Source organism: Crassostrea angulata, chromosome 6, assembly GCF_025612915.1.
Source record: "Crassostrea angulata isolate pt1a10 chromosome 6, ASM2561291v2, whole genome shotgun sequence".
In the NCBI taxonomy this organism is placed as follows: Eukaryota; Metazoa; Mollusca; class Bivalvia; order Ostreida; family Ostreidae; genus Magallana; species Magallana angulata.
This window is the reverse complement of record NC_069116.1, coordinates 6,325,407-6,447,302: the sequence shown is the minus strand read 5'-3', so window position 1 is coordinate 6,447,302 and position 121,896 is coordinate 6,325,407. Positions and strand designations below refer to the sequence as shown.

Here is a 121,896-nt window from a genome sequence, read left to right as displayed (position 1 = left end):
ATAAACTTATAGACGAGTAAATACAACTTTAAAATATGTAAAATGATATAAAAAAACATATAGAAACTTAACTTTTGCAATTACCTTGCAACAGAAAGTTTTTAAGAGAAAATTAAAAAATTGGTCTGAATTTCCTCTGTTTCAATATTATTCTACCTTTATTGGAGCATATCTTTCTCAAATAAACAAATCATGGATATCAAAATCGATATTTGTTAATAACGTTGTTATTTTGTGTTTGGATCTCAGATATTGAACTTTGTAAAAGAATTTTTTGAAATCTGAAACCCTGAGTAAACGTAATCCTTAATTTTCACGGTCTCATGATATCTATCCTGATATAGATTTGATCTTCTGTTTTGTAGAGCAATAGAGCGACAACAATTGGAATCTTGGAGGAAGAGTACACTGAAATATTCCTAAAACATGGGTGTCCAAGTAGTGCAGTGGACAATGTTCTCACCGCTGCGACCTGAGTTCGACTCCCGTTGTCGACAGTGGTTGTATTTAAAAGGGTATGGTGGTTGCCCGCTTGAACACTGGGTTTCTTCGGGCACTCCGGCTTCCTCCCACATGAATGAACCCCCACCCTTTCGTGCTTACATCCGTGTCAACGAAAGATATTGATTTACGTTGTAGAACATGTTTATCTGTTGATATATATTAACAAAGCTCAGTTTAATAATATAGTAAATCTAATATGGAGTCAATAAGTTAATTTTATAAATGAATTTTATCAAAATCAATACCACTGTATCATAAAACGTCCACACTGTATATATAAAACAAAGTCACCTAAAAGTCAGGGTCACCTTGAAGATATCTATTGATTTATTTCAATATTATCTTTAAAATAAATAAACACGATCAATGAATAAAAAAATATGTAGATTTTGTGGTATAAAGAGCCCTTTCTAAGATATGACGTTTAACTTGAATTTTTGAAATAAAATGTAATTCCATCTTAGCAAAGTCAATGTCTGAAATATATAACCCCACTAAAAAAAAGACCAGCATCTCAAGTTCTTCAAACATTTTAATGTTTACAAATCATTGACAATGTTAACCAATGAATCACTTCGAACGTAAGTATCCGTTTCGTTATCATCCAAGTTACATCTTGAGCAAACATCATATTTTTGAGCACTTTATCTATGTATATACTGTTCGGATATCAAATACTTGAACAGGGTTTTATTACTCTTGGAGTAACGGTACATAATATGTAAGTATGTTTGATTTCAATTTGAATTTATTACCCCCCCCCCCCCAACACACACAAATCTGTTCATAGTTATTTGATATTGATGTCAATGTGTAGCTTTGATACGAACGTGAAAATGATAATATTCTTAAATTCTTCTTATGTACCAAGCTCTATTGTTAATGTATTTATATGTAATTTAAAAATATGTTGATTCTAAATCACGATACCCCTCTTGATATCCCTCATAGGATGTGGCTAATTCCTGACAGCGATGTTACTTGTTTCTAGTGGTTGTCATTCTTGTTGGTAACACATCTTTTTTCACTTGCCTTCTTTGTATGTCTTACTGTAATTTTCCAGTCCTTCGAGTTCTATAGATATATTCTATCACTTTAACAGGACACAGTATAACGTAACAGTCGATTTATTTTAGCATGTACTCTAATACACTACTCTTACGCAAAAACCACATTCTATTACACTTACACCAAGTCTTTTTGGACTATCAGACTGTGACGCACTGCTGTTTTAGCATACCTAAATAATTGAACTGCCTACTTCAAAAGTTCTTCGTTACACCGTCTAACTTACTTATCCTCTCCGTACCCCGTGGGAAAAGAGACAACTTACGACGGCCAGTTACAGTTTGCACTTCTCACCAACTGTAACACCCTATTGTTTTCTCCACTGTGTTCTTTGGTCTCCCTTGCCTTCTTATTCCCTTATAAACTCAAATTAAAGCATTTCTGATGTTTAAACTAGTGTCTCTTCGGAGGACATTGCCTATCCAGTGTATTTTCAAGATTCTCCGAAGATATTTCAGAATGAATGTATCGAGCATTTCATTGTCTTTCTCAGTGGTTCTACAAAGTTATGAGCAACACAGCAACACTGAGATGACTCTGAGTCAGTGTTGCTGTGCTGTGTTTCACGGTGCTGATATCCAGATTGTTCAGAAATAAAAAGACAATCCTGTTTAAGCCTAGTCTTTAATACCTCTCTAGAGGCCTTGTTCATTTTGGCACCTAAGTAAAGGAATGTTTCAACCACTTTTACTTCCGTGTCGTTTAGGTCGTTGGCATCGTTCATTTTTCATTTAACCTTTTCCTTATCATTACTGTTTTATTTACGATAATAGTTAACCCTGTATACTGTAAACCAACTTTTATTCGCGTGCGAGAATTTTTGCGAGGTTAGCAAGAGCCTTGTCGTCGCGAATATTTCTCGCCGCGAACCAATCCTTTGTCTATAGTTTTTATAACAATACAGGTCTAGATAAGGCTTGGTCGCGAATATTAGTCGTCACGAAACCGTTTATTGGCAGTTAATCGCGAAAAAAAGTCGCCGCGAATAAAAATTGCTTAACAGTATATTGTATATATCAGTCTGCTGGTCTTCTCTAGAATATCATTGTATTTGATTGATATAATAACCAGGTCGTCAGCATAGTAATGATCTTCTAGGATAAACATCAATTTTCGGCGAATACCATGCCTTCTGTCTACCACAATGATGAACAGGAACCCAGAAATAACACATTCTAGCCACACCTCTGTCGAAACGTTACACCAGTCTGTTCTTCCATTTTCAGTAACACAACTCGTATTTCCATCGTACAATTTTCTGATGATGTTGACACATTTTTAAAGGAATCCCATAATGCTTTAGTTTATCACATAACTGGCAATGTTTGGGAGTTGATTTTAATCAACTCTCCTATGCAGTTACTCAGGCAAACCGAAAGTGAAACAGTGTTTGGACCTAAGCACAAATTAACACGGCTGACAACATTTAGTTCTAATCAATAAATTCGATGTGTAATGAGTTCTTAAGCATTGTTTTTCAAAGAAATAATTAATAGATACCTTGTAAATAGTCAGATTTTAAATGGTACGAACAATTTAGATATTTTTTGAAGTCGTACATTTTATGTATTCCTACGCCAGAGTTCAATATAGTCTCGTTCAACCAGACACTCGGCTGTCTCCGTAAATCTTCGACAAGCAGAGAGTCTCTCTTGCTAGTCGGATATTAACGGATACAGCTGAGAGTCTGGTTGAACGAGACTAGAGTTCAATTTTGCTTGGATCCATACAATTTCTCATAACTATTTCCATTACTGATACGCAGTTTGATGGGCTAATTCTTTGAATATTACACAACATGATTGATATTGGATTTCTACGAATTTCCTGTAGAAGAATTCATATTATAAAAAATAATACTCACAGGAATTTACTTGCCATGCATGCAAAATTACATATCGTTGATTTTAAAATATATAATAATAGATAAAATGAACTCCCGTCAGTACATCAGTACTTTGATTTCTTATTATGCTGTTAAAGGCCTTTTTTAAAGTCTATAAAGCTTACATACAATTGTGCTTTCTATGGACTGTTCTAGAATATTTCTAAGATGAATACTTTCTCTGATGTTCTTTTTTCCGATCTGTAAATTGTTCTGGCCATTACGCAGCCTCTCTCTTGTCGATTTCTGCGATTCATTTTCCTTATTGTCCATACCCATTTTCTTTTTATCTATAGGTACCCAAAACATTTTAACCATTTTTTTATTGCTTCAATATTTACCACGAATTGTTGCCTGAATTCCTGTCACGTCCTTGTTAAAAGTCCAACAAAACCTTTCTTCAAATCTTGCAAACATGAAACCTGGGTTATTCAACAATGTTTCACGTTTACCCCGACAAAGTAACATCTCATTACAATATAAGGAAATGTTTCTTTTGGAGACTCTCGAGACCTCGAACAATTTCTGTGTAGTTATTCACCAAAAATTTTACACATGCAATTTGTTCTTTGGCCACTGTGTATTGAGCTGCTTGAGTCGGGGTATTCCGTATTAAAGCCAAGTCACGTTTATTATCTTAATAAGTAACGCCTCTGAATGCAGTTCCTTACGAAAGCTCATTGATCTCATTTTGTAGCTAATCAGGGTCAAGAAAAACGCAGTGGGCTTTACAGTTCCTTGTTGTATTTCAGGTTTTTGTATTTATCAGAAAAGTGAGCAATGCTTTACAATAGTTTTCTAAACTTACAGCAAATATCATACAATATCTACAACATTAATCTAAATGCTAAAAATTGCAAACAATTTTCTGTCTAACATCCGTGCCAACGAGAGATATTGCTATGTTGTAGAACTTGTTTCTCAATCATTGTAAAAGAAATAAAGTTTAGTTTTTTTAGTGTCTGTCGATTGGGATTCTTTTAATAAATCAAGATTAGAACAGATGAAAAATAAACATAAAAATGCATGCAAATAAACATAACAATGCACGTGAACGTTGTTAAATATCTAAATCTAATAACTTTTACATTTATATTTTATATCTATCAATCCAATATTTATTTGGCTCTAAACGACCAACGGTTTTTGAAAACGGCGCGTATGCACATACTCTGTTGTCTAACTTTAACGATATCGGTGCACATATTGATTTACCTGCTATTTAAACTTATGCCTCACGCCTGTCAAAACATACTAAAAAGAGACAAAATCAAACAGTATATTTCATGAACGGACATTTTAACTGATAGCTAGGTAAGTTAAAGACTTATTATTGGCAAATTATCATGAATAGTAATTTGTTGAAATATGTATATGTTCTTGTAATACCAATTATTGATTTTATTAATTAATAATCTGGAATAGAGTATACATTATTAAACTTACAAAATTGGACTTGTTTTTTTTTTCCTTCTTCAAAAGTTGATTTGGGAATGGATAAATAAAAAGACACATTTTCGGTTTTTTGTTGAAAAGTTGAATTCAAATAATTTTTTTTCAATGTCTTAATAATTAGTTCCTCAAAAAAGATATTTGAAACAACTTTCATTTTGATTGCAAAATAAGTTTAAAATTATTGATTTCGTTGTATGAAACATGATCGTCTTTTTTAAAGGTACGAAGACGTACCGCTAGCTTCTTTATTTACCAAATTATCTATGAAGTCAATTCAGTTAAACAACGACCGAGTGCAATAAAGCACAATGAGCTGTTCCCTGTACCTAGGTCTTTTGACTGCTCAGGCATTAAGTAATTGATTACTAGCCAACCAATAGATGCTTTTGGAAGATTTGCTGAAGCCTGTTTCCCTGACCTAGCTATAATGCGCAATAAGTAGGAATCATTTTGATATATTCGCGTCATACATGTAGGGATACAGGATAAAAAATTTCACAAGTGCTGAAGTGAGTTTGCTATCGTCAAATGTTAGTTAAACATATCGTTAATTATTCGCTAAATACGGTAAATCTCTGTTTTTTTGTTTAACCTGGCTATTATTTGTAAAATTATAAATAACATGTTATCAAAATTTAAGCAAGATACTTAGATTTGATGATGGAGGTCATCTTTGTCAAACTACACTGATTATAAATACTGGATGATATCTGATAAGAAAGACATTATGGCTTCCAGTTAAGGTTTTTGATTTGTGGAAATGCTTTGTAAAGATGTGTTACAAAAATGGCTTTTGGCTGCAGCTCTTTAAGCTTCTGGAACACGGTTTAAAATACTTTACAATATTTAAACGTGACACTAATTAAAATATCCACTTCATATATTTTTTTCATTTTAATTTCCATTTAACAATTTTGAAAAACATTACCATAGAAAATGAACTGATTTCAGTACCAATTTTAAATATGAATGGCTTTGTTCATTGCTTTAATCAATTGATTGATCCCACCTCCAGTGTTATGGAGGTCCGTGTTTGCTCAAGGTTTGTTTGGTTTTTTTTATACAATTACAAACAAACCAAATCATCAGCGTTTCGTTACTTCTTTCCAATTTAGACATTTACCTCGATCATGACATGTCGAATTGTGACGAGGAGCACATGACGGGTGTGAGCGGTCGGCAGGGGATGCTCACTCCTCATAGGCACCGGATCCCACCTCTATTTTTTTTTTAAGAGGTCCGTGTTGCTCTGCTTTAAATTCGTAAAACGCTTTATGGGGTTTTGAGATGGTTGACAGTTTGTTATTGTCATTTTTTCAATTTAATCGATTGATTAGGTAAGGAATGGTGTACATTTCGATTAAATTCTTGGCAAAAAAACCCATTTCTATGACGAATAATTGGTTGATTACTTTTTAAAATTCGTTATTTTTAAATCTCCCTTGATAATGAATATCGTAGCAAAATCCACCGGTACTTGACATAATGTCAACAAATGATTTCAAATGATGACAATTGCCATATTGCAATTGAAATAAAAGGCAAACTAATCTTTCTAATCTAAAACTAGGCTCCATGTTTTTGTTCATTTAGTGTTGATTGCTGAATTGAAAATAAATAATGCACCAAGATAAGGTCTAACAAGTTTTTTTTAATAACTAAAAGGTTTATTTCAGTAAAAAAGGTAGAAAAACAAATCAAAATTATTGTATACACCGTGTATAGACCTTAGACAAATTGGTATGAGTTGAACAAGTCTGCCTTTATTTAATAATACAAATATATATTTGAAACAGATGTATTAAGTATTGGTTGTTTGTTTAAATGTTTCATATTGAACGATTCACTTATTAACACAACGGCAGCTGTTTCTTGTGATTATGATATTTTCTTTTTACAGGCAGTAAGGAATTTTACTTAGATTCAAAATTAGAGCACTTTGCATTAAAATACTAGTATATAATTATGGTGCAAGTTGCACACTATTTTCAATTTTAGGTCAGAATGATGAAAACATTGATACATTTATTTCCACTCCTCGTTGTGTGTAACTGTGTTATGTTCGAACATCTCAAAGAAGGAGCAACATGCCCAGAGTTGTTCTTATCGGAATACCAGGAAAAGAATATGGAATGTTTAGATGAAAATAAAACTGCTCACTGTTTGATTGATGATCAGAACAATCATGGCTTGGTTTGTGAAAACATCTTGAAAATCCCGAAAGGTATAAGCAACTAAATATATCGAAATTCTGGGAGAGAGTATCAATTTTCATGAAAACAGTATAAGCCAAGTAAAAAACTTTTAAGGAGGCTAAGTGTTCACTAATTACTATCAGATATTCCTTAAAATATAATTTGTTTAGCTATTCGCTATAAGAAAAAATCCATATATTTTAGTTATGAAATTGAACATTTTTCTGTATTTGTATACTAAGCTCTTCATTTTAAGGGGATCATTATATTCTAAAAATGGCCACGACCATGCAACCCTCTTAATATTTAAAGAACCTATAGATCAATATTTATAGCAGTTAAAATTCCGATATGAAAGAGCATTGGAGATGTAGCACATTAAATGATCAATGATGGATTTAAGAAATGAAGATAATAATTTTTCTATTGATCGACGTATCAAAGAAAAAATTGACCGGAAAACTTCATCAATGCGCGTAGCGCATTGATGAAAAAGTTTTCCGGTCAATTTTTTCTTTGATACGTCGATCAATAGAAAAATTATTATCTTCATTTCTTATCATTTAATAAAACATTTTCAAATTAAAAAATGTGAAGTGTCATTGATCAAAAATGTAAATAATGTAAATGAAGCGGCGCGTATGAATACAAAACAACAACAGCAACAATATTCAAAATGGACTCGCCTTCAGCTGATGCAGAGCTATTGAGCTGAATTTAATGGATTAAACACAAATAGTGAGTTAAAATCTGAACCGGCTGAATTGAAAACGAAAGGAAAATACATGCGATAGCTTGTGATATTATTCACTGTGCAGAAAAACTCGTAATAAAACTAGTTTTCATGTGAGATCGCTGGAATATGCAACTGGACATAACCATCCAAGGAGAGGCGTTCGTGGACGAAAATAGCTGATATGTCGACAAAGAATAGTATGTATAAGCGACTTTTGTAAACGTTGTGATGACTAGATAGCCAGTGATGTACTTAAATGGTATATCTGCCGCTTGGAATGCGCCGAAGGAGTTGATGCATTGCTCATTAACTAAGCTTTTCTTTACGACGCTTATTCTGATGACCGATCATGTACGTGTGTAAATTTAAAACTTATCGTTACCAAATTTGAACAGCAGTGTTACCGTGAAAGTGTATAGGCCTATATGTTCGTTATAATATTCCTGGAAAAGGAACAGCCAGCCTCGCTGCAAATGTTGATTGATCTCAAGCAGACGAAATCGTGTGAAGACGCTTAATTTTCTATTTCGTGAATCAAATAATGTGTTTTGTTTATTTTTGAAGGTTTAACTTTCAAGTTTTTATGTTTATAAAGTTGTATTTTGTTTGCTGACAATAAAACAGACACAACTTTACATTTTGTTGACAGTGTTTATCTTGGAAATTCCCGTTCTATAAATAGTGTTAGATCAGAACAGTTGAGAAAAGTAGATCCGGCAAAATTTTATTGATGCAGGTATCAAAGAAATTTTTCAACCAATCAGAAGCGCCGATATCTCATCAAACGAATAAATATTAAATGATTCATATGTGCTTTAAAAGTTTAATTAAATTGTAACTGCAGATTATTTCCTCTTAAACTAGAAAATCTCTCGACCGACTTAATATGTCAATATAAAAATATAAAGAATTCGACAATTAAACAGTAATACATAATTTCAATTCTGCAAGCCATTATCATTGTGTTATTCTGATTGTCTGGTTTTTGAGGGGGAAAATGAAAATTGAACACTGAGGGGTATATTTTATGAATTATCGGTGTCTTTTTTCCACATATGTTCCAGCCTCTTGTGTAATTAATCTGAAAAAAGATGAATGCCTTAACATGTAATTGGGGATTGAGACCTTTTAATTTCGATTTAATCATTCTTATGTTTTTTAAGGAAAGTGTCCTTTCTTTGACAACAAGAAAGAGAGAATGGCTATCAGGCAATGCCAAGGGAAGAACTGTCCAAGCGAGGAAATATATTCACCAGCTGCAGTAAAATGTAAGTAAACAAATACTAGTAAATTAAATAAGCAAATGGTGGTCATTGCTACATATATTCAATCAAAATCGTGTAATAAAATAACAAATGCAGCTAAGGAGATTTGATGGTCAAAAGAGTAACCATCAGATGTACCCAATTTTTCAATATGAATGATTTGTTTAGCTGTAAACTGTTATTCAGTAAAGAAAAATCCACATCTTTAACCTTTAAATTTGGATATTTTCATTACATCATGTAGATCAAATGTTTGACCCCTGTTTAAAGATCCGTATCTAGGAAAATCACTTATGTTAAGGAAGTTTTTCATATTTTGAACTGCATGTTTCTGTGAATTCATAACACCAGATTTTAGTTTGTTATTGACCAAACAGTTACGTAGAAAAAAGTAGACCCAGGTTTAACTTATTCAAACCACTATTCAATATTGAAATGTAATGCAATATCTAATTGTATGACATCCATTCTGTTAAACAAAAATCATTAATTCTCTTCAAACAATGCGTTTCAAAATGTAAAAGCCCTTTTATTCACAACATTTACGGTTTATCCTATTGTTTCAGTTGATGGCTGTTATGAAGAATACAGGTAATATAAAATAACATATCGTGATGATCCTTAATTGTTTTTTCTAATTCAAGGGGGGGGGGGGGATTAATATGCTTGATATGATGGACATGGGATGCTGTTCTTTTTTTTTCGAGAAAACCATGAGCATACTGAATTTTGATTCAGCTACTACAATGGCTATGCTTCCAAAGCATCAAGCGATTTTTTTCACCTAAACTCTATTTATAACTCTCTGCATTAAGGCAGCACAACATTGAAAACCCCGGTGTCTGCAGAGTGCCAGGCGGACAGACTGGACATAAAGCGAAAAAATTGAATTCGGATTGTTTTATTTTTTAATGCGAAATAAACTACGAGCAACACTTTATGTTATTGTACAGATTGTTAAAGTATGTGTATTTAAAATGTATTATTTAATTGTCTATAGACGAATATACATGTATGTTCTTGATAATGAAAAAAAAAATAGTATTGAAGAGAGTAAAAATTATATATTGCTTACAGTTGATTACAAATAAAACTGATACGATTTTGAAATTTACTACTAAAATAAATTAAGTTGAAAAGAAATAATATTCAGATTATTAATTCTGAGGTTAGGAACCTTTAATTTTTTTTAACACGTAATGAAACATATACAAATATTATCCAAAAAGTTCGTAGAAACCTGTAGTTTTATTAATACCGAGCGCAGCGAGAGGCGGGCTAAGCGAGGATTAATGGTAACACGTATATATAAGAAAATCAGTGAAAAATGAAAGTTGAATCAGGGGTACTAAGGCCAAAAAAAATTTCTTCCAGCCCTAAATGAGTCTAACTCAAATTTCAATCGCTTGTTTTTAAATTTCCAACCGCTCTGTGACTTCAACAGAAGTGGTACTATTCCACCAAGCTTCAATCGGGTTTTTTTTTCAATTGTACAAGTGAATTTTCTTTTCTGTTTCACTTTATTATAATAAAAAGTGTTGTCTTGTCAAAATTAGTCTCATATTTATTATTAGTCCCCTACCGGTTTCACCGGAGGGGACTATAGCTTTCCTCTGCGTCCGTCCGTCCGTCTGTCTGTCCCACTTCAGTTTTCCACACTTTTTTTCTTTATGCATTTGAGGAATAATATGAAACTTGCTGAACAGCTTCAAAATGTCAAACTACAGATCAAGTTTACACTTTTGTAGCGTCTGATTGACATATTTTCGAGAAAATTAATTTTTTATATTCCATTTTTTTAATGTTCGGGTTCGTTATCGGGTTCGGTGTGTATTGAATAAACGAGGCCAGTATGTAGTCAGTAATAATATCGTGCGTTACTTGTACCATTCCTTTTCCTGTACCATTTCTTTTATCATTTCTAACAAACAAATAAATTCTGTAAAATAGTGTCAAGCATTGTGTTGTAAATTTAATCGGCATGGTTTTTTGTATTATTATTACAATCGGGTTCGGCTGTGTAACGGGATGGGAGAAATAATGACGGACCAGACCGGGTTCTTTCGAACCCGGGCCCCCCTGAATCTCTAGTCAGGTGCTCTACCAACTGAGCTATCTGGCGCCGGTCTGACCGTCACACTCCTCCCCCCTTAAATGATCTTCGTCCCTGAAGATCACCCCAGGCTCTTCCCCTGGCAGGAGTTCACCTGTCAGTTCCAGGGATTGGTCACGGCACCAAATGTAACGGGATGGGAGAAATAATGACGGACCAGACCGGGTTCTTTCGAACCCGGGCCCCCTGAATCTCTAGTCAGGTGCTCTACCAACTGAGCTATCTGGCGCCGGTATTCGAACCGTCACATTTGTTTAAATGTTTGGTTTGATTCGGGGTACAGAATACGGTAAGAAATGATATTCTGCATAACAGTGCATTGTTTTCACAAATTTTTACCAGCGAATACAGAATAGACTTGGCGAAATTACAGGAGATGAAATAAAGAGTATTATTTTACCTATTTTGTATTTAATTTCTATATCAACTTTATAGTTTTAATTTCCTCTGTTCTTTCAGTATCTCTGATTAAAGCATGCCATCTCGTATACAATAGCTCTGAATGGTTGTGTGCTTGGGAGCTTTCATAGAATAATACAAACCGGTAGGGGACGTGTATTGCTTATGCAATACTCTCAGAATGCTTGTTTATCATGATAATCAAATACTTGCAACATTGTTGTTCTATTTTTTCTACGTCATCTTAATCAAAGCAGCTTTCTGGTTCATCACAAAAAAGAAAGTATGGAGCATTGTTATTGTCATAATTTGCAACATATGTAAATATAAGAAATAAGTTATCACATTTGGATGTATATCGGGATATACATACGGGTTGGTACGTGATCAAATCTTCCATAAAGCTCTTCGGGCGATTTGATTACGTGACCAACCCGTATTTATATCCCGATACACATCAAAAATGATACTTTAATTCTTAAATATGCTACATTCAGCGTCAAAAAGTTTTTAATTCCTTCTTTTATTGACCATTTTTTAAAAATAAATTAGTTTGTATGTTTTAAAAATTGGTAGACGTCCTCATTTTTAGAGAAAGTCTGTGATAAGATAAATATTTTGTAAAAACCGTGTGAAAATGGAGAAATGCTTGTTCAAAATATTTGAAAGCGTATACTACAATGTAGTAGTAGTTAAAGATCAAAACATTCCAAACATGCAGAAAATCATTAGTCCATACAAATGCAATATTAGGCCTATCAATTCAAAGTCTTTACAATAATCCCATGTTTAATTAATAAAGATAATTACATAATTCCAATAAAGTGTATACAGAAATATCAGTGATGACGTCACTCAAGTAGAAACATACCTTAAAACTACCTTCATGTTTGGAACATAAGATGTTTGTTATCAAATTGCCATTGCACCGCTGTTTCATATACCATGGTACATGTAAATGACTGCCTACCTCAAACGTCCCCTCCTTGAACAGTCTCTCTCTAGTCAATTACTGGTGTTTATTTTGTATATCTATGTTTTTATATCAATTTCTTATAAATGTCTGTCAACCAACTTTTAACTGTTAAATCCTTTTCCTGACCCTTGGGTAGCAGTTCAAGTCAAAAACTCGTCTAGCTTATTTTTGTAGCTTATCAGAAGTTAGCGTGAGAAATGCTAAACATCAATTTTGTTTTCTACACCTCTTTTAAATATCATGCAAGGTTTATTACTTTTTACTTTATTCTACTTCATGTATTTGCAAATAGTATTTTGACTCTGGGTTAGTTTAAAAAATCAAAGTACTGAAGTACTGAAAGCCGGGCTCTTTTGGTGTGTCTTTATGCATAATTTGTAGTAAATACTGAAAATCTCTCTCTCTCTCTCTCTTTCTCTCTACCTCTCTCTCTCATGCTTTTAATGTCGGCATAGCATCAGAGAGCAACCAAATTTTGTAAGCGGCTATAAACAAAAAATACGTATGTCTAGTAGAAGTTAAAAAGTTCAACAGTTGCTGCCTTGAATTTTGCAACAAGCATTATATATTCAATCCCCATTTCTTCATCGCGCAGCAAAGTAGTTCATGGAAATTCATGCGCATTGTATGTGTCCAAAATGCATAGTAATGTTTTAAAAACACGTTATTAATAAGAAAACTAAAAAAGATAGACAATTCATTCGAAAATTAAAAAAGAAACAAAATGCCAACACTTTTGACAAAACGTGGCTCTTTGTGTAACTATTTGGTATAGCGGAAGCTTTACCTTGACGCTGTTTGGTTTTTTGTTTACTTGTGCTATTTATAGTAACATTGGCGATTTGCCTGCCTAAAGCAGGGACTCTGCTTTCAGCAGAGCCCGGCTAAAAATCAAGATCTTAACCTATTAAATGTAAATATTAAGATACAGGCAAAAGTTGTTAAATGTCTATTTTTATTCTAATAACTTGTGCAGTAATGTTTCAGGTTTCATATCTGTAAAGTATAAATCAATTATTCCTTTGGTCATAGCAAAAACGACATACCCACTCGGATTCTAGAGTATTTGATAGCCTGTCATGCACGTACCTATTTATTTACCTTTAAAAGTTCCGGTGCTTGGTTGCACATAATTGATTTACCCACTATAGACATAATAACAGTTTGAAAATCTGCCAGGAAAGGGCGTTTAACATTTGAACGGAAAGTCTAAATTATAGGCAAATTAGTGTTAATTGTAGTATGTGGAACCCAGTACTCCTGAAATTTCATTTGATAATTTATCTGAAATGAAATATCTACTGATGAAGTAACAAAAGTGGTCTTTGGAATATATTAATCAGAACTGCAATTCAATTTTCGATTTTTTTTTGTCATACGTTGCGATGAAATAATATATTCTAACATCTTATAAGATATTCATTAGATCGATCCTTACAAAAATATCAAAAGAAACAAGTTTCATTTTGATGTCAAATGAAGTTCGAAAATATCGATTCGTTGTATGAAATGATCTCTGGACTGGGTTGCTCAAAACATTGGTTAACTTTAAACATTGGTTTAATCCTCTATCCAGTGGTTAATTTTTGACTAGTGGATAAACCCTGCTGCTCAAAAGATAACCAATGGCTATATTGCTAACCAGTGGTTACTTTTGACTACTAAAGTTAACCATTCTGCAAAGCTGGGTTACATCTTTTAACCAGTGTTCAAACATGGCTGCTAGGTTATTGTTTGACATAAACTTTGGCAGACGACACAAGAAACAGCGAATTTGTAGACATTTCAGTCATAATTTTGATGAGGCGCAATATAAAGAAAGGTATAGGTTTTCCATGGAATCGGTAAAATTCACAACAGATGTTAAAGAACCAGAGTTATGCCGCCCCACCCTGAGGAGTCATTCCCTGTCTGCTATAAATCAAGTTGAAATTGCTTTAAGGTACTTTGCCACAGGTGATAATAGGAAAACTGTGGGGGATACCCTTGGTTTCCACAAGTCAAGTGTATCCAGAAGCGTTTGCGATGTTTCGCATGCCCATACTGATGTTTCTTCAAAGTTTATCAAGTTGCCCCCTAACATCAGGGAAAAGATGGCCATCAAGAAGGGTTTCTATGCTGGAGTCTAGCTCTTTAAAATGAAATTTATAAGAAGATTAAAAGAATAGGGCCAATCCTATCATAGCAAGTAGACCTACCAGTAGCTTCTTTGTTTACCTAATAATCTCCAAAGTCAAAATAGTATAACAGAGGTTCGTTCGGTACATGTAAAATACAATTAACTTTACACCTTTATGTATATATTAACATACTTTTAGAATGTATAAGCTAATTTACGTAGATTTAGCGATTGCCGAAGTTTCATATTTCACGAAACTATGTCAATTTTCCTGCAAAAATGCAATAACGCAGCTTCCATTTAGGGATTTCTTGAATTAAAATTTGAGCGCTGCATCACCCTGTGGGACTGGTTTATTTGCATGATAATAATGGAGAAAATATTTCCCTATGAAACCATATTTTCTAAGTACATTGCCCCGAGATATGCAATTTTCTTTAAAACAAGTTTCCTCAATTTCATTTCCAATTTAAGCACCAACAAATGTAAAACACATTGAACTTAATACTTTTTTCGTATTTCAAATAGATGTGTTTGTTTTCAGATAGGTTAGATTACAATAATTTATATATGTCTATCTTGAAATCTATCAATTCTATCAATTCTATCAATTACAGTAGTGTACTTCAACCATGTAACCCTTAATCTTTTCATATCTTCGGGCCAAAAGGCTTTCAAAAAGAGGTGAAATTTATGTTCCTTTTAAATTTTGTTTTTTTAAATAACAATTGGAGAGACTCATTTTGCTTTAGTCAAGATAGGGAAATTTTTGAGAGATCTTATTTTCTTTTTTTCCCAACCTGATCATTGTAATATACCTGGGACTCGTAACGTAATGGGTACTCAAGTCTAAGACAGTGCTTAAGGAGGACCTAAGTACATTAAGTATCAAAGTACAGACTAAAGTCCATAACTAGAAGTAGAAGAGTGTTAAGCTAGGACAATATACCCAAATCGTAAGGGACCGGTAAAGGCTACTTAAGTATATTTTAGTTTTGTTTACACACATTAAGAAGTTTTATTGTTAATTATTGCAATTCAGCTTTTAAATACAATGTGGTTAATCAAAATATTTACACCAAATTAATATTTTAATTTTAATTTTGGCTAAAAACAAAGTTTTGGTTTATGGCTATATATATATGAAGAGTTGTCATAATGAGCTGTAAGGTTTTGTAAACTCACGAAACTGGAGAAATTTAAAAAAGACTTGAGAAGTCTGTAGAGAAAAAAATATTCAGTGATTTTAAAGACGACGATTGCCTATTTCAAGACATCGACGTTATGAAACAAAATGATACTCAGAGTATGTGAATTGTCTTATTGGTGAGGTAAGATGTAGAAGAAAAAACAATATACTATTTTATCAAGTTTTAACAGCATATACTGCCTAGTCTACTAGGGCTGCTATTTTATCTATATAACAAATACAAAGTTGAAAAATATATTTCATGAATGCAAAAGTTTACCAACAACTGGCATGTATGGAAACATATATTTGATACAATTCAGTAATTTTTTATTTTTTGTTTCTTCTTTGTTTATTATTAATATTAACCGTTTGCCTTTGTTAAATAAGCAACCACTGCCAAATCTGGATGAATGTGAGCACGAATGTGTGAGTGGATGAGTAAAAAATGGCTTTGAATTATATTATTAAAAATGTTTGTATGCATATGAAAAAATAATAAATAAAAAAAAAAAAGTTTTAACAGTATCGCTATATTACGCCAAATGCAGTCTTCCACAACGACTAGATAAGTAAATATTCGTCAAACCAAAGACGTTACAACAATAGACCGAATACTAGTACATTACCTAAGACCAAGTCATCGTTTAGAGCTTGCAATTGGAACACATATCTACTCATGCCACCATGAATTTTGCGTATGCAAATTTCTACCCCATCTAATTTCAAAAATATCAAACACTTGCATCTATAAATTATAAACAAGAAACTAACTCAAGATAATGATTCATTGCCAATGTATTTAAATTCCATAAAAAGAATGAACAATTCGTTTTTGGTTTTTAACATACATGTAAGCATAACGTAGCTAAGACCTTGCTAACTTTGCCTAAATTTGTTAAGTAAGGCATACTTAAGTAGGACTAACGCAGGTCCTATGATTCCGCCGAGGTCCTTCTTATGACTTACTTAAGTCAAAATTTTAGCATGCTTCAACTTACGAGTCCTAGATAGCAGTTTTATGATTTAGTTGCTATAGTCTGTCCCAAGTTATTGCCTCCATCGCTTTTTGATGATTTTTAATAAAATTACACATATCTGTGAAAGAAATACGGTTAAAATCGTTAAAAGGGAATATATTCAAGATATCTTCATTGATCAATTATCCCTTTCCACTCACAAAAATTCACAGGAACGAAAACAGATTCCTTACGGAGATTTATAATGGGGAATGGTTACATCTTTTCTCCATTCGGAATACACTCGGAATACATCGCGCAATTTTTTTAACGTTATCATCCGGGCTTAGTAATGGCTGTTGCAATGCAAAATCTCCGTAGACTTTCAATTTCGGGATGTGTATTGAAACCTGAAGCGGTAGAGGTGGCGTTTCAAAACAGATAATCTGGACATTTTTTATATTAGTGGATGAACGTAGTTTGAGCACAAAGGTATTTACTATTATTGAAATATCAAGCAAAAAGTGGTGAAAGCAAAAACTCGGGACAGAGTATAATATCGATTTTGTCAGCTATATATTCAATTTCCATTAATTATCTTTGAAATGCATGCTTTTGATATCTTTATCACATTTTTCATCTGTTCACTATTCAGTTCGGTTTTGTCTTGCCTTGGAAAACAATGGCCATATGGATACTAAAGATAATCCCTCTGTTTGATCGTGGCTATGTTGCACTGATATAGTTATTGAGATACCTGGTTCGTAGAGACCAATCGTTGTTCTGTTCTCAATTTGAAAAGGCTTAAAAAACATGATTTAGTATAGTTAGCAGAAGCCTTTGGGCATCAATCCATAATTTGAAAAAGCATGACCGAATGCTTTGAATGAATAAATAATATAAATTTTAACAAACATACAAAATACAAATGTATTGCACAAAGCATTGATTATTTATATTTGGATATGGCCGGTTCTACATCACAACAGACTGTGCGGACAAAATGAATACTGCGCGTTACAAAGTCAATAAACCATGCATTTTATGTCGCTGGCATTTTGAAGACAAAAAATACAATTACATTGTAAATGGTTTAATTATTTTGGAAAACTTTGCTCTACTTTAAGCAACTTAGTTACAAAATTACAAAAGTTCATAATGTCATATATAAAACTTACGTTTTCACCAATAAATCTCCCTGAAATAAATACTGTTTGATCTTTCCTTATCAATTTGTCTAGATATTTTATTGCGATCTGCAATACAACCTGATGCTATTTTAAATTTGACAATAAGATGACTTAAGGGGCGTAAATTTTTCGGAAATTGTTTATGTTTTCTTTATTTGGTTTTAAAAAATGCATTTTATTCGTTAGAGTTATTGATTGCTCTTCTGAGAAAAGAGCTTATATATGTCTAGAAAACTTGAAAAAATCCCATGTAAATCCATCAGGATCAGGAATTTTGTCATTTTTGGGAGTTGATTTTAATCAACTCTCCTATGCAGTTACTCAGACAAACCGAAAGTGAAACAGTGTTTGGGCCTCAGCACAAATCAATACCGCTGACAACACTTAGTTCTTGAAAATAATTGATGAATTCGATATAATGTATGCTTAGCATTGTTTTTCAAGGAAACTTATTTATAAATACCTTGAAAATAGTCAGATTTTAAATGGTACGAACAATTAATATTTTTTGTAGTCGTATGTATTCCTACGCAAGAGTTCAATATAGTCTCGTTCAACTCGACGCTCGGCTGTCTCCGTAAATCCCTGTCGGAGATTTACGGTGTCAGCCGAGCGTTTGGTTGAACGAGACTAGAGTTCAATATTGCTTGGATCCATACAATTTTCGAGAAATATTTCTATCACTGATATATAGTTTGATTGAATTAATTTTATCTTTAAATATTAATTAACATGATTCATATGGGGGTTCTCGACATTCTTGTCGAATAAAAAGTCCAAAAATTCATATTATAAAAATGTGCGTAATTTAAATTAGAAACTACTTGTACTTGTCATGCAAAATAACATATCATTGATTTTGAAATAAATAAACATCGACAAAATCAACTCCCGTCAGTTCTTTAGTACTTTGATTTATTAAAAAAAACTAAGAATTTAAAACTTGGTTAATGGGCCTTCAATACTTTTAAACTCTGTATCACTTGACTTTGGAAAATTATTTTTTCCTTATTTAGTTAAAAAAAACCCTCTGATTTAATAATTTCTCCTTTTTGCATAAATTTTCATCTTAAATTTCAAACTGGTCAGTGACAACTTCATCCTTAACCACTAGAGGTATTTGTTTAGTTATGTAATTTCCTGATTGGAGTGAAGTGAAATATTTAAGGGGTTCTCTCCATCTTCTGTCGATTTAAAATTTGCCCTAATACACTGACCCCGCATCGTTTTCTTTCTGATAGCTTCAAGCTCCATTTGTTTATTTGTTAGCTCTTCCATTTGGTAAATTCGTAACCTTCTCCAAAGAAAGTTTATTCTAGTACTCACTGGAAACAAAAATGATAAATAAATATACAGAGCATGATCTTTATATCAAATGAAATTGAAAGTTTCATACAACGTGAACACGTGAAACTTTCTTCTCTGTTTCAGTTGATAGCTGTCATGTAGACCACAGGTAAAACAAAAATGTCTTTAATCTTGATGACTTATTTTATTTGCTTTCAAATGGAGAAAATGATGATGTACTTATAATTTAAAGGGGCATGGTCACGATTTTGGTCAAAAATTATTTTTCCGATTTGAATAATTACAATGCTTCAGTGGGGCATTCTTAATAGGCAAACAAAATTTTAGTGTCATTTGTTGAGTTATAAGCGAGTTACAGAGTTTACAATTTTTTGACATGTAAACAAAGCTTTCGTTTACATTTTGAATGTTGAAGTGAAAATTTCAAATTAAGACCTAAAATGAATGTGTTAAACGTTAGGAACTGTTTATCTATGCTTAAAATGAATAAGAAGATAGAAAAATCAGCTTGAAAAAGGTTTTTAATTGGTATATTGAACCTATGTAAACAAAAACAGGGCACGAGCCTTGTTTACATGACACAGATTTGTGAGCTCTGTATCTTGCTTTGGCTCTCAAATTCCATTTTATCATTAGAAATGCATTCCTAAAGCATTGTAAATAATAAAAATAGGAAAATAGAATTTGACGAGACCATGCCCCTTTAAAGCTTTAATTTATTAATATTATGCATGTATGACCCGGGTATCTTGTTTCTTTTACAGGCATGATGAACTTTGATGAAATGATGCTTCCAAAAGACCAAAATTTGAACATGATATAATTTTTTAATATTTCAAATTGGATAATTTCTGAAAAATAAACTCACTTCGGAACAAGTCCGCGTTATTTTCATTGACACACTACTAATATTTCATGTGTTAAAAAGGAGGGAAAATATATACAAGCATGTTATTATCATTACATCACATGATAAGGAAATTAAATTAAAAATTACAAATTGTTTAATATATGTTTGGATTAAGTCAATACAATGCAACTAGTATATTCAATTATTTTTTTAATTCTCGGGAGTTCAGTTGACAACATGTCGGAGGTTAACATACGTACAAATACCCTTCATTGATCTGCCTATTGAAATTAGCAAGTTACTTAGCACTAGGATATTTGTTATAAAACATGTTTTAAAGCCTCCTATAATATGCAATGTAAAATCTTGACCAGATTTTTCTGTTCAGCATATTCATATTTCAAACACATATTAAATCAGTAGAAAAACTTATTCATCAGGTACCGTTTTTTAATGTTCTTAGTTCGTCAACTCTTAGAGTATGTAGACACAGTAGATATTCATAGCAAATTGAAGTTATGCCCTGGGTTTGGAAGTTGGTGTCACTGCCGTTGTTCGAAATAATCGACGAAGGCAGAACACTTGAAAGAATGACGTCACAATGATAACACTGATCTGAAAGATGGACCAATACATGATGTGTTGATTATTTCCAGTCGCTAAGTACCAGTCCCGTATCACATGCATTCGGCTCTCCGATTGGTGGAATTTGACTGCATCTATTGAGGTCTGAACTTCGGTCAGCGATCGCTGGAAGAACAGAGACGCATCATTTGTGTTCTTCGGTTAAATATATGTTTAAAAAATACATCCTGTTTATTCATCAGAGAATTTTTACTTACAGAAAAGTTCTGAGCTGTCAAACTAACGCTTTGTATCTCTTCCATGTACTGTGCCCATTCCTCCATGATATACGTCACTATGTAGATATACACAAGCTTACCTGAAAATCGGTAAGGTGTGTTGTCCAGGCACACCTGAAAATATCCTGTTACGGAACGTAGAAGATAATCAAGAGAAAACTGATTTAAAAATATTTGATTATATGTTAAATTCTGACGCTTCATCTTATATTGCCTGTCCCAAATTACAGGTTCCCTTTTTTCGACGAGTTTTGGCGAAAATACACATTCTTGTCAAAGAAGTAAAACTGAGATCGACGTAACGGAAAATTCAAGAAAATTAACAATATTGAAAACAGACTTCCGATGGAGATTTATAATTTAGAGAAATGTATGGCCGCAAATTCACAAAAATGAGTTCAAAATAGTTTTACAGTTGATACACTATTAAGTTATTTGCTGTTAAGCCTGTCTCACACAGAACACGGTTGGGCACACGGTTCCAATACGGTATACTCGGTTATACACGGGTTGACTGGTACGATTATTGAGCTCCAACCGTGCCTGGGGATGAGTTGGTACGATTTAGACTCGAATGTAGCACGAGTATGTACGAAAAAAGCACGGATATACTCGGTCAAGCAAGGTTTGTCACGGTTTGAACACGATTTGCAAACGATTTTCATACGATTGTTGTACGGTTCCAAGTAAGGTCTAGTACGGTCTGTTACGGCCCAGTACAATTAAACACGACTTTTACTCGATTAACTTGACATTTACAGGGTTTGCATACGGTTCCACCGACTTTTGTTCGAGTTATGCTCGAATTATCACACATTTGTGTATGTTTTGATATAAATTGACTCAATTTGATGGCTTGGCTTCATAAATTTTCGAATTTTCAACAGAGAAGTTATAAAAATGGCAGATGACAGAATAAGGAATTAGAAATCATGATAAGCCTGATAGACATTGAGATTATTTTGGCCAGAAGGCGCGAGGGGAGCTCATCAGGGTCGACAGGGTCAACAGGTTGAAGTGGTCGGAGGGCCTTGGTGGCCCTTTTTGTATTCTCTCTGGGAGAATCTTCCATGGTGGGGATTCTTTTGGGGACCTTCTTCTTCTTTGGAGGCATTATGTAGCAAGTACTCTGTTGTTTCAAGGTGTCAGCAGGTAGTTGTGTTTTCTGTTGTGTTCGAGTGCTGTATGATCATACACGAGCTTTGTACAGACGTAGAGACCGTGTCTGGTCGTACTTGACCATGTATAATTCGTACTTGAACCGTATTGGTCGTATGGCGGTCGTATGAAACCGTATTGGTAGTATAAAACCGTATGTAGACTCGTGTGAATCGTATGGTGATCGTGTGACATTCGAGTGTTAATCCGGGTGTTGGATGTAGGACTTGGGAACGGTTTCACACGATTCCATACGATTTATATACGATATTGACACGGTTGAGCTCACTCGTGGAATTGACTTCATGTGCGGTTGTATATACGGTCTCGTACGGTCTCACACGGTCTTGTACGATCGCTAATATGATCATACACGGACATGGCACCCGTGCCAGTTTTTTAAAAGTTTAAAAAATCATACACGGCTTTCACGGATAAACTCGAATGGCCCGAGTGTAAGTCGGATAAGGCCACGGTTGGTTCGGTTGTATGTACGGTTTACACGGGTGGCCAACCGTATAAGCCGTGTGTTCTGTGTGAGACAGGCTTAAACTAACGTTTAAGGACAGAAAATAGTTAACGACGTTTATCTATATTTCACTTCTGAAAAACCATAGTAAGCGCTATAATTTATGATTCAGAAGTGTAAACTACAATCTACCTACCTGAATTTAATTACCTTGAAAACAATCATTTGTGTTTGGAAAGCATGGTTCATCTAATTGATACGTTTTAACGATTTGTAAACTACGATTAACAGCTCTAAACTATAATAAGCGTCATCTGATCTACACTTTAATAAGCGTTATCTGGTAGATATATTGTGATATGAAAGGATGAATAGCAACCCCATACTTTGGTAAACGCATGTAATTTGCATTCTGTCGGACATGCACCTTTATTCTCTATCGTACAGATAGGTGTGTCCCTCCGTCGTTTATGTTTCTTGACCACTATCGATATTACATATACAGTCAATCTAAACTATTTCACACTTACAGCTAAAATATTTGTAACGTAACATTTAGCATAGATGTAACATTTACCCTTTATCGTGCAATTCGTCTAAAAAAAATTACCGAATCGTATCTTTTCAACGAGGGTATAACTTACCCTCTTTTGTTGCTTTGAATGTTATGTGTCCCTCTGTTTTAGATGCATCATGTTCAGTAACTTTTATATCGGGGTCAATAACAACCACATCTATAGCGCGATCCCCACCACGCAACACCTACGAGAATGAAACAATTTTCTGGACATTTTAAGTCGACAAAAGACACCACGGGAAAATGACTGCAAATACATACTTCATACTGCACGTGGAACACTGCTCCAAGCGCCACCTTTTGGGCAAAACATTCTTCTTTCCCGGCGTTCACTTGTACTTTGAATTCGTGTTGTGTTCCTGGAAGAGCATCGTAATCAAAGTCCCCATCAGCCGTACCTGATACGGTAAAATCTCCTATATTCAATGTCCAAAAAGTAAAACCCAGAGAAATCAATGTCAAAGAGGCCGACATTTTCTATACAGGTAATATTATCTACACCTGAAAAGTTGGGTCGATGTTAATGCTCAGTACAAGACCATCTGACCATCCACACAGAGTTCCCATGTTAATAAAACTTATCACTGTTTTCAGTACATGTGATGAAGAGTGTGATAAAAAGTATAGTTTAGAGCAGTTACATTTGCATAGATCTATTTCAAAAACACAATGTCAGTTCAGCAATCGAGTTGAGCCAATTATGAGTTAATATGAGAAACAAAACATAAAATGTCTTGATACGACTTTTTACGATATCCGCGCGACCCATCGAAAGCGGGGAGTGGGTAGAGGTTCTATAAAAACAATCCATGCATTAAAATTTGAACAAATGATATATTTATCTAAAAAGAATTGATTAAAGCTGAACACCGCTCGTAAATAGGCACTATCCGCCATATTTCTCTTTAATCACTGCTGTCCCTACAACCCTTATATAAGGGACAGACCTCTAAACAGTTCAAAGTACTTCGCTGTAGAGGTCTCACCTGTGTGGACGTACATTTTGCCTCGCCGTGTTACCCGGTCGCGATGAAATTATCAAATTTTACGCACTTTTTGAAGCCAGGAGAATACTAACATCAAATAAATTGGTGAATGCATTATTTACGAACAGAAAATGAACATAAGATAAGAAAAAAATGCATAAAATCTAAAGACCAAGAAAGGAATACTACATGTCGGCCACGAGGTTCAGGTGTGCAGTCGGGTGTAACGAAATCGAAGGGTTTATATACCAGGTATCTGTGTGTCGGTGCCTATTTACGAGCGGTGTTCAGCTTTAACTAAATTACAATTTAAACAATATGCGCTTTCGTCGATAATTAATACAGAATTCATGTATAATATTGTCGGCACAGACCATCACAGTTGCACGCTTCACTTCACAAAGAATTGAGGCGGCTCGGAAAGGCCCGAGAAGTTGCGATTGGGCAACTCCATGATAATTCATTTTTTTGGTATGAAAATATTTAAGAAAAATGTTTCCTACAAGGAAAATGCCCTTCTGCCCCCCCCCCCCCCTTCTGATGCTACGTGCTTTGTTGGCACGTGTACAACGGAAAATAGAGTCGTCCTGTGTTGTAACAAATAATCGAACTTTTTGCGTACATCTTATCTAGCACCCACGTGCAGAAAATCAAAACATTTGAGGAAACTCGGGCTTTGTTTACTGTTCAACGAAAGAAAGCTCGTGGGTATGTAAAACCGCTATGGATCGTAAAGACGTGGGCGTGGCAGTGTCGATAGGTGTAGGCCTCGGATTCGTTGTGGGTTGGTTCATCAGAGGACGCTTTTTGAGGAGGATACCCTATCCAGGCAGTGTGAAGAATACAGACGTGAATTTGACCGACGTAAAGCTTAACAATTTTGTTAAGAATAACCATCACATCATAATATGATACTTATGATATGTAATTAATACGTAAATCGTATTCATTGTTTTAATGTATATAAAACGTCCATGATGAAATGCAATCAATATGTTTGTTTTTAGAATGGACCCCTATTATCAGACAATGGAGAATATAAACTGGTATTGGTTATGCGGACCGACCTCAAAATGGGAAAAGGGAAGATGGCTGCACAGGTAATTGAATTTTTAGAGCAACAAACTCGACACTTCAATACAGACAATGATATTTTATGAAGAGCATTATGAATGTGACGGCACATGGATTGACATCTCTTTGATTGACAGCTCTTTAAAAATTTACAGTACAAAAATACAAAAAAAACCCCAGTACATAGAAAGCCAAGACTTTGAGGAAAGTGTAGTAGTTGGGGCTATATGGACCGTGGATATTGGCCTGGATAGCTCAGTGGTAGAGCTCCTGACTAGAGTTGCAGGGGTCCCTGGTTCGATTCCCGATCCAGCCATATGTTTTCAATGTTCCTCCTTTCCTATTACATTTGGTGCCATGACCTGCCCCTGGAACTGACAGGTTAACTGCCAGGGGAAGAACCTGGGGTGATCTTTGAGGGCGAAGATCATTTAAGGAGGGAGGAATGTAGTAGTTGGGGCTATATGGAATGTGGATATCGGCCTGGATAGCTCAGTGGTAGAGCTCCTGGCTAGAGTTGCAGGGGTCCCGGGTTCGATTCCCGGTCCAGCCATATATTTTCAATATATATTCCTCCTTTCCTATTACAATAGCAATATTGGTTCCCTGATTTAGTCTGAGAAATATATTGAGGTTATTAAATTGGTGGTGGGGGTGCCAAAGCTTATACTTTTGTTTATTTTAGTGCTGTCATGCTGCAGTGCATGCTGCAGAGTTTGTGGCCAGGAATAACCCAGAAATGTACAACAAATGGAAGATGACAGGTCAACCAAAGGTCGTAGTCAAGACAGATTCGGAACAAGATCTGTAAGTAATTAACACTTTCAATCAATGCTTTGCCATGCATGTACCGGTACAATATCTAACAAATCCATGGTTGTGTATCAAATTTATTTTGATTCATTGTTTTAGATTGGATTTATGCAAAAAAGCCCGCTCCCTGGGACTGAATGGCAGTCTGATACGAGATGCAGGGCGCACACAGATTGCTCCTGGATCCAAAACTGTCTTGGGAGTTGGACCAGGTAAAATTTCTTAATATTAATTTGTTTTTAAAAAATTAAAGTATTGAAATCTTTCACATTATTACACAGGTCGAGACCACTATATTTTGTGACGTCGGCATAAATTTGCATACTAAATTAGGCATCTGTTTACTTTTATCAACAAACCAATCCGGTAAATGAGTTGCAAGGCATTGTAGGCTACTACAAGTTTCAGTATATACAAAGCGTATTGAAAATATATACCATTTTGAATTGTCCTTTGGAAACTCATTTTGAATGATTTTTCAGAATTTATGAAAGTAATATGGACAATTATGTCTGAACTCCAATTTCTATGCTCACATTAAAAAAAAATTGCATATGAGGACTTATATCAACCTATTTAAATACCCCATTGTCAATGTTCAAAAGAGAGGTACGTCCTATTGAATTAAAAGCAGTGAGTACTGTTTTTTTCACGTGATACCCCATATTTGGGACAACATTAGTAGAACGCGCGTTGATATTTTCTTCAGGGACATTCATCAGAATGCTTAACGGACAAACTACTTTATGCTGCATGTAGCTTGCGCTTCTGCATTTGTATATTTGTGCATTTCTACTACCGTGGCTATTCACGTATGTTAAAAATGTACAGTTACCTGTATTTATTTCTAGTGCACAATGATAAAGTCACCAATACACAAATGTGATGTTTTTTTCTTATCAAATATGTTTGTTCTTGTATGTGTTTGTTTGTCAGTCTTTTGATACTGATCATTTTTGATGCAACAATTAATCAACTAAAACAACAGTATTTTTTAATGTGAGCATGGAACAAAGTTAATGGTACATAATCTTTCCTTTTTTACCTTCTAAAGTAAAAATCAAGATGTACAAACATTCCGTCAGGCAATTAAATATTGTGTATAAAACAGACAAATACCAGGTGCGTTTGTTGAATCATAAACACGTTATAGACCGTCATGCATTGCAACTCATTCACTGGATTGGAGAATCTGTTTGCCTAAAATACTGTCACGTGTTAAATAATGCTATCCATATAAGATAGTGTACCCGACCTGTTACATGTACTTTAGAAATACTCATGCAAACCTTAATTTTATGTGCAGCAGCTAATAAATTTGAGGTTTATGAAAAAGTTTGTCATCATAAACAGTATTCATGCAATTTTTTTTCTCTTTCTTGTATTTGTGGAAGATAATCTATAATGTACGTTAGTTCATGGCAAAAAATGACATGCATTTGTCCAAATAGTATATCACTGTTAAATAACGAAATAAAGTTTTTGCAAACAGAAGTTGATTTGCAGTCCCGGTATTTATTAATATTTAGATTTAACTACCATACATGAACCAGTACTTCAGAGTACAAAATATTCCTGCTTTTTAAAGCTATACAGAATGCCACAAAATTTAAATTATTTTTCTTCTTGTGACATATTAATGCCTTCAAAACATCAGATTGGTATGCTTTTTGTTCTTTTTTCTAATACTGGTATCTGTTTTAAATTTCAGGCCCAGAAAAGTTGGTTAATGAAGTTACTGGTCACCTAAAACTTTGCTGATCCATCATCGTCGAGGGCAATACCCTTTTCTTGTTACTGTTGACAATAAAAAGTAAAAAAAATAAAAATGAAATTTTTTTTTTAAGTTAAACTGATATAATTTTTTCATTAGCCATAAAGGATAACATACACAGATAAACAAATATGTGTCTCAATCATAAAATCAACATCTCAGCAATTTCAAATGAAATCACACACGCACATGCACACACACACACACACAGTATATATATTCATGTATTAATTACAATTTTAAAATATTTTTTTGCACACTAATTTTAAGTTCATGAATTAAATTGAAAGACAAGGGGCAATGTATCACAGAATGACTACAACAAAAACTTATACATTTGCACCTGAGTGTGATTTAAGGCCTTGAGATGCCATAATGTAGCATTTAGTTTTGAACTCTTGCAGCAGAGCACAGATTTTCAGATGAAGAAACCATGATATGCAAGGCCAAGAAACATGGTTGAAAACATTTTACCAGACCTTTCCAAAATTTGGCAGTAGAGAGCATGGGTTTTCTGGGGCTATGTCATTGTCTGTTAGACCTTTAAGTACAATTTTCATTTTCCGCTCTCTTGCAATGTCAGCTATGATTCTTCTGCTGTCCTGTGATGTTCGATGATCATAAATATCTAGAAACACGAGCTGTGAACAGTTCGTCATAATGTCGATGATTGATGTCTCGGAAATTGTCGTAATCCAACTGAGATTGAGTTCTTTGAGGTTATGGGCGTGTTTAGACAGGGCCCATGCTGATCTGTCCGTCAGATGTTTACACGCACACAGATTCAATGACTCAAGATGAGGCAGTTTCTGAAAGAGAAACAATTAGGAATGGATAATAGTTTTTAAAAACATAAATAATTCTCTTTATTAGATTCAGAGTGTAAATAATTCATTTACGGTAATGCCAGAAGCTGTGTTTTGTGTTACTTGGACAAAATTGACTCTCTCCAATCAACCTTTCCAAGTTAATAGTCCAATTCAATAATCCCAAACAAAACTTGCATGGTGGAAGCTAAGTTGACAATTTTGCTTTTATATACAGGCAACTTAAATAATCCTCTCACTTTACCTTGACCAGCTGTTCCATTATGCTGTCGGTCATGATGTACCCACAATCCTTCAAACTGAGGACTCGCAGGTTTGAACAGTTTCTCCACACCAGTTTCAGAGTGCTGTCAGTAATGTAGACTCCTGACAGATCCAGATGTTCCAGAACTGGAACCAAGAGCTGTCTCAGAGCTGCATTGTTTAACTTGCTCTGTCTTTTCATCTTCTGAATCATTTTACTACAAGAGTTTGAAATCATCATAAAAAGAGATACCCTCTTGCAAGATAAATGTGAAGGTACATGTATTTGAACTTAGATGTAGGCTAAGTATAGGTCTTATTAGGGGAAACGTTTTATAAAAGAGGTATCTAATACTTTCTGGAATCTCTTGTCTTACCTGATAAGATGCTCATCTGGAAAATCCTCCAGATCATACTCTTGAAGATTTGTACACACAAACTGAATACAGGCCTCTGATAGTTTTGGTACATTAGATCCCTCATGATAGGGGTTCTAGAATTTGAATTTAATTCATGAGCAATGTGTAAGACTGGTTTTATTCTTGACTGAAGTGAAAAATGTTTAGATTTTCATTTTTACCTCTTCAAAGTGTCTGCAGAAACATGCTCTGATTAATAATTTTCCATTTTCTTTCTTCGTTTCAAACCTCTTCGCTCCTCTGTGTGACAGTGAAATGTCTGCTTCCTCAATGACCTCCTGTCTTGTGTGATGTCGCATGAGGGGAAGCTCAAGAAGCTGATCAAGGTCCACGAATGCTAGGTACAAATTAAACACATAAATTTTTTTTTATCTTCCCAACAAATTAATCTTCAGATTCTACTCATTAGAAAACATTTATGATATGTTTGCAAGGAGATGCTCAATAATGACTATAATTCAATATAAAATATTTTTTGACCTTTGGTGTGTTTTCTCCCATGCTTAAGCCTGTGGATTGAATTTTCAATGATAATTACATTACCTCCTTCATACAACGTGAGTCCTTCCTTCACAGCTCCATATCTCAGCACATAACACAAGCGCTTAGAGAGGCGTTCATCTTTCTCCGACTTCTTGCCCTTGTTATCTTTATCCATTTTATGACCACCTTTAGAAAAACAGCGAATTCTATTACTCATTCCTAAACACAGAAAAGCTTAATGACTTCAGTGGTAAATGGTTTGCTTTCCATGAAATATCCAGTATCTGCCATACATGTTTTTTATGTACCGGTATTAACCAGTGTCATTGCACAATATTATGAAAGTGCGTCTGGAGATGTTTCTCGATATTTCGTCATTTACCATAATGTGCGATACTAACCTTTAAAAACAAAAACCAACTAATTAATATAGATTTATATCACAGTTTTAATAACAACCGAATGAAAAAAGTAAATCTTTCTTATTCTTTCTACAACCATAACAACAATACCAACGTAAAAAGGAAAGTGAAAGTAACTACATTTGAATCCTTTAATTTGTTCTTAAAATATTCGACCAGAAAACAAATCACGTCCCATTTTCTCTCCCCTAATTTCTATATGAAATGATTTTATTGAAAAAAAATGACAGTATATGGAATATTAACACAATTATCCTATTGATAATTTCTTGTCACGAACATGTTGAACAGTTCAATGTACAACTTGTCTATAATAATATCAAATCGAAAGTAACATGGCCAGTAAAGAGAAACAAGTGTGTGAAATCTGCAAGAACCAAATATCAAAATACAAGTGTCCGAAATGTGTCATAAAGTAGTAAGTACTGAAGTGACATTTTATATCGATAAACAGTTACTTTACAATTCAAAATAATCTGATAAGAACTACATATATTTGTGCTAATTGTCCTATATCGTTACTCGTTAGGTGATTTCTAACCTTTTTTTTTTTTAAGTTGTTCTGTCAGCTGTTTCAAGAGCCATAAAGGTAGGTTTTATACGTATCTCATAAATTATTATTATTAATATATTATACAGAGATGAAATCGAAATTAAGAATAAATGTTTAACCATAATAATATAAGGTAATATAATTTAACAACACAATTACTTACATGTACTTATTCTCAGAATACTAGTACTGTATTTCCAAAGATTTGTTGTCTGATTATAAAATTTTCATTATATTTTTTTAAAGAAAATGAATAAATTTTTCTTAACGGTTTACTGCATTAGCCTTTGATCTGAATAAAAAAAGCTTATCTTTGATCAGCTGTAAGATTATAATTGAATGAATGAATAAAGGAGAACTTTTTTCATGAAGAAAATGACTGCCATCAGAAGCTCTCCAAAACAGACAACACAATAATAAATGCCACAGGTAAAAAAAATTAGTTATTTTTATGTTTACAGCATGCATTTGATATTTTATAGACTACAGCTAGGCTTGAAAGATTTTATGACCCTTCAGATTAAAACGTGTTTATATTTTCTTACAAATATTTTAGAGAATACTGACAAAAAAGAGATACATGTAATTCACAAAACTGAAGCCACCTATCTCATTGTAATTTTCAGCGTCAGAAAATATAAATTGTACATATTGTATATCATGTATGTTGAAAGATTTGTTTATCATGGAGGTAAATGGCTTTTTGTCTATCAGAATCACAAGAATTGCTGACAAATATACCAGACTTAGGTATTGAAGAAACAGAAGACAGAGTTTTGCCTGAGACATTTCAGTGTTTGCGTAAGTAAACTGAGTTATATTTATTCATTTTTAAATCTTTCAAAAAATGCATTAATGACCAAGTTTTGCAAAGCAATTATACTCTTTCCCAAGATATTTATGCAGTACATTTTCTTAAATTGTTCATTCAATCAATCATAGTTTTTGTGGATTTCTCTGAGTAAAATCTATGATTGTTTTCGTTGCAAAGCATGAAAACTTACAGAAACAGAAACCTAGGAGGCTAGGACAGACTATAGAAACCATCTTGTCATATATGTTCATTTTTAGCTCACCTGAGCTGAAAGCTCAAGTGAGCTATTCTAATCACATTTTGTCTGTCGTCCGTCTGTCCGTAAACTTTTTACATTTTCAACATCTTCTCAAGAACTACTGGGCCAATTTCAACCAAACTAGGCACAAATTATCCTTAGGCAAAGGGGATTCAAATATGTGAAAATTAAGGGCCACACCCATTGTCAAGGGGAGATAATTAGAAATTAATGAAAAATTTCAAGAAATTTTCAAAAATCTTCTTCTCAAGAACCAGAAAGCCAGGAAAGCTGAAACTTGTGTGGAAGCATCCTCAGGTAGTGTAGATTCAAAGATTCAAATCCATGACCCCCTGGGGTAGGGTGGGGCCACAATGGGGGGTCGAAGTTTTACATAGGAATATATAGAGTAAATCTTAAAAAATCTTCTTCTCAGAATCAAATCAGCCAGGAATGCTCAAACTTGTGTTGAAGCATCCTCAAGAAGTGTAGATTCAAAGTTGTGAAAATCATGACTCCTGGATGTAGGGTGGGGCCACAATGGGGGGGGGGGGGTCGAAGTTTTACATAGGAATATATAGAGTAAATCTTTAAAAATCTTCGTCTCAGAATCAAATCAGCCAGGAAAGCTCAAACTTGTGTGGAAGCATCCTCAGGTAGTGTAGATTCAAAGTTGTGAAATCCATGACCCCCCGGGGTAGGGTGGGGCCACAATGGGGGGGGTCGAAGTTTTACATAGGAATATATAGAGTAAATCTTTAAAAATCTTCTTCTCAGAATCAAATCAGCCAGGAAAGCTCAAACTTGTGTTGAAGCATCCTCAAGAAGTGTAGATTCAAAGTTGTGAAAATCATGACTCCTGGATGTAGGGTGGGGCAACAATTTGGGGGGGGGGGGGGGGCGGTCGAAGTTTTACATAGGAATATATAGAGTAAATCTTTAAAAATCTTCTTCTCAGAAACTAATCAGCCAGGAAAACTGAAACTTGTGTGGAAGCATCCTCAGGTAGTGTAGATTCAAAGTTGTGAAAATCATGACCCCCAAGGGTAGGGTTGGGCCACATTGGGGGGGGGGTGTTAAAGTTTTACATAGGATTATAAAGAGTAAATCTTTAAAAATCTTCTTCTCAGAAACTAATCAGCCAGATGATTCTTTATAATTGTTAAGACTTTGGCTCCAGGACAATTCTTTGGCCTCACAAGAAGGTTCAGAGTTTGATCTAGCTTGATATCCCATATATAAACAATTGTTAAGGATGTTTTAGAGAACTGCAATACTCAACATGTGATATGACTATAAAATCATCCTGTTAGAAAAGGGACTAATGATTAAAAACATAAGAATATCCGGGGGAAAATGGATTTTATTTATACAGGATCTACATGTATTATTGTACATTGTCCAGATTGTTTGCATTATGACTCCATTAAGCTGATTTTATCATACCTATTGTTCCTCAGGTGAGCAATGTGGCCCATGGGCCTCTTGTTTTATTCTTTTGGACTGGTTAGGTCTTGAATAAAAATGAAATAAAAATGTAATTGACCAGCTTGGTTTATGTTTAGGGGAGAACCCTGACCTTCTGGTAACCCTGGAGAACCCCCATCTCCGCTCCCTGATGACCAACCTTGTGTCCTCACCCTCACCAGCAAAAGACATGGAAAGGGCTATGAAGGAACCCATATTTCTGGAGTTTGCTGACCAGTGCCTTAAAGTTGTGGACAACAATAGCCAAGTGAAAGCTGGCATCAATGTTAAAAACACTGGATAGGACTGTTTGTATGTTTGTTTGTGTCTGTAACAAGAGACCGCTTAATTCAAACTGCCTCCATTGAATGGGAAGTGTCTGTACCAAGAGACTGTTTAATTCAAACTGCCTCCATTGAATGGGAATCCAAACCTTTCTGACATGTAACAGTTTTAATGACCTATTTTTTCGTGTACAAATTGATTAAAAAAATTCATAAACTTTCCCTAACATACAGACTGTACTAAGTAAGATTTCATCATTGGATGTACATGTAAGTTTTCAGATTTTGTTTGTTGTGACAAATATCATTTGGAAGGACAGGTATTCAATGGGTACCAATACTGGGTAATTGATATTTACAGTTAAAGAGTAATATAGAAATGAAATATTTGATTATCTGTATGCATGGACTGTTCATGAAAACAGATTTTTCCACTTTCCATTCAGTAAAATTCATATCATTAAAACAATGCAAGAGTTATCTTTCTTGTTGTTTGTGTGCTCCAGATTAGGACATTAAACAAAATAAGATTGTATTGTGCAGCAGATTAATCAGCTTCGATATTTCGATGTTTCCACGAAAATTTACCTCTCTATAACCCCAGAATCCAGTATGAACAAGCTGATAATGCTGTACTTGTGCAGTTATCTTGCTGTCTAAAATTTTGGAATCCTAATTAATTGTGGTCTCATTCTGCTTCAGGGATAACTACGAACTATCAGTGCCATATTTGATACAATGATGTACATATTCAGATAAGTACGAACTATCGGTGCCATATTTGGTACAATGATGTACATATTCAGATAAGTACGAACCATGAACTATCGGTGCCATATTTGGTACAATGATGTACATATTCAGATAAGTACGAACTATCGGTGCCATATTTGGTACAATGATGTACATATTCAGATAAGACCGAACTATCGGTGCCATATTTGATACAATGATGTACATATTCAGATAAGACCGAACTATCGGTGCCATATTTGATACAATGATGTACATATTCAGATAAGTACGAACTATCGGTGCCATATTTGATACAATGATGTACATATTCAGATAAGTACGAACTATCGGTGCCATATTTGATACAATGATGTACATATTCAGATAAGTACGAACTATCGGTGCCATATTTGATACAATGATGTACATATTCAGATAAGTACGAACCACCAGTGCCATATTTGATACAATGATGTACATATTCAGATAAGTACGAACTATCGGTGCCATATTTGATACAATGATGTACATATTCAGATAAGTACGAACTATCGGTGCCATATTTGATACAATGATGTACATATTCAGATAAGACCGAACTATCGGTGCCATATTTGATACAATGATGTACATATTCAGATAAGTACGAACCACCAGTGCCATATTTGATACAATGATGTACATATTCAGATAAGTACGAACTATCGGTGCCATATTTGATACAATGATGTACATATTCAGATAAGTACGAACTATCGGTGCCATATTTGATACAATGATGTACATATTCAGATAAGTACGAACTATCGGTGCCATATTTGATACAATGATGTACATATTCAGATAAGACCGAACTATCGGTGCCATATTTGATACAATGATGTACATATTCAGATAAGTACGAACCACCAGTGCCATATTTGATACAATGATGTACATATTCAGATAAGTACGAACCACCAGTGCCATATTTGATACAATGATGTACATATTCAGATAAGTACGAACTATCAGTGCCATATTTGATACAATGATGTACATATTCAGCTCTGGTTTGTGCTGTAATGCATTGATTAAAACAAAAATCAGTGACGGTATATACATCTTCAATTTTTCCTGCAAAAATTAAAATGTTTTATACTAAACGACATCAATCGGATTATAAATAAAATTGGTATAGTGTCGAAAAAATCGTTAGTTCAAATGTTAGTCATGCGCAAATCTAGAGGTTGAAAATGTAAAAGGGTTAACGATAGAAAAAATTACAACGCTGCGCCTGACATTAACACATGGTACAGGGAATTGTCAAAATTGATTTAAAAATTCCATATACATGTACCCCCGCATTTCTTGCTTCTTAAGAGAGAGAGAGAGAGAGAGAGAGAGAGAGAGAGAGAGAGAGAGAGAGAGAGAGAGAGAGTATGGTAATGTATCAAAATCATTTTATGTAATTCAAGTGGATCATGAAAAAAGTCCGAAAACTAAAGTTTTAAAAGAAAAAGACAGAAAATTTAGAAGGATTATAAATGTATGCTTTGATCGAACGTTTTGGGAAGTCTCAGGGCATGCGCTCCTTCTGTTACATTGTATCTTTGTCTCTCCGTGGCGTGCATTAGTGTGTCGATGAATGAACAACTTTGCATGCGTGTAACATTGATAAAATGGTGAAAAAAACCCCAGACACCTGGCGTTATATTTTTTCTCATTGTAAAAAATATGGACCTATACCCTCTACCTTATAGTACACAATGTGTGTTACGTAGAGGGTATATAAATTATTTCATATATAACGTCATGTGCCTGTGTAAAAAACCCCATGAATTTTGTATTTAGAAAGTGTGTAATAAAAATTTATTACAATAAAATTGTATTCGTTTGCGTACTAGAAGAAATCGCGTGTAAATGAACTCAAAAAAAAGTCTGAAATGAGCATCGCAATAGTCAGGTCATGGATGAATTTTGTTATTGAGGAACGAGGCATCGAAGTCTTCGAGACACTTTGCAGTAACAATAGAAGTACAAGACATCCTGACCGGCCGTCAATACCACTCTGACTTGGGTCTGTATGCGTCCGGACCATCTGATCCCTGCATTCAATGGCAGCGAGGGGCGCCCGCCTTATCTGTGATAGAACTAGATGTATACATGTCACTCTGTTCTAGGGTTTGTGTATCTGTCAGCGCGGATTACAACCTCCTTTAATATCTGCCATTAATTGTTCTTCTGTCGTTAAATATTTCAGCAATCTTTTCATCCAATATATTTTGGCTTATGACACAATTTTAATTGGAGTCGCCCGTCAGTTATAATTACTCACGCCGTATTGAATTTTAAAGCTCGGAATGAACCGTTTGAAGATAAGTTTGTAGATGTGAGCATTTCCTGTTGTCGGACAATAAATGTGCTGTGTAATTCTCTAATCTGAGACAAAGTTTGTTTTATGAATTTCTTTGAGACACAGAAAACATCTCGTTTGAGTGACACATACATACCAGAACCAAAGAATGTAATAAGCTGAATCGAAGTAGCCGGACACCAGGGGAAAATCGTGACTCGATTCGGTATAGACATATTTAAAAGAGAGAAGATGAAATACATATCTAAGCGATCTACTGAGAGCGATATATGCATGTAACCATTATCATTAGATAAAAACATGTTCCGCTTTCTCCTAAAACAGCGCAAAACATGTCCAAATATATATCCCGCGTAGTATTGAAATAAATCGCAATCGTATAGAAGTTTTTTTATTTTCTGTGAAAATACATGTACAGCCATATTTTAGCCGTTTATATGATGTTCGCTATTTATTAGTCCATTGTAAATCGGAGACCTATCGCGGCATTTAGAATATAAATAAGGAAAAAGGAATTCATTCTATGAGTATTATGAAGTGAAAAGAAGGTGTTGCAGTTTCTATGCTAATTTTCCCTAGAAAATAATAAATAGATAAAATAGAAAAATCAAAGTTACAGAATTCGATGTAAATCTTTTTTTCATACAACGTTGTACATAAAGCAGGGTAGAATTTTATTTGGAAAGTTTGTACTAACTTATTTAAGACCATGAAATAAATTTGAAAATGGTTACACAGACAAATATGGCAGAATTCACGCTATATAAAAGGGGAATCCTCATCATTGTGAAAAAATGTCTCCTTGAAACAAAATTGATTTAATCTTTACGTTTAGAGTAAGACAATTTCTTGAAAACTGCCATTTCCGATTTTTGTTTCAAAGAGGCATATTCTTAATAAATCTGACTTTTGGAAAAAATCATTAATACCTTTGAAATTAAAAAACGACGTATTAAAATTTCCCTCATTAATTCATGTCTTGATTAGTCGAGTGGTAATGCAGTTAGAATAGACTCAAACCGTGTCTATACTTTTGACTGGGTCCGAATCCCCAAAAAGTTCGAATTAAAAAAAAAATTATTTCTTTTAATCGCATGGAAAGGTAATGTATAGAGATAATTTAAGAATGTCAGAATAAAGTTATTTAAACTCTTGTTAATGTAATATTTTGCAAGCCTGCTTATTTTTTTTTCAACATTACTGTGCGAAGTCCCCGCTATAAACTTGAAAAACATTTTCTTCTGAACAAGAGTTTTTAAAACAATGTACTTAGTATGCATCAATGAAGAAAGTTGATTTTTCACCCTTTTTATGAAATAAACGGGTATGCTGATTTCAAAGATACATGTACAGGTTGTTAAAAGCACACAACATCATTTTAGAAAGTGAAAATATGTACGGAAAAATTTGTATTTTTTTTTTTTTTACTAGACTTAGCGTTTATTTAGATACTATAGAAACATAGGATGAATATTATTACAACTCTGACGGTTTTGAAGAGCCAGAATGAGATTTATTAATGTATCTCGAGAATGATATTTTAAACACGCTGGACAGTAGATATCAAATTGAGATATGTTAACATTCGAATACAGAAAACATGTATATGGCTATCTTTCTAACTGTATTTGGTGGCTGCCGTGTTCGATAGAAATGCGCGTAAAATGTTTGTATATTTTACCTCCGTACAGAACAAACCTGCTATGTAAATATAGTCTACATAATGTGTCTACATTTAGATGTAACTCTCAGGCGAGACGGATATTTAAAGGTCCTTTGCACGTTAGGGAATAGTCCATCTGTTTTGCAACACCTTCTTTTGGTCGGGGCATGATCAAATCCAATAAAGCCCGACCGAAATTATCACCCCATAAGGTGATAATTTCGGTCGGGGCATATATATATAATCCAATAAAGCCCGAAGGGCTTTATGATAGATTTCATCACACCCCGACCGAAATTATCACCTCATAATATTCAAAGAATGATTCCTTATTACTTAAATAAGTTATATTGATACAATTTTCAGCCATTGTACGATTAAATATTTAAGATATCCGATCCATATTAGGACCAAATTTTTACAACCTTGAATATCCATCATGTATTTAATACTTTGATATTTATTTAAAGCATTTTCGAGTAGAAAATGATTTACCGAGAGAAATTTTCAAAAATATTATTATTGAAGATTGCATTAAGGTATATGGAAACAAGCACATTTCTAAAATAAAAAAGTAATTACTGGGAATATCAAAAAATGCTTTAGTGGAAAAATGTATTTTATCATTAGGAATACAAAAACTATTGAAAAGAAATTTTATACCGTGTAGATTTTTTTTGAGAATAAAAGCAAAAGGGGTCAACTCTTCAAAAAAGAAAAAGAAAAAGGTCATTAATTAGGAGACATTCCACTCTTACATATTGATACTTAAATAGGAAAATTATGTCCAAGTATACTGAGTATTAAGCCCATACATATCTGTTGTGCACTCCGATTCATTGAATCTGAGGGTATTATGGATCGGATACCTTAAATATCAATTAGCAAACCTCGATGGCGCCCCAATTATACGTCATTCGAAGTTATGGGTTATATAGTATAAAATCGATAGGTAGTGTATCACAGACAAAGACACTGGAAAATGTAAATACTGTGAAATCATCATTGTTCTTGGCAAACCAATGTTCGTGGCTTTCGTGGGTAACCCTTGCCAACAAATTTACATCCCGAACGTGTACTAGTATACAAGCATTTGTTTAATATTCATTAAAATTATCCCGAACTTCCTGGTATCAACGAAATTACGTCCTCACCAACCAAGAAAAAATTTTGCTACCCACGAACATTGACCCCCGCGAATAAAAATGATTCCACAGTATAAATGAATAATGTCGGGTATTTTACTTTATTAAACCAAATAAAAACTTTAAACATGGTTAAATATGATATGCCGAGTCTTCATGAGTTTTGAATTTTGAAAATTTATTGTAAAAGATTCACATATAAAATGGGTATTTGTACATGAAGTATGTTAAAATATCATAGTTTAAAAAAAAATAGCGACATATTATTTTACAAGAAATGTTTATTTCTGTAATCAAATAAAATGCGTCAATTCTTAAAACGTTTATATTTAAGGAATAAGGAATCATTATTTGAGTATTATGAGGTGATAATTTCAATGGCGCCCCATTTAAACGTCATTTGAAGTTATGGGTTATGTAGTACAAAACCGATATGTAGTGATATCACAGGCAAAGACACTGGAAAATGTAAATATTTCATAATAACAAAACTTGAAAAAAAACATGCAGGTATCCCGATTGTTGGAATAAAATAAGATATGATATTAAAATTATTTTTATTTCATTGAAAAATGCAATGAGAAAAATGTTCACAAAAACTGCCCTAGATTACCCGTAAAGAAAGGAAGACACCGAACAGATTATCCGTCCCGACAACATAGACAACTGACAAGGTCCCGGCATACATAGCCAACTATAGGGCAATATGACAAAGTTCTACAACAAACGTCCGAACAACTGTAAGAAATGGGGAGAATTTAATGGTGATGGAACATGTGTCAATACTGCAGACGTTAAATTCCGCGTCTTGTTTTGGTTTTCTTCTGTGTGCCTAATTTGATCGTCTGTATCCTTTGTTTTACGTAGACGTTAACGTGCTGATACTGTGGCGGGGGCGCACTTTTGTAAGTCCCATTTACCTTTTGATTTCGGCGCGCAGCAGCAATCTAATAACGCTAGATCGCCCTGATTCCGAGCTGTGATTTTCATTGTCAAATGAACTGTTACTCATTAACTCGGTCTCGTCGCAGACCTTGACCGAAATCTTGATGGATGATTTCCAATCATAATATTCTGACGATAAAGAAACTGACAACAAGTGAGAACAAACGATACGCCACAAAATGAATGTTGTTTGCTGATGAGCTTTCTAGCGACTCTAGCTTTTGGAAGTAAGGTAGTTTGTATTTCGTTATGAACTTTGTTTTCTTGGGTGGATCTTGGGCATTGGAACATTGAAGTAAAGGTTCTTGGAAGGATGTTGGTAATTCACCCACCGGACGAACACCCTGATCTGTTGGTCGCTGTCCTATAAATAGAAGCTTTTTGTTATGACTTTTTTCTATTTTCAAAAGTTCGTGCTCCACTGATGGAAGATTGATTCCTAGAGTGCTACATCCTCCGGTTGACGTCACATCCTGTTCCTCGAAGGTTTCCCAGGAATTCGGTCTTCCACAGCCTTGACCTCCAAATATGTTTAGATTTTGTGTGATCAGTTGGGACATTGGCTTAACTTTAAGATTATGTATTCGAAAATTACAGTTTTTTGCTCCAACGATTGACTTGGAGTCTGCTTTGATCGAGTACATGCCCTTGACTTTTAAAGTAAATGATGGATTCAAGCACAATGGGTCTCTGTAGAAATCGTATTGTCCACTCCAAGAACTTCCATCAGGATAAAAACTCAGATGTCTGGTGAGAAACTGCCCGTATTGTCTCGTCTCACATCTTCGGCTGACCCATTCTCCGGTAAGGTCAAGGGCAGTATTCCGACCGTTCTTCAGTTGAGGAGGTAGAAAGTCGTGCGAATTTGCGATCAGACTGCATACATGACATTTTCTCGTCTGAAAAAGACATGAGTTACCATTAAAGCTGTATTTTGACTACAGGAAGTGAACAATTTTTAAATTTCTGTTTTATGAATACTCATTGCATGGACTGCAAGCACTAATTTTAAAATATGATATTGCATTGACATTTGAGAGTAAACACTGTAAAGATCTAGATGATCCATTACACCCCACCTAACAAATAGGATTAGATGAAGTCCAGACAATCAATTTGACAATGATAATTTGATTTGATCCACCTTAACATACCCATTAACCGTAGAAATTACATTCCCTCAAATTAGCCGTCTAATTGGGGTCGACAGAATTTTATTGTATCGATTACAAAAGCCCCTAATGTGAGAAACTAATTTGTAGAGTTCTTATCGCGGAGTGGGGGTTCTAGAAGCCTGACCACCAAGGAACTTTCATTAGAGCACTCTGCACACGGGTGCTTGGCCTGGCACTGACATAGGTATAACATCCCAATCTGTCTTTATTCCTGGGGGAAGTGATGTTCACGTCAGCTTTAATATTCAGTTTATAGTTTGACCCGATAACAAATGGACACACAGGTAGTTATTGCAAACGAAGGTGCGACCTTAGTAACCCATTCGATTGCCTTTCCCCCAGAAAAATGTTCATAAAAATATTTAAAGACACAACAATCATTTTTAAAAATATTCGTCTAAGTTGTAAACTTTGATGAATTGCATCGAAACAATGTGCTGAATAGTTAGTTAGAATGCCCTTTGTCAGTCCATATTTATTGGACTTGTGTGTAAAGTTGCACGTTTATACTTAGTCTAGTAATTGAAATTCGAAGTCTTTTATTTTTTTGTCACCTGTATGAAGCCCTGTCTGGTAAGCTATTCGTCTTACCACCCCTCCCAAAAAACCGCTTCTTTTAGTTTGATATAACGAGTATGTGTTTTACATGTATGTATTGTGACTGGATTTGTTTTAACCTTTATAAACAATGAGATCTTACCAGATCCTTGCGCTTTTTGAAACATTGAAGAAAAGCGGACGAAAAAATGGAGAAGAGTAAACCAATTCCATTTTTAGTCCTCAAGCACTATACGTTACTAAAAAATGCTATTTTTAATCAAATACCATCTACTGGAAAACTAATTTATATTTTTTAGATTCGTACCATCTTGAGAAAATTTTAAAGAAAATGTTATTTTAATTAATAATATTTTTTTTAGTTTTTTAATTTATCATAACCGTATTGAGCTTTCTGTACTTTTTAAAATACTTACAAAAACCGGCCTTAGTGCCGTCTGGTATGCTGTTGGTCGGTAGGAGGCGCGCTGTTTGACGTCTGTATGAATGTCTCCTAGAAATAGTAGTTTCTCTGTTCGCGCCCTCTTGGCTTTTACCACTCTGAAATACTTGATTGAACTATACACATGGTGGTTTTGTATTTCTAGGCGAATCAGTTGTAGTTCATGGAATGTAAGGTTAAATACAAAACTACAATCAAAGTCCCTTGATGCGTCGTGCGAATTTTTTGCATATGGCGGGAAATTTAAAATTTTCGTTTTTCTGAACGTACTGAAATTCATATTTGCTAGTTCAGTGCAAAATTGGGCATTCTTCGTGAACGTCCTTGCAACATTGCTTGTATATGGTATGACAGAGACATTATGGACAGTGTAAGCTGTTTCTGTTCCACCCTGAACAATCCAGGAAGGCCGCTTATGTCTGTAATGTCCCTCAGCCACCACGCCATAAGCGGGACGCTTGCATCCGGGATCTTTGTAGTAATACTGCTGCAACTTAAAATGATGTCTTTGGAAATAATAACGACGCAAAATGAATTCTGGCCCTGGTCGAACTTCGCACCTACAATGAAAATAAACCAATCATCAGTACAGAGATACTGTACACGGGTATAATTGGGAATGCGATATTTCACATGTTCTTAATTCTTCCCAGCTGAATGAAATTGTATCTCTTCACACCCGTAGTAGCCCGTCTTCAGTTATATTGTGTATTAACTCTCAGGGTTGACAAAAGTTTGCAGTACCCCGTGAAATCCGGGTTAATAAGACAGGGGCGATTAGCTCTAATCCCTCACGCTTAGGAGGAAAGACGATAGTGTAATAAAACAGCGCCCCTCATTGGTTGCTGGGTTTACCACATCGCTGTAATAATTCTTAAAGTAACATTTAATCTTTTTACGAAGTTGATTTGTCAAATCTGTTTTCTTTGAGTTAATAAAAATTAAGCCAAAAGAACGGAAATATATATTATATAGGAAACTTTATCTAAATTGAGCACACTTTAATTATTGGGTTCACAGACCACAATACGTGCTTTTAGGTCTAATTTTCTAACGCATGCTTATCATTTAATAATTTTCTGATAAAATAAAAGCATTCCACCTCTGAATGTTTATGTTAATCATTACTATGAATTTGGAGAAATAATGACACACGGTAAGACTTTAACACAATTTTCAAGATACCGAGAGACCGACCGAGACACACCAATGGTCACTGGTGTGAAACCCATCTAATCATGACATATCTCTTAACAAAGGTTTTTTTTTTTTTAATAATTTCAATTTAACCACAGAAAATTAATTCAAGTTAAAAGCTAAAACTTAATGGTCATTCCTCCAATATCCAATTTTCTCTCTCGCCAATAAATAGAAATTTGTTCTTAGTTTCACTGTGACGATTATCATTGGTCAAATATCAAGTTACCATAGAAATAAAGAGAACGCGGGGAAATTATCTTCTTCAAATTACTTTAGGAATGACACAAATAATTTGAGAATCACAGGATAAATAAGATCGTCGTCCGTTCCCATTTGATGTGGAGATTTGCTTCAAAGAGCTGCTGAGGTACAATTCAGGTTGTGTCACACACAAGGAAAATTGTGGTATTGAATTTGCTTTGTGTCGTTAAAGGGTTTGTAAGTTTCCAATTTAAAGTCGCCACATTCAACGAGATTAAATTACCCTTAATATCTGGTTTAAGAGTATCTTAACTCATGAAATATTCTCGGGTGTTAAAGTGGAAGATGTCAAACAAAAACTTGAACCGCCTATAGTGTTATCTGGAGAGGCCCTGTAGTAATAAGACAAAGCAGGCAGAATGGCTCATCTAAGTGTGTACCAACAGAACCTCTATCTGCCGTGTTTTATCTCTAGTTCAAACGGATAATACTCGACATTGCTCATCATTGACCCCAATTACAACTTAAATACCTCCGATGTACTTCTATTATAGATATAATTCCAACAAATCAGATAAAATTAGAAGGCTGACGGAGAATTCCTTATCGTCAATTAATATAGAAACTTAAACACTTTGTGTGCCGCAGAGTGAGACTAATTCAATCAAAATTCTTTTAATGAAAAAATCTTAGTTATTGCGATCATTTAAGTTGTTTACCAAAAACCTTCTGGTAACTTTATTAGGAAGAGCTCTGTATGGTGCCCAAGAATTATTTATAAAAAAATTCTCTGATTGCACGCAAAAAAGCGTTTTCACGCCTCCAATACTGAATTCACCTTCATACAAGCATGTTTGCGGCATCTCTAGGTCTCCTCGATACGGGCTTGTTCGGCACGGAAAGCGAGGCCTGGATTAATGTTCACCGTGTACCTATCACGGGGAAACATACATCATGTCCCAGAATGAAGGATATACACATTAACCCATACTACGGGGAGAGGGGGTTGAAATAACAAGGACTCTCGTGTACAAGCAATATGGCAAACAAAGTTAGTAGCATAAACAGGTTCTAAACATTTTTTCAGGTGTGCGAAACATTGTCGCATATACGGCTGATTTCAATTTGGTGTGATTTCGGCATATCAAGATTCAGTGAAACGCAAAACAAATTTATTTTTTTTTTACCTTTGTGACGTCCATTCACCAGCAATATTGGGGGGCTGGGGAGCCTCGATTGACAGGTGCCCGATTCTGCTGAGGGTCTGGCGACAAGTTCTGTTACCCGAGGTCCTGTCCCGATGGAGGTGATAATATGACGTCACTGACCCGAACTGTATCAGCACCGCTAAGAAAAATCAATGGTTACAAATTTATTAAATTTGAATTATATCAGTAAGTAACGAGAGAAAAGTCTTTGTGAACTACTGTGCCGGTTTTAAAAAAAAGTTTTATTATTAATGTATCGAATCGGTTATTGATGATTTTTTTTCTCATAAAAAATTAAAAACACGTTTGTTCTAATTCATTTTCCCTATCAAGATAAAATTATTAACTTCTTTCCCTTGAATAAAACATTAAAAATTATCTTGTAAAATAACTTTTTAGCAGTAGATTTTATGTATTGTTTAGCTTCTCTTTCTATGAAACAGTTTGCTAGTTTTTGGTTGAATGGTTTTTTTGTATTTTTATTAACATTAATTAACTGGCGAAGTACAAGTATTACAGATTATTTGATAATAATAATTTCCCCAAAATGACTTTGGTAAAGTCATATAATTAATATGTTAAGACATCATTTTATTCTGTCTTCTTCTCCTAATTAGAGGCGCGTTTTATCATTTTACTGATATTTTATGTATTCTTTAGTGATAGAATGCATAAAATAAGAACAAAAAATTTCCTATATTTTAAACATGACAATGTTTAGATATTTCAATTCGGGGATCAGTATGTACGGATTTTTTCACAACGCATTTTGTTGTACTCGCACGAGGGAAGTCAGTTAAACCAAATAAATATCACACATAAATAGTACACAGCATGCAAATAAATTAGGATAAATGTAAAAAAAAACCAGAAGCTCTGAAACATTTTTATAATTTATAGCGACCGGGGAGTCGTCTGTCGTTGACTGACTAGATAGGCGGCAAACGCTTCATTACATAAGATTGTAAAGTTTACACCAAGCAGATTATCCACGCTCAAAACTAAGAGAGTTCTCACAGAGATGATAAACGAACCTTTGGCAGGTATCAGAGGATACATTTAGTCTCAGGTTAGAGGAAGTCTGCTCGTCGATAGCGCCAATAATCGGTACGATTGGGGGATCTAGTTAGCTAAGATTTATTGGAGTAATATTTCATTGTGTAAAACATCGAGTAGTACCACGCCAGGATCACAGAGCGAGCTGCTATCATATCATAGCACGGAACCCAACAGACATCCAGCATCCCTCGTCTGGCACACGTCGCCATTTCTTAATCGCTACTGACATAATTGTAAATTGATGAAAGAACGTTCATTTTTGTTGAAAATAAAAATTCTGATAACAGGTACTTCTGGAAATAGCGGGGTTTGCCTGTGATATATTTTTGCTTTCAGGATGATACATATTCCCTGATCTTGGAATTCCAGCTCTTGTCTGATGGATGTTTTCCCCACAACAATGACTCGCCGTGAATGTATGAAGTAGACGATAAATTAAGCCCCTTAAATCCGTTAAGAAATCTGGTGTACACATTTGGATTACTTAATAAAACTTAACTGTAATTGAAATCGCCACCTTAGATTGCAGAAGAGCGCTTTTTTCGGGAGGTGCTTGGTATCATTGCATCCTCCCCGGAATGTCTCGAAAACACGACTATCTTCTACGTAAACTCGGCGATTCGAGTCCAAACAACAGGACAGCACAAAAACTACTTCAAAGATACAGTCCCATGTTGTTTGGATAAATTCTGAGATTGTTACATCATTTTAAAATCTTCCAACGTAAAGTTTGTGGGACGCGATCATAAAAAGAGATCTTGATACTACGGGTCTTGTGTTTTACACTGTTGATCTTGCTTTTAAAGAAACCAAACATACATCTTAACAGCAAGCAGGATTTGACGGAGAAAATGTACCTTGACGCAAACTCATCTTTGCAAATGGCCATTATAAAAACATGTAAAAAGGTTATGGTATAATCTTTTAAATCAATTTCATTTAACTTGAAATGTCGTCATTTTTTAATCGGTCATTTGAGACAGTTATCTATAAAGGAAAGTATATGATTCGTTATCAAATAATTGAGTAGACTGTATAAAGCCTATTGTGGTGACATTTACGCCACATTTGCCAGAGGTTGACGAGCACTAGAGCAAGGTGGCAATGCTGAAGTTAGATCCCACAAACTGTCACTCAATATCTAACAACAGCCTACAGTGGTGACCAAGAAACTCGATCATACTTGTAATGGAATAGTTTCCAAAATTCCATCTTTCTGTGAATATTGAAACATCGTTAACATCCGTTATATAATACGTATACATTGATTTTATGTCATCACAGGATTTCGTGAACACAGCAGTTTAATCATCTTCCTTCATTTCCAGTATCCCCGATCTGTCAGGCTTGGCTCCTATACAGGCATGCTTCACACAGCAACAGCCTTGCCGTTTTTGTGAACAATCTATGTAATGTATCGAGGAAAAACAAATGAATGTTATTTTATTTAAAGCTGCCTAAACTTCAAAAATAACAATCACTTCTATATTTTTTTCTTGAAAAAGGGAAATTATTGCAATTTAGTAATACTGATATTACAATACTTGAATATATTCTCTTTAGAAAGGTCTTTCTACTCGTAAGGTTGGAAGGGAATTTCTCAAAATATGAGTAATGACTGTAGTTTAAATTTTTTTTAGCCGACAAAAAAACGTTTTTAATGAAAAATGAGGATTGCCGATTTAAATTATGGGTTTTTTTTTGGTTGCCTCTACTCTCGCACATCGTCAAATCTTTATAATTCATATCATTGATATTTCATTGAATAATTATTAAACTACATGCAGGTATAGTTATATCATGCATTCAGATTTTGTTTGACAAGCATGTTTTCCCAATAAACCAAATATAAATGTACAGGAAAGCTGAGTTTTCATTTACCGGAATCAAGACGTCATTAAATGTATCAAGCATCTTCTAAAATAGATTATAATATTACTTAATTACGTTTACTTAATGTAAAAATTGCAAGGTGAATTCAATGAAAAAGATTTTGCCTCCGCCATGCTGTCGTGTTTTTGCCTATCGCCATCTACGATGATTTAGACGGCAATCACGTGATACGTTATATCCAATGAAAGAGTGTTATTCTAGTTCGAAGCTAAACATTTGTGATATGCACATTTATTTTACCAGTGAAAGTCAAGACTGATTTTTTCTTTTTATAAGAATTGGAGACACAATGAAAAATTCAAATGAATTGCCGATTTTTTGTTTGCCAATAAATCTGAGAGGTTGATGATATTTTGATCCTGAAGGGGTCTCTGATATAGTTAGCTTGACACAACCCATTAACAGCGAGGTGCCCCTACAAGTCGACAGTTACAAACAACATCCAGTGGATTTATAACATTTGATAATCGCAACCAGGTTTACTAAGCACACAGAGAAATATATTTGAATCAATGGGCTTTTAATTCCCGCAGACTTAATTTGACAGATCAAAAATGGTTGTATTTTGTTAGGAAATGGTTATAGAGTGACCAAAGAACAATCGTATAGAAATAAATCTGCCATATTCCTTTTAAGTTTCTTAAAAAGCTAGACAAGCAAATAAGGATAAAAACTAAGTCAATATAGTCACTGTATGAGTCAAAGTGCCATCCAATCCGGGAATTTGTCGCAAGTGGTTCAGCTTTTATCTTCTTTTAAGTTTGTTCTCAGTGAAGTGTTAGAAGTGTTAGACTTCTAATTCAGATATGAAATACTACTGTTGAAGTAATTTTGTGACAGCAAAACAAGTAGAGGGAGCTTGAGATCAAAACTTCTAGGGGTGTGACACGAATCTACGGAGCAAGCAAAAGGGAAGAAATGATATGATACATTTACAAAATGTCGAAAGGGGTATCAGGGTTTACATCAAACATACTCTCTCAAGAAATTAACGCCATGAATATATATTCATGATTTTATGAGAACTCAATATTGCAGCAATAAGTTTTTACCAATCAACGATATACTCATTGACAAAAACGAAACAGAATAATGGAAATTATCTGCGTCTTAACCAAGTTATTTGCGATTCAACCCATTCTATATCTTAAACTTTGAAAATGTTTAGCTATAATCATCAGCAAAGCAGGGTTGAAAGAGATTGAAATGAAGGGCATATAACTAAATCATTAAGGATATTGGAAATCCAAGCTCTATGATACATGTAATTGTGAATAAGATAGCACACATCTCAGCCAAAAATACTAACCTAAAGCTCCTTATCAGTAGGTCTAGTATTTTCATTAAGATAAATTACAAAGTTATCCTACAAGGTTACCAAAATGAAAAATAAATAAATACGGGCATTTGTCACATTATTATTAAGAGACAGGCTGTTTACAATATTAATTTCAAAGGGACTACATATGCAGGAGCATTAGAGAACGTTGTCTTTAGGTACAGTGTTGGTTTTTTGGGGGTTGAATTCCATCTCCTCCCTTGTAGAGAGCAAAATGTTACGTAAGATGGCGAGGTTTCTGGGTAGAACGCAGTAACAACGTTTGATAGATGAGATTTTCTGTAATGTGAAGGAAACTTCCGACAGTCCGCACACAGATAGGGTGCGAGCATTGCTTAATTCGTCAGGGGTAATGAGCTTCACAAAGCTCCGTGCCGACCCGAGGGCCACTGAATGGGAAACACTTCATCAGCCGAATGTACCATCACAGAAAGATAGGGGTGGTAGAGAATGGTGATTTCTCAACTCCCATCCGAATAAACTAAACCAAGTCATTAAAGTTCAAGTCTTTGTGATTGTGTCAGTATATTCTAGATCTTGGAGAAGACAAGCTACCTGAAAACTAGCACGAGGGACGCAGGGCATAACACGAGGATCCAGGGGTCATGATCCTGACTGACCGTTACTTCTTCAAGATGGAGAGCTCGTTTATCTTTCGTCAAACTTAATTCCTCTACACAATAAAATTCAATTTTGCCGATAGGATTCAAATTTATTCTAAACCCGAAGTACCCGCACAAGCTTATCCCTGTAGTGTTAAAATAACAGTTCCGCTCCCCAAACACAATGGAGTTTGTGGCAGTATCATAAGGCTATCTTAACAATTACCCAGCCCTCCAAAAAAACTTTGCTTTCTGATTAAATAAAGAACATGATGCGTTTTCTATACAACAATTAATTGAGCGTCGAAAGTTTGGGCCGCAAGCTGTAATGTGTTAGATAAAGATGAACCATTTAAGAATTTAGAAATGATATTTGTACAAAGTCATGCTACTGTTGCCTCTCTACAATGAAAACAATAATCTTCTCTCAATGAACCGCAATGCTCTGGCAGCAATAAAGGACATGAAGTACTGAAATAGACTAAGTGCAAAAAAGCGCCAATTTTTTGGACTTTGTTAAACTTATCGCCAACATCGCTGAACGTTTAAAGTACAATAACATTTGACAGCTCTGGGTTGGGTGCTTCTATAGTCCTAAACGCCGTGTCAGGGGTCAAAGATGATTTACTTCCGTTGCATAAAATATGCTTTTTATACAGTTAAATGAACTCCGTTGCCGGAAGAAATTTAATCAAAGTGTACCACAAAGGGGTTACAAACCCCCTCCAGCGCATTTAATTTATGACGTAATATTTGCCATATGGTATGCATGCACGAACGTTTTGGTATTTCTTTCAACCATTGACAAGAACTGTTCATATAAAAAAAATTTATCCGGTGCGCGGATTTGTAGCATGCGCTGGTATCTATTGTTACATGTAGCTGTCAATAATTGAAACAGATCCACGTGATCAATATATGTTTTTTATTTAGCTTTCTAAATAACACTGCATGTTTTTTTTTTATTTGAAATGAACAATAACATATTTTCGATGATAAATCAAAAATATAGTTTTTATTGCGGTTAATTATGTTTTCTTATAATTTCTAACGTCTGAATTAAAATAAATGTATTTTTGAGTTACCGCATTTTCTTGGCATCTGAAATCATAGGAGATAATATATTATTCATATAATAGATATTTTTAAAAAATTACTTTCGTCAAAATTATGCTGGGATCTACATTTAGAGCATATATGATGTATAATATCAAAGGCATATTTAGACAGGTTTGTTCTTTATATTGTGAGCGGACTATTCATTTCATTACTAAGTAAGATGTGTCCTTTCTCAAATTTCAATTAAAGTGTCAGCGTGATCTCAAGGGATGGAGAGTAGGCCGAATTGTTTCCTACAGGTACCGAGCGCTTAGTGATACAGACGAAGGAAGGTGACCACTCACTCTCTCTCTCTCTCTCTCTCTCTCTCTCTCTCGTCATTGAAATGATACATCATTGTTTATTTGACTCAATTCTATGTACAAAAATAAAAATAGTTGATTTAGGCTCAATATCATGAAATTGTGTAGCACTAGGACAGAACCCCCAAAGCGATGTTTTAGTAATTCTTGGAGGGGAGTGAAAGTCATTAAGTTATTTGTTCAGAATTTAAAAAGTTTCAATTTGCCAATTTGTGTCGAAAAAACTTAAGTAAAGAATAACATTGACATTAGTAAAATGTAAAAATTTGAAATTTGCACAAGTTTGAATTTGTTTATACAAGTGTCCCTGAGAGAAACACTAAACTTAACACTTAAAATCTAAGTAAATTCAATTATCACTAACGACTTCATTGCACCAAAAAGTATTTTGAAATAAAATAAATGTCAAACTTCAAATCAAACCGAATTTTTGCAGTAGCTATTATTTGTCTGAAACAAATTAGTTTTGTGATTATCAGCTATGATAACACGTACACGTGTTTGCTACATAGACCAAATAATCGGAATCACATTGAGCAAGATTACATTCGTAAAGTGTACAAAATTTCTTTGACAATGCGTTTGATATAACTTTTACGGTGTGAAATTAGATTGTAAATCAAGTCAAATTTTAATCACTAAATATAAGTTTGTGGTCACTAACCTGTAAAGCAAAACCAAATTCTTATGTCCATGCTGTATAGAATTGATTAACGTCCAAACTTAGAAACGTACAACATGGTGAGAGGGATGAGAGTCCAACGGTGATCAGTTCGGTTCTCAATGAATTACTCCCTATTCCAATATTCACAGACCTGACGAGATCGTCGAGTTCCTTGTGATGATACACAAACAAAATTATCCGCCGCGATGCGGGAGACGACCTGGACCGCCCACCTGTTGGAAGACACGCACGCGGGTCGCTGGTCGGGGATACAGGTACGTTAAGTTTGGCCCTTGTCTGTATGTAGGTCGCTTACAACAATAATGAATTTCTTCTGTCACTGACCATTCCTTAAGTTGAAGTATTACCTGCAAAAAGTAGGCGGGGCGTGTTTGATTGACAAGCGGGAGGGGACTTTTTAAAGTACTAACAGAAATTGTTTCATCACGCATTTTACAAATTTATAACGTTTTTAGCAACATGAAAGAAAATTGTAATGAAATAATTGGACAAAATCTGTAAAAAGAATTCACAGGTGTCTTGAGTGAGTATTTCAGACTGTCGATTGATTGCATTCATTGACGAAAATAGTTCCGCTGCTCGGCATCACAATATATTTAATTAGATTGAAGCCGCGTATCAACAGCAGAAAAATACAAATGGATTAAATATCAAAGAGTGCCTGTAAAGCATCTGCACTTATCAAAATGATGCGCTATTCCAAGGAGTTCAGCGCATGACCCCTAAATAGCGCACATATTTCCGGAACACGTCTCTATGCCTCTCATTCAGTCTCCGTGTTAATATACACGTGTACAGGGGTCAAGTCGATGACAACTTCGTGTCAAACGGCCATTACTGACAACAATCGGCGTGACATAACATATTGTAAATATTAACACTCGTATGTGTTCTTCTCAACAAGGTGAATAGTGGCTATTAAATCGATCCTCAAAATTTTAAAAACCTCCAACGACAAGCACGATATTTTTTTAAAGATATATATGAATGATCGAGAAGATATTTCTTCTAAACATGCCCTCACAGATTTATTTTATCTTTAATTAGAAACTTCCTTGAAAGATAAGTTTTTGGATTTACCTACCGCAAAATAACTCTAAAGACAAGACATAAAAGTGGATTTGTATATATTGTTGTTATTACGTCACTCTTGTAGATATGTGCTCTTACCCCATTAAGAGGGTGAGAAAGGTTCATAGAAATCAAAGTCGGGGTGTTAATTAGTATTCACGCGCACAGCATGCATGTACGCAGATTCCGCGGGATAATCAGACGAGTGTGTGTATAAATGGATACAAAAAATCACGCGGCTTGCAAATTGTAATAGATACAATGAGTTATTGAAATACAACACACTCGTTCAGGTTCAAAAAGAGAAATAGATCTTCGTCATTTATGTGACAGATTTACAATGGTTCAAAAAGAAGCTAACAAGCCTCTCATGCCATTGAACGGGCTCCTCTAGAGTCTATTGGTAAACACCATCGCCGTGGATTGGAGAGACAGACCTTGGCGCTGTATAGCGTTCCAGAGCTGACCGTCTGTGACACTTGATTGTTGAGGCTCCAGAAGAATTGGAAAACAAACACAAACTTACTCGACAAAGTGTGAAGATGGCTCTTGTTGTTTGACTGTCAATATTACCTACAGAAGTGACGATTAAACCTGTTCCATTTGCCTCCGGTAATCCTCTGTTGACAAAGCGATTTTATAGGTATATGCTAGATCCCTAAACAAAGAGAGCGGGGTAGTTCCTGGGGGGAGAGAGGGGCTCCCTTACACAGCCTTGTCACACTCGCCTACTGAAGAATATTTGCAGGACTTTCTCCGGTTTCCTTTTATCTTATTATTCAAGTCTATGTAACAAATATTGTCTTTCTTCTCCTTGCTGAGGGGTGGGGGTACAAAAAGGTTAACTCCGGCGTTGTACGATTTCCGTGAGCGGTTATGTTACGCTAATGCGACATGTTTCGTGCTCAAACCATGGAGTTTTCAAACATATTCATTTATTAATTGACATACGATACAGTTTCTACATGTTTTAAGTAGTCTGGTTTGTGGATTTAAAGAATCTGACACATTTATTTTACACGAAGATTTTTAGACCTATCATCCGTCTAGTTGATCGGTAAAACCAGAGACATATATACATTTAACATGTTATTTATGTCTCTGGTAAAACCAGCCTCCCCGTTGGTCGTGTATGTAAATGTCTTTTACAAATGTCAATGAAAATATACAATATATTGTTTTATGTATGATTGTAAAGTATCCAATTTATTCTTGTTATGTAAACAAATTTGAATTTGAACGACAAGTCTTTAATTTATTTTACTGACATACGGTAATTTATAACAGTTACACTTTTCCAATACAAGCCTAAGGGAGGTTGTATCGGTATCATGAGGGTATCTTAACAACTATAGCCCAGACCCTACAAAACTTTGCTGTCTGATTTAATAAAGAAGACAGCGGTTAACTTTACAAAGATTAAAATATTTTGATTATAGCAAAGATATATTAGAAGAGATACGAAGACGCAGGCACATTTATTTCGTTAAAATACATGTCAGTGTAAAACATGGCTCAGCAAACAGAGTTTCCACTAATCAGAATTTGATTTACCACCACTAATAATCTTTTTACGACATAATTTCTGCATGGCCCGTACGGAATTCGGGTTCAACACTCTCAGGGTGTTACATACGCAACCAGTACATCGCAGATCGAAACGAGTCAAAAGTTGCCCTTAAATCAAATCAGTTTCAATTTCAAGAGGCTAATTGTCAGAAATGTTTGTTGTTAAAATCCGAGGAACCATTTTGTCATAAATCTTCGCCTATCCGACTCTTTTGCCTTCTTAAGAATTTAGTAGGTCTGATAACATTGAAGGTGGCCCATATTCCTCGTTTCCTGGCGTCAATTTGTCAAATTCTACAAACACCTTCACGACAAAACAGAACATCTAAAGGGAGATAAATCCTGGCGCTCACGTTACTTTTCGGGTAATCATTCATGATTTATCCGGCTATTTCTTTCTCCTGAATACCTTTAAGAATGGCTTTTAATTAAGTACATGATTTATCTGGCCGATAAAACAGCGGGTGCCACTTCATCATATAGGCACACTGACTGACCATAATCACGGTATTTTTTTTATGTAGGTGGCGCTAAAGAGGAATTAAGTCACACGCACCTCACATGCATATGAAGTTTTCTCTGTAAAATAGTTATGGCGGCATGATGAATACAATTAGAATCAAATAACCAGCAAATTCAGGAAGAGAACCTTTAAACTTAAAATGTAACATCAACACCTTGTGACCAGCATGGTTTCTCCTAAACTTACGCCATTTCTTTCGGATCAACCCTCGTACATGCATGCATACACGAAAAAAGTACCTCGGTCTGAAATACTCATCCACAATGAAACATACAAATGGAATGGAATGCGCTTAGGGTCGATCAGTAAGCATGTCTTTGATGTTAGATCGCCCGTATTGAGTTTCCTGCTTTATGACGATTGTGATAGACTTCAGACGTTTCACTACGTCTTCATTTAATAAATGATCTGTCAAAATCTGATGATTATGATCAAATACAAATGCGTTGCGTTTTTCTTTCGTTTTTTATAACAATTTAAAGAAACGTACTACAAATAAACATACCCACCTTTTGTACGCTAAACTACGATCTTCACTGCAGCACAGTTGGCTTGGAATGAGTCTTAATTATAGTCGCTTTATTTACCAATTTGTTCTCTCTGAGGTCTACTTTTAAAGCCAGTTTCAATTTCATTTAGGTATGTCTATATTCTTTAAACATTCTACAGTAATAGAACATACATGTATCTATTTATGTAAAGAAAAAAATAAATAAATTCCTTATTCTAGAGAGGGACGTATGTTTAGGGATATCATCCTTTGACAGTTTCAATTGTTCGTGTTCTCAATCATTTTTAGTGCTTTATATATCACAACTAGTACATGCATTTAATATGTTTCTATAAGAGTTCTTCTTTCGCAAAATGGAATGTTTATAAAGAGGAAAGATAACTCAAGAATTTCTCTTCAATCCTCTTGGGGAAACAAATTGAAACAGTAGGTCATAACTACAATCCACAGGCACGTAGAAAAGTGGTATTGACGAAATAAAAGTACAATTCAAATGAGCCCAATTCAATTGAACACCCCACATTTTAAAACAATGAGAACTACAATCCACAGTTTATTTATTTATAGAAATAATTTTTTTTATTATCAGTAAAATCTACACTAAGCTAACTACTTTTCATATAAAAGATTTGTCTTAAAATGTGCTGATATTTAAATATATTATGTAAATCTTTTAAGTATTTGTGTAAAGTATTTTCACAAAGATATTCAGGCAATTGCAAGTCAAACAATATGATAGTTTTATCATTATTCATCTAGATCAACAGTACATAGTGTATTTTGGGAATCCATGAGCCTTCAGTGGGACTTGTTAACTGGTTAAAATGTCTTAGGTTTTAAAACGATCTATACATGTACCCACAGATATCTTCATTGGAGATGAACGATATGAAATGTGAAAATAATATACTATTCAATAGTGTATCTTTATAGTACTTTTTAAAAATATATATTTTTAACGGTATAAAATCCATTGGTTACCTTGAATTTATTGTATATAATGAACGTCGCTCCTCATCTTCGTTTTCTTCTTTTTATCATCAGATCAAATTAATTTTGTTTATGGGATTTTTTGGCTGTTTTTTTTTTTTTTTAGAATTTCCCTCATGTCTTTTGTCCTTTTTCATATATATTGTCAGCTCTTGTGTTTGATTTGGGAGATGACATAAACAGGCATATTACCGCCTGTTAAATATGTTGTATATGTACCATAATAATTACACAAGTCTTATCTGGATGATCAAAAAATTACTATCAGATTTACATAAAAAGTTATATGATTTTTTAGACCTTAACTTTTTTTTAGTAAAAACAATATTCTTAATATTTAACTATTTAATTTTTAAATTTGAATTGTGCCTCTAGTAAATATACAAAACTCTCCTTCTAAAAGATGTTAAAATAATTTAAAAAAAAAATGGCAGCGACCATCCAGCTGTAGATCTCTAGTTTACCCCGTAGTAATCGATTTACACAATGTGTCTAACTCTGCATTCCGTGGAATACCCAAGAATTACAAACGATTTCGCTTTCAGACGAAACGCTATAGGAAAGTACTTACTACTATTCTCTTCTATCATAATTTATCTACAGAATCATATAATTATGACATGCTTGCCTTTATTTACTTCTATCTGCATAATTATGCAGTGTCCAAACATTGCTAACAACGACTTCCGAGTTAAACCAATGGAGTTACCGCTCTTTACACCAACTCCCAAATAATATGTACATGAATGTTCAAATGTCCACAAATGTCCCAACTCGACAAGAGTTGTCCACCCCCAGCCCATGAAATATATTAACGAAATTATTATCATACACATGAAACATATTATATTCTTAACTGTTTTGATTATTGTGTTCACCAACTAATTGGTCTGGCCGCCTTAGAGTATGTCAAACAATAAAGTAAAGAGACCTCTAAGTTGGTCTTTATTTTCCGTGCGCATTCAAAATAATGATTTTTACTTTCTTCCAAGAATTTACATAATAATCAACGCGAATGACCCTGACCTATAGCATTATAACTAAAATAGATTGACCAATAATAGACCTTATCGTTTGACAACTAAATAGGTCATCATGACCAAATTATCCGTTCTTTTGAAGTGATAGAAGTTTGTGTAGTGATATTGTTTTACTTAAAAAAAGGTCAAAGATTAACCTCACTGACCATCTGACCCAAAAACAGTAAAAGTATCTAGACCTGCTAAAATGGTGAGTTATCATTTTTGTCCTTTATGATGTTCTAAAAATCATGATTTGCATTGTAAAATCTAAAGGTTATGAGTATCAAAGTTTTTGTTTATGTCACACATTTTAAGTTACATTTGTACATACAAATACTCTAGTTGTTTTATCAAAATAGCAAAACAACTTGTAAACCTAACCTTGAAGTGTTTCATTGAACAATATCTTTCATTGTGTATTGAATGTATTTGTTAATTATTTTAATGAAAAATTATCTTCGTTATCAGTGTAAAAACTAAAAAAAAATATGTTGTTTCCCTTTTATTCGGTTGTTAGTTTTATGTGTTTGTTACCTGTCTGTGCCTGTCCGTCCTTCACCTCTCTCATGCCTCACTACCCCCTGCCGCTCTGTTCGTGGGGATGGGATACAACCTCCTTAAGGGGAATCCAGACGGTGACAGCCACATTAACACAGGGAAGGATCCCGGGCTGTTAATGACGCGCCAGATACTCAAGTTGGATCCGCCCGACTCCCCTCGTGAACTTTCGTACCACGAGTACCCCTTGTGTTTCCCCACTCACTATAAAGAGGTGTTCTACGGAACCAAGTCTTACCAAACCAGACTGCTTCACGACTTGATAGACATTGGTACATTTATAGGTCTTTGCAGTCTTAAATCATTTTTTCAATCGTGAAACAAATAAAAAAAATGACTTATTAAATATTGACACATAAATTGTCTTTAACAGCTTTAATTCAATATATATCTCTTTGTCCGAAACATGCCACGTACTTAAAAAAATCTAAATTCTGATTTAGGAAATACCACAGGGGATTTATCCTCTCATGCATTCTCCCTAAGTGAAGGTAGGAATTGAAGCACCTACCTCTTGCAACCTTGAATTGAACAATGAAACAAACAGATAGCCTTTCCAACAATACTTCAGCTCGTATCATGACATCAAACAATTTCCTCGCTTTGATGCACTGTACTTTTGACTTTTGTAATAAAAAAAAAAGGTTGCTTTTCGCTCTATGATTAAGGGTACCAGTCTGTCAATCATGAGACTAATATGGGCGACTTCGTGTACATTGATGAGATCAGCCTCTGTAACAAAGGGAGATCAAGGTATATGACCAATCTGGCCAGCAGTCACAAGTTTAATGTCGGAGACGAATTCGCAGCAACTGTATGTTCACTGCCAGGGACATATAACAATCAGACTTACATGGACTTTCTCCAGGACTGGGGCACGGTGAATATAAATAGCAGTTGCAAAGTTTATACTCTGATCGATCTCTAGTTTATGTTCATTTACTATAAAAACAAAAACTATTTTACATATTTTAAGCATGTGGTCATGGAGACAGAAATAGGATGGGAGAAGAAAATCAGAAAGCGTTTAGCCGTAGCAGACATTGTCCGCTCTATCATAGGAACAGTAAGTTGTAATTCAGTAAAAACTCGCTAAATATGGATGTTAAAACTTTGAAAAATTTCTCATTAACTTTTTGTTAAGCATCCTGAGCTACTGGTACCAACTGGTGCGGCTAGGGGTCAAACGTCTTCAGTATCATTGTCCACAACATTTACGGACAACCCGACGTACTTGGATACTCTTAATCTGAACTCGAGGATGACCACCGTTTCTAGCACCTCAAAGGGGAGCGAGCATGTCAGCGAGCCAATCAAATACAAGGTTGTGAGCATCGACGAGATGCTTGACGCAAAATATTGGCAGGCGCCAGAGGATATTGTGGATGAAAAGCTCTGTTCACGAGGCTTTGAAAACTCGCTGCCTGTTTGGCGAAACTACATTCAACAGGCTCTAAAAGCATATACGGGATACCTCCAGGCACCTTCACCCACAGGTTTTATTTTTAATTGCAACATAATGGTGTGGTTTATTTGCAATCTACAGAAATGACATATGACAATACATGTATAATGGACATTGATAACATAAACACATTGACTGTCTCTAAGATATTGCTCCCAGCCATCCCGTGTCCTGGCCATCAGAGTCTTTTGCACTCCTGGAACCCACTAATGGATGTCCAGCTGATAATGGACCATGGGAAACTGGAAGTACCACGCACACAGTAAATTCTACCATTGCTACAAACCCAAATAATACGTTTCAATACCATGGATTGCAATTAAAAGGTACTTAAAAGGTACAACAACATTCACTATATCTTTAACTTATCGAATTTTTGAATTGATGACCTATTGTTAGAATCACTGTTAAGGTTTGCAAACGCCTACAACTCTCAAAATGTCCTACTGCGCTCGGGCCAAGGAGGCTTCGGTTTCCGGATCTCGTGCCTGGCCCTCTGGATCTTACTGTATTGCCCGAGTTTCCAGCAGGTGTCCGTCAGGTTGGTTATTAATAGTTTTTAATGAAAAAACAAGCACTTCTTTCTTTTTTTAGTACCATTTTTTTTAAAAATTCGCATGTTGTTTTCCTCTAGGATTTAGTGCAGGATCTATATACCACGGTTTACAAAGCCGTCCGCGCAGACATTACAGTGATCCACTAGATCAAACGGTTAACACTTCAGGAGCTGTTCCAAGCATATATATATCAACAAGAAACTACTATACACTGTCCTACTGCTGCAGGTACTGATTTTGTTATCTACTGATACACTAGTAAGTTTTAAATATGAGTGATTATGAGTACCAAATTTATCCATACACTTTTCTGACAAAGAGATATAGTCTCTTATTAAAATTATGGTTACAAAATGTATGCTCTATTGCTGCTATTATTTAAAAAAAAGTTGAATATGAAAATAGCTGAATCGTCAAAATTCCAACTTGAATTTGTGACTGATTGTTTAAAAGAATCAAGGTAAGTCTACCTTTTTAGATGATGTTACATTTTGTTCGAAGTATTTTAATTATGTTGAAGGAATGACGGGTCTGAATCAGCTCCCATCATCTTACCTCATCAGGAACCGTTCTATCTATATCCTGACATGAGAGCAAAAAAGTGTCAGAAAGTGCTGGGCATGCGCTCTACTGATGGGTGGATTAGGTACCCGTATACCAGCAGCGGAAGTAGTTGTGATAGTTATCATCCGTATGACGAGGACTGTTATTTTCATAAGGTCCACTACTGCTACTATACCAGGGAGACGACAGTTTCAAATATTAATGTAGTCGGACGAAAGTAATAGCAAAGATGTTAATCACATTTTTTAATTACGTGTATATACAGATGGTACTTTTTGCGTCTATTTAATCTGGTACATCCACCTTTTTTTTTAAAAAAAAAATGCAGTTATTTTTTTAAAAAGATGGATCAATTATATATAAACTCAACAAAACGTCTAAACATTCATTCTGATAAATAGATTAAAATTTCACAGTAAATAATGTGAAATTATCAATATTTCTTAACTTAATGTGTTTTCATGAAAAGCACAGATAAAATAACAACAATTAAAATCAATTATCCGTGACTAAACATGAAAACATCAAATTGGCATTTTTCTGCGCATGCTTAAAGTGATTGACAATTTTCTGTGATTAATATTGATCTTTAGTGATAACTTATAAAACACTCAACTAAACATGGCCAAAATTATCATTCAGAAAACAACATTAGCCTTTGAAAGATTGGTGTCTGGTTTGTTTTTACGATAAAATGTACTCACTTTAAAGGACAATATATGGTTTGAGCCTAAAATGGCCCCCTTAAATGAACATCGTCGTTTTATTGTAATTTTTTGTTTTTATATGCACAGATATACATTTGGAGTGTTTTTTTTATAATTTTCATTTTGATTTAATTGCCCACAATTTAAAAACATGACATTATGAAGTTTACCTTTTTCCGCCATTTTCGCACTTTAGTATAAAACAGCTTGTTTTCAAGCAGTTTTTCTTTTAAAAAAAACCCATTGAGCGACTGCTTGAACAAACAAAAATTTTATACCAAAGATAAATCCTTTCAGTACAGTAACCAAGAAATAACAAGAATCTCACAAAATAGAAATACAATTGTTGTGAAGACAAGGGTATTATATAGGCAGCGGAAAGGCAAAAAAAAAAACCAGAAAACATTTTTACAAAATATTAATTTAAATTCAACAATGCAAAATAAAGAATAAAAAAGTTGACTTTTTGTATTCGACATGAACTATGTACGAGATGGTCTGTGTGCGATTTGACTGGACACCGCGCGTGTTATTATTAATATCTGTTCGTTTTGCATTTATGTATGTTGGTTTTACTTTTTTTTTGTTTGATTTGCATAAAGACACCTTTGGTTGATTTTTTGTATATTTATATTGCAAAGAAGACTGTTGGTTTTGCATTAATGGTCATTGATGATATTATTTTGCATTGTTGAATTTAAATTATCATTGATTTTGTAAAAATGTATTTTTTGCCCTTTCCGCTGCACATAGTATGATAGTACATACAATAAAAATGTTATTGTACACGTAATAAAAATATGAAAGGTATTCGAGATATTATTGAACCATCTTCGCTAGCCAAGGATTTTCGGTCCACTTTGCTCCCCGTAAACCCTTGGCGGATTTCATTACGAAAACTCGGTGACGTGGTGGCGCTATCTAGCGAGCAACTTGAGTTGCGCCCCTTGCATATTTCATTTTAATCGAATTAAACAACGGGTTATATACACACCTCACAGCCTTATTAGCATAATCGAAACCTTTCTGGTTTTTATATTCACGAAAGAATGAAAACACCCAAGAAAGTCAAAACTTCGTATATCTCGGGATTTTAACGTGACCAGTCTCATACTCGTGAAAATCGAGAGAGGAGTTTAAATGGAAAAAGTAAGTAAAAGTTTTTGTTTCTTATATCGACAAGCTTTTAAATTATTTAAAGTTGCTGAACATATTGTTTATTAATGTGAAGTCGAAGTTTGGGGTGATTAGCCTTATCTCGTAAAATATTGTTCAGCATGAAACAGTCTGAACAGCAATCCTCGATTTTGTCAACAATCTAAAACGTGCTAAGGAGTAGTCATTCGTCGGTAAGAACATACTTACTTACATTGTTAAACTACTCAAAAACTCTTTTAAAAGCCTACAATGCATTAAGTCTAGTACACATGATACAAAAATGTCGATAATTAATGGTCGTTGATGAAATGTGACTTGAAAGACATGTTTTAGTATGAAATGTGTATGCAGGTGTATTATAGTCAGTTTTTACACATATTGTTATGTAGCATACGTTAAAAAATATTGTATGTTTTTCCTAGAATATTGAGTTTGTATCAATCATGCTTTCAGTCATTTCCATACAGAATTTCCTCGACACGTACAATGTATACACTGTACATGTGGTTTTGATATCTGTATCTCATTCAAACTGTTAACTTTATGTCTTATTTATTTATTAACGATGAGTGTTTATGAATCAAGGGTCTGCATTTGTTATGTAAATATAACATTATACGATTGAGAATATGAGAGAGAGATAGACTCAGAGAGAGAGAGAGAGTATTTACAGTGTACATGTACATGTAATTGTTATTGATTGTCTTGCTTCCATGATTGAACCATATATATATTTCAATAATGCCACATTGCACTAGAAATATTGCTGACAAAGATGTTGAGAGAGATCATGGAGAGAGAGAGAGAGAGAGAGAGAGAGAGAGAGAGAGAGAGAGAGAGAGAGAGAGAGAGAGAGAGTATGAAAAGCCATAACAAATTTTATAGTTATATGTCATTTCCCACTTAATGAGTTGTTATAGCTGTTATCATGGTAATGTTTTGACCATGTTTCAGATTCCGCATGTGCCCATAAAAAAGTGTAATCTAGGACACACCCTTTTGTTTGATAATGACAGCATTTAGCTTTGTAATGATAGCTAGTGTATCTTTTTTCTAATCTACAGATTTACCTGCGGCTTCCAGATGATCTGAAGATCGGGAATATAGAAAATATTGTCAATTTGATATTGCTAATGACCCAGTCATGTCTGCTGAAGCCTAGAAGGTACTTCTTTGTCATGTAATAAACTTACAACTTGTCTTCCATATGTAGATATATTTGGTTTAAGATGATTGAAAGCTAAGCAAGGTCATCTAAATAGCTACAATGTCTTGTGTAAAAGGGAAAGGTTTATATGGGCATCTTGTTGCAAATATGCTTGATTATCTGTATTTTAAGAGGTGGGAACCTCTGAAAGGAATACCAGGAGTTTGAAAATATTATAAACTTTAAGAGATGTGTTTTACACTCTCTGAGAAAATGGGATTTGCAGAAATCCCATGAATTTCTTATGCTGGAAATATGTTTTTCAGATTAGTTTTTGTAACATGTATTGACGCAATCATATTTTGGTGTACATAGAATGTTGATAGTTGAAACTCATACAGACAATCATATGTTACATATGTGTTACATAAGTGTTTATGACTTTGATCTTTGTTTAATATATTTAATATCTTTCTGTCCACTGGATATCTAAATATCTTTGAAGTTACACCATTGAAGTTACACATTCATTACATTTATCATGTGTGTGCAGAATTGATTGAGCCAGGTTTCCTGATGATGTCTTATAAGTGAAACATTGTACTGCTTTAAAAAGTATATATCACTTGTGACTTACTGGTGTATTGGTACATATTACATTTGTAAAATCATTTGACAAATTTAAAGTGTTTTGTAGTACTGAAATGTTTTTACGGCTTTTAAAATTACTGAACGTACATGCACATGATGCAACTATCTTTTGACGCTCTATATATAACAAAAAGAAACTGTCAGCTGGGTTTTAAATTAGTGGCAAAATGATGTAATACATGTATGTACAATATTAGAAAAGATTACATTGTTAGTAATTGCACATTCCATAAATAACGTCATTGAATATATACATGTAAGTATTTGATGAGTGCATGCACAATGTTTGCAAAATTACATGTAATTCTCTTAACACTTTATGTTTATTCTATTTTAGTTTCCAGACCATGACATTAATGAATATTTCTTGAATGGAATGCATGAGGATTAGAATGGAACCTTATTCTGCCTTTTTACCAACTCACACCATCTTTTCAAGATTTATGGAGCCAACCACAACAGAATTTGTTCTATACACATCATTCATAACATTCTTATTTATGTTGCATAACTTTACATGTTACTGGATGAATTGTGTTCACATAATGAATACCAGCAAACTTTTTATCGAGTGCACTTAATTTGTATTTTTCCTACCCATCCATCTAACATATGTTTTTATATAACATATTCATATAAATGTAACATTTTTGGAAACAGCTATTTTTTTTAAATTGGAATTTAGCCTTACTATTTTATACAAGTTTTTTTTTATAGGGACTTGGACACGATTTTAGATCAAAATTTTGATTTCAATTTCTTTATGCATAAAATGATATACTTGCACATTTTGAATAATTGACCATAATTTGAATGTTAGAAGTCAAGTTATAAAAGAGATACAGGGGTAAGAATTTATTGTTATGTAAACAAAGCTTGAGTCTTGTGTTTGTTTAAAAATAATATAAAGTATGAAAATAACACTTCTTTGAGAAAATGATTCATAGAAAAGAAGGTAAACTGATTTGATGTGATCATAAATGATATTATTAATAAAAAAAAGCAACATTTGAATGAAACTTACACCAATAAAACACATTCTTTCATTGTTTAAATGGTATGGAGTTTTAATTACCTTTCATATGAAAAATGACATCTAAATCTTAAATTGCTGTACATTATATCCCATTCATCTAATGTATCACTTTATTTATGTTGAACTTCGTGTCTATTAGTATAATGATTTTTTTAGAATGATATATGCAATTTCATTAATTTATTTTTCATTTTAAGAAAACTCATTTTAAAAAAGATCTCTAGACTTACAACCTGTGCATTTTTTTTTCAGTTTACATAACACAGTGTATTAATTGAATGTAGTTGTGTAGATTTATGTACATGTACCTGCAAGCAATATACATTTAATATTCACCAGGTACATGTACCGCCTACTATATTTGATGAATAAATGTACTTCTTTCATGCCTTTTTCATGCCTTTTACTCATTGTTATATGTATTAATTTATTTATAATTAAAATACTTTGAAAACTTTTATCAATTTATTTATTTTAATAAGATTAAATGGGCATGGTCACGATTTTGGTCAAATTTTATTTTTCTGTTTTTATTATTTGCAATGCTTTAGGAATGCATTTCTAATTACCAAATAAAATTTGGGTGCCAGTCATTGAGTTTTAAGCAAGATACAGAACTCACAATTCTTCGCCATGTAAACAAGGATCGTGCCCTGTTTTTGTTTACCTAGGTTCAATATACCAGTAAAAAATCTTTTTAAAGCTGGTTTGTCTATCTTATTATTCATTTAAAGCATAAATAAACAGTTCCTAACGATTAATACCTTTATTTTAGGTCTAAAACTGGAATTTTTACTTCAACATTCAAAATGTAAACAAACGCTTTGTTTACATAGCGAAGAATTGTAAGCTTTGTAACTCGCTTATAACTCATCAAATGACACTCAAATTTTGGTTGCCTATTAAAAATGCCTTACTGAAGCATTGTAAACATTAAAATCGAAAAAATAATTTTTGACCAAAATCGTGACCATGCCCCTTTAAGAAACGGACTATAGTTAATGCATGTTTTCAAGAGTTGTCTCTCTTGGGGACAATAATGAATGCTCCCCAGGGTTCATGACCCTGAATATTGAGTAGGCTGTGAGGTGTGATATATACACCTCGGTATTAATACAACTTAAAAACATGTTGACTACCGAATGTCGGAACATAATTAACGATGCTATTAAACATGTTAAATACGAAGTAAGTAATAACCAAGGGAAAGCACAGAATTTTTTATTCATTGTGTTTTGTACGGACCGGGAGTGAGAAAGTCGCCGATTCATATGAAAGCTTTCATGTCCTAAAACCAGGTATCGCTGTCGTTAATATTGCGGACCAACGAAATTAAATAAAACGAAGATAATTGAATCTTTAAAAGCATTAAAAATAAGCAGGAACGTATATATACTAACGGGATAGGCAACTTCTAAATTCGCCATGTTTACTTCCCATGCTGATCACGCGAGCCTTGACAAGTTTGTAGAACTACATGTTCAATCCCAGTAAAATAGATAGGTTTTAAAGCGATTTGGTAGACCATCGTTGGAGAAGCACTGTACTCGAGAACTTGTGTCTCAAATTGTTAAAAGCACCGAATGTTTTACCAAAGATCCCACATGTGTTTTCTTTTAAAGTTTATATTTACATGCACTGTGGTTGGATCAGCTACTCGCAGCTGCAGCCAATCATAAAGCGGAGCTTGTCACCGAGTTTTCATAATGAAATCCGCCAAGGGTTTATGGGGAGCAAAGCGGACCGAAAACCCTTGGCTAGCGAAGATGTTATTGAACATAACGTGGCTATAATTCTACATATCGATTTATTTATAACACATCACAGAATACACAATATACACAATTTAAATGCCTAAGTAGAAACACTTTTAATTTCATAGTACAAAAAAACCCCAATTACATAAAATAGAATAATAATAGTATATTCGGTATCCATGGCAAATTATTAGACTGTTGAGACATCGACGGTCATGAACGAAGACGTCATATCTGTGTATAAGAATTGCTTTGATGTGAAACTGTCATGTTGTGAATTTACTGCCACCAGGTAAATTCAAATTCACAACATGAAAAAACACCAATACAATAGCAATGTTATGAATAAATAAGAACTACAGAGCTTTCTTAAAAAGTACTATGGAAATACCATTATAGTACATATAGAGATGGACGAGATGTTTGAGAAATACGATCACGACTTTAGCTGAATTTTCCATCAATTTTTTTTACCATAATAAACGAGGGCATTTCAAATGATGAGCCCAATCTTGAACGTCTGTTGTCTAGTTATAAGCGTGATACAGCTAACAATTCCTTGTTAAGTAAACAAAACCATTCCCTTCTTCTATATTAAAATTATGTATCGAAAGATGGAGGTGATGGTCATACGTAAAGTAAACTACATAAGTTAAAGCCCTTTCATACGGAAATCAATTATGGATAAATGTGATTACACATCACCGCCATCTTGGTTTAATTTAAACTGTCGTCTGACTTTATATTGATCAAGTTATTAAAAGGTCTGTTTAAATCATCAATTTTCTGAGGTCACATGAGGGATAAAAATTATAAAAATATTACATATGCTTAGTATACAAACACCAAAAGAATTTGTTAGTTTGGTTCCAAGTAAGAAGTTTTTTAAAAAGTTCAACAAGTTGTTTCAAGTCTAAAATAACGGCGCTCTTGATGGAGTTTCTAAGACAAATGGAAAAAAACTAATTATCATGGAAACAGCCGAGTGTAATCAAAGTAAAAATTGAGGTCAATTAAAATATATTGATCGGTTAATATTATATACATGCAAAACTGAAATGGAGATTTTCACGTTATAAAGTTGTAACCATTTTAAATACAGATGACATTGTAATAGTACAATGATAATCACCTTTACTGCGTATAAAGACAATGCAACACGATTGACCTTGGCCTTTTTTAACAATACTGTAGTAGATTGACATAGAACCTTATCATTTCAATATTTATCATTTTCTGGCGAAATGATCCGTTGAAAAAATGATAACGATTGCACGGTGATACTATTTTGCAGAAAGGTCTCAACTTTATCTGATCGACATTTTAACCAATATCATTGGCTCTAAATTATTCCAGGAAGATCTGCTTAAATGGTAAGTGGATATCTGTCTCTTTACAAACCAAATGATTGCACATCATTTTATATCCTATTGGACAAAGATCGAATTTTTTGGTTTGTGTGAAGAAATAATGGCAGCATTATTAAACGTAAGAATCTACCTTCGTTCTGTTTTATTTCGATTAATATTTTTCTTGCCACGTTATACATACTGAAATGAAACGTGTTCACCATTATTTAATGTAATATCAACACATCTTGTAATTTTATTGGTTGTTATAGTAATTGAGCACGTATTAATATTAAAAATATATATATATTTACACGTAATAAGTGTTCCTCGTTCATCAGATCCATACCTCCAAGTACTTTGGTTTACCCTTTCAGTCTATTTTTATATATTTCCAGAAACCTTAATTCAATTTTAATTATTTCTGAATAACAACGATCATTATTTAATTATTTATACATAAAATAATCGGATTTGACTTTTTATCTTGCATGAATAAGTGGACAGAACGTTAAGTAATTTAACTTTTCAACGTAAATATGTAACAACAATCCCATTTCGAAGTAAATATCAGGTAATCCCGTCATAAAAACCCAATTCCATTAGTTACTGATAACTATAAAGTTTTAATCATGAATATACAATCATATCTGCTTTCTCCTTCTTTTGATTTTTTTCCACTAATTTAATGTATTTCTACATATATGTTTGTCCATTTTACATAAAGAAACTCAGAAAGCACGTGTAGAACAATAAAACGCACCATTTGATAGAGATCTTTTCTCGTAATAACGAGATCTTTTCTCGCAATAACGAGATAATTAACTTGCAATAATGAGATCTTTTCTCATAATAACGTGAAGATTTACCCGGAATAACGAGATCTTTTCTCGTATATACCAGATAAAAATATTTTTTATTAACATTATATTTTAATATACGATTAAACTTGATAAAGTACTACATACTTGTGAAGCAGTAGTATCTCATAATGCAGTTGTGCTATATTTGCTATTTATAATAACATGGGGGATTGTATGGAACGCCGGGGCTGTCTTATATGGGGATTTAACATTATACGCAGTGTTCTCCTCATTATATTTGGTAGTATATTCATTATATGAGGTCTTTTTTACATTGTATCGTGTGCATTTTCCATTATATATAGTACTTCTTTCATTAAATGATGTAGTTATTTCACTATATTATGTACATTTATCATTATATGAGGTGCTTCCAACATTATATGAGGTGCTTCTAACATTATATGCGGTGAACACAACATTATATTATGTACTTCTCACATTACATACAGTATATTCATTATTATATGTAGTATTTCTGTTATTATGATGATGATGATGAACATTAAATATTATGTCCGGTCCTGTCAGCATTCCGTGCGGTAGATTTTGCATTTCGTTGTGATGTAGACACAGTATTATATGCTGTGCTTTCGTCTTTATGATGATGATCTTTCGGAAGCTTATTTTCGGAATCTCTCTGGAATATAAACGATATAAGAGTTTTTAATATGACGAATCATTTGATAAAGTCGGTTTAGGTACGACTCGGTTTGGGTACGACTTCACTGTAAATCTATCACTGGAGATCATTCAGGTTTATGATTAAATTTCATATTGACAATTTACAATTTGGTACAATTCAGTGGCGTTGGAAGCAAATTGAAAGTGGGGGGGGGGGGGGGGGGGCTAGAAATCTTGACAATAATTCCCAAGATCATTGAAATCCTAATCCGGGGGGGGGGGGGGGGGGGGGGGTAGTATACCTGTGACTATAAGTCCAATCTTACTCGCATAAAAAAAATTCCCAAATCATGAAATTCCTTATCCATGGGGTGGGGGTGGGGGGTTACTATACCTATGGCTTCAATTTTCGATATCACTATTAATATTTTAATCTTTTTAAGGTAAATTTAGGAACAATTTTACTTGCTGCGAAAAAAAGTGGGGGGCTGAACCCTCCATGATGCTATATTCCTAATGGTTAGGTCTAACTTTGCAAAAAAAAAAATTGGTGCACCCCCCCCCCCCTCCGGTTCCGACGCCTATGCAATTGAAGTAACAACAGTTCCATTTATTTATTGAAACGACAGCAGGATACAATATGCCGGGGGAGAGGGGGCATCTCGTGTGAAAACAGAAATATGTACATTTATATTCTATTTTCATCACAGGAGAGTTGTACTTTTTTGGTTTACTTAAAAAATAAAATTAAATGCAAGCAGAGGTGTGAAGCTGAACTCTCGTACTTGTGTGCATGAGCTCTAAACCGGACACGTGGACATAAAATCCATAAAAAATAGTTTTACTAAATATTAATTATCAAAATAAAAAAATATAATAGCGGGAACATAACAGTTGTCAACATTTAATCTGTATGTGTGCACGAATGTAGATTTTATTTCTTTATGAATTCAATATGCCAATTATATAATATGCAGACATTACCGATGATTTTTCAAGCTCGAATGGCGTGCATTGAGAGAAGAATGGAAGGGGGAGGGGTGTCTTAAAATTTCAGAAACTGCTCATTCATCTTCATTAAATGCAGATGTAAAGTTTACTATCTTGGATAAATTTAATCTAAATTACAAATTTTAAGAAAACGATATTCATTAATTTGGCGGTACTTCAAGAAAAGTTTTGTCACAAGGAATGCACATCTGTGAAATATGAAAGCAATTGCCCCACCAACTCAAAAGTTAAGGCCAAGATCTATATTTTTGCGGACAAACAGATGGACGAACAGGGCAAAAACCATATATTTCCGAATCTTCGATTAGGACGGGGGTGTAAAAAAGCTTAAACTTAAAAATTTAAAATGTCTCTGTGCTAACTAACCGTACGAATCGTGTACCTTTGGCAAGCGAACATATATATCACGGGAAGGCCCAACAATGAATATTGTATTAAGTATTCAGGAACAGATCGAATATTTATTTCCACCCTCCTCTTTTCCAAAACCAAGAAATAAGAATTCCTTTAACGCTAAATGGGTATTTCTAAGAGAATAATTTAAAATTTTGGCAAGGTCCTAGAAATATGGATAAAAAACCTAACTTTAAATTATGAATTGTGATTTGTGTAGTATTGAAATTATTTTTTAAAAAACTTATCAGGTGAAAAACTTAAATAGACAATGTGCAGATCTATTTTCATGCCTTATAATTTGGAAAGATATACTGTAATCCTCATCAAGTATTTAAGAATGTTTAAGCAGGGCTGGACAAATAGCATTGCCCGGCAATGGGTACATCCATCTATAAATTGAGCCATTTTAAGGTCCCGTAAAATATCCATTTTTTTTCATAGCACGACTTCGGAAAAAAAGCTTCCGAAAGATCATCATCATAAAGATGAAAGCACAGCATATAATACTGTGTCTACATCACAACGAAATGCATAAACTACCACACGGAATGCTGACAGGACAGGACATAATATTTAACGCTCATCATCATCATAATAACAGAAATACTACATATAATAATGAATATACTGTATGTAATGTGAGAAGTACATAATATAATGTTGTGTTCACCGCATATAATGTTAGAACGACCGCATATAATGCTAGAAGCACCTCATAAAATGTTCGAAGCACATCATATAATGATAGATGTACATAATATAGTGAAATAATTTAATTCTGATTGTAACGCCTCATTTGATTGGCTAAACAAATCCATATATATCCTATAACATAACTTCCCTACGTCACAAAAAGAAGCGCGAGCGAAAAGTATTACTCCGCTTGACGTTACGTTTAAATTTTGTACAAATTAACATATTTTAACTAATTAATGGGCCTTATTATATAATTAAAATACTAGTAGCAGAAAATTAAATTATAAGAAATAAATTTAATTTCTACCTATGTTATACGAGTATAACATAACTTGGAACAGTTTAGGCTTTTTCGCGGTTTATAAAGCGTAAACTGCCCCAACTTATGTTATATCGTATAACATAGGTAGAAATTAAATTCATTCCTTAAATAACTACATCATATAATGAAAGAAGTACTATATATAATGGAAAATGCACACGATATAATGTAAAAAAGACCTCATATAATGAATATACTACCAAATATAATGAGGAGAACACTGCGTATAATGTTAAATCCCCATATAAGACAGCCCCGGCGTTCCATAGGATTGACCTAAGACAAATGCTGTATATGCCTTGTCAGCGGGCAAAGCTTACTATATCGTGCATATTATCAGTTATGCAGTTTAACCACAAAAATCAATACAGGTAACAAAAACGTTTTTAGAATTTTGTGGAAAGGCGAACTCATCCAATCAGAATATTACTTGTGAAGATAATAAATGTCTGAAATATTTATCTATTTTTTTTATTGAATGTTAACACTTCTTAATGAGTGAGTGCATCAAGGTGTAGTTTTATTTATGTATAAATAGAAAGACGGTACCTAACAGACAGAAATCTTATAATTTTGTTTTTGATTTGGATGTCAACTTTGTGCTATCGTGATCTGTCTCTCCCTGTCTGTCCTTCACTTCTCACACGCCACACTACCCCCTGCCGCTCTGTTTGTGGGGATGGGATACAACCTCCTTAAGGGGAATCCAGACGGTGACAGCCACATTAACACAGGGAAGGATCCCGGGCTGTTAATGACGCGCCAAATACTCAAGTTGGATCCGCCCGACTCCCCTCGTGAACTTTCGTACCACGAGTACCCCTTGTGTTTCCCCACCCACTATAAAGAGGTGTTTTATGGAACCAAGTCTTACCAAACCAGACTGCTTCACGACTTGATAGACATTGGTACATTTTTATTATTTGAAATCAATTCATTTTCTTTTAACTCATCTGAATCATTACACTTACTAAAGAGATATTTGATTTAGGAAATACCACTGATGAAATTTCAACCCATGCGTTTTCGTTAAGTGAAGGTAGGTATAGCGATGCAAATTTTGACTAAATCCTCACAACATTGAAAATTACAATAAAAATAATTTGTTGTATTTGTGATTGAGAAGTATTACATTTCTGTATGATATATAAAGGGTACCAGTCTGTCAGTCATGAGACTTATATGGGCGACTTCGTGTACATCGACGAGATCAGCCTCTGTAACAAAGGGAGATCAAGGTACATGACCAATCTGGCCAGCAGTCACAAGTTTAATGTCGGAGACGAATTCGCAGCAACTGTGTGTTCACTGTCAGGGATACATGACAACCAGAGTTACATGGACTTTCTCCAAGACTGGGGTACGGTAAGTATGAAAAAAGTTCCTGTCTCGCTCAAGTTTTGTAATGATATACTAGTATTTCTACACCATCATATCATTACAAAGAAACCAGATCAATAATCCTTGAGTAAACTCTAGCATGTAGTGATGGAGACAGAAATTGGATGGGAGAAGAAAATCAGAAAGCGAGTAGCGGTAGAAGATATTGTCAGCTCTCTCATAGGAACGGTAAGTTGTAATTTAGTAAAAACTTGCTAATTATGGATGTTATGACTTTGAAAAAAAAAATAGCTCGACATCTCTTTATTAAGCATCCTGAGCTACTGGTGCCAACTGGTGCGGCTAGGGGTCAAACGTCCTCAGTATCATTGTCCAAAACATTTACGGACAACCCGACGTACTTGGATACTCTTAATCTGAACTCGAAGATGACCACCGTTTCTAGCACCTCAAAGGGGAGCGAGCATGTCAGCGAGCCAATCAAATACAAGGTTGTGAGCATTGATGAGATGCTTGACGCAAAATTCTGGCAAACTCCACAAAAGTTTGAAGACGAAAGGCTTTGTAAACGGAATTTTGTGTACGCACTGCCTGTTTGGCATACAACAGGCTCTAAAAGCATATTCAGCATACCTCCGAGCACCTGACGCTAAAGGTTTTTATTTTTTAACCTTCGAATACACCGGGAATATTTAAAATATAAAGATATAAATGTCAATACAATTAGCCATATTCTTGTTCCTGTTTAAAGATTCTGCACCAAACTACCCTGTGTCATGGCCCTCGTCACCTTTTGCTCTGCTAGAACCCACTAGTGGATGTCCCACTGATGATGGACCTTGGGAAACTGGAAGTACAACTCACACAGTTAATTCTACAATTGCTTCAGACCCAAACAACACGTTTCAATACCAAGAACTGCACATCAAAGGTAATTAGAGCATTTTTACATCTATAGTTCAAAGGTATAATTCCTTCTAGTACTGGTGCTGTATAGCAGCTTTTCTCCCATAGTAGCCTTCCCACTTCGCCTCGGGAAACTGGTTATTTCGCAGTCTCTTTCCCAACTATGTGTTGCAAATACCTACATTCGTCTGTACAGACTGAGTTTCGTTTTGCCAATTTTTGGGAGTTGATTTTAATCAACTCTCCTATGCAGTTACTCTGGCAAACCGAAAGTGAAACAGTGTTTGAATCTCAGCACAAATAATCACTGCTGACAAGACTTAGTTCTTGAAAATAATAGAAAAATTCGATGTAATATATGCTAAAGCATTGTTTTTCAAGGAAACCTATCTATAAACACTTTGAAAATTGTCAGATTTTATATAATACGAACAATTTAGATATTTTTGTAGTCTCATATATTCCTACGCCAGAGTTTAATATAGTCTCGTTCAACCAAACGCTCGGCTGTCTCCGTAAATCTACGACAAGCAGAGAGGCAGACAGCCGAACGTCTGGTTGAAGGAGACTTTAGTTCGATATCAATAGTGCTTGGATCCATACATTTTTTTTTTAGAATATATTGTTTCGATTACTAATACATAGTTTAAAATCTTTCTTTAAATATTACACAACATGATTCATATGGGGTTTCTCGAAATTCTTGTCGGTAAAGTCTAAAAATTCATATTATAAAAAAAGTAATTCAAATACAGACTAGAAACTAATTGCCACGCAAGATAAGTTGATTTTAAAATAAATGATAATCGATAAAATCAACTCCCGTCAGTACTTCAGTACTTTGATTTAAATTCTTATTCAGTTAATTAATTAATTAATTGCCAGGCTTGACAAGATACGAATAACTATGTTCTGATTGTGTAAATAAAAAAATCGGGAATTTTCAATATCTAAAAAATATGTTTAACTTATCATATCGCCTATTGGTCCTTCCGTCTGTTTGTGCAATTTTGTCCGGGCTAAACCTCTGCTTTAGAGAATCTTTGGAAGATACTAAAGATCGCCCATGAGGTAGTTATAGTATGTTAAGATATTTTAATATCAGTCTCCAAGATAATTGATACCTTTCTAAGGTATATATCACCTTCAAGTCATCGTAGATTAAAAATTGAAGAGATATTAATAAAACGTTTTTAATCAGAGTGGACAATAAAAAGGCTTTGTTGATATCTTAGTTTTGATAAGAAACCTACATGTATATTTATGAATTAAGACGGTTTGCCAATAAACTAAAAAAATATGAGTTATGTCCTGTTATTTCACAGGAAGCGATTGTATAAATTTTTTAAAAAATCTTTTATATTTCAGGGTTTATAAATACTTGTACTTAATTTTAAATAAAGAATATGTGTTTTGAATTAAAATTAATTCATATGATGGAATTTTGTCCTTAAAATTTCGCAGCGACGGACCCAGTGACTTGTTTAATGAATTGTGATTAGGTGACCCTGGTTCAACCCTAACAATAACTTTTTAAAGAAATGAATAACATGATAAGATTTTGTTCTGTGTTAATTTTTGTTTCTCTTTAAGTTAGTGAACTAACCTTTTATGTTTTCATTTTGTAGAAATAACAAAAATAGCGTTTAAAGAAAGGCTCTCTCGGAGACCGCTTTGTAGAAATTATTGCTTTTTAAACATTATTCTTTTGCAAAATTTGTTTCCATGCGTCAATAGCGCTCTGGAAGGTGCCATGCAAATTTTAAGTTAAATAATGGGGAAAAAGCATTTTTTAACCGTTATAATTATTTTAATTTATTTGTGTTGACCAAGCTGTATATATTTTCATTTACACTCTGTGCTGGATATTTACGAACTCACTTCGTGTACGTACTCCTTTAACAAGTCGGGTACACTACCTTATATGGATAGCATTATTTAACACGTGACAGTATTTTCGTCAAACAGATTCTCCAATCCAGTGAATGAGTTGCAATGCATGACGGTCTACAACGTGTTTACGATTCAACAGACGCACGTGGTTTTTGTCTGTTTTATTCACAATATTTAATTGCTTGCCGGAATGTTTGTACATCTTGATTTTTACTTTAGAAGGTAAAAAAGGAAAGAATACGTACCATTAACTTTGTTCCATGCTCACATTGAAAAATACTGTTGTTTTAGTTGATCAATTGTTGCTTCAAAAATGATCAGTATCAAACGACTGACAAACATACGCATGTACAAGTACAAACAGGTTTTGATAAGAAAAAACTGCACAGTTGTGTATTGGTGACTTTAGCATTGTGCACTAGAAATAAACACAGATAACTGTACATTTTTAACATACGTGAATAGCCACGGTAGTAGAAATGCACAAATATACAAATGCAGAAGCGCAAGCTGTGCAGCATATAGTATTTTGTCCGTTAAGCATTCTGATGAAAGTCCCTGAAGAAAATATCAACGCGCATTCTAATAATGTTGCCTTAAAATATGGGATATCACGTGAAAAAACGGTACTCTCTGCTTCTAATTCTATAGGACGTACCTCTCTTTTTAACAGTGACAATGGGGTATTTATATAGGTTGATATAAGTCCTCATATGCAATATTTTTAAATGTGAGCATAGAAATTGAAGTTGAGACATAACTGTCCATATTAATTTGATAAATTCTGAAAAATCATTCAAAATGAGTTTCCAAAGGACAATTCAAAATGGTATATATTTTCAATACGTTTTGTATTCACTGAAACTTGTAGTAGCCCACAATGCCTCTGATTGGTTTGTCGATAAAAGTAAACAGATGGCTAATTTAGTATGCAAATTTATGCCGACGTCACAAAATATAGTGGTCTCGACCTGTTTAAACGAATTACAAAATAATACCACTAATTTTGCAGACCTTATTGTACAGGCTGGACCCTTTTAGAGCAAAGGCAGACCTTAAATGTTAACATTAAAGTTTTGCCCGGACCATTTTACTGGGCGGGCCTTTACTTACACATCACCGAAATGCAAAAAAAGGGGGAAAGCGGCTTTTCGTTGGGATAATCTGGATATAAAAAAAATCCCACTATTTAGCCAGCTTTCAAGGGAGGTAAAACTGCTATATAGCTACATTGTAATTTTCCAGGGGAAAGTTGTCTAAGGGAAAATGCACTATATAACACCGGTAGTTTGGCTTTTGATTTAGGTTTGCATGGACCTACAACTCTCGAAAAGTCGTACTGTGGTCGAGTAGAGGATTCGGTCCACAGATCGCGTGACTGGCCTGCTGGATCTTACTGCCTTGCCCGAGCGTCCGACAGTTGCCCATCAGGTTTGTGCAGGGTGTAGTGTTTTTTGGTAGAAAGGGGTACCTCCATATTGAGACATACTTTCTATTTGAATACTAGTAAACAATATATTCAAGTATAATTTTATATGATTTTTCTCTCCCGAAAATTTTGTCTAACAGCGTAGCGCAATAAGTAAGAGTGTTGCTATAAGTCTGTGATTCATGGCCTCGAATCCCCGTTTTACCTTTTATAATGTTTACCTTTTTCAAAAATTTTAAAACATTTGTTTTGGACAAATTTTGTAAAATTTAGAAAATCGAAAACGGTGAAAGTGTTTTATAACAATGTACTTTTATGCACATAAATATCGCCAGGTGTCCAATACCACCTTATGTGAATAAAACCAATTATTTTTTATTGACCGTCTTGTTTGTGTCTATTTTGTGTAGGTTTCAGAAGAGGAAGTATAAGGCACGGTTTACAAAGTATTCCTCACATAAATTATTATGAATCACCAGAGCAAACAATTAATAGTTCAGGATCTGTTCCAAGTCTACAGATATCGAATCAGTACTATGTAGAGAACTTCTGCTGCAGGTAAAGTTATTGTCTAAGTTATATTTTCCATTGCATACGTCTATAAATATAATGATAGAGTTTAACAATAGTTTTTATAAACAAAAATATATTATTTTTTTCTCTCAATTATTAAAAAGACAAGTTGCTGTCCTTTAAAAAATGACTACAATACGTGGACCATTTGCATGTGTTTTTAACGAAAACGTGAAAGCCTTAAGATTATCAGAGATTCCATCCACTCTAGACCCCTGCTTTTAACCACTGAATTTGTACGTTGTATTACGTATATGTATAGCCCTGACTTTTTATCTCAGAATTGAAAGTGTTCATACTTCTAAGATAATTATGATATATCTATTAATGAAGTTTGCATGTATAGTATCAGGCATTCGGCGAATTCTACTATTTGCGCACACATTACGATTAACTTATTTAACTATGCAGTGACAGCTTTGTATAAATTAATTTCATATTTTGATGCATCTTTCTTGAGATTTAAACTTTTATACAGTGACATAATTATTCAATCATACTTAAATGCTTAAACATTTTAATCGGGAAGTACTCTAGCCTCGCCTAAAGAATAGTTGTTCTTTTTGCATAAACGCCTTTTTACACCCTTTCCACCGCCCATAAAAGCAATATTAGAATATTTAAGTGTTCCATGCTGCACCGCTATCTGTGTTATTTCAGGTGTTTGATATTACCGTAAAAGTTTTCTCTATCTTTTTGACATATGTGTGATATAAATTTGTATTTCTTACCTGAAGCCGACTAATAAGTGAATGTGTTTACCTGCCCCTGTTATTGAGTACTATGCAATTTTAAAAAGAATGTACAGCTTTTTTGTTTATTATTTCAACAACAACAAAATAAACACTCACATGTACTAGTAACTTTCTTGATTGCTTACAAGGGTTTTCCTCTGATTAAAAACAAAAAATTAAGAAGGATTGCAAAGGATTTTAAACGTGATAGAGATCAATTCTATAATTTGCAAGAAAAAACAATAACAAGATACGGAGTTTGTAAAAATAGAATCATAAATAATATGCCTTATATACCTTTATTTACGACCGATAATTTAAATAGTTGAAACAGAGTTAGCCCTTGATGAGACTCATTGTTTGATAACAAATATTTGTGTGTGTGTGTGTGTGTGTGTGTGTGTGTGTTTTTAAAGAAATGACGGGTCTGAATCAGCTCCCATCATCTTACCTCATCAGGAACCGTTCTACTTATATCCTGAAATGAGAACAAAGAAGTGTCAAAAAGTGCTGGGCATGCGCTCCACTGACGGGTGGATTAGGTACCCGTATACATACACAGGAAGTCAGTGTTCTTCTTATTATTCTTCATCATCAAATTATCCGTATGACGAAGACTGTACTCATCATCATAAGATCCACTACTGCTACTACACAAAGGAGACGCCTGTTTCTAGTATCGACGTAGTCGGAAGAAAATAGATATGCTCAAAAGATTAAAAGTTTGCATGGTATTTTTTTAAATATCGACTTTTTGCTTATTTAATGTTTTCGTCCTTTGCAAAAAGAGGTATTTTTTATAGGTATTATAGTACAAACAATAGAAGATCCAAATGCATAGTGTAAATTTAGCATAAGTAACAACACACTATCTATCTAGATGATGTGTTCTAGCCAAAGTCCCCCACATAAGACCTTAAAATCTAATGACCATTTAAAAACCCCAACTGCTTTAACTTTGGCCATGGTATATGGTTTCAATCTCCTGGTCATTATAAAAATGTTTGGATAAGGAACACAAACACATGAAGTAAGGCAGCAACAATAAAATAATCATTGAATCAGTTTCACCATGTATACAATATAGACTAACCATGTATACAATATAGACTAACCATGTATACAATATAGACTAACCATGTACACAATATAGACTAACCATGTATACAATATAGACTAACCATGTATACAATATAGACTAACCATGTTGTACAATATAGACTAACCATGTATACAATATAGACTAATCATGTATACAATATAGACTAACCATGTATACAATATAGACTAATCATGTATACAATATAGACTAACCATGTAAACAATATAGACTAACTATGTATACAATATAGACTAACCATGTATACAATATAGACTAACCATGTATACAATATAGACTAACCATGTATACAATATAGACTAACCATGATATACAATATAGACTAACCTTGTATACAAAATAGACTAACCATGTATACAATATAGACTAACCATGATATACAATATTGACTAACCATGTATACAATATAGACTAACCATATAAACAATATAGACTAACCATGTATACAATATAGACTAACCATGTACACAATATAGACTAACCATGTATACAATATGGAAAAACCATGTATACAAAATAGACTAACCATGATATACAATATAGACTAACCATGTATACAATATAGACTAACCATGTACACAATATAGACTAACCATGTATACAATATAGACTAACCATGTATACAATATAGACTAACCATGATATACAATATAGACTAACCATGTATACAATATAGACTAACCATGATATACAATATAGACTAACCATGATATACAATATAGACTAACCATGTATACAATATAGACTAACCATGTACACATATTAGACATCCTAATAGTGATTTTTGCGTTTTGCTTCAGGGAAAAATTTGTTAGATTTGCGACCTTTTGTGATTTCCTGTTGATAACTGATAAAGACGTTCAATCCTCTGTTTTTGGGTAGCCATTTTGGGTCACCTCTATTCTAAAAAAAATGCATCATGTATTGATTCTACCCATAAATTCAAATTTTATAATGCCAATTAAACTATTTTAAATAAAATAGTAATGGAAAAATTACATATTTACAGAGTTTAGTATGGGACTATATTTTGTGGCGGAAGGTTTTAAAGAAGAAAATAAACATATTTCATAACTCAGTTGTTTTAGAGTACCGTTACTTTAGCTTCTTTTTTTCAGTCCTAACAAAATTTCCAGATAGTTTGTGCATTAGGATATCTTCATCTTGTTACGAAAAACATTATTTTACAATTTTTCAATATTTCTATCGACACATATTCGCAAATTTAACTTATCTTTCATAAAAGTCAAAGAAAAATTAATCCCAATTTTTGCCTAAAATATCAGCTTATTTCATGCCATATCTCAAATATTACATAATTGACCCATACTTTTTGTTTTATTTTCTGAAATTTTAAGATTTTTCTGACATGTTTATTATAATTTGAGAAAAAGTTTGAGAATGTTAAATAATTTCATAACTTGTTGAATTGATAATGGATAAAAGTAGCGTTTTATCAGTGCAAAAAGGTAAAAATATTAATTAGGTGAAGGAATTGGAACATTTTTCTTTATAATAATTTTTATTTTATTTATTTTAAATACATGTAGTATAAATTTGTATTTGGTGCCATGGTTCATTCCAATAATAAAATATAGAGGGAAAAGTGATTTATGTGCAATCTGCACTTTCAGTGCAGAAAGGTCATATTAAATACACCGTAGCGCCAAATGAAGCATATAGACCCCAACCTTTTGTTTTGAACTTTGGTTAAGCTATGTGTGTAGATTTTTAAAAAATACTTTAGGAAAAAACTTTAAGACTTTTGATCGCAGGATCCAACGTCCTTAATATAAATAATGTATTTATGTATTGATGTATTATTAAGATTATAGCGCAACATTTAAGGTCAGACGACACGTTCCTCGAGAATCTTTTTTGTATCTCCTCGTAATAAAGAGTTCCAATAAAAAATATTAATTTTAGAATTACTTTTAAAATGATCAAAATTTACTTGGATTTGATTAAATGTCTAGATGGTCGAGTGGTTAGAACCGTGGACGCTGACTGCCAGTAGCGTATAGGTTCTAGAGGTCGTGAGTTCAAAGCCCCGCCCCGGTGGAGATATAGTTCTAATATAGTGAATTTTGCTTTGCTGTAGATGTATTTATTATATATCAGCAATTCAAGTGTATTTTCAAGAACACCCCTGCGAATGTGTTCGGAATGTTTTCTTTTTCGTTGATAAGTATATAATAAATCCAGAGGTGCTCGAATGAAAGTTCACGAGACTTCACCGAGATTTGTTTAGTTCCTGTGAAATTTTGAGCGGAAGTATATGTGTTCGGATAATATTCTCAAAATACGTAAGCACTGGTCTTTTTCATATCATATCCTACTTTGATTTATATTAAAACATGGAAATCTTTTAAGATGTATGATTTATTTCACCGTCTAGCAGTTATTTAAATTAAACGATGATATTCAGAACAGAGTTATCGTTCGTGTTCAGCCACGTGTAGAGTGGTTGAAAATATAAACATTGGGTTGCTAAATAAAACCATAGCCATGTTTGATACTTGTTGTGGTGTTTTAGCATGTTTTTAAAAAAATTAATGGGTGTCTGTTTTGCATAAAAACTTAGTTTATCGAGCCATTTTCAACATTCTGCATAAAATAGTATAGTCTATTTCACTATTGATGCTATTACTAGATCAGGCGCGGATCGAAAATAAACTCCTAGGGGGGATCTCTACTAAGCATGTTAATTGTTGCAACAGCAGGAAAAACATATTTTTTTGTATTTTCACATTTACTTCTAGAATGCATTTTCTCCACTAATAATGAAGATAAAGTTTAAAATCAATAAACCTGTAGATTTTATATTTCACTACAAGTACCTAGATTCTCTGAAATAGACTATTAACACGAGGCAATATTTTTACTGCGAAACTGAAAGGGTCAAATAAAAATACGTGGTCTAAAATTTAAATGACAATAACATTCGCAGGGGTGAAGAAGATTATATAGGAAATTGCATACTCTAGTATTTTGCAGAAATGCCTGGTAAGGTACCCTAATTTTTTGCAAGAAAGCTTGTCAAAGTAGTAGTAAACCATTAACAAATTCCTGGAAAAAGTTATCTAAAATTGAGGAACGTGTCGTCTGACCTTAATTAACAGAATTTTAAAAAATTCAAAAGCAAATAGCACCAGCAAAATATCATTTAAACACTGCATTTCAATCATTTCAATTAATCATAAACATTCAGAAAAAAATATGAATATTGTAATGACTCAAGATTAACACGTAATAAACGTCCTTGATTTGTTAGACTTCTTTGTTGCTGTCACTGTTTTTTTATGATATCAGAACGTAGTTGCGTGGTCAATACGAATATAAACATGTTCTTATAATGTAATGCCATAATTGAGTTGTGGATGTGGTTATGATACAGTTCGTAGAACAAAATTAGGGGTACACAGGATTTCTAATCTGCCGGGAAAACAGTCATGTTCTCAATGTCCCTCAAAAAGCAGTCACGTATTTCAAAATTAAAAGAAAAGATCCTCGAACTTCGTAATAAAAATCAATAATTATACAAAAGTGAAAACTATGAACGGTCAAAGTACCTATGATCTAATCAAACATATAATTGGTCATACTCATAAAGAGGTTCCTTGGTTACACTCTTCTTGATGGCTGTGTACAGTGGCACTAGGGGTTTGTTTTTTTTTTATCTGCCGCCCATCACGACCTGTTGTTCTGATGACCAGATCCCCCGAAGTCTGGTTTTGACAGGGCGGATTTCACCGATCATAATGTCAAAGGTTTAGATATGTCCCTAAAACACAGCTGATTTATCATCAAAATCGATTTAGAAACTAGAAAGTAACCTACAAAATTAATGAACGATCCAGTAAAAGGCCAACTCACTTGAAAGGAAGTAGTTTTATAAGAATTAGGAACCTTGATATAAATACCTGCGTTCTAACGTTTTACATGTTACTGGTTAGGTGGTGTTGATGTATCTAATAGATATTTTAATCTTTTGGAGTTTTGAACACATGCTGTTCAAAAAGTTCAGAAATACTAAACATGTACATTAAATGTCGCATAATTTATCTGTTTATTTATTCTGCTATTTGAAGTGTTATTAGATATATACTTTTATGAATACAGGATTTATCTTGAAATGCTAATAAAACGGCAGCCCCGTTCGTAAAACAATTCATCGATTTCTATATATTCTACGGTTTATCCGAATCACATTTAATTTAGTTTAACAACAAATAATTCAATTGCCACTAAATCTGCTCTGTGATATTTTATTCAGTTTTGTATAATGAAAATTAATAAAGGCATTAAAGTATTTTTATCATCATTATCATTAATCCGTAAAAAATCTGAATATTGATGTAAAATTCCTTCCATTCCATTCAGGCACGTAGCATCGTTTTTGAAAGTGTGGAGGGGGGGGGGGGCAGACTCATCCAACAAATCTTGACAAGCCAAAACAAAAAATAATAAAAAAGGAAAATTGAAAGTTTCCCAAAATATTCAAAATCCAAATCCGGGGGGGGGGGGGGGGGGCGTAGTATATAACGTCAATTTCACTCCTCATTTCCATATTCTCTTATCAATTTTTTACATACTTCCAAAAATGTGGGGGGGGGGGGGGGGGCAACTCCATCATAGTTCATTTTTTTATATGTAATTTTTAAAAAATTTGTTGCTGCGATAAAAAAGGGGGGGGGCCCCCCCCCCCCTGATGCTACGTGCCTGCTATTTGAAGAGTGTAAGAATGTGTTGTTGAGTAACAAAAGACTCTTTGCAATTTCCTTATTGTATAATTTGATTCTATTTATGAACAATATATCCACATTTTCCAATGATCGATAAGATGTTTGTGTCGGTACATGTTGTCGTATATACGAACTTTAGAGGGTCCACATCCCGCGGACTGACGACAAGAAAACCCCTATTGTTCGTGCAGAACCTGCAGCGAAATATTCTCAAAACACAAATCCTCACGGGCAATAATTTAAAATAAATTTACGAAACATAGTCCCCATGTGAAGCAGATACTGATTCGTGCACTTGGAATGTCACAAAAGGGTTCTCTAATAGGCCTGTCCTACGCTAATCTTTGAAGCTTTTCTGGGTCTAAAGAGATATTCAGATTTGCTTTTCATATTGTGTGGCAATAGGGTTTATTCCATTCGTATACAAGACGAGAGCGCAGATATTTGAAATTTGCTGGCAGATCATCGCCTTATAGGATACAAGTTTTCAACATTTCTTGGAGAAAATGACCGTAGCTGGACACGCAGTGTTTCTATTATTGATAGTATATTTTGCAGGTACGTGATTTTCTCTTAATCTAAAATGTTGTCCTCCGTGCAAAATGATAGATGGATTCGATTACTATTTGAACTTTATGATGTTTGGTGAAAATTAATAACACTATTAATAATTTTTCTTTTATTTGAACTTTTTTTTTATATTTAAATTTTTTTCATTATACTACATTATGTAATTTTACATTATTCATTATAATGTTTTATTTCAGCATACATGTTTTATTTTAATAACATTATATTAATTTGTACTCAATGATTACAAATTTTTTCAAAAATCAAATAAATGAGTACTCGTTTTCATTCGTATTTACTCTTAAAATCGGAATAAAAATATTACTTATAATGTTTTGTAAAAAAAAAAACAAGACAAAGAAAATCATTAGGTTTCTTTATCAACAATGGAATTGAAAATGTCGTTTACTATTTGAATGGTCAAACATTTCAAATTACAGTGTATTCTCTTTTATAATATTATTCTATTTAGGTTTACATCTATATAAGATTAATGAAAATGTTGTCAATCAGAACAAATGCTTTGATCCGTTCTCAATATTTTCTTTGTCAAGAATGCATAGCTATCCAATCGGTATCGCACTACAAACTTGGTAGGCATTTAGATGCGATGTAATCTTACAATATTAATAACTACATATCTTCACTTTTTTGTATTTTATAAAAAAAAAATTCTTTTCAGCATCAATACTAAAACAAATTTAAATACAATATTTACTTATTTCGATAAGTTTTTCATATGACGTGTGTTTTTTAGTTGGTTCTTTCATGCATTTATCAATACTTTTAATGACTCTTAACGGCAACCAAAGCATTTAAGGCCTCACAATCTTTTAACACAAAGGTAAAGATGTTTGGATGTATTAAGGCTCATTGATTATAGAAAAAATCAATCTATGTCAGAACTTGTAACGTGATTGTTAACCGGAATATAATAATGTCGCTAACGTCGATCACCCAGAACACATCCATCAAATGCACTTCGTATGACATTCTTTTGTTGCGGTTTGGTACAGCTTATCAATTGTGAATATGCAATTCATACTCTCTTGGATTTGATTTGTTTTGTGATCTTTTAGCCGGGTTCATTGTGTAAGCAATGGTAAGGATTTAGCTGACTGAACAACTGTTAAGTTCGTTCTCTGCACAAAAATGTAGTTCCAAATTAAAAGACAACGTGGAAAGTACACTATATTATTTAGTCAGTGTAAGTTTACATCTGATAATAAATATCACATGGTAGATTCTTTTCCTTGTTACATTCAAAATACTTCGAGTTTGCAATGTAGAGTTGCTGAGCAGCGGAATAGATATTATTAAATTATAACTGAAAGTACTAATTGTTGCGGGAAGCTTGTACAACAATGAATCTCAGTTGGGGTGGTAAATATCTGACCGCTCCACGATTCATTACATTTAAAATATCAACTATATATGCATTAAATGCTTAAAATGTCGATCCTCAATGTGTTTATTTAGAATGTAATAATGCATATCATAAAATTTGTTGATAATTGTTGACAATCCAGCCTCTTTACGTTCAAGTTTGCTTCTTTGTAGTGCAGTCATGAATGAATGTTATTTCTCTCAAACCATATCAATGGTACATGTACATGAGGTACAAAAACCAAAAATGTTTACAAATGTACAAATGCAGGGTCAAGTTAGGAAGAGTAAAGAGTTAAATAAATCGAGCTAATAATTTTTTTAACAAACATGGACAATTTTTTTAATGAATCAATGTCATTGGTATTCATTAGGTTCCCAAATTTATAAGTATTAACATTTGTTGAATTGTTTTTTTCAATTAATTTGTTGCGGAATAAAGAAAATGCCTGGCATTTCATAACACAGTGGTATTCGTCACCCAAAGTGTATTTATTACATAATGAACAAATTCTATGGCATTTTTCTATGTTATTCCATCCTCTAGTCATCTAGGTAACAATATTAAAATATTTCTATGTTATTCCATCTTCCAGTCATCTAGGTAACAATATAAAAACTAAATAATAAAAGGTCCATGTATATTATACCATATGCATCTCATACTTCAAGTTCCAGTCTGGTTTAATCTAACACACCCCTCCTTTATCGACCAAATTCGTCGCCCGTGACAAAGAGCCCGTATATCTGTTCTTCGAGTACTTTGAAACTTATCTCAATTTTATTGAATTTTTTGTTGAAAGGATACAAGCCTCTTTTGATTATTTACAAATATGATTGATAAATTTGATTATGGGGACATTGATTCTGATTTTAATTTCATTCGGAAAAACCAAAAGTCAGCATTTGCGTTAGAATAACTAATTGTCGTGAAAATGATGATAATCATAAAGAAATTCTTTTGTCTCTCAAACAGCGTGAATCTTGTTCTTCGTAAAACTTTAAAACACGGTTTTTTCTTCGTTAAAAAATGTTCCTTCTCCAATAAAATTTTATATTGAGCATGCATGATACTAGTAATCTACTCCCTTTGTAAAATTAAGTAGCATTTTTCTGTTGATCATTTTCCAAATTTAAGACAAAACCTAATAACAATTTCATATCAGATTTACAAATACACTGTGATGAACTCTTTAAACTGGTTTTGATATTAATTTCGTTAAGGAAAACTCACATACCATTGTAAAGACCTGCACTTCATCAATTATTTATACAAAGTTTGTTTTTGGTTCCCTTTTTCTTTGATATCTAGCCGTGATAGAGGAGTGTCTTTGTTTGGTACATACAGATAGAACATTTGTTTTAAATCTCGAAAATCTTCGAAGAATATGTGCAATAAAAAGCCGGATTTAATAAACACGTCTTGAGTATTATTTAGCTCTTAATATTGAGCCAGGAGTTTATAATATTTCTAAGGAAGATGTGTTCCTCCGTTTCTCATAAGATAAACGTGTCTGAAAGATTTACACCTGTAATATCAACGTCTGATAACACTCTTTGTCATCAACGGCAAGATGTTCTAAAGAATATAAAGCATAAAAACATGTTCGGCAAATAAAAAATTACATACATATACTAAGTTAACCGAACTTGAACAAAATTGGTAATAGAGGTACAAAATAGATAGAGGTTCATCAAACAAAAATTAGTTACTGGTACAAAAATCAAATTGGTTAATGGTTTTAAGGTTCAACAAAATTAAATTGGTTAAAGGTTTAACAAAAACAAATTGGTTAGAGATTCAACAAAATCAAATTGGTTAGAAGTTTAACAAAAACAAATTCATTTGGTTAGAGGTTCAACAAAGATATATTATAGTTAAAAAATGTTCCATACCTCTGATTGTAGGAATGTCTTCTTTAATACGAATTACTAGTATTTGTATATAGAAGAACACAACGTGTTGTATACCTTTCCTATTTCACTCTCAAAAATATAAGTCATTACATGTATTTATTAAAATAATACTTGAAACTAGAGATGAAGTGTTGTTATAGTTTAGGAATTTTCCCATTACTTTTATGATTACAAAAATATTTATATATCTTTTGTTTCAATCAGGTGTAGAGTAACTGTAATTTTCTTTCTCCAAACATGAAACCGTAGTTTTAATCACGCAAACAGTAAGCGATGATCTTGACTCAATCAGTAAATTTTCGTCTTCATAATGTCATATTACGAACATCTGTGTAGGAAAATACATATTTTAATTTTAATAGTATATATTTACAAGGTACCGTTAGTGTTAGGATAAAAGTATATTTTTTTCTTCAATTTAAGCCCCAGTAAAGACAGACTGCACTAGTACTTCAACAAATAAATCGGGAAACTGCACCACGGAAGCCAAAAAGATATCACCGTTGTTTCATGTGGAGGCCCAAAGCAATGTGTCCGCTAGAGTAGGTTTAACTTTTGAAATGGAAGGAGGTTGTAATGAACTTCCACTGAAAGTAGAAGTTCAAATCAATGCATCCTCTCAAGGGAATTTTATTTTCCCGGGAGGTGGTATAACGCAGCGACCAGACAAAACCGGGAGTCCTTACGGAGGCGTGATCTACAAGTACAAGAATGATGGAAGCATCAGAATTATGGCACCAAAACATACAGTGGCCTCAGGCGTGGCCCTGTTTACAGGTACATGTAACTTTTTTGGTATCTGATTTATTTTTTAAAAAATGAAAAGGACGCAAAACATGATTCATTTGTTTTTTACTATCAAAGTACTTCTAATTCTTCGAATGAACATAATGTATAATACATGCACTATATAAATAAACGAAATTATGTACTTGGTGTTAAGTTTAGCATTCAGTATCCAATCTTTGTACACCATATAACCAATAGATTCGAAAAAACAATTTGGTAAATAGTAGATCGGCTATGTTAAATAAAAAAACATTTTATCGCGTATGATCATTGTTGGCAATTTAGTCTTCTTGGAATTTGGTATTAAAAACGTTGAGAGCACTGGTGTTAAAAACCTACATTTATTGATTTAAGTAAAGTTAAAAAACATTTAAGTGAAAATTCCTACCTAGTTTGTGGTTGGACGTAATTTTTATCCAATGGAAATTTCGAACTCCAAGATTTATGTGCGATTTTAAATGTTATCCAATCAAAACAGGATACTTTTAAGGCATGAAATTACATCGTGCTTCAATAAAAAATTGTTATAAAATGTGTAAGAAGACAACCACCTTTTTAATACCTAAAAGATATTAGATCACAGAGGAAAACCTTATCTTAAACTGTGTTTATGTAATATTAACCTCATAGCAAAAATAAAAGAACGTCAGTGGGATTTTCTCTCTCTTTGAGAAACTGTTTTCATATACGCTGATCCTACCACTCATTTTTGTAGAGGTCCGTGTTTGTCCTGCTCCTATTTCGTATTTTTCATTTGGACATAAGATTTCGAATATTGTTCGTTATCACCACATTCCACTTTAAAAGAATAATGTTTTTGCATCTTTATCAATATGAGCAATTTGTAACAGAAACCAAATCTGAACCAAAAAATAAAACAGAACCTTGACAAACTTATTTGAAGATTACAATGGATTAGATTGAAACAACACTAATAAAATTTTGTGTAATGATTTTTTTTTTACTGATGGTTATGCTGACTATGTGTGTAATAATACATTTGTATACATTGTGGTAGTTTTTTTTTAGGTCAATTAAGCCATATTTCAATTAGAAATTGATACAAAGAATTTGTATTTCAAAACAAAACAAAAAAGGGTAACGCGTTATTTTGCCCCTAATTTAAATTCGCCTTGATTTCGAGCCGGTGTGATTATATTACAACTTTGAAATTCGCTGTAATTAAAAGGAATACAATTTTAAATTTGTGTATGCAACTCAAAAATAAACATGTGTACATCTATTCACCAATCTTTCTGAAGTTCGTTTTGTTTACAATCGATGCATGCGGGTTCAATAAACCTATCAATTGTGGAAAAAACTAAACGGTTTCATTTTCTTAAAATGCCCATGATGATGAACTTTTTTTGTGTTTCCATAAGATACCATTTTTATTTACTTTGAATTTTTCTAACTTTGAAAACAGACCGATTTTTAGTATAATTTATTATATATTTAGGTAAAGGTGTATAATTTTTAAGATAATTGGTTTGTAAATAAAATTTTTCGATACTGTAATAGCCAAAAAATCGGAGCATTTAATATGTCGTCCAAGAGTAATTGACTCATTTGGCCAAAACCTAATCAATCGGTTGGTCATCTTCTAGTGGCTCTATTGGTCAGTAACAAACGATTTTATCATGCAATTATTTTTGTAGGGGGCTCCGCTTGGGAGGGCGTTCATCGAGTGACGGAGAATTTGGTGGGGGTTCGGTACCGTGCGTGGTGTCGCTGTAACCTCCCACCTCCGGGGTTCGAATCCCCGTGGACGGATATCAACGGTTAGTTTTCTATTCTGATTGACAACTGCTTTGGTAAAAAGTATCATCAGAAATACACAACTTATCATTCAAAATCAGTACTGTCATAGTTTTTAGTCTAAAACATCAATATTTTCAAAATCGATGACTTGATTTTATTCACTCTGTAAAATTAATGCATCATTAATGTTTGGATGCACATAATTTGTTTAATATTTTAGTTTTCAGTAAAAGTTTTCTAGAAATAAGTCATGGCTTAGGAGTAACACCGGATATGGTTATCGTGCAATTACGTCACGGGTCATCGACAAGTGACTGGGTGTCTGACGTCACTGGTAAGTTAGTATGATTAATCCACTTGTCTACTTGTATGATATTAATATTGACTAGAATGGTTTAATGCTAACAACTTTGATTTTATAATGACGATCGACGCATTATTGACGATAAAAAGACCTTACGTCAGCGTTATTATAATATATATTTTTGTTCTAGCTTATATGAATAGAATGGATAGGCTTACATACAATATACAATATACAAAGGAACAAGTCAAATACATGTAGATTAAATTAACATATTACGTTATATTGTTTATCGCCTTACAGGGGAAGGAGAATCAAAAATATATTTTATTAATATTAATAAATAAAAGTGGTTTAAATTATTACATGTGGTCATGCTGTTTTGAAAACGAACTACATAATTAAGCTTCAATGCACGTTTGAAGTTAGATAAATCGTATTTACTGAAGGCTGGCATGGTGTAGAACTGTTTTGTATTAAAACAAATTATTATTTTGACTCATGCCATCTATTCCGGTCTGGTTTTCATATACAATATATACAGTGCTCTGAATAAAACGCATTTAGAATAAAATATAAAACAAGCTGTGTTTGAACGTTGGTTTGTAATTTAGTGAAAAGTCAAATGTAAAAGAACGGTCTCAGATATTGTATTTTAAAAATTTTCCAGAACTTGTCATATTGAGCAAATATCATGATTTGTATGTTGATAAAACAAACCGGAATGGGTTGTGTGACGTCATAGATTAAAGCTTAATGACAGCTCTCAAAGCGGCGGTTTAAATTAAAGGTTTTAATTATAGTTTTAATTAAGCGATCGATATTTCTTTATTTACCCGTTGTTCCTAAGAGTTTTTATGAAAAAATATACGATTTACATTTATAGTAGATTATAATGAATTCATTTATTGTAAAACGTATTTTTTCCCCTCCACTTTATTATCACCAGTCGAAGAAAACACGCAAATAACACCAGTGATCAAACGAAGAACAAATAAGATGAAAAAAGTCTTTGAAGAGAATATATGGATAATGGCCTTTAGGATCACATCGAACATGCTTATTGAAATGTATATCACGTGGCAGAGAAGATGCGTTGTTCAGGGTTAAGCGAGTTCACACCATGCGAACAGAACCTGCTTACAATGTTGCAGACAAACTGCATGTTTGCATTTTTTAAAAAGTTTATATGACCACAGATCCCCTGTACATGTCAAATACACATAATTATATTTTGATAAGTATTGAAATATCTCAAGACTCATTGTTTGTTTAACTAAATTAATCTTCTCCATTTCATAAAGATCTATTAACCAGTTGTAAGGCAAATGGTTCAAACTGGTGTCTTTTGGGTGGAAAATTCCCGTCTTGTCTTTGGTTTAATTATGAACATTCCTGTTTGTAATGAATTATCAGTAATAATGTGCTGTTGTTTCACCATTACTAAAGAAAACAAAATGATGAACATAACATTCATCTCAAACGTTATCACTCATTATGCGACTAATTAAGTCAACATGCTAGTTAATTATGTGATCATGTGCCTTCAGTTATTTATATTTATATCCAGTATGTAAATAAAGTTATCTCGCATGAAGACACAATTACCTAACATGTTAGTACATATGTTATAATTTCATACACGTTTACATGTGTAACTTTCATGCTGACTCAAATAAGACCATGGTTAAGATGTATTATTGATTTAATGTCAACATTTGTAAGTCACGAGTGATTTTGATTATGTTGCATCTTGCATGTATAATGTCATATATACCGAATCTATTAAATTAAACTCTGATTATAACATTAAGTACATAATTGTTTTGTATGTTGACATACTCTTCTTGCATATTGAAATTCTAAATGTAGGAGGCGAAAACATGTCACGATACTTTTAGATAATTCCTATTCTAAATTTAAATTTACAGTTCCAATACGTACATGTAGTTGATTTATTGTCACAGACGTAAAAAAATATTTTTTTTTCATTATAAATTGTATGAATTTTTTAAATCTTAAATAAAAAATTAAATTCAGGTTCAATGAGTTCCACAGAAAAAGGAAGTAGGAGAAGTGGGCTAATATATGGATACGACTCGAGTAAAATCCGGATCTGGGCTCCGGATAATGGTATGACGCCAGACAACTGTCACTTTAACAGATCCTAGAAGAAAGTTTTATGTAAATAAAATTTCCAATTTTATCTTTGTCTTTTAAATAACTATCAATTTAATGGGATAAAGTTGATAACTTTCAGGAAGTTTATTTAATACGACGGATGGATGGGGATTACCAAAAGATCATGGTGCTGTTTTATCAGGCCAGGTGAAAGTATATGCCTGGAACTATCTGATGAACATACGGAGTAAATCAGTCAATATCAATAAAAGTTCGTCAAAGTCTAATTTAGAAGTCAGTCTTCCAGAAGCAGTTGATGTTTATAAAGATATCGTATACTTCACGGTAAAAATTAACTCGTCCATTTGATAATTTTATCAAATGAATTTACAGTCAAACAATTTTTTTTATCTTTATGATATAATCAAATATCATTCAATTAGTTTTTTGTGTTAGAAAAAGCTAATGTTGATGTAATTTTGTATCTAGACCATTGATAACTAGAAACTAGAATACTACAGTATAGCCTTTGAGGTTGCTAAATTAGATTGTTTTCGGCAAGTTTTGAAGAATCGTTTTAATAAAGCATGATTTACGTATTTATCATGTTGGTACATGTATATATGACATGACAAATCACCTGTAACTGCACTCGTTTCTTTATCGCGCCCAGGTTTCCCCAACTGATGGTGACAACAGAGGATTCTTGTTTCCTGGGATAAGTTCAGTTCAGAACACAGACCCCACAATACAATACGGAGGTGTAATGTATGCATACTCCACAGATAAGATCAGGCTATGGCATCCAAAGTTAGACTCTCAACATTTCCTGGTGTACATCAACAATGAATGGGGCAGGGGGAATCACGTGCAATCTTCTGAGTCTGTTGTCGCTAAGGTGTCGGTGTGGAAAGCGGGTCAAATCTGTACGAAGAGTTCCATAACAAATTGATTAAAACGTTCTTAACGTTTTACTGTATATCTGCCCAATCATTTTTATCAAAGAAAATCTAAGACGTTAAGCATGAATGAAACACTAGTTTTTTATTTTAATTTGAAGGTCTGATTCCTAAAAATCAACGCACAACACCAAAAGTAACCACTGTGCAATCTACATCAACAACAAGGACACCAACCGCCACTGCAAGGGGAACAACCGCCGCAACAAGGGGAACAACCGCATTGACTGGGAGCTTCAACAAACAGACCACCTCACCCCCAGCCAGGGGACTAGGTAACACATCAGCTCGCCAGAAAGACAAGAAAGGCAAGTAATATTGGAAATAGAGTTCTGTACCTTTCTTTTGTAATCATCATTTTATAATCAACTCCATTACGCAAACATATGTTAAAGCATTATTGAAATATACCGAAAATGCTTACTGTTAGTATATAAAATTGTTTAAACACTAGAGATACACCAGGATTTCATTGCATTTGACCAATAACTTTTGTTCTATGGCATTAGTCTTCGATCTTTAGATCCCCTGTTTCAATTTGATTTTTTAATTCCACTGTTTTACACACAGAGAGTTGGTACGACAGATCGTTGACAGTTCCGGTCATCTGGCTTCTAGGCGGGGGCGGCTTGTTGTTGCTTATCCTCCTGATAGCATGCACTGTCTGTCTCTGTCAAAGCAACTCATCGGATAAAAGCCAAACCAGGGTAACCGCTTATTGAAACGTTGTATTCTCTTTTTTTTAATTTGAGATATGTGAAATATATTTTTGTTTTCTTTTTTTAGGTGTCCCCGCAAGAAATTGACCAGTTTTGATTTCATCGTTACAATCTCAAATCAATCTTTGAATATGTTTCAAATATAAAAACTTTATTGAACAGTTGAATGAACAAGTAATTTTGTGATTAACCGTACTTGACTTTTTCTTAACGTAAAATATAACGAATGTTATATATATTGTGTATGTGTATATTTTTGCCAATCAGTATTTTATATAAAGGTTTACAATGTACGTTTTTTTTTTGCAGGTCTTTATATTTTTGAGTTTGTTGTTCATAAAATATTAATATATAAATAGTGCCTGTTTGGCATGTAAGAAAGTAAACAGCAGAGAAAAATAATTGCAGGTCATCTTAATTATGCACTTTATACACCTTCTAAGAAAAAAACTGCTTTTCATTTCAAGTTCATTTTGTTTTGCTGGTTTTTTTTTTTTTTGGGGGGGGGGGGGGGGGGGTTGCCGAATGTTAAGGAGACCTGAAATTAAAAAAATAACTTCAAAGACGAAAAAATGATCAAATATAAATTAACAATTAATCTTCTAATTATAATGAAAGTAACAATGAACCATCAAACAAAATATAAAATGAACCTTCATTATAATGAATACCGAAGAATGATAAATTTGTTATCTGTACAAGAATAAGATAAAGATGGGACAAAGGATAGATAGGGTGCTTGTGTATCCCTGCCACTTAACTAATGGAATACTGGCCACCTTAACAGACAGATCCGGGTCTTTTTCATAAAACACCCCCTCGCCTCGTCCTTGCCTGCTCGTTTACTCTATGTTGTATGATAACATTAATCAAACAGCCTTATCTCCCACCAGTAGAAACCATCCATATCAGAAATGTAATAATATGCCCCCATATTTAATAATGCCGGACAAGAGGAGCGTGTGAGATGTGTTGTGTGGCGTATGACAACGATAATCTTCACTCTTCTTTAAAATCCCCAGATCCAAGATTACAATACTTATTTATGTGATTTACCTTAACTTGCTATTCCAAATTATCGCACTTTTCAAGTGTTTGCTCGCCGCATGTGTCCGAGTGTTGAAGTTTGTTGTGAACTTGTACAAAGTCTCAGGGGATGACACATGCTAAACTCTAAAGATATGAAATCATATAAAATTCAATCTGAATAATGATTTTTTACTTCAATTTAATGAAGTAAATATGGAGAATATGTTCAGGAAAATCGTGTTAGTTTCTTTAGTTTGCTGCTGTGTTTATGGTAGGTGGTTTCTTTTTAATATTAAAAAATGATGTCAATTTATTTGAGATCGCGTCAGTGTTTGATTTTGATCAATTTATTTAAATTTTCACATTTAGATTTCAGAGTATTCAGTCGATGCGTCAATTCGCCCCACTTTGTTAGCCCATGGACAGAGGTTGAGGCCCAGACACAGAAATCCTCCGTCACCCTGGAACACGAGTGCGGTGAATTTCCCGCCAAAGTTGAGCTGCAGATCCGACCATCTTCCGGTAACTGGACCAATTTCTACTTTCCTGGGATCGGATCGTCACAGAGGGATGATGACATCAACAGAACTTACGGCGGCATCGTGTATAAATATAACAAAGATGAAGTTATCCTGTTCATACCGAAGGCTAAAGATGGATATCCCTCGGGGACTATAATATACACAGGTATGGTTACGGTTAAAATCACTTGCTGGTTTCCGATGGTATGCAAAAAAAAGTTTTATAGAATAAACAACTAAAGAAGGTAAATATTTCGTTTTTATTCAAACGACATACAATTTTCCCTTTTAAAAATGTCGAATTCAAAAAAGTTGATAATTAGTATCTATCTAGGGTAACGGGCCTAATGGCATGTGTAGGTGATCAATATATCTTTTATGAGGGTGATAGACCTATTGCTTTTTTCGGTGAACATTTATTTTTTTTGTATTGCATGTAATTTAATGTTATGTACTTTATCAATTATCAAAATTGGAAATTTTTTAAAAGTATCGAATGCCAAATGTATGCGTGAAAAAATGACAATGAAAAACTGTCAACCATCTCAAAAATCCATAAAACGAAATACAAATTCAAAGCAGAGCAGCACGAACCTCTAAAAAGATAGAGGTATGATCAAAGGGCAATGGAGGAGTGAGCATCCTCTGCTGACCGGTCAAACCCGCCGTTGCTCTTTGTCGTAATCGTTGAAAAAAAGGAATTGTCCGTAGACAATTAGTTGATTAATTATAGTCTTATAATTAGCATGAAAACGTCACTCAGCATGCGACCCATTGTAAGATTGTATTTGCTGACAAGGTCGTTGTATCGACCATAGAACTTACGAAAAGATGACTTCAAACGAGACTGTTGATCGTCCTTATTTATCCACTTGTTTGTCAATAGTTTGCATCGCCTTAGAAACTGTTAAGACGAAGAGCATGCCCTTGTGTATCGAATTAACTGAGATAAATTACTGGTATATATAATTGTTCAAAAAAAAACAAATGGAGTTGATACTCGGCCTAGCACACTTTTAATGTCCAATTTCGATTCAATCCCATGTAAACTTTGCGAACAAGCGGCCCGCCAGCAAACCCCGACCTATCATGAATTTTAATGTTTCTATTATCATGTGTCATTTCAGTTAACCGGTGTAACTCCTTAATTAAAATGATAATTGAAACACAATTTCATGACCATATGTTTAACCCTGTTTCTGCGAGCAGCTACATATTAAGGCGAAACGTATTGGATGAAAAAGAGTTGACGTCCAGAATCATTAGAATTTATTATGATAGCATATAAATTGATATAAGTTGGGGTTGCTCTATCAAAATAAAAAAAAACACACGCACATACAAACTGCCCCCCCCCCCAAAACCGATAATATTAGTTTGACGTATTGTCTGATTGACGATGGGTCTCGTAAATTTTGTTTTCCATTGCAAATCACTGCGTGCATGTAGAATATACTAGTAAATCCATGTTATACCAGCTCAGATAGAAGTCTGTGTCTCCCTTCTTAATATTCACGGTCTTGTGCACCTTCATAGTCTTGAAGCGTAAGAGAAAAAAAATCTTTATTGTTTGCACCGTATTACAGAATTCTTAATTGTATACATTTTTTGCGATGATTTTTTCAAACTGTTATATATTGCTATATAGTGTGGAAATAAAGTTCATATAAATCCCTTTTTAATGGTTGATAAATTAATGCTTTGTGAGTCATCAAGTGACGTGAATGTTTACATGTCTTCAACTTAACTGAAAAGGTAAAATTCTATAAAACGTTATTTTTTTGCCTTTCCACGGAACAATTAGGCGGTTCCTCTTGGCGTGGCCCCGTATATCAGAATGCAAGGCGTGCAAGCGTTCGAGCTCTAGTCTGGTGCCCAAGTGATTTTCCCGATCCAACGTATGAATCCAATTGGATTTCCCTCTCTAATTCAGGTAAGGCCTTCTTTACATAATTCTTAAAGATAAAAAATACAAGTTACACATTTTACAACGAGTAGTGTCTCTTTCACACATTTAATAGTTTCTTATACAAATGTTACTATAAGCTATGTGTTAATGTTCTATTCCAATCATTTTAACTTATTATAATTCATATTGTTTTACTTCCTTTTTACAATCCATCCTCTTTTAACCTGTGAGTTGACAATGTATTTTTTTTAAGTGAGCGGTTCTTTTTTGGAAATTGCCCACAACCAAGGGACCATACCAGATCTAGTCACGGTCCAAATACAACAAAGCGGTACAGAATGGCTATCGGACGGGATAGGTGAGTATCTATCATCCAAGTGGTGGATTTTCCTCAGAACATCCGTATATCAGTTCCGCACTAGACTTGATAAAAAGGTTGTATGCAACAATGACTCATTTAACTAAGAAAGAAAGTGCACAAATTTTATTGCAATTACATCGTCTATCATAGATAGAACATACATGTAGGTGTGGTGAAACTCCGCTTCGCTCTGACTTTCAGGTTCCATGACCGCTCTTGACCCCAACACAAGCTCCTGGGGAGGCGTCATATATGGATACAACACAAGTCATGTCAGAATATGGGCGCCTTCCAGTAAAAACGGTAGTGAATCCACCTTTTTTGCATAATACAGAATTTCCAACTTGTTGTGAAACATGTACTACAAACTTATTTGTTTATTCCCTCTAACATGCAAAAGGTAATGTTATGATATTGTTCTAAGAAATGATTATGTTCAGTCCGATATACCTTTAGCGCTTTGTGTTATAGTTAAACTGAAAATTGAAATCACAAAAATTGCGTAAAAAATCAGTCCGATATACCTTTAGCGCTTTGTGTCATATTTAAACTGAAAATTGAAATCACAAAAATAGCGTAAAAAACTAGTCATGGTAACACACTAATGTGGCATTTCCTTTTGTAAGGTAAACTTTTCTCTGCTGATGATGGTTGGGGTTCTGCAAGTGAGTCTTGGTCACGTGGTCTGATTAAAATTAAAGCATGGCGGATAACAAATATGTTTACATTAACATATGCACTGAATCAAAACAGCAAATCACAGATTTCACTGAATACAACCTATAATCAAGCTACCGACATCCTGATTGTCAGAGTAAGTACCTCAATTGTCTCTTCTACGTACAACTATATACACCAGTTGTACGATTATATTGAGATTATTTATTTAAATCTAAATTTAGATTTTAAATTGAAATATAAACGGTTGTTCATTTCAGATTCAAGCGGATACTGGTTACAATAGCGGTTTTATGTTCCCAGCTTCTGGAGCTGTTCAGAATGACGAAACGGTGTCATCGTTTGGGGGTGTCGTTTACTCTGCTTCCAGTGATACACTCAGGATTTGGACACCTGTGTCCCCAGGGCCGGGGTACCTGCTCTACATCAGCAATGAATGGGGGAATACATTGTACCCACAGACATCCACGACAGCAACCCTGGTGGTCCATGTTTGGAAATCGACCACTTGTAAGTACAAAGGATATAACATGAGTAAAAAAAATAAAATAACTAATTTTTGCTCATATTAGATATGCTAAATTTTCAATTTATTAAAAATAAAGATATAAAAAAATTGAACTTTATAAAAGTTTACTTTTATTAGCGGAAAATGTTTAGCGGAAACAAATTGCGAATTGCTTTTCCCGACATCAAATCTGCTCTGAAACAAACTTTCATTGTAAAATATCTTTATTTATATTTTGTTCAAAGTTAAATTACCTCATTATTGATGAATTGTTAAGAAATTATTTTTGCAAATACGATTTTTATGTTAAAGGCAACATATACAATGGGTTTGAAATTTAGTTTTTTTTATATGGAGTCGCAAAATATTTTAAGCGTATTAAATTCAAGGGCATCAATTTTCGTGGATAAAGTGAAAATCACAGTTTCAAGGATACGTAAATTCGTGGCCAGTGACCCTATCAATACAAAATGTTAATGAAAATTGCACTTCAATGAACATTTAATTTCGTGGATCAACTAAACAACGAAATCCACGAAAATTGGTATTCAACGAATATTGATGAAACCACAGTAGTTTACGGTTGTGACCAATTTTTTCCAGAACTGGTTAGTTAGATAAGCGCGTCCTGGTATTTCGCTTACGATTTACCTTACCTTACCAGTAGGGTCAACTTTAAAATACTAGTAACATCGTAAACCAAAGTCACACCAATGCTAGCAAATGTGCGCTTTTCCTTTAAAGTATCGTTTGCTCTTCTCAGGGAATAACACTTTGCCCGATTTAGAATAGATAAATACATTGTATTACGGATTTAATGAGAATAATTTTCTTTAACAGGTTCAATTCCAACGACACTTGTTCCAAAAATCAAAAAAACGACCCCACCTGTTCAATCCTCCGCCGATCCAAATTCTTCAAAACGACAAACATCAAAAGAAGACAAGGATTCTTTATCCTCAAAAAGCAAATTAAAATAATCATAATAGATTTTTTGGTTAGAATAATGATAATCTTATAAAATCATTATTGAATAAGTATATTTGTATAATGACATTTTTATTCTGTAGCACCCATTGTTGTGCCAGCAGTTATTGGTGGGGTTGGTTTGCTATTACTAATCGCCGGACTCATCATTGCTAGAGTTTTGTGGAAAAGGAAAAGCAAAAACCGCGTGGTTAGTGTTTGATAAGTAGTTTGTATTATTTCTAAATAAGTAGCTTTCAGTAGAATAATAATCATAACTTTTTATATGATTGATTAATTTCTAGTTATATGACTGGCTGATATCCAACAATCTAGAAAAAATCAAACGTTGTATTTGCCTTCACGTGACATAGGAGTTCAATAATTATGATATTTAATTTTCTCTACATTGAACTAAAAATAGGTCTTCAAATGAATTATTGCGTTTCTCAATTTCTTCGGCTATGTCTTCAAAGTTAAATCAGCAACAATGGTATATAATCTATCGTTTTATCAAAATTTATAAAAAGAATTACAAAGAAAGAAAATAAAACTTATAAACTCTGTTAACAGTGATATCACACGAAATAAATATATCCTTTGCAAAAAGGCGATATCAACATTTTCATCCTTTTTTCTTTGTTTTAGGAAGAAGAAAAACAAGAACAACAATGAAATGGGACATAATTGTCACCGTTAATTTCATGATATTATATTTATTGAATTTATATCAAAGTAACTCTCTGAATAAAATGTCACATTGAGTGAGTATGTTTTGATTATGAATATTTTTTTTATGAATAGTTTTTTAAATTTCAAGTTTTTCTTTAATTTTTTTTTTAGAATTTTGGATCGTCAACTGTTAGATAAACCAGGTATTTCCTTTCTGGAGAAAGCCCAGTTTTGTGTTTTATGTAAAATGACCCTAGGAGCTGGACAATTATGCTATTCTGCTCAAGGAATTTTTTACACCTCATTAATCAAAGCTTAGTATTTTGTTTTTTTTATCAATCCTCGAGAATGAAACACTGACAATTCAATGTACATTGCTTGTTTTTTTTTTTAGCAATGATATTTAAGAATCACCCTAAACAAAAAGTACTAAGCCTAAAATTACTCTCTTATGTTTAGCATCGAACTCCTATATATATATCCAGGACAGACAAAATCACTTTTCTTTTTAGTTCATTATTTAATTGAATTATTCATACGATTTAATGCGAACAGTGTTACACGATTCAGCGATAACTGTCATTAATGTCTTCATATTGTCTGATTCACATCCTTAATCTACTCTTTCTACATGTTATTTGACTATACAAGAACAATCTATCTAGTTATCTATATCAAAATCTCCAGCACGAAAAGAAATCCACGCGTCGACAAGTTGGTTACCAAAATGGCGGCTGACAAGAAATAATTTAACATTAAAATTTGAGCAATTCAATTCATTATCTACAATGTATATAAAATGGATATAATTTACTTTATCAATGGAGGGCTTAGATTTATTTTTTGTACGTAAACCTGAGGGATTACATTCAGGTAAATCTGTTCCCTGTCATTTACTATCAATAAAAAGGGAGATAAACAGAATGTGGTACATTTGTATTGAAACATCACAACACATATTTACATACATGTATATTTACGAAACATGGATCAGAAATATTTTAGAGATATTCTATAAAACGGTTATTCATAAGTTGTGTCAGGTGAGGCTTCTTTCAGGGGTTGTAACATCCTAAGATTAAGCTGTAGGCGGCGGTGGGGTGGTCAAGATTGGAGTAGTGCTGGGGGAAGTATATCCGAGGGTTGTCAACACTAGAGGAAATCAAAACATACATTGAATTGTGATCACTTAAGAGATTCATTGTATCAAAGAAGTGAAACTCTTTTCTTCATTGCCAATAATTTACGACCATCTTCATCTTAAATTTAAATAAGATATACATCTTATCTTTGTGTCGATAAATTATGCGGAATATATCAATTATTATAAAATGATGCTAATCTAAATGTTTTACTCTGAAAAGATCTTAAATACAATTGAACAAGAAATTTTCAGAATATGAATTAACCTATCTTTGAAAATCCTCTTCTTCAAAACAAATTAAATGATACAATAAATCCTTATTAAAATCATTGACAAAATAAGGAAGGAGTCTTTTCTGATTTTCGACTTGTCAAATGTAAGTTTAATTGAATGGTCATTATCATATTTCTTTTTTTCATCATACAACTTGACATAGAAATAGTAATCAAAGTTTAGAATCTTACAAGGACTATATTTTTGGCGTAACATTGACGTAGGAAAATATCACATGTTTTGCAATTTAGAATTGGTGTAGATTCATGAGTCTATTTAGCATTTTTAAAACAATACCATTAATTGTGGATTTTTCCAACTAATGTGAACTAATAATAAGGTACATGGATTTCAAAAAATGTTCTTAAAATATGATTTGTTTATCAATTTACATTTTTATTAGCTTTTTTAAACGCTCATTCTAAATACATTTGTGTAAAAAATCACTAAAATCGGATTTTTTTCTCTTACCAAATAGTCAGTATATTAGCTTTTTTGTTAATGTATGTCTTTATGTAAGGTCTTTATAATATGTAAAAATCAGAAATATCCTAATATTGGAAGCATAAAAGAATAATCATAATATCCTCAAAATTAAAAAAAAAATTGCGGTCTAAGCAATATCAATTCTAGTTTAAATATTAATTCCAAATTAGAAGGATAAGCTGATAGTCATTCTGATATTTTATCATTTCATTGAAGAATAGAATCTTCATATCTGAAACAGATGTCTACATAACTGCAGATAATTACATTTATATTCATCATCCCTTAAGTTGAGGAAAAAGGTAGAAACCTTGACCTGACCTTGATGCAAAAACGAAAAGGTAAAATTTATTAAAATGATAGAATCATTTGGTTATATGATCTGTTTGACTGTGTCAAAATTTTATGAATTTCTTAATATAAAAAATATGTCTGATAACGAGAAGACTCCTTCCTTAACTAGTTATAATGAAAGTACTCATTTAAAAGAAATTTATAAATTATCTTTTGATAAATAGTGTAAAGACGACCTATCTTCAACTTTATGAATATAAGTACTGCAACATCTGTTAAATGAACAGCTCAAAACAATCAAACAGAGTCGATACTTACACGATGTTTCAACTCCACAATTAAAGGTATCCCAATGCATGATAAAGAACAACCCAAAGTCCCCACTACAAGAAGCGCCGTAACATTCTCCTCTAAGTTCTGGGATGTCTGCTCCAGGGGGATAGATTTTACCATCATACTCACAACCGGGTATCTGTGTTGTAAAGGGGGTCGTGGTAAGTGGTGGGGTAGTAGACGCCATTGTAGAAGGGATCGGGCTCGACAAACCCTTGTTCATGAAGCAAAACAATAAAACGCTGAAGAGTGATCCCTTCATTTTCCTCTGATTTTGTTAGGATTTTAGCCTTTCCTCTGTTACAATATATAAGTGGCAGCTCTTTCATAAAGTGAGCACAGATCGGGGCTGTCATTATATTACAGTTTCCTGCCAGCTGTGTCGCTGCAATGATAAATACAGATGACCCTGTCATTCTGAATTAATGATAGTAAGGTTTTATTATTTCACAATTTGGTCTGCCTATCGGCGCTTTGAATCGATTGGTGGAAAGGTTGTTTTTTTTTCAGTCATACTGTGAACACTTTATCATGTTATGTTTATTTACTTTAAATAAGTCAGATCTGAAATGTTATTAATAAGTTAACATCAGTATAAAACCATTTGATCTATTCCAAAATATATGGATTTTGAATATGTAGCTATCTGTCACATTGTCGTTTAAAATGTCGGTAGCCTTTATGGGCCTTTTTCTTGACAGCAGTACTACATTTTGATATGATTGCGAGTACCAGTGGAATGTCAGGGCAAAAGGTAATCTGTCATAACGTTTCTATGTTCAACAATATATACACTGTATTATTTTCAGACAAAATTGAACATTATTCACTTTTCAGTCATCATTAATAATCGTATTAATTGTATTATTTTCAGACAAAATTGAACATTATTCACTTTTCAGTCATCATTAATAATCGCATATATTATATTTTTTAGTCTCATATAAAATTATTCATTGACCATCAAAGAAAAAAGGAGGGGGGGGGGACTACAAACATGTTGCAAAACCGTAAAAAATAGGTAGCAAAATTTTGGATTCTCTTAAATGCTTTATCGTATTGCGTTATTCCGTCTATGGCTTTGTATTTCAAAAAGATATTTTTCGACATATGATACATATTAAGCACCTCTAAAACTGATTTTCCTTTGTCATCCTTTGTCATCCGACATACATGTAATCAAAACCACCATAAAATACATCCTGAGCATCACAAAATAAATGTCACTTGCATACATCTAATGTATCAAAACTTTCAAAAAGACGATCATGTAATGCATTGTCGAAAACTACTATATTTGATATATTTTGTTGGAATTTGCTCTGCTCATTTTGGCATTGTACAGAATCGTGTTTCAGTCTGACATTTAAGAAACATTCTGATTTAAATTCAAATATGACTATCAGTAGTCGAGTAATTGGCGAAATAAAAAGATTTTTTGTTTTTGTAATGTAACTAATACTCGTGCTATGTTTTTTTTTTTTTTTTTTTTTTTTTTTTTTACATTTTTTGGTTAAGCATACTCGTAAAAATTACCTTTTAACCAGGTTTTTTTCAATTGCAAGATTTTTTCCACAATGGACAGTTTAAAAAGCCTGTTTACCATTGGCACAATACATTGACATTACCACAATAAAGCAATCTAATTATCAGTTCTTTAATAAAAATGCGTGCAGATTTTGCCTTATTAATTAAATAAAACAATAAGTGTTTCCATTCAAACCGTTTATGATTCTCATACAAGTTCATACAGTTTATAATGGGAACGACATTTTTGAAATGAACACATGTGGGCATTAAAATACATTTCTCTTCTTTCACATAATATTTCTTATAAGGTTTATTACTAACTGACAACGGAAATCTAATGTGTTGATCAATCTAACAGACGGCGACACATACTCAACCTGATATACAGTTCCGTCGTCAGTCAGTAACAATTGTTTTGTTTCCCCAAGGACTAAAATCTGAAACATATTTTCACAAAAGTGATCATCTGTAGATATCCATTTAAAGTAAATCATACAGTACATTTTGTCCAATTTGACCGAATCAAGCGCTTCAAAAATATTCACTTTCAAATTATCTTTGGAAATTTTGCTGCTGTTGTTTACATACAATGTTCTGTAGATATTTAAACTTTTTCTCACTAACCTTTGCAAAGATTTCAGTAAATCTTGCCGCTGCCATTTTATTCTGCTCCAAACACAATAATGTGACGTCAGTATTCAAAGGGCAACTACTCTTGTTTTAAAATATATTAAAGAGACAGTACGGCGCATCTTATAAAAAACCGACTTGAAAAATTTTTCTAGGTTCAAGTTCAAGTTCAGTTTATTCGCTCAAACCAAATAATTTGGTTCAAGAGCAACATATATATAATACACACAAATACAAATCGTCAGAGGTACATACAAACAGGTACATTTTCATACAGGGAAAAAATATAAACAATCGGGTTTGGTACTTTTGCACTACTCATGAATGTGTAAACTTTCAGAAAATTACAAAGTTCTTCATGAAATAAATCTAATTATTTCATTAAAATTAATAATTACGTATAACTTATACATGTACAAAATACCACAGTTACGGGGTTCAGCCTTCTATACTTATACGCATGCGTATTCACTGTAAACTAAACACATGCAGGGCTCGCGAAGATTCTTCTGGACATGTATGTTGAAAAAAATATGTCATTTCTACTTCTCCCAGGTTATAATTGTTCAAAGTATTCATAATATCCACAATTAGTATTTTGCTACAAACTAAATTCATTTTTGTAAATGAGGCCGATTGAGAGGTTATTTGAAAGATGTCCGTTGTAAGCCTTCTGTCTTACGGATCCACTTGAGGGTCAGCTCAAACTTAGTAATCACCAAGTACAGTATTTCTTTCTCAAGCGGTTTTATTAATAAGTATGACCGTATAGTCAAAGTTACAACGATTAAAAGCAGCCCAAATCAAAGAGTCTATGAATCTGCTCAACCTCATTTCCCATGGGTATACATTTTATATAAGATTTTACTTATAATGGACAGTTCTGATTAGTTCGGCCCATTTACGGCGATCATAAGTGAAGATTTAGTGTTCAATATTAAGATTAATATTTTATTTCTAATAAAGTAACAAAACTGTCAAAACCGCCAATGAAAGATTTGAGTTTCCGAGTCCTGAGTCTCGGAGTCCTCCACCTAGGTATGAGGCATCACTTACTCATAATACGTTCATTCATACATGGCATAAAAGGTTACAAAGGTTAACATATAGAATACACAATACATGACTCCATATAGAGTACCAGAGCTATCGTTGCAGACACAGAATCGCCAAATATGACACTTGTTTTTAATCTCTCAATTTCGATATTATTATGCCCGTATTATTCACCTGGTTATATAACATTATTTAGGAATACTACGCAGTGCTGCAAGATTCACAGAGTTCATTCTATTAATTATCATTAACACCATTCAGTGCGCAGTACACATAAGTATCATAGTGACCAATATGTAATACTAGCAATTCAATGTCATAGCATGGCTATCTGTTTACATACCTCCCCCAAACAAAAGAAATATCCCGAAGGAGATTCTTATGCCTGGCGCCTGGAGTAGGAAAGCGTCCTTGATCCACCCTTGATCAGACGAACTTCCTAGTGACATACCAGTCAGAACATTTATGTTAAGAGATGGTAACAAGTGACATGTTTCCATCTCCGGCTTGGAACATCATTCATCTACAAAAACAAATCTATAACCTGGATGTATACATGTACATAAAATCATATAGCTTGATTATATCGCATTACAATCATGAAAACAATAATGAATAAAGTATGACAATAATTAACCAAGATGAAATAACCATAGTTGAATATAATCGTAATTCATCATCAAAGTAATACTTAGTATGGTTAAGCTTAATGTCACATATATATACAAAGTCAATGCATGCTTGTAAGTTCACAAAATATCTCTTTCTTCTAAGGGGTGAGGTTAGCTTCATAGGTACGGAGTCCATCGATTTCTTCCTGTAGTTTTCTAGAGTGAATCACCAAATACATGATTTATATTAGCACAAGATAACGCACATTTCTACTTTAAGACATTTTACACAATTCACATTTTAAATTTTCACTAAATTTCATAATTTCTTTATAAGGAATACACAACTTCTTCACGGCTGCAGGTTAATTATTCATCAATCATCGGCACCCGTGGATAGAGGGTCGGTGCGGACGGCGAGGCAACTTCTCGCGGAGCGTCTCCTGCGTTCCTCAGTTGCGTAGACATCGCGGCCTCTCTTCCAGGTATTTACGTGCCAGCTCTGGGTCCGGTCTATAGTATTTGGTCCATGGAGATTCTTCATTTTTCTCCTCTCCAAGTAGTTGTTGTGCTAGTTTCGTCAAAATTGTCCCCGTGTAACTGGTCAATTTGCGAGTTTCGAGTCTTTGCTCCGTCGGGGTTTCTCTTGGATCCTACTGTCTTTCGGGATTGGTTCAAGTTCAATAATGTCACTAAATGTCCATTTCTCTGGATTCGCTTAACAAAATACACTGTCTTTGGAAGAACCTTTCTTATCTCCGTCACTACCCCTTTTTCGACAACCTGACCAGCAACCACCACAGCATATACCACCCCACGTTTTAATAGTTTTGCGTTGCTTAGTTTAAACAATATTTATTTAGTGAATTTCATCATACATATTATAATAACAGTACACAGAAGATTGAGAAACAAGCCAAAAGGCTTATGTTAATCTCGCTCTCGTCATTTTACAAATGAGAGGTGGGTAAAATTTTCAATTACAATAACATTGCACATAAACATTGATTAGGAAAAATGTAAGAGAAAGAAAAAAGAATGAAAGGCGAGAAAAAAATAGCTGGAATTGAGTATTGGGACAATTGTTTCAAACCAATAGATAATGTCTATACTAATAGACTAAGGTTACTTAAACATGTATTAATATTGAACCATAATGTTGCTTAGTAGCTCTAAATAAGCATTATATTCTGTGAACATACAGGTACATACAAATATAGTATTTAATGTAATACAGTAGTTATAGTAAAACAATAGGTGAACTCAGAACCTTTTACAGGTACATACAAATATGGTATTTAATGTAATACAAATATGGTTTTTAATGTAATACAGTAGTTATAGTAAAACAACAGGTGAACTCAGAACTTTTTACTTTCAACAAGAAATTTCTGGACAAGGTAAAAAATATTGTTGTTTTCTCTTTCGTTACCATATAACAATAATTCAACATTAAGAAAATATAGAAGTGTCAGGATTGTATTGATCCTAACTCTGGAATATGTATTACAGTGTAGTAAAAAATGGTCAGTACTTTCAACTTCGCCGCAAGTACAAAGAGGCGAGTTGATTAACTTTCTTTGAAACAAATGAAGATTAAGACCACTACATTCTAGTCTTAGTTTGGAGTGAAGAGTTTGGCCTATTCTGGTACCTAAATAAAAATAATTTGGGATTTTAATCCTACTGGTATGTAAGTATGTCTAAAAGCAATGTAATGAAGGATTTGATTGCACATTTTGGGGTAAAGCATTCCATTGTCTTATTGTAGCTGGGAGGAATGAATTAAATAAAGCTTAGTTCTTGTATTGATTTCTCGCAGTGGGTGCATTGTTCTTGTGTTGTAGTTATGTCCTTGAGTTTTTTTGTGTTTGGATGATAGAAGATAAGTAATTAGGAGCCATATTTTGAATTATTTTGTGAAGTTGATTTTCCCTACGTTTCGATAATGGTTCCCATCCTGTTTCTTTATATAACAGATGTCCGGATGCCAGTCTATTCCCTCCCATAACTATTCTGGCTGCTTCCAATTGTATACTTTCAATCTTATTGACCAAGTATTCTGGTATGTTGTCCCATATAATGTCTGCATATTCTAAGACTGGTCTTACAAAAGAAAAATACAGTTTTTGCGTTGCTTAATACAAAGTCATATCGTTATTGTTAGTGCCAAATGTAAACACAAATAAAACCAGGGGCTTCCCGCCCAAGGCGAGGATTTCATGGGTTGCAAATTAGTTACTGGCAATTCCGCCATAAGTGAATTTATAGGGAAAACTTTAATATCTTATGTCTTAAGACATTAAACAATGAAAACCTAAGCAACCTTGTCCCATACTCAAGATGTTGATAGCAAAATTTGATTGTTTTTACGAATAATCTAAAATCACTTACCAAAATTAGTCTTATAGTTTCTTACTTAGTCGCTGTTTTATGTATTTCGAGTATACTAGTATGTTAAAGCTCTTTAACTTCGCATATACAAATAACCGAGGTGGTATGTTCGCGTTTGCTAGTCGGCGTATCTCAATACATGTTTTGATATCACAGGGGGTCCTCCTATCATACCTTTTTAAAAGCGTGCAATATATACAAAGCTAAGCTTATTCAAGATTATTTACATCTACATTATACAATAATAAAACTTATTTAGTTTATTAATTTTGTTAGTTCCTTCATAATAGCCAACACATACTCTTGTTTGTTATTTTCACTACAGGGCTTTGGGATTGATTTACGCGGTTTAGGGATTGGTTTGAAGCCTAGACCTACTTAGGGGACTATTTCATCTTTTTCCATATTTTCATCTAAGGGTACATTTGGGTTATCTAAGGGTATTTCATAGTCTTAACCATTATTTTCATCACATTGTTCTGACTCATGGGTCCCATCCGATTCTGAATCTACGGTATGATCATTCTCGTGTTTATACTGCTGATCATCCATGATCTTCTTAGCTCTTATACGTCTCTGAAGTTCTGCTCTGCAAGGGGTATAACCTCTTCGTCTGAAGATCCTTCCCTTTCCCAGTGTTTGGACTGTACAGCTCTTTCTAATGGTTCTGGTTTCATGTCTTCATTTTCTGACGACGATTCATCTTCTGGTGGCACCACATAGTTAGTCTTCCTTAGAGTTCTTCCGCCATCTTCCGTAGTTTGTGAAAGGGGCCAGTGCGAAATGTCTGCCAGTCTGAGTTGTCGTGCATGGCATTTGGTGGTTAATCCAGTCAATTGATCTCTCACCACGAAACTAACTGGTCCTTTCTGCTCTACGATTCGATAATATGGTAGCCATTTTTTATCTAACTTATTTTGTCTTCTGTTGTTCTTAAGGTAGACAGGGTCACCTATCTGAAAATTTTCGTCTTTGCTTTTCTTATCGGCCTGAGCTTTCTGTTTCTTCTTGGCTTCCTTCATATTACGATGTACTAGCAGGAAAGCTTTATGTTGTTCTTGAAGGTGACTTCGATGAATCGTTAGGATGGAGACGAATTGCTGCCAACGTCTGATTAAGATGAATATCCCATGTTTGAGCGTTGTCTGTTATTTTCTTTGCCATCACGTCATGAAGAGTTCTATGAAATCCCTCTACTTTACCATTACCTTGAGGACTGTAATAAGATGTTTTGATATGGTTGATGTTCAATTTTTGTATGTTATTTCTGCAAATCTATTTTTAAGGGATTCGTTAAGATCGTTCCAAGATCGTTCCAAGATGGGATTTCTTCAGACCCATCCGTTTCATCTAAATACCTTTTAATATAATCCCCAACTGAACCCTTACTCGTTATGTATGCAAGCATGGGGATCTCATGACCTTGTTTCCCAGACATAACACTGTACTTTTCAACTTCTTTTATCCGCTGTTTAATTTTTTGAGCATCTCCCTCAAAAGGAGTTATCACAGAAGATAGAGGCACTGAGAGTGCGGCTGTTATAGCTTTAACTTGATCAATGAAAAAATCTTTATCATTATCCTGATCTGGGACTCGGTGTCGACGTTCACGAGTTTAATACGGCCTAGCATCATGATATGTTTAAAAAGTATTTAATTTCATCTGTTCTTTTTCTGAGGACTTTTGACCTGTTTCTTGCCCTTTATTTTCTTTGTTCTGACCCAACCCCGTGAATTGTTTTTCTAATTGCTCCATTTGATTTTGAAATTCTTTTTTATGAAACCCATCACATGTCGTCATATTGGTTGCTTAGACAAAGTTGTTTACTTCGAGATAGCTATAAAAGACATAGAAATGGTTCTTACCTTATTCTGTTTTGAACTTCGCTCAGTCCTGGTCACTGGCACCAAGAAAGTTCATGTATACCTTCTGTCTTACGGATCCAATTGAGGGTAAGCTCAAACTTAGTGATCACAAGTACAGTATTTCTTTCTCAAGCGGTTTTATTAAAGCGTGATCGTATAGTTACAACAAATAAAAGCAGCCCAAATCAAAGAGTCTAAGAATCTGCTCAACCTCATTTCACATGGGTAAATATAAGATTTTACTTATAATGGACAGTTCTGATTAGTTCGGCCCATTTACGACGATCATGAGTGAACATTTAGTGTTCAAAATTAGGATCAATATTTTATTACTAAATAAAGTAACAAAACTGTCAAAACCGCCAATCAAAAGGTACGGATGCAGGATGTGAGTCTCCGAGTCCTGAGACTCGGAGTCCCCCCCACCCCCACCCCCCCCCACCCCCCAGGTATGAGGCATCACTTACTCATAATACGTTCATTCATACATGGCATAAAGGTTACAAAGGTTAATATATAGAATACACAATACATGACTCCATATAGAGTACCAGAGCTATCGTTGCAGACACAGAATCGCCAAATATGACACTTGTTTTTAATCTCTCAATTTCGATATTATTATGCCCGTATTATTCACCTGGTTTTATATCATCATTTAGGAATACTACGCAGTGCTACAAGATTTACAGAGTTCATTCTGTTAATTATCATTAACACCATTCAGTGCGCAGTACACATAAGTATCATAGTGACCAATATGTAATACTAGCAATTCAATGTCATAGCATGGCTATCTGTTTACACCGTTCATTTTAAAATGAACCAAAATTGGTAAACCATCAATAAATTATCGAAAAAGTGATGATGTGTTCCGTTTAAAGAGTCCCTTTAACTTCGTATACCATGATGACCGTAGTCGGACGAAGATCTTGTAGTTTTCAGCACGTGTCAATTACTGTCAATCAAAGTCCACGTTGTACAAATAAATGGTATAAGATTATTCCGGTTTGTACGACCCTTAAATTTCACGTTAAATACGTTAAGTAGGTATGCGAAAGGGATTTTTATGTATTTCAACTATTACAATCAGCGTTCTTTCTTAATTCCTAACGATACAATGGGTATATCTGAAGTAATTCCACATGTGTTTTCAGCTGAACCGTCTCTTTAAAAAATGATGCACTTTAAAAAATGTTTTTGAAAGGTCGTTTATTTTGGGACCAAGTCAACGCACTTTGAATTTTTTTTTTTCAAAGTGCGTTGACATCGTCGATATTAACGCACTTTGAAAACAATTGTTCAGGGTTTTGTCGAAACACATATACGCTGATGTAAACATTTATACTTTTGTTTTGCAGTCTCTTTTTTGAGTTTTCTAGTAGTCTTTTAGTTGTATAATTGATACTTTTATATACAATAAATAATTGGATAACCTTGTTGAGAACCCAATACATTCTCAGCTAACTTGATAAAGTTTCTCGATTCGATTTTTTCTTCAAATGGTTATGTAGTTTGACAATTTACAGATAAAGAACATATCGGGAGATTTGAATTATCCAAATATTACATAAACTGTATCGCTTAGCAACTGCCTTTTCCTGTTTTTATGTATGCAACTAATTTACTTTTTGTCTGGAACATTGGGCTATGCAAGAGACTAAAATGATTTTTATATATTGAAAATGGAGGTCATTGTATAACATATTTCAACCGGCTTCAATTGCATGTGCTTATATACAAACATGAACCGAAAAAAGGATACGTTACTTATGTTTATCAAAAATCAATATGACCCTTTAGAAAATCATTGCGAGAACAAAACGCAAATCTTAATGCTTATTTTGAAATTTATAATAAATATGTTCGTCGTAGTAACTTTTTTTAGTAATGAAGTGGTTTACTTGATTATAATTTAATAAGAGGGTTTATGGTAAAACACTTTCAGATTTTTAACATACCATTGTAGAAATTATTGTTTGGCCAGCTCATTTCAACGATATCACTATTTAATTTATAACAAAGCGTATTTCTTTTTCAGTTCTTGTATGTGTACTTCAAGATGCTGAATATCATATGGTTTGGAAGGAAAGATGAGGGTTGTTGGACCTTTTTCTGTAATCAGTAAAATGACCTGTATTTCTAGTTAATCCCAACCCCCACCCCGTTCTCAAAGACGGTAATTTAGTTCCACTATTGTTATCAAATAATCATACTATCAACAAATTAGAAATGCAATTCCGGAGCTTGTGTTATATATACACTGGACAAAATTGCTAACGCACCATTTGAAAAAAAATAAAAGTTACATCCAAGAATTTTTTAAAGATATATTTAATGTTTAAATAAGTCACCTAAATTATAAGTAAGACATTTAAATGTCCAAACGGATAAATGGATGCAATGTTAACCGAAGCGTGACTCTTCTTTAAAAATGCTCAAATCGTGCTCACACTTCTTTTGGAAAGATAAATCTTTAATTTCTTTTTTGTGATCTTATTATTGATGCATGCATTACTAAAACCTCACAAAAAACCCGACGGGGTATGGCGCGTTTGATCGCAGAAGAGCGTGGCAGGACAGTTGGTATAGTCTCTGCAGAATGCTCCTTTAGTGAGGTTAGAAAAAATGTTAATAATTGTACGATTACCGGTGATATTTGCTAAAGCATGACACAGCATGCTTATCAAATAAAAAAAAATGTCGTTTAAGGTAGCCAAAGTGTTTAAAAGGCACCACACGTCAATTGCAAGGTTGTACCGGAAATTTGCGCAAACCGGAAGTGTGAGGGACCGAGCAAGAATTCCAAAGCGTCGCGTAAATACTAGGCGAAAAGACAGACAGATCCCATTTATACGAGCAAATGGAGCCCACACCTGATATTGATATGTGAATCACATAATGGGGGGTACCAATGTTTCATAAACAGTACTCAAAGCAACTGGTCAATAAGATTACAACAAATGATGTTTCATTTTCTGTATTATTATAAACTGTTAAAATAATATACTAATCAATCTTTGTTGCGTTCAGATCTAAAACAATCAAAGAAGTAGTAGGTGGTGCGTTAGCAATTTTGCCTAGTTTATATTAGTATATATATTCAAAGTGTGTTTAGTGTCTCGATAATAAAAGATGTTGACATACCTTCATAACGCACTTTGAAAAAAAATCAAAGTGCCTTGATTTGATCCCAAAATTAACGCACTTTAAAAACATTTTTTAAAGTGCGTAATTTTTTCAAAGTGTCATGTCACAGGCCAGCTACTTCAAATACTTTAAGAACAAACGGAACGCGATTTCTGCATAAAATATTATGAACTGTTGAGATGTGTAGACGCAGTATCGGCCATATTAATTTTTATCAAACGAGATATGTCTTTCAGTCACTTGTTAGGTAGAAACCATTGAGAGTATGAGATTTTAGTCCAAAGTAAAACAGAGTTATATATATTTGATAAAAAAAACCCTGACAACTTGTGATATTTTTTTCGGTTCCTCCTTTTACCCTCCACGCCTTTTCTCGTTCTACTCCAGTACAGTTTTTGCACTGGTTTGATTTCAAAACAGTAAAAGACGAAGGTACGTTCTGAAACGTAAAGGTTTAGAAATATAAAAGCCTTGATATCATACGGTTTATATTTACCTCTTTGAATATTTTTTTAGATTTTCCGTTCCCTTTTAGTGCAATGATCTGGGTCAAATACTGACATGCTTCTATGTTGTTCAACTCTTAAATATTGATTTCTAAATTGAAAACAAACCTGCGCATTAGGAGGTTTAATAAACTGTTTAGAGCAAAAAACTTATTGAACAATTGCATGGATATTTAGGGAACCATTCCATAAAAAATATATAGATCCCAGCAAAGCTTTTTATTGTTGTTTATTATTTTCGGTGGATTATTTTATCAAGCTTGTGAAACAAAGAAAATCTCTGGGCTAAATAAATTTATATGATAATACTAATTTTAACGATAATGATTTTGTGAACAGTTAATATAAAACGTGACGAGTGAGGCAGACAGACAGATTGTTAATGTTTTCAGAATTGTACATTTCCCATACCTTTTTCATCACTGATATAAATTCTGTATCAACAGATGTATCGTAGTCGTAAAAATAGGTAACACTTTAAATCATTTTATTGATAAGCTTTTCAATGATAAACTTCCAGATTTCTATATTTATTTACAGAAATGGATTGAAACGTTCTTACTCGGGAATAATTAAATTCTCCACAGCGAGAGACAACTATCTTGCCATTTGTTGTTGGCAATAAATCCGACTGGATGAAAATCCGGATGGGTACGGATCGAAACAACGTCGCGTCGGTAAAGGAACAAAACTGCCACTCCAGTCGTGGTCTGAGATTTGCCTTCACCCTTAGGACTCGCTGGAGCGGTGCGACCTCGCTGTTGCCCATTTATAACTAGTTCTAGCGGAATATTGCCGACAACAGGAGTTACCCAGGTTATCACATAAACACCAGTGACAGGTATTCTATAGGAACTACTGTGTCGGATGTAACCCTCCCAGGTATCTGTAATTACTCTGTCAAAAGGTAAGACATGGAGTCGTCCCAGAGAGTTTCCATTTGTCGTTAAACAAGCATGGAAAGCAACTGGCGTGGAAATCGCTGAAATAATAAAAATGAATAAAAAATATACTCGTAAGTCTAGCTCGTTTATTCATAGAGCTGCCCATTATATGTAAAAAGAAGAAACTTATTTTGTCTTCAGGTACACTCAAATTAATTTTGTATTATTATCTATTATTTTTCATATGCATGTATCCCTATGGTCCTTGTGAAAACCTTCACATGTTCTTTTGAAAAGTAAAAAGAGTGACATCGTAATTACATGAGCAAAAAAAGTTCTCACAAAGCTAAGCCATCAATAGGTATAAAATTAATTTTAACAAAGGAATGCAGAACAATTTTACATGTTACAAACGTTATATGATTGAGTTATTATTTATTTAAGAATTCATTTGTATATGACACTTTTTAATTATATTATGGTTTCTTATTGCCACATAAAAATATACTAGGTAAGTGTACACATGATACCACAGATGTTCGGAAATTATTGAACAACTTACTCTCTTAGTAGAAAAGATAAAACCTTGAAAATTTACCAGAAAGTAAACCAGCATAAATATTATAATTGTAAAAAATTTCCTAGTACATAACACCATTCGATCATTTCTGGTAAGATGACAAACTTGTATGTCAAGTGACCCGTTTAGGAAAGGTTTAATATCTTCTAAATCCCCACCCCCTCCGTTAGTTGATGCATTTGATAGAAAAAATACGGTAAAAAATAGAGCTAAGTATCTTTTTATGTATCTTTCAAATCCTTTCAAATAAAAAAAATATAGATGTGTTCAACGATTACGACACTTAAAACATTCATTAGTTACTTATTTTTGCTATTACTCGACATATCCAGCACACAATTAAAAGAATACTCTGAAATTTTATAAAATATTAATTATTTGGTCAAAGAACGAAAAAAAAAATTATAACTCATCCTGGGAAAATTCAGGGAACTTTATTTTTATAATCTTTATTATTATTTAACGCGATTGGTGAAATTTTCTTTACGAAAGGGTGACTGAGTCAATTATAATACAAATATAATACTATATATTTTTTTTTTCGTTTGAATCTAATGCTTTATATTGAAAATATTTTCTTTTGTGGAAGTGATGAATATTCATGAGGTAGGCGGGGTTCGAAGGTGATTTCGGTTAGAATATGTTCGAGTAGTTTTCATTCTAACGATTACGGACGACACGAAAAAGTCGACTAGGCCGAGTACAATTCGAGTGCGCATGAATATGAGCATCTTTTTAATTTCATGCAAGAGTAGGACTGGTGCAAAATTGTAACTTCTTCTGAACTGCGTTTTTATACAAAATTAACGTTGTATGTAACGTTTATGAGTTGAAAAATTGTTATTTTATGAATTTGATTGGGTAAAATGCTTAAAAAGCGCTTATTACGTCATCGTTTCCCGGTTTTTTAAAGACCTATTTTTATTTATGACCGCAAGGTTACTGGAAAAGTAGACAGGGCCTAATTAACACAGGTGTTATTTACCTGGAGTGAGTAATTTTAAGTTTATTTAATTTAAAGGGGCATGGTCACGATTTTGGTCAAATTTTATTTTTCTGTTTTTATTATTTACGATGCTTTAGGAATGCATTTCTAATGATCAAATGAAATTTGGGTGCCAGTCGATGAGTTTTAAGCAAGATACAGGGCTCACAATTTTTCGTCATTTAAACAAGGCTCGTGCCCTGTTTTTGTTTACATAGGTTCAATATACCAGTAAAAAATCTTTTTCAGGCTGATTTGTCTAATTTTTTCTTCATTTTAAGCATTTTAAAATAAACAGTTCTTAACGATTAACACATTCATTTGAGGTCTAAAACTGGAATTTTCATTTCAACATTCAAATTGTAAACAAACGCTTTGTTTACATAGCGAAGAATTGTAAGCTCTGTAACTCGCTTATAACTCAACAAATGACACTCAAATTTTGGTTGCCTATTAAAAATGTCTTAATGAAGCATTGTGAATATTAAAATCGAAAAAATAATTGTTGACCAAAATCGGGACCATTTTTATTTCAACATTATCTCTGAAGTTTTATAAATAGATGATATCATATATAATTGATGAATTGATAATTTTCTGTCAGAGTCTGGACAAACCGTCTTCCATTAATATTCTTGCGGTAATAGGCTGTTGAATATTTTTTTTAAGTCAACGAGAACGCATAGTAGACATTCTTTGAGGAAACTCGGGCCGTTTTTTATATCGTTAAAGAATAGCTTGTACTGCTTCATCAGAAACGTTTCTATTTTTTCTCTGGGGCAGTCTTATTCTCTTTACAAGCACTAAATTCCCTCTTATTCAGTTCCAACAACTAATACGTTCTTAGGTATCTTACTTTGGACATATTTCTCTTCGTGATGCAATCATGCAGTGTTAAAGTAGGCCTACCGATTCATTGCAAAGAAATGTTTAAAAATACGAGATATTTGCGGTAGATTTAAAAGGGAATGATGCTCGTTAGTTAATTGAACCGCTAATTGATATCAACACATCCGGTCTCGGCGTCCAGCTGACAAGCTTGGCCAAACCTGTCAATCAGGGCCCAAGCTATTGTTTCTTGTTTGATTGACAAGCGGTATGTCATTGATCTAAATGCAGGTAAATTTTAGGGGAGGAGGTTTAAAATAGGGTCTTTATACTATGCATAAAGCCAATGAAAAAAGTATATTTATTAGCTCATTTATTCGAGGCAGCGATGGATTTTACAATTTAGAATTTATTGACACAGCATTAGGAGAAACATATTAGCATTTAAAAGTGATATTTCGTTAAAATATAATTTCATTAGCCAATATATACCACAATGTGCCAATTTTTTGGAGAAAAAATCAACTGGACCGACCTACAAGTAAACATTTTTTCAGAATTTCACCATTTGATGACTTTTCACAATTGTTTTCCTATATTTGAAAGAAAATGTAATACCTAGGGCAGAAATATAAAAACAAATATGAAAAAAAAGTAAAAATTTAGCCCTTTTATGACAGCGCCATGGGGTCCCAAAGTAAAAAGTGTTAACTTTCGAGACGACCCCCTAGCAACTCGGTCAATAAATATTTTTTAAATCTTAACATGATTGATAAAGTAGTAAATCTACATGCAAAAATAATTCATCAAAATATCTAGGTTAGGTATAATTAGACTAGGTCTCATTAAGAATGAAATGTTTCATTCTAAAGATTGTGAACATATTAGCAAATACGCATATATGATGCACAATTTAAGTGTTACTGACTGGATGCTTAACAGGTAGACAAAACTCGGTATTAACGGATGAAAAAATGTGTGTTATGGTATTTTGTAAGTGAAGGAATTTTGTGATGAGCGACTACTTGTATCGGACGTCATTGCACAAAATGATGAATATATAAAAGAAAAAAAAGGTTTCAATGTTATGTTTTATCCGATATGGAAGTATATAAGAACAATGATTTAAACAACATTAACACTTACCTTTATAGTGGTACGACCAACAGCAAAGTGGAAGGAGAAGTGTCACGAAAACAGCGGCCCGCATGGTTCTAGTTGTGTTTGTTGGGTGAGGTAGCGCAACAGTGGGAACTAATTTATAAGTCGGGTATGTCAATAAAATCTATATTGCGTTTCTTATGTAACACGTATGCCCCAATGAATTTCCAACTCCGCCTTTATAAGTTGTCCATACATTTCGGAGTAATTTAGATAAACATGCTTTATAATTGGTAATCAAGGCAAAAATATTTTAGTATTTGAAATAACTGCCACTTTTTCCGCAAAATAGTCATACATTTACAGCTCATATTGCATACATGCATATTTGCAAATTCATGATAATCAAAAACATATTACCAATTGGGAGGTTTCAGTTAAACGAAGCAGTTTGATTGAGTTTCAATTTACAAGTATATTTAAAG

The 121,896-nt window shown here is 33.7% G+C and overlaps 10 protein-coding genes, 2 long non-coding RNA genes and 1 pseudogene across 18 annotated transcripts; 8 read left to right on the top strand and 5 right to left on the bottom strand.

Annotated features, from left to right (window-relative positions):
• Positions 1-1,119: 1,119 nt before the first annotated feature.
• Positions 1,120-20,238, top strand: LOC128188144 (uncharacterized). Of its 4 annotated transcripts, none has more exons than XM_052859016.1 (5): positions 1,120-1,225; positions 6,911-7,136; positions 9,007-9,111; positions 9,675-9,699; positions 20,126-20,238. In XM_052859016.1, exons 2-5 carry the CDS (start codon positions 6,917-6,919, stop codon positions 20,139-20,141), a joined length of 366 nt encoding a protein of 121 aa, XP_052714976.1. In that variant the 5' UTR covers positions 1,120-1,225; positions 6,911-6,916; the 3' UTR covers positions 20,142-20,238. The 4 variants fall into 4 exon arrangements, with proteins under 4 accessions (XP_052714976.1, XP_052714973.1, XP_052714975.1 ...); XM_052859013.1 differs by lacking the exon at positions 1,120-1,225 and adding an exon at positions 4,516-4,767; XM_052859015.1 differs by lacking the exon at positions 1,120-1,225 and adding an exon at positions 4,516-4,771.
• Positions 20,239-20,713: 475 nt separating this feature from the next.
• Positions 20,714-24,065, bottom strand: LOC128188143 (transmembrane emp24 domain-containing protein 5-like). The gene is made up of 4 exons (XM_052859011.1): positions 23,540-24,065; positions 23,346-23,463; positions 21,054-21,199; positions 20,714-20,961 (listed from the first exon to the last, which is right to left on the bottom strand). Exons 1-4 carry the CDS (start codon positions 23,750-23,752, stop codon positions 20,728-20,730), a joined length of 711 nt encoding a protein of 236 aa, XP_052714971.1. The 5' UTR covers positions 23,753-24,065; the 3' UTR covers positions 20,714-20,727.
• An 823-nt stretch (positions 24,066-24,888) lies between these two features.
• LOC128189478 (peptidyl-tRNA hydrolase 2, mitochondrial-like) lies at positions 24,889-27,985 on the top strand. Its single transcript, XM_052861104.1, has 5 exons — positions 24,889-25,128; positions 25,272-25,364; positions 26,024-26,145; positions 26,251-26,363; positions 27,863-27,985. Exons 1-5 carry the CDS (start codon positions 24,988-24,990, stop codon positions 27,910-27,912), a joined length of 519 nt encoding a protein of 172 aa, XP_052717064.1. The 5' UTR covers positions 24,889-24,987; the 3' UTR covers positions 27,913-27,985.
• On the bottom strand, positions 27,975-30,401 carry LOC128189477 (uncharacterized). Of its 2 annotated transcripts, XM_052861102.1 has the most exons (6): positions 30,299-30,401; positions 29,958-30,083; positions 29,576-29,751; positions 29,373-29,488; positions 28,997-29,213; positions 27,975-28,734 (listed from the first exon to the last, which is right to left on the bottom strand). In XM_052861102.1, the coding sequence occupies exons 2-6, from the start codon at positions 30,070-30,072 to the stop codon at positions 28,396-28,398; spliced, it is 963 nt and encodes a 320-aa protein (XP_052717062.1). In that variant the 5' UTR covers positions 30,073-30,083; positions 30,299-30,401; the 3' UTR covers positions 27,975-28,395. The 2 variants fall into 2 exon arrangements, with proteins under 2 accessions (XP_052717062.1, XP_052717061.1); XM_052861101.1 differs by lacking the exon at positions 30,299-30,401 and having other exon boundaries at positions 29,958-30,282.
• Positions 30,402-30,571: 170 nt separating this feature from the next.
• Positions 30,572-33,750, top strand: LOC128189479 (zinc finger HIT domain-containing protein 3-like). 2 transcript variants are annotated; one of them, XM_052861106.1, is made up of 5 exons: positions 30,572-30,737; positions 30,877-30,908; positions 31,245-31,301; positions 31,596-31,673; positions 33,490-33,750. In XM_052861106.1, exons 1-5 carry the CDS (start codon positions 30,655-30,657, stop codon positions 33,693-33,695), a joined length of 456 nt encoding a protein of 151 aa, XP_052717066.1. In that variant the 5' UTR covers positions 30,572-30,654; the 3' UTR covers positions 33,696-33,750. The 2 variants fall into 2 exon arrangements, with proteins under 2 accessions (XP_052717066.1, XP_052717065.1); XM_052861105.1 differs by having other exon boundaries at positions 30,619-30,737; positions 31,587-31,673.
• Positions 33,751-39,787: 6,037 nt separating this feature from the next.
• On the bottom strand, positions 39,788-52,403 carry LOC128189188 (protein APCDD1-like). The gene is made up of 4 exons (XM_052860693.1): positions 52,282-52,403; positions 45,283-45,442; positions 42,669-43,254; positions 39,788-41,418 (listed from the first exon to the last, which is right to left on the bottom strand). Exons 1-4 carry the CDS (start codon positions 52,310-52,312, stop codon positions 40,639-40,641), a joined length of 1,557 nt encoding a protein of 518 aa, XP_052716653.1. The 5' UTR covers positions 52,313-52,403; the 3' UTR covers positions 39,788-40,638.
• A 42-nt stretch (positions 52,404-52,445) lies between these two features.
• LOC128189187 (uncharacterized) lies at positions 52,446-61,441 on the top strand. The gene is made up of 11 exons (XM_052860692.1): positions 52,446-52,556; positions 58,131-58,196; positions 58,506-58,818; positions 58,990-59,037; positions 59,215-59,426; positions 59,523-59,612; positions 59,691-60,042; positions 60,158-60,337; positions 60,424-60,552; positions 60,646-60,796; positions 61,089-61,441. Exons 2-11 carry the CDS (start codon positions 58,194-58,196, stop codon positions 61,351-61,353), a joined length of 1,743 nt encoding a protein of 580 aa, XP_052716652.1. The 5' UTR covers positions 52,446-52,556; positions 58,131-58,193; the 3' UTR covers positions 61,354-61,441.
• Positions 61,442-62,885: 1,444 nt separating this feature from the next.
• LOC128186763 (uncharacterized) lies at positions 62,886-66,289 on the top strand. Of its 2 annotated transcripts, none has more exons than XR_008243978.1 (3): positions 62,886-62,988; positions 64,062-64,162; positions 65,133-66,289. It is a non-coding gene; the product is annotated as an uncharacterized LOC128186763 (long non-coding RNA). The 2 variants fall into 2 exon arrangements; XR_008243977.1 differs by lacking the exon at positions 62,886-62,988 and adding an exon at positions 63,015-63,188.
• Positions 66,290-73,447: 7,158 nt separating this feature from the next.
• On the top strand, positions 73,448-80,469 carry LOC128186470 (uncharacterized; annotated as a pseudogene).
• A 5,478-nt stretch (positions 80,470-85,947) lies between these two features.
• LOC128189615 (uncharacterized) lies at positions 85,948-96,409 on the top strand. The gene is made up of 10 exons (XM_052861285.1): positions 85,948-86,148; positions 89,887-90,240; positions 91,911-92,033; positions 92,234-92,347; positions 94,358-94,450; positions 94,578-94,783; positions 95,112-95,364; positions 95,499-95,705; positions 95,968-96,104; positions 96,184-96,409. Exons 1-10 carry the CDS (start codon positions 86,097-86,099, stop codon positions 96,211-96,213), a joined length of 1,569 nt encoding a protein of 522 aa, XP_052717245.1. The 5' UTR covers positions 85,948-86,096; the 3' UTR covers positions 96,214-96,409.
• Positions 96,410-97,063: 654 nt separating this feature from the next.
• LOC128188757 (uncharacterized) lies at positions 97,064-102,856 on the top strand. The gene is made up of 10 exons (XM_052860009.1): positions 97,064-97,416; positions 97,515-97,832; positions 99,471-99,599; positions 99,829-99,933; positions 100,138-100,239; positions 100,563-100,750; positions 100,875-101,124; positions 101,963-102,087; positions 102,189-102,299; positions 102,737-102,856. The coding sequence occupies exons 1-10, from the start codon at positions 97,359-97,361 to the stop codon at positions 102,761-102,763; spliced, it is 1,413 nt and encodes a 470-aa protein (XP_052715969.1). The 5' UTR covers positions 97,064-97,358; the 3' UTR covers positions 102,764-102,856.
• Positions 102,857-103,681: 825 nt separating this feature from the next.
• Positions 103,682-107,506, bottom strand: LOC128188758 (uncharacterized). Its single transcript, XR_008244185.1, has 3 exons — positions 107,445-107,506; positions 105,276-105,675; positions 103,682-103,912 (listed from the first exon to the last, which is right to left on the bottom strand). It is a non-coding gene; the product is annotated as an uncharacterized LOC128188758 (long non-coding RNA).
• A 9,997-nt stretch (positions 107,507-117,503) lies between these two features.
• LOC128189886 (uncharacterized) lies at positions 117,504-121,569 on the bottom strand. The gene is made up of 2 exons (XM_052861673.1): positions 121,457-121,569; positions 117,504-118,015 (listed from the first exon to the last, which is right to left on the bottom strand). Exons 1-2 carry the CDS (start codon positions 121,518-121,520, stop codon positions 117,606-117,608), a joined length of 474 nt encoding a protein of 157 aa, XP_052717633.1. The 5' UTR covers positions 121,521-121,569; the 3' UTR covers positions 117,504-117,605.
• Between the last annotated feature and the right edge of the window lie 327 nt (positions 121,570-121,896).

Excerpts from the sequence above, each read along its gene's own strand:
- LOC128188144 (XM_052859016.1), top strand. The coding sequence starts at position 6,917 with ATGATGAAAACATTGATACATTTATTTCCACTCCTCGTTGTGTGTAAC. Across the intron at positions 7,137-9,006 it reads CATCTTGAAAATCCCGAAAG|GAAAGTGTCCTTTCTTTGAC; the intron begins GTATAAGCAACT and ends ATGTTTTTTAAG. Across the intron at positions 9,112-9,674 it reads TTCACCAGCTGCAGTAAAAT|TTGATGGCTGTTATGAAGAA; the intron begins GTAAGTAAACAA and ends CTATTGTTTCAG.
- LOC128188143 (XM_052859011.1), bottom strand. The coding sequence starts at position 23,752 with ATGTCGGCCTCTTTGACATTGATTTCTCTGGGTTTTACTTTTTGGACA. Across the intron at positions 23,464-23,539 it reads TGTTCCACGTGCAGTATGAA|GTGTTGCGTGGTGGGGATCG; the intron begins GTATGTATTTGC and ends TCATTCTCGTAG. Across the intron at positions 21,200-23,345 it reads ATTCAAAGCAACAAAAGAGG|GATATTTTCAGGTGTGCCTG; the intron begins GTAAGTTATACC and ends GTTCCGTAACAG.
- LOC128189478 (XM_052861104.1), top strand. The coding sequence starts at position 24,988 with ATGGATCGTAAAGACGTGGGCGTGGCAGTGTCGATAGGTGTAGGCCTC. Across the intron at positions 25,129-25,271 it reads CAGACGTGAATTTGACCGAC|AATGGACCCCTATTATCAGA; the intron begins GTAAAGCTTAAC and ends GTTTGTTTTTAG. Across the intron at positions 26,364-27,862 it reads TGTCTTGGGAGTTGGACCAG|GCCCAGAAAAGTTGGTTAAT; the intron begins GTAAAATTTCTT and ends TTTAAATTTCAG.
- LOC128189477 (XM_052861101.1), bottom strand. The coding sequence starts at position 30,114 with ATGAGTAATAGAATTCGCTGTTTTTCTAAAGGTGGTCATAAAATGGAT. Across the intron at positions 29,752-29,957 it reads ACTCACGTTGTATGAAGGAG|CATTCGTGGACCTTGATCAG; the intron begins GTAATGTAATTA and ends ATTTGTACCTAG. Across the intron at positions 29,489-29,575 it reads TCTGCAGACACTTTGAAGAG|AACCCCTATCATGAGGGATC; the intron begins GTAAAAATGAAA and ends TTCAAATTCTAG.
- LOC128189479 (XM_052861105.1), top strand. The coding sequence starts at position 30,655 with ATGGCCAGTAAAGAGAAACAAGTGTGTGAAATCTGCAAGAACCAAATA. Across the intron at positions 31,302-31,586 it reads CACAATAATAAATGCCACAG|AATCACAAGAATTGCTGACA; the intron begins GTAAAAAAAATT and ends TTTGTCTATCAG. Across the intron at positions 31,674-33,489 it reads TGAGACATTTCAGTGTTTGC|GGGAGAACCCTGACCTTCTG; the intron begins GTAAGTAAACTG and ends GTTTATGTTTAG.
- LOC128189188 (XM_052860693.1), bottom strand. The coding sequence starts at position 52,312 with ATGGACATAAGAATTTGGTTTTGCTTTACAG. Across the intron at positions 43,255-45,282 it reads GGTGAATGGACGTCACAAAG|GTGCGAAGTTCGACCAGGGC; the intron begins GTAAAAAAAAAA and ends TTTTCATTGTAG. Across the intron at positions 41,419-42,668 it reads CGGCACTAAGGCCGGTTTTT|ACGAGAAAATGTCATGTATG; the intron begins GTAAGTATTTTA and ends TGTCTTTTTCAG.
- LOC128189187 (XM_052860692.1), top strand. Across the intron at positions 59,427-59,522 it reads TTCTCCAGGACTGGGGCACG|CATGTGGTCATGGAGACAGA; the intron begins GTGAATATAAAT and ends ACATATTTTAAG. Across the intron at positions 60,797-61,088 it reads ACACTGTCCTACTGCTGCAG|GAATGACGGGTCTGAATCAG; the intron begins GTACTGATTTTG and ends ATTATGTTGAAG.
- LOC128189615 (XM_052861285.1), top strand. The coding sequence starts at position 86,097 with ATGACCGTAGCTGGACACGCAGTGTTTCTATTATTGATAGTATATTTT. Across the intron at positions 92,348-94,357 it reads CTGGGTGTCTGACGTCACTG|GTTCAATGAGTTCCACAGAA; the intron begins GTAAGTTAGTAT and ends AATTAAATTCAG. Across the intron at positions 96,105-96,183 it reads CGGATAAAAGCCAAACCAGG|GTGTCCCCGCAAGAAATTGA; the intron begins GTAACCGCTTAT and ends TTCTTTTTTTAG.
- LOC128188757 (XM_052860009.1), top strand. The coding sequence starts at position 97,359 with ATGGAGAATATGTTCAGGAAAATCGTGTTAGTTTCTTTAGTTTGCTGC. Across the intron at positions 97,833-99,470 it reads GGGGACTATAATATACACAG|GCGGTTCCTCTTGGCGTGGC; the intron begins GTATGGTTACGG and ends CGGAACAATTAG. Across the intron at positions 99,934-100,137 it reads ATGGCTATCGGACGGGATAG|GTTCCATGACCGCTCTTGAC; the intron begins GTGAGTATCTAT and ends TCTGACTTTCAG.
- LOC128189886 (XM_052861673.1), bottom strand. The coding sequence starts at position 121,520 with ATGCGGGCCGCTGTTTTCGTGACACTTCTCCTTCCACTTTGCTGTTGG. Across the intron at positions 118,016-121,456 it reads TTGGTCGTACCACTATAAAG|CGATTTCCACGCCAGTTGCT; the intron begins GTAAGTGTTAAT and ends TTATTATTTCAG.